This window comes from Pogoniulus pusillus, chromosome 11 (genome assembly GCF_015220805.1).
Source record: "Pogoniulus pusillus isolate bPogPus1 chromosome 11, bPogPus1.pri, whole genome shotgun sequence".
In the NCBI taxonomy this organism is placed as follows: Eukaryota; Metazoa; Chordata; class Aves; order Piciformes; family Lybiidae; genus Pogoniulus; species Pogoniulus pusillus.
The window spans coordinates 33,875,606-34,012,061 of NC_087274.1; the positions used below are offsets into that span (position 1 = coordinate 33,875,606).

The 136,456-nt window shown below is 55.2% G+C and overlaps 7 protein-coding genes across 11 annotated transcripts in view; 4 read left to right on the plus strand and 3 right to left on the minus strand.

Moving 5' to 3' along the window:
- THNSL2 (threonine synthase like 2) overlaps window positions 1–3,200 on the minus strand; it is a 10,129-nt gene extending 6,929 nt beyond the window's left edge. The window contains exons 1-4 of one of the 2 annotated variants that reach the window (XM_064151686.1): window positions 2,913–3,200; window positions 2,085–2,279; window positions 1,673–1,825; window positions 724–954 (exon numbers count right to left, since the gene is read on the minus strand). In XM_064151686.1, the coding sequence (XP_064007756.1) occupies window positions 724–954; window positions 1,673–1,825; window positions 2,085–2,279; window positions 2,913–3,135 (802 nt within the window). In that variant the 5' untranslated portion in view covers window positions 3,136–3,200. The remainder of the gene's footprint in view (window positions 1–723; window positions 955–1,672; window positions 1,826–2,084; window positions 2,280–2,912) is intronic. The other variant, XM_064151687.1, reaches the window with a different exon arrangement.
- Window positions 3,201–25,086: 21,886 nt separating this feature from the next.
- On the plus strand, window positions 25,087–28,078 carry FABP1 (fatty acid binding protein 1). The gene is made up of 4 exons (XM_064151828.1): window positions 25,087–25,255; window positions 26,143–26,315; window positions 27,393–27,485; window positions 27,962–28,078. The coding sequence occupies exons 1-4, from the start codon at window positions 25,189–25,191 to the stop codon at window positions 28,010–28,012; spliced, it is 384 nt and encodes a 127-aa protein (XP_064007898.1). The 5' UTR covers window positions 25,087–25,188; the 3' UTR covers window positions 28,013–28,078.
- A 1,934-nt stretch (window positions 28,079–30,012) lies between these two features.
- Window positions 30,013–70,634, minus strand: SMYD1 (SET and MYND domain containing 1). Of its 2 annotated transcripts, XM_064151688.1 has the most exons (11): window positions 70,426–70,634; window positions 66,907–67,681; window positions 56,611–56,787; window positions 55,792–56,005; window positions 52,832–52,962; window positions 50,746–50,784; window positions 47,810–48,002; window positions 45,143–45,235; window positions 34,875–35,038; window positions 32,920–33,088; window positions 30,013–30,423 (listed from the first exon to the last, which is right to left on the minus strand). In XM_064151688.1, exons 2-11 carry the CDS (start codon window positions 67,041–67,043, stop codon window positions 30,265–30,267), a joined length of 1,476 nt encoding a protein of 491 aa, XP_064007758.1. In that variant the 5' UTR covers window positions 67,044–67,681; window positions 70,426–70,634; the 3' UTR covers window positions 30,013–30,264. The 2 variants fall into 2 exon arrangements, with proteins under 2 accessions (XP_064007758.1, XP_064007759.1); XM_064151689.1 differs by lacking the exon at window positions 50,746–50,784.
- Window positions 69,530–87,627, plus strand: LOC135179814 (zinc finger protein 346-like). Its single transcript, XM_064151851.1, has 6 exons — window positions 69,530–69,541; window positions 70,527–70,868; window positions 73,539–73,698; window positions 76,273–76,515; window positions 78,621–78,720; window positions 86,428–87,627. Exons 1-6 carry the CDS (start codon window positions 69,530–69,532, stop codon window positions 86,684–86,686), a joined length of 1,116 nt encoding a protein of 371 aa, XP_064007921.1. The 3' UTR covers window positions 86,687–87,627.
- Window positions 87,628–98,465: 10,838 nt separating this feature from the next.
- On the minus strand, window positions 98,466–107,722 carry LOC135179645 (uncharacterized). Of its 2 annotated transcripts, XM_064151691.1 has the most exons (3): window positions 107,621–107,722; window positions 101,797–101,921; window positions 98,466–100,349 (listed from the first exon to the last, which is right to left on the minus strand). In XM_064151691.1, exons 2-3 carry the CDS (start codon window positions 101,919–101,921, stop codon window positions 99,290–99,292), a joined length of 1,185 nt encoding a protein of 394 aa, XP_064007761.1. In that variant the 5' UTR covers window positions 107,621–107,722; the 3' UTR covers window positions 98,466–99,289. The 2 variants fall into 2 exon arrangements, with proteins under 2 accessions (XP_064007761.1, XP_064007760.1); XM_064151690.1 differs by lacking the exons at window positions 101,797–101,921; window positions 107,621–107,722 and having other exon boundaries at window positions 98,466–101,794.
- A 5,031-nt stretch (window positions 107,723–112,753) lies between these two features.
- CD8B (CD8 subunit beta) lies at window positions 112,754–122,388 on the plus strand. The gene is made up of 5 exons (XM_064151829.1): window positions 112,754–113,009; window positions 116,336–116,686; window positions 119,011–119,109; window positions 119,535–119,624; window positions 119,733–122,388. Exons 1-5 carry the CDS (start codon window positions 112,964–112,966, stop codon window positions 119,771–119,773), a joined length of 627 nt encoding a protein of 208 aa, XP_064007899.1. The 5' UTR covers window positions 112,754–112,963; the 3' UTR covers window positions 119,774–122,388.
- An 8,553-nt stretch (window positions 122,389–130,941) lies between these two features.
- CD8A (CD8 subunit alpha) overlaps window positions 130,942–136,456 on the plus strand; it is a 6,568-nt gene continuing 1,053 nt past the window's right edge. The window contains exons 1-6 of one of the 2 annotated variants that reach the window (XM_064151692.1): window positions 130,942–130,971; window positions 131,225–131,413; window positions 132,055–132,426; window positions 132,990–133,067; window positions 133,463–133,576; window positions 134,216–134,246. In XM_064151692.1, the coding sequence (XP_064007762.1) occupies window positions 131,260–131,413; window positions 132,055–132,426; window positions 132,990–133,067; window positions 133,463–133,576; window positions 134,216–134,246 (749 nt within the window). In that variant the 5' untranslated portion in view covers window positions 130,942–130,971; window positions 131,225–131,259. Of the gene's footprint in view, window positions 131,414–132,054; window positions 132,427–132,989; window positions 133,068–133,462; window positions 133,577–134,215; window positions 134,247–136,456 lie in introns of both variants that reach the window. The other variant, XM_064151693.1, reaches the window with a different exon arrangement.

Here is a 136,456-nt window from a genome sequence, read left to right on the forward strand (position 1 = left end):
GCAGCAGAGGCTGCCCCTGCTCACTGCAACCTCCCTGAAGGGAGCTGCAGAGCAATGAGCTCTGCCCTCAGCCCCCTCTTCTGCAGCCTGCACACCCCCAGCTGCTCCAGGCCCTTCTCCAGCCTCACTGCCCTGCTCTGGACAAGCTCCAGCCCCTCCATGTCCTTCCTGCAGTGAGGGACCCAGAGCTGAACACAGCACCCTATGTGCAGGGCTCTCACAGATTGTTAGTGCTGCCCTGGCTGGGTAGCCTGGAAGCACAATGACTGCAACTGAGTGCAACATAGCTGTGCACCTATTTTGGGACTGAGGTAATTCAGGACTCACGCTTAGGAGCCCAGACAAGGCAATTAAGAGTAGTTCTCCTGACTGTGCATTCCCCTGCAAACCAGGCAGGACTCCACACCTCCCTTAGGAAATCAGAACCACAGTATTTTCCCTCTTTCCTGAATCAAACACATTCTGTCCTCTTCTAACATGCCCAATCTCAGGATAGCCATGGCCACCATCCAAGGGTGGTTTGGGATCTACTGCAGCTTGGGGATCGCCAGTGACACCTGGATGAGTAATCACCAGCTGTGAGCAATAAAATGTAAGTGGTTCTGAAGAAATCCCAGCAGAGAGTGGGTGTTTTAATAAGCAGCAATACTCAGTATCTGCAAAGTGCTTTCAGTCTACAGGTCATGGCTCTCTTCCTCACCTAACCTATCTTCTTCCCTTTACCTGTGATGTTTCCTCCTCCTCCTGTCGGCACAACAATTTCCACCACTGGCAGTGGAGTGGTGTCCAGGGATGGGGCACACTGGAAGTAAGCGTAGAAGTGGTGAGCGATCTGCACCATGATCCTGGACCAGTTGACAGAATTCAGGCTCATCAGATTGTGTTTTCTGGCAAAATCCACATCAGCAAACAGCTCCTTGATTGGCTCATCGATTTCATCGCTGTTCCCACGAGCTGCCAAGAGCAGAAAGGAGAGATTAGATCTGCCAGCATCACCACAGCAGGCACCAGGCCCTTCTGCTCAGAAACGGGGCCAGCCTCAGGCCCTGCAGCTGAGGCACCCTGAGCTGGCTGTGACTCAGGAGCTACGTGAGCTGGGAGTGAGCAGCAGAGCAGGGGTGCTGGGGGGGTTCTGCAGACATGGCACTCTGGGGTCTGCCTTATACCAAGGAAGGTAAATGGCTCATGCCAGGAAGGTAAATGGGTACATCCCTGTGAGATGCCAAGGTTGAGACCTGGCTGAGCAGAGCACAGCTGCTTGTGGGACAGCTCAGGCACCTAGTGGTGCTTTCTGCCCATGGGGCACAGCACAGTGGTGAGGGAAGGACCACCCATGAAGGTGAAGTTACAGAGGACAGAGCGGACCCTCGACTCTTTCAAGGCCAGGAAACAGTGCTGGTTTCATCAGCTAAACAAGAACTGCCTGCAAGGAGAGAGCTCTGACCTGTGGCCAGGAAAAAAAGGAAGCCTTGAAACACCTGGTCACTAAACGGGGGATGTCTGCTCCGGGCTCAAACAGGGGCAGTCTGCAACTGTGCTACTGTCTGGCCCAGTGACTGTGGTGGCAATGGCTCCGCTGGCCAAGGCAGCTGCTAAGGCAGTAACCCCCTGACGTTTGGGGCCCCAGTTCTGCCACAGCAGGGCCACACAGCAGTTCAACAGCAATGCCAACCAGCAAAGACGTGGACATTGTCTTCAATGACTGTGGTCATCTGCAGTTCCTGTATCTGGGTGCAGAGCCCCTTGGGCAGCAGAACGAAGATGTCTATGTTCTTCTGCCCTCTCACACTCTCGATGGCTGAACTCCCTGTGTCCCCTGAAGTCCCTGTTTCAAAGTGGGGGGGAAGAGGGAAAGCAAAACATCAATGTGTCAGTCACACCTGCCCTGCTGCATGTAAGAAAAAGGTGCAGGGATGCTCCACGAGATGCTTTAGGATAAAGCAGCCACCCTGGCATTGCCCAGAGAGCAGTCACACACAAGACAACACCACCCTGGCCCATTTATGGGGAGGACCATAGGGCCACAGCTCTCAAGGTAAAGACCTGCCTACGAATTCCCCCGCCCCCCCAGGGGACGTACTCACCCACCAGAACAGTGACATGCTTCTGCTTCTTCTCCAAGAAGTACTGCAAAAACTGCCCCGTGCAGGACAAGGACAGGTCCTTAAAAGCATAAGTAACCCCATGCCACAGCTCCAGAACGTTCAGCCCATCTTTCAGCCTGGACAGATGGACGATGTCCTTGTGCCTGAACCTGCTGAAGGCCCTGTCGACCAGGTCTAGAGGGGGACAGGGCTGTTAGATTGGGTAGGGGAGGACTTTCCTGACCCAGAGCTTCCTTCATCTCTGCTCTTCATGCTCCTGGGAGGCTTTCTACATAACCAAAGACTCTCAGTTGCCAGAGAACTGACAGATACCCACCAAGTTATTCTTAGTTATCAGCAGTTGCTAGCTCACAGTAGTAACCCAGCCCAGCCTCCCTGTGTTGGAAAGCTCCGTGCAAAGTCACAGCAGCGCAAACTGTGGTAAAACGCAACAGAGAACCCCCAGATGTGAGGGCAGCGCAGTGGAGAGAGAGGCTGCAGGTGCCCTCTGCCGGCAGCGAGTCCGTTAAGCTGGGGCTGCAGGAAGGCATGGAGCAGCAAGCTCTGGCGGGAGGGCAGGTCTGGAGCCCGGCAGAGCGGCAGCGCTGGGCCGTGGCAGCAGCCATCGCTGGTCACCAGAGTCCCTGTCTGCACACACCTCTCCAGGAGGTGACAAGCCCCAGCAAGGTGACGGAGAAGGGAAGGACACAGAACGGAGCAGGCAGTAGCGCATCAGGCTCCGGCATCTGGGGGCAGGCAGCCGCACCCGAACGCTCCAAACCTCTCACGCCCTCGGCTCCGCCAGCTCCCCGCAGCGCTGGGGCTCACCGTTGAGGGTGCTCGGCGGGATAAGCGCAGCCGGGATGAAGAGGGAGCAGAGCTCCTTCACCAGCTCCCGGTAGGAGAGACGGCTCCAGCGCCGCAGGGTGTCCCCCTCCAGCACGGGGATGCGCTGCGGCATGAAGAGGCCCCCGTCGGCTGCGTAGCCAGAGAAGAGGGCTCCCTCGAAGTCCGCAGTCCCCACACCTCCCCGTGTACTGACGTACTGCATGGGTGCTGCGAAGGCAACGGGGTCAGTGCCAGGGCCCTGAAGCGGCTCCTCCGCCAGAACAGCCCCGTGTGCCCCCCTGCCAGGAACAGCCCCGTATGCCCCCCTGCCAGGAGCAGCCCCGTGTGCCTCCCTGCCAGGAACAGCCCCGTGTGCCCCCCGGCAGGAACAGCCCCGTGTGCCCCCCTGCCAGGAGCAGCCCCGTGTGCCCCCCGGCAGGAACAGCCCCGTGTGCCCCCCGCCAGGAGCAGCCCCGTGTGCCCCCCGGCAGGAACAGCCCCGTGTGCCCCCCGCCAGGAGCAGCCCCGTGTGCCCCCCGCCAGGAACAGCTCCGTGTGCCCCCCGCCAGGAGCAGCCCCGTGTGCCCCCCGGCAGGAACAGCCCCGTGTGCCCCCCTGCCAGGAGCAGCCCCGTGTGCCCCCCGGCAGGAACAGCTCCGTGTGCCCCCCGGCAGGAGCAGCCCCGTGTGCCCCCCGGCAGGAGCAGCCCCGTGTGCCCCCCGGCAGAAGCAGCCCCGTGTGCCCCCCGGCAGGAACAGCCCCGTGTGCCCCCCGCCAGGAGCAGCCCCGTGTGCCAAGCTGACTCCCCGCAGAACCTTCCGAGCACGCAGCCAGAGCTCGGCAGGGAGCGGCAGGGCCCCGGGGCGGGGGCAGGCGCGGGGTGCTCGCCGCGGGGTGCTCGCCGCGGGGTGCTCGCCGCGGGGTGCTCGCCGCGGGGTGCTCGCCGCGGGGTGCTCGCCGCGGGGCAGACACCGCCCGGGATTCGCGCCTGGGGAGCTGCTGCCTCCGCGTCCTGCTGCCGCCAGCGCTCCGCAGCCTGCGCTGCAGACACTGCCCGGCCGGCGCCGGAGCCCTACGGCAGCCGAGTCGCTGCACAAGCACGTCACGGCCCTGCGGGCTGCCCGCCGAAGCTGGGGCTTGGACGGTGACAGAGGGGGGGAGGAAGAAGCGGGGGGGAAAGTCATGAACTATGTTTTTGGAGCAGGTCGGTCAAAGGGTTAAGCTAAGGACAGGATTTAACTCGGCGTGGGATGAGACGCGATCAATCTGCCGGACTGCTGCCAATGCCAGCAGGCAGGCGCTGCCCCTGCCAGCAGCAGCACCGTCTGACCCCTTGAACCTCCACAGCCCTTCCCCCCCGGGCCACTCCGGCCAGCGCTGCGGGCCCCCGGGCGGCACACTCGCAGCGCCCCTGCCCGCGCAGCGCCCGGCGATAGCCGCCAGCACCGCAGCCCCTTTGCGCGGGCGCTCACGGAAAACTCTCCGCGCTGCAGCCAGCCGAGGACGTTCCTCTCGCTTGCAAGCAGCCGGTGCTCCTCTAGCTGCAGCGCCGCTGGTGCAGGCAGCCTTCTTGCAGCCAGCCTGGGAGCGACGCAGAAAAGATGGAGCCGAGCTGCTCCTGGAGCCGCTGGGCATTGGGCAGGGGGCAGCAGGCACGAGCAGGGCAGCAATCTAGTTAAACATTAAGCGAATAGGTTCTAACAGAGGGAGTGGTGAGGCAGGGGGCATGGGGGGTTTGTTATCACCACTACCACCCCAGTGGAACTCAGAATTCAACTGGGGGAGTACTGAGCTGCCTGATTTAACCGTGTGGTTGGATTTAAATTTGAGATTGAACCTGCTTAAGGCAGAGTTTGAGTCAGAAACCTCCAGAGGTCCCCTCCAAACAAACTCAGTCTGTAACACAGCTGTGCAAGGCTTGCAAGATTGTGAGGTCCCAATAACCCCGTCCCACCCTTGGGGAAACTGAGGCATGGGAGGGAGAGGGGACCTCAGTTCTTCCTTGCAGAGAAGCAGCATCCCTCTTTTTACTCTTCAGTTTAACAGATAGTGGTTTGCAAAGGGCAAGATCAGCACAGACCTGTAGCTGCAAGGACCAAGAGTGCTGCTGGAGCATGGGCAGGGACTTAGGGCAGGAAAACAAGGTGCAGAGGATGGCTGCTAACAGCCAACTGTGAGCTAGGAACACATGGCCTGCCAAAGCAGAGGAGTCCAACGCAGCCACACTGCCCTTCCAGCTCTGGCAAGTACCTGGCGCTGTGAGAAACATCTCTGGTAGAGAGCAGCCCAGTCCTTGCCCTGAGCCCTGCTGTGGAAATGGGCTTTGCCACACACAGCATCCAACAACGACCATCTGCAAGCTCCTCTGGGAGGCCGAAGCTAAACTTCAGGCTCAGAGCAAAGATCATAGAGAATCATTAAGGTAGGAAAAGACCTTTAATATCATTGAGTCCAACTGTAACTCAACTACCATGACACTAAACTATGCCCTGAAGCACCACATCTGCAGCTTCTTGAATGCCTCCAGGCGTGGGGACTCCACCACCTCCCTGGGCAGCCTGTGCCAGTCCCTGACCACACACTGGTGCGTAGCGGGGTGCTGGCCCTGCAATGGGCTCTGTCCCTGTCCCAGATGTGCATCCTGGTCTGTTCACTGCAAAACACAGGCAGCAGGGCTGGGTCCTGTTCTTCATGACTCAGGTCACTGAAAGCCTCCAGGGTCACCTGGCCAGCTGAGGCAAGTGGCCCATGTCCCTGAAACAGAGCCTTAGCTCCCTGTTGTGCTTCAGAGGGAGCTGACACAAAACCTTCAAGTAGCATCTCTGGACAGAGCAGTGCAATACTGGAAATGCTGAAGGCAAATGCTGAAGGCTGCAGGACACATCAGCTGCCCCCCCACCCCCCCAGCCTCTCCCCTGGCCCACTGCGCAGAGGTGAATTCAGGACTCTACTTCCTCACAGCAGTCTCTGCCTACATGGAGGCAGAACACACTTGAGCCCAGCTCAAAGTTAGGCTAGAATGAGGAAAGGAAGGGACATTTTGCAAGGGCTTAGTGTGGCAACATGAGAGGGAAAGGGATTGGAGCTTGAAGAGGGTAGGTTGAGCCTGAAGATTGGGAGGAAATTATTGACAGGGTGGTGAGACACTGGCACAGATTGCCCAGGGTGGTTGTGGATGTCTTCTCCCTGGCCATGTTCAAGGCCAGGTTGGATGAGGCCTTGAGCAACCTGGGCTGGTGGGAGGTGTCCCTGCCCATGGCAGAGGGGTTGGAATTTAGTGAAGGTCCCTTCCAACCCAGCTGTCCCAGTTCACAGAACCAATATGATAGAGGATGCCTTCCCCTCTCCCCCACCTGGTAAAAGAAAGGAATTAGATGTAGAGGAAAAAAAGTAAAACACCCCCAAATAAATAGTCTCACTTGGATTTGGGAGCTGGAAGAGAAAACTTTAACAACCAGTGTTCTAACTGACAGGCTCAAAATGAGTTAAGAAAAGCTGCACTCAGGTGATAAGAAGCGAGCAGAGAGCGCGCTGGGTGCTGCGGGGAGACATCTGCACCAGCAAGCAGAGCTAGCCGCTCGCTGCGAAGCTGTGTCCTACCTCTGCACACATCTGCATCAGCTGCTCTAGGAAAAGCTCCCAGAAAGGCCAGTCTTATGCTAATTATTTCTTGGGATGGGTGAGAATTCGGGGGTCTCTTCTTCCCTTCGTTGTTTCTTTGGACAATGCCAAGTGGAGTCATCCTTCTGTGCACATCTTCGGTGCCCCTTTGTTCCTGTAAGCTCGGCGTGCCCTGCACAGTTCTGTTGCACAGTGAGCATTCCATGGTCAGCAGGCCTGCATGGTCTCAGTTTCTGAGATCTGCTCCTTTGTCCTTATGATGGTTTGGGCTCTTACCCGCCCCCCCCACACTTTGTGAATTGCCCCAGCTAACTCAGACGGCCTCTGGGAATATAAATGAAGCTATTTATTGTACAGCAGCAAATATACAAGCAGCTATTTACAATATATACAGTTATATACAGAAATATACAAAGGATAAACAATACAAAAGCACAACTCCCCTCCCAGAAACCTGAGTCCCCAGGAGGGGCTCTCAAACCACCCCAACACCTCCCCTTGCCCTCTCAACCTTACCCCAGTTCTCAGGAAGAAGAGAGGTGCAGCCAAGAGGTTAGGGAGCAAGGTTAGTGGGAGCAAGGTTAATGAGATGTGACCAGGTCTGAAGGCAAAGGCAGAATGAAAGACAAAATGGAGAAAGTTTCCTTCTTCTTCCCAGAGCTCTCAGCGTGACTGTGAGCAAAGAGACACAATTGTTTTCATTTCACTGCCCACTATCTAGTTCTTTCACCAAAACGTTCCAGCTTGCTTCAAACTAGCACAGTCCTGTTGTTGATTGTGCTAGTTTGAAGCTAGATGGAATGTTTTGGTAAGAAGAATTAGATGATAGGCTGTGAAAGAGAAACAATGGTGATGTCTGCTGCACTCACAGGCTTGCTGAGATGGATGAGAACAAGAACACAACCATAGATCAGGGAGTTGCTCTCTGGGCTTTGGGCTGCATTTTTGTTTCTCTAACCTAACCTGCTGTCTCTCTGATTAATCCACCTGCTTCCTAACCCCCTTGGCCGACTCCCCAACCTTCCTTGGGCACAAGGCAATGTCTGGGGTAAGGTAGAGAGGGGTGGGGGAAGGTGGAAGGGTGGTTGAGAGCTGTCCTGGGGACTCAGGTTTCTGGGAGGGCTGTTGTGTGTCTGTATTCCCTTTCACCTTGTGTATTTCTGCAGAGAACTGTATGGATACTGTAACTATCTGCTTGTATCCTGTGCTAAGCTGTAAATGGAAAGCTTCCTTCCATTTCCAGAGCCACTGAGTCTAGTCTGGGTGATTTCCAAAGTGTGTGGGGGGGTGGGGAACACCCAAACCATTGGATTGATTCTCAACAAGCATCCCTTGTCTTTTTCCAGGTCCCTGTGAAGGCTCTTTGTTGTGTAAAAATAACTCTTCCCAAGTTCCTGCAAAAGCATTGCACAAGTTTCTGGGTCCCCAGCAGTTAGGCTTTTTCATTGCCCTTCATTTTCTCACTGATAGGAATCTAGTCCCAGTTTATCACAATAAGTAAAAGGTCTTTGAGGTAGGGGAGTTACAAAGAGGTATAGGGAAGGGAAAACAAGGTACAAAAGGTGTATGCATACACTACAAGCAGGTTGATGGCAATGGTTTTGTCTGCCTGGTGGAAGGGTGGCCGTGAGCTGAGCCAGAGAGCAGCAGGAACAGGAGGGTGGTACTGGCAGGCAGGGAGGCAGGGCAAGAGAGAGGGAGAGAGGACGTTCCTCTGGTTTTATAGGGGGCTAGGCAGGAAGTGGGAGTGGGGTAACCACTGCACCTGTGGCCAGCTTCACACCCACCCCCAGGGAGGTGTCAGGAGGACCTGGGGTCAGGGTCAAGGCCACCCCCCAGGAGGGTTAGCCCTTTACAGCAGCCCATTCTATGAATCTATGGAATGCCCAGGTAAAGCTGCACAAGCTGAGGAGTTGCATTACCAGCACAATAAGTAATATCACCAACGTGCAGCTAATCATCTCCACGAGGGTCACCTGGCCCAAGCAGTGGCACCTCAGCCACTGCCACCACCATGGGACTTTCTGCCCCTGGGCAGATCTCTTAATTCTTTCAGCAGATCTGAGCTGTGCCAGATGCCCTCACTGCTCTAACTGATTGCCTTTTCCAAGTGAAGAGCTTACAGTGAGGTTGATGATTAAAGCCACAGAGATGTGTTGGTGAGGTTTAGCACCAGCCTTGGCAGAGTTAGAGTGGTTGGACTGAGGCATGGTCAGAGCAGGGCACTGAGGCTGGAGAAGGGCCTGGAGCAGCTGGGGGTGAGGAGGGGCTGAGGGAGCAGGGGGTGTGCAGGCTTGTCATGGAGAGTAGCAAAAGCCCCTCTAAAGTCTCCATGTCATGCAGATTTTTAATGCCTCACATTAAAAAGCCAGAAGCATCGAAAACCAAAACAATCTTTCAGTCCCATGGGAAGATTTCTTCCTAGGATAAGTGAAAGGTAAACACTGGCCATGCTTCCCTTTCACTTGGCCTTGGTTCTCAGACAAACAGGCTGTTGTTTTGGTTAGTAAAACCTGCTTTCTCAGGCCTACCCAGCACCTGCAGGTGGGCTGGCTTGAGGAGTGGTCTTAGTATTGTTTAGGCAATGTTACCCAATTGTATAAGTTGCTTACTGTCTTGTGCCAATCTCTGTGAATAACGTAAGAGTGGTCCGAACTGGTGGGCAAGTCCTATTTTGAACATTATAAAAATGGTGGACAGGCCAGGATGGGGGCCCTTTTTTTCACCCTTTTGGGTTTTCTTGCTCCATCTTGGACCTCGCTCCTGTCCTCTAACAACAACAAACTTTTTTTGCCTGCTCCAGCCTCGCCTCGGGCGGACACGCCGAGCCGCAGAGGCTGGGAGCCTGCACATGCCTGGACCCTCACCGGGAGAAAGGGACTCCCTACCAAGCTACAGACAGTGAGTAGCTGACGAACTGTTAACTCAAACCACAAAGACTCGAAAGAACTCTCTTTAAACATCATAGACTCTTCAATTTGCCATTTTCTGAAATGTTACTTTGACCTTGATCAAAAGAATTCACAGGGGTGGCGTGGTTTCGGGAAGAGGAATTCGCATTTTTGCAATAAATCACTGATAAAATAGTCAACGCCTCGCGTATTTCCCCATAACCCTGCCGCCAAACTGCGTTCCTCGACAAGGCTGCAGGCTTGGGGAGGCTGAGGGCAGAGCTCATTGCTCTCTGCAGCTGCCTGCAGGGAGGTTGCAGTGAGCAGGGGCAGCCTCTGCTGCTCGGGGCCAAGGGACAACAGCAGAGGAAATGGTTCCAGGCTGCCCCAGGGGAGGCTCAGGCTGGAGCTCAGGGAACAGTTCTGCACTGGAAGGGTTCTCAGCCCTTGGCACAGGCTGCCCAGGGCAGTGCTGCAGTCCCCATCCCTGGGGGTGCTGCAGCAGCCTGTGGAGCTGGTGCTGAGGGAGCTGGCTTGGTGCTGAGCCTGCAGTGCTGGGCTGAGGGTTGGCCTGGGTGAGCTTGGAGAGCTCTGCCAACCAGCTGTGCTCTGTGACTCTGATGCTCTTAAAGCCTTTTCCAACCCAAAGGAGTCTATGGTACAGGTCGCTGCAGGAGGAGGTCCCTTGCAGGATCCCTGACATGAAAGAAGGCTCCAGCAGGACAGCTGCTGCCTGCAGACAGAAAGGGCAGCAGGGTTGCTCTCAGAGCTTGCTGTGCCCAGGCCTGCCAGCAGTGACAGCCCTCACTAGCGAGGTCACCAATGGCAGGGACTGCTTGTGTGGCAGCCACAGGTGGGCAGGGAGCACAGGGCAGGCGTGGGGATATGTGCCAGGGCACACACTGGCGCAAGGCTCTTCGCTGGGAAGATTTTTCTCATGCTCAGCCCTGCAAGAGCCATGAACCCCGGCGTAGAGCTCCACAGCCTTAGCAGCTTTTGGAGCCCTAAAAGGCAAGGAGGGAAAGAAAGTGCCCACTGGAGCTCATCTGCTACAGTGTGGACCATAGCTGGAAATTGTCATAGCCTTACTGAAGCTGTGCTGGTGTGAGCTAGGCCAGAGCCAGGTCTGCCCAGGGGGTTGAGTTCTCAGCTCAGCCTCTGCTCAGAGAGGCACTTTATGCAGCTCAGGGCATGTGCAGACACTTGCTGCTTCTAGCCATGCTAACACTCAATGTTTAGTTAGCACTAAGTGCACCAAGTGCACACCAAGGTCACTGCTACATACTGTGGACTTCACTGGGTCACTGAGTCAAAGGCCACACCTGCAGGGAGGAGCAGACAGTCCAGGTGACCCTAAACTGACCAACAAGGGATTCCATCCCACTCAGGATAAGAGGGACCACAAGGGTCAAGTTCTCCTTTCTCTCCTCTTCTTCAGTGGGCAGTGTCTGAGGGGGACTTTGTCTGTTCTGCCTTTGATCCTAGTCCATGAGTTCCCAAATCCAGGTCCTGAAGCCAGCTCCCATCTGCTGCTGAGTCCAGTCTGGGACTCCTGCCACAGCATCAGTGGTGCTGGTGACAGGTTGCCATGGGGGGTTGGGTAGGATGTTGGTTTGTGTCTGTTGGTGTCTGTTTCCTTTTATTGTTACTGTTTCCATCCCAGAAGGTTGAGTTCTTTCCCAGCCCTTCGGTCTCTCTCCCTTACTCCTTTCTCTTCCCTTTGGAAGGGCAGAGGCCCTCCTGCAGAGCCTCTGTCACTGACTCAGCCCTCATCTTTTGCGTAACCTTACTCATTTTCCTCCACGTTCCTGCTGGGATTTGCACTTCCACTTTGGACCTCGTCTGCTCCTGAGCAGTTTGTGTTCTTTGGACTCGCACATCACAGACCAGCCATGCTGGCAAACCCCGGCCAAGGCTGCTCTCAGCCTCCTCCAGCTTGTTGTCATCCCACAACACTTTGCATGCCTCAGAACAGACTGTCTCAGCCTCTCCTCTCCCCATCCCAAAGCTTACTGAGGGGAAGGCTTCATACAGCAGTGAGAAGCTGAACTGGAAGGTGTGGAGAGAAGGGCAGCAAGGCTGGGGAGGGGCCTGGAGCACAGCCCTGTGAGGAGAGGCTGAGGGAGCTGGGGGGGTGCAGCCTGCAGCAGAGGAGGCTCAGGGCAGAGCTCATTGCTGCCTGCAGCTGCCTGCAGGGAGGCTGTAGCCAGGTGGGGTTGGGCTCTGCTGCCAGGCAAGCAGCAGCAGAAGAAGGGGACACAGCCTGAAGCTGTGCCAGGGCAGGTCTAGGCTGGCTGTGAGGAGGAAGTTGCTGGCAGAGAGAGTGATTGGCACTGGAATGGGCTGCCCAGGGAGGTGGTGGAGTGGCCGTGGCTGGAGGTGTTGCAGCCAAGCCTGGCTGGGGCACTGAGTGCCATGGTCTGGTTGGTTGGGCAGGGCTGGGTGCTAGGCTGGGCTGGCTGAGTTTGGAGCTCTCTGCCAGCCTGCCTGATTCTGTGATTCTGAGTGGCACAACCAGAGGTCTCAGCGCTACGGCACTGCCAGGTCGCCTGTGCTGGTCACCTCCTGTCCCCTCTGTATGCCCTGCACAAGCCAAGTGTTGGCTTCGGGTCCTGTCCCCAGAGGAGCAGCAGGGCTCGGGCAGCCGCAGGGCACGGGCACGGGCTCTGGAGTGCCTGTGCCAGCAGATGGCAGCACTGCCCTGCGTGTGCCCAGCAGGTGCCGCCGGCCCGGGCCCTTCCCGGCTCACTCGCGGCCGCTCCCCGCGGCGCAGCTGCCGGCGGCGTTCGGGTGCCCGCCCCCGGGCATCCCCCCGGGCATCCCCCCGGGCATCCCCTGGGGCTGCAGGAAGAAGCACTCAGGGAACGGCTCCCAGGGGTCCGTAATGGGCCCAGTGCTGTTAACACCTTCATCAAGGACACAACCTGCGGGATACACAAGGGCAGCCTGGGCTGCGTCCGATGCAGCGTGGGAGAGATCCCAGCTCACAGCATGTCAGGGGTTGGAAGGGACCCAGGGAGAGCATCCAGTCCAACCCCTGCCAGAGCAGGACCACACAGTGTAGCTCAGGACACACAGGGACACATCCAGACAGGCCTGGAAAGGCTCCACAGAAGGAGACTCCACAACCTCTCTGGGCAGCCTGTGCCAGGCTCTGGGACCCTTGCAGTAAAGAAGTTCCCCTTGTGCTGAGCTGAACCTCCTGTGCTGCAGCTTCCATCCACTGCTGCTTGTCCTGTCCCAGGCAGCAGTGAGCAGAGCCTGTCCCCCCCTCCTGCCCCCAGCCCTCAGGTACTTACAAACATTGATTCAATCCCCTCTCAGTCTTCTCCTCTCCACACTAAGCAGCCCCAGGGCCCTCAGCCTCTCCTCACCAAGCACTGCTCCAGGCCCCTCATCATCCTCATAGCCCTCCTCTGGACCCTCTCCAGCAGATCCCTGCCCCTCTGCAACTGGGGAGCCCAAGCCTGAAGGCAGTATTCAAGGTGAGGTCTCACCAGGGCAGAGTAGAGAGGAAGGAGAAGCTCCCTGGATCTGGTGGACACACTCCTAATACCCCCAAAGATCCCATTGGCCTTTATGGCCACAAGGGCACATTGCTGTGCCGTGGTTAACTTGTTAGCCACTAGGAGATGGAGAGAGGGGATCCTGCCCCTCTGCTCTGGGAGACCTCACCTGCAGGGCTGGGGCCAGCTGTGAGACCCCAACACAAGAGAGACCTGGAGCTGATGAAGAGGGTGCAGAGGAGGCCACAAAGATGGCTGGAGAACCTCTGCCATAAGGACAGGATGAGGGAGTTGGAGCTGTTCAGCCTGGAGAAGAGAAGGCTCCAAGGATACAAAGCTGGAGATGGGTAGGTTCAGGGTGGAGGTGAGGAGGAAGTTGTCGAGATGAGAGTGGTGAGGGCCTGGCATGGGTTGCCCAGGGAGGTGTTTGAGGCCAGGCTTGATGAGGCTGTGGGCAGCCTGACCTAGGGTAGGGTGTCCCTGCAGGGGGGTTGGAATGGGATGATCCTTATGGTCCCTTCAAGCCCTGACTGATTCTATGATTCTGTGACACCTTAGAGCTGCAGTTCAATATCTGCAGGGGACCTGCAGGCAGGCTGGGGAGGGACTGTTCAGAAGGGCCTGTGGGGATAGGATGAGAGGCAATGGTTTGGAACTGGAGCAGGGCAGAGTTAGGTTGGGGATCAGGAGGATGCACAGTGAAGGTGGTGAGACACTGGCACAGGCTGCCCAGGGTGGTGCTTGAGGCTCTGTCCCTGGAGACACTGAAGCTCAGGCTGGCTGTGTCCCTGTGCAGCCTGCTCTGGCTGGAGGTGTCCCTGCTGACTGCAGGGGGCTGGACAAGATGGGCTTTGAGGGTCCCTTCCTGAGGCAGCCTGGTGTCTGAAACCCTGAAATGCTGTGATTCTGCAGTAAGAGCAGATGAAGCATCCCCTGTGTTACCTGAATGTGTCTCTTGCCCCCTCTTTCCCAGTCGGGTATGCTTTGTCAGTACCTCAGCTGCCATGGGGTGGGACAATGTCTCTTGTACAAACGCAGGCTTTTCCACTCCCACCTCTGGTGATCTGCAGGGCAAGGAGCTGCCAGCATGCAGGTTCCTTCCCTACGGCTGGGTGTGATGTCCTTTCCTGACCACGAGGTGTTTCACAACCAGCTCAAGGACATCTGTGTTGTGGTTTGGGTCTGGCAAACCAAAGTGCAGGACTCACTCATAAAGGCAGAGCAATCAGGGAGCTCCAGCACAGGACTGTGCCGCGCCGGCTCCCGCCACGCCACGTTCAGGAGGCCCTGACCTGCACAGGTTGTGCAACCTGCTGCTACTACACCACAGTTCACCTTAAACCCCAGGGCCCAAATTTGGCTCCAGACCTGCACAGGGCATGGGCTCTGTGAGCACCCAGCAGCATCTCAGCTAGGAAGAAGCTTTGGAGGCAGAGCAGTCGCAGCAGGTTTGCTTTCTCAGCCTCTCCAGATGGCTTGGGCAAAGCAAACTGGACTCTGCATGCAAACTGGGTACCCCTGTGCCCAGGGGGGTGCTTGCAAACTTGGCAGGAGTGCCAAGCAGTGGCATGCTGGCAGTTCTGGACTTTGTTCACATCTTTGGCCTTGCTGCTTGTTTCTCATGGAGCCCACAGTGACAGCCAAGTGTCCCCACACAACTGGAGTTCATCTGGCCAGCTGTAGGCACTTGGAGGCTGATGCAATTTACATCCCAACATGCAAGCCTCCACTTGCCCAGGGCCCCACTGTCTCAGAGGCTCTTCCTGCCTGGGTCAGATGGAAATAGCTGCACTGCAGGTGCCTGGAACATTGCTGCTGTTAGGTGCTTTACTTGCTTCTCTTTGGGGGCTCTTCCAGACCTTCCTCACCCAAGAACACAACAGCTCCATTTTCTTCCCAGCATTTTCTGCCTGCTCTGGCACAAACTAGCTCCATAAGCAGCAAGCACCAAGTTCAGTCCTTGTGCCCTGACTCCACAGAATCAACGAGGTTGGAAGAGAGCTCCAAGCTCAGCCAGCCCAACCTAGCACCCAGCCCTGCCCAACCAACCAGACCATGGCACTAAGTGCCCCAGCCAGGCTTGGCTGCAACACCTCCAGTCACGGCAACTCCACTACCTCCCTGGGCAGCCCATTCCAATGCCAATCACTCTCTCTGACAACAACTTCCTCCTCACATCCAGCCTAGACCTGCCCTGGCACAGCTTGAGGCTGTGTCCCCTTCTTCTGCTGCTGCTTGCCTGGCAGCAGAGCCCAACCCCACCTGGCTACAGCCTCCCTGCAGGCAGCTGCAGGCAGCAATGAGCTCTGCCCTGAGCCTCCTCTGCTGCAGGCTGCACCCCCCCAGCTCCCTCAGCCTCTCCTCACAGGGCTCTGCTCCAGGCCCCTCCCCAGCCTTGCTGCCCTTCTCTCAACACCTTCCAGCACCTCAGCATCTCTCTGCAATGGAGGAGCCGAGAGCTGGACACAGCACTCCAGGGGTGGCCTGAGCAGTGCTGAGCACAGGGCAGAAGAACCTCCCTTGTCCTGCTGGCCACACTGCTCCTGAGCCAGCCCAGGATGCCATTGGCTCTGCTGCCCACCTGGGCACTGCTGCCTCCTCTGCAGCTCCTCTCTGCCAGCACCCCCAGCTCCCTCTCTGCCTGCCTGCTCTCAGCCACTCTGGCCCCAGCCTCTAGTGCTGCTTGGGGTTGTTGTGGCCAAAGTGCAGAACTCTGCCCTTGGCCTTGTTCAGTCTCATCCCCTTGGCCTCTGCCCACCCATGCAGCCTGGCCAGGTCCCTCTGCAGGGCTCTGCTACCCTCCAACAGCTCCACAGCTGCTCCTAGCTTGATGTCATCTGCAAACTCACTGCTGCTGGACTCAGTCCCCTGCTCCAGATCATCAATAAAGATGTTGAACAGGACTGTGCCCAGCACTGATCCCTGGGGCACAGTACCAGTGCCAGCTGCCAGCTGGATGTGGCACCATTCACCACCACTCTCTGGGCCCTGCCCTCCAGCCAGTTCTTGACCCATACCAGAGTGAATCTGCCCAAGCCAGGAGCTGCCAGCAGTGCCAGGAGCTGCTTGTGGCAGGCAGTGCCAAAGGCTTTGCTGCAGTCCAGGCAGACTGGACTGGTAAGCTGGGTGGTGGGAGGAAGGACAGCCTCACCCTCCCAAAGGCTAAGCTGCAAGGACAGTAGGTGCCCTCTGAGCCATCAGCACCCTCACCATGTGCCAGGGGAGAGGAAACCACACTGCACCAGAGATGTCTGGAGCAAGAGAGCAGGAGGACACTGGTACAGCCAGCAACATTACTCCTAAGGCAAGACTCCAAGAGCAAAGGGCAGCTCTGTGGAAGCTCTGCTCCTCAGGTGACCATCAGCAGGCAAAGCTAAGGCAGGGGCAGGCCTGATGTTGCCCATGAAATGGCTTCCTTGGCTGTGGAGGAGTGACATGGAGCCTTAGGGACCTCTGGGACCTTTGGGACCTTGGCAGTAAGACTCCAAGGGCTGCCCTTTGCTGGATGTTAGCATTGATGGGAAGCTTTATCAAGCGGCAGTGCTCTGCACAAGCTCTCAGCAGCCTTATCAAGGGCCTGATAATGGCTTTATCTAATCCAGCCTAGCCTGGTCTGGCGCTTGGATGTCTACAGCTTGGGTGGTACAGCTTGGAGGCTGCTTCCTGCCTTCCAGGAGGCTGCCACCAAGAATCTGGGCACAGTGGCACATTTCATCTTAGTGCAGCAGAATGAAGACATGGTGGAGAGCAAGAAGGACAGAGAGTTGGTGGCAGCAGCAGCAGCCATCCCCATCCCATCCAGCCTTCGGAAGCAGTGCAGCCATTGCCCTGCTGCAGAAGCCTTTGTTCCTCAGGCTTCAAAAGCATCAGAGCAGAGATGTGTAAACTGGGCAGCAGACCCAGCTCCCAGCACAGCACAGCACAGAGGGGACTCCAGCAGCGATATGGGAAGAGATGGAGGGAAGTGTACCTGGAGGTGTGGGATCTGCAGGCCTGCAGGAAAGTGGCTAGGGGCTGGGGTGCCTTTTGCAAAGCCCTCGACACAGGCTCCTCAGCATCCTGCTCTCTGAGCTGGACAGATGTGCCTCTGGTGGGTAAGGAATTGGTTGGATGATCACATCCAAAGGGTAGTGCTCAACAGCTCAATGTCCAGATGGAGATGGGTGACAAGAGGTGTCCCTCAGGGGCCTGTCTCGGGCCCAGTGCTGTTCAGTATATTTGTCAGTGACACAGACAGGGAGACTGAGGCACCCTCAGCAGGCCTGCAGGTGAGTCCAAGCTGTTGGTAAGAGTGAAGGATGGGATGGTGCCATCCAGAGGGACCTGGACAGGCTGGAGAGCTGGCTGGGGAGAACCTCTTGTGCTTCAAGGAGGCACAGTGCAAGGTCCTGCACCTGGGTTGAGGCAACCCTCAATACCAATGCAGGCTGGGGGTCACTGGTGGGACAGATAGGAGAGGGCACAAAGGTGAGGTACCCTCAGGCCCCCTCAAGGCTGCCAGGTGCCCCATTCTGGGCTACAGCAAAGTGCCTCTGCCCACGGCATGCTCCAGCTGTGAAGTCCTTTTCTAGCCCAGAGCTTGATGAAGAGTTCTAATTCGAACTGGAGGGGCAGAGAAGAACCTTTGCTGCAGGAGCCCTGAGGCTCAGAATCCTCTTGCCCACCTCAGAGCCATGCTGTCAAGAAGCAGTGCATCCAGGAGAGTGGTTTCCAGTGCCCTGGCAGACAAAGTGGGAGCCAGGATCTGGAATCCCAGAGCAGGGGTCACGGAAGGTGACAGCAGCCTGCAGCTGCTGCTTGGGCAGCGACAGAGATGACAGGAACAAACTCTTCTGGATTATGGCAGATGCAGTAACATCAGGCATGAGGCATAAGTGGCACTTTGGGAGGCCTGGGCTGAGCAGCTCTCCCTCAGGAGGTGAGTGGTGCAGCCCCACCATGGCTACCCAGAGAGGCAGAGGAGGCAGTTGCTGAGATTTGGCCACGGCTGAGCTGCTCTGCTGCTGGTGGAGATCTGCTTTGAGTGACAAGCTGAGCCAGACACCTTCAGAGGCCTCTGCCAACCAGCATTTCCCAGATTCATCATCCTGGGAGACAGAATTCAGAGAGCTCCATGGCTATGGACCTCAGTCCTCAGGTGCATTTGCCTGACCCTGGTGAGTGAGGCATTTTCTAGGAGCTCCTGCATGCTGGTGGGGACATGTACAGGGCTCTGAACTTTGCTTTTGAGATTAAGTTTATCTCACCTGCTGTTTGCTCAGCAGCCTGGCTGGATAATCATTACCTCAGCCTGATTTCATTCAGGGAGAGTTTCTTCTTCTTCGTAGGAGGTTCTGCATTTCCTCACTAGTGGAAAGAACAGAGCAGAAGTTCCAACAGAACACCTGAAGGCACCACAAAGAGGTTTCATGTATTGATCACTGATCAAAAACCAGCTGATTGCATTTTGAAACCTGCCAGCAGTGATCCATAGCCGACAGCACAGAGAAGCTGGAGCACAGGTGTGGAAGTGGAAGAGAGCTAAGTAGAAAAGGAGGGGATGCAGGCAGAGAACGACTTGGGCCTCAAGTGGGGGAGTCCTCTCATGAGCTGTCCATTTCTGCCGACTACTGCACTTGGATCAGAGCAGTGCCAAGCACAAACCCAGGCTGCAGGAGAAGGCCCTGGGGGTGTCAGTTGATGCCAAAGTGCCCAGCAGCCAGCACTGGTCCCTGGCAGCCCAGAGCCAGCTGTGTGCTGGCTGCAGCCAGAGCAGGCAGAGCAGCAGCACAGGGAGGGGATTCTGCCCCTCTGCTCTGCCCTGCTCAGCCCTCACCTGCAGCACTGCCTCCAGCTCTGGGAACACAGCACAAGAAGGACCTGGAGCTGCTGCAGAGGGTCCAGAGGAGGCCACAAAGATGCTCAGAGGGCTGGAGAACCTCTGCTGTGGGAGAGTTTGGGCTGTTGAGCCTGGAGAACAGAAGGCTCCAGGGAGACCTTAGAACAGCCTTGAAGTACCTGAAGGGAATCCAGGAGAGCTGGGGAGGGACTTTTGACAAGGGCTGGGAGTGACAGGAGGAGGGGCAAGGGATTGAAACTTGAGGAGGGGAGACTGAGACTGGAGATGAGGAAGAAGTTCTTGGCAGTGAGGGTGGTGAGCCACTGGCACAGGTTGCCCAGGGAGGCTGTGGCTGCCACCTTCCTGGGGGTGTTCAAGGGCAGGCAGGATGAGGCCTTGAGCAGCCTGTGCTGGTAGGAGGTGTCCCTGCCCGTGGCAGGGGGCTGGCACTGGGTGAAATTTGAGGCCACTTCCCACCCAACCCCTTCTGTGAATCTGTGGATTTCTGACAGTTGCCTCAAGAATCCTTAACAATTCTGTTCCACATCTGCCATTTGGTGGGAATTCTGCAGCCCTTGGGAGCCAGACCTGACCCTGGGCACCTTTCACCACAGCTCTGGTAGTGCTCTAAGTGATTTTGCTGCCCAGGGTAACCATGCAAAGCCTGTGGGATAAAGCCTGGTGGCCTCTTCTCAGTCCTCTCGTAGGCTCAGGTCTCTGCAGCTTGCTGTCTGTATCTTGTCTCAGGCTGGCCTGGGGCTCCCAGGAGGACTGTGAGCTTGGGAGGTCTGCAGAGGCTGAGCTGTCTGCTGTCCTCAGGGGCAGGAGCAAACGAGGTGCTCCTTCAAGCATCCCTGCACCCACAGCTGCTGGGGGAACTGCTGATGGCGTTGCTGAGCCACTCTCCATTGCTGTCGAAATAGAAGAGAGAAGGGAAGGGAAGGGAAGGGAAGGGAAGGGAAGGGAAGGGAAGGGAAGGGAAGGGAAGGGAAGGGAAGGGAAGGGAAGGGAAGGGAAGGGAAGGGAAGGGAAGGGAAGGGAAGGGAAGGGAAGGGAAGGGAAGGGAAGGGAAGGGAAGGGAAGGGAAGGGAAGGGAAGGGAAGGGAAGGGAAGGGAAGGGAAGGGAAGGGAAGGGAAGGGAAGGGAAGGGAAGGGAAGGGAAGGGAAGGGAAGGGAAGGGAAGGGAAGGGAAGGGAAGGGAAGGGAAGGGAAGGGAAGGGAAGGGAAGGGAAGGGAAGGGAAGGGAAGGGAAGGGGTGCCTGAGGGCTGGCAGAGGGCCAATGCCAATCCAGCCATCAAACAGAGAAAGCAGAAGACCTGGGCAGCTCCACACCAAGGCAGCCTCACCTGCAGCCCTGGAGGGGTGGTGGAGCAGCTCCTTCTGGAGGCCAACGCTAAGCACACGGCAGAAAAGCAGGGATCAGGAGCAGCCAGCATGGAGTCCCCGAGGGGAAATGGTGCTAGGCTCATCTGATGGCCTTCTGCAGAGGCATGGCCAGAGGGATGCTGAAGGGGGAGCAGTGGGCATCATCCTGTGGCTTCAGCAAGGCTTTGCTGCTGCCTCCCATGGCATCCCATAAGGCAGGCAGAGTGGGCTGGGTGATTGGGCTGTGAGCTGGGTTGGAAAGTGGCTCAGGAACAGAGCCCAGAGGGTGGTGATCAGTGGTGCAGAGCCCAGCTGGGGGCCTGTGGCCAGTGGTGGTCCCCAGGGGCTGGTGCTGGGCCCAGGCTTGTTCAGGTTCTCCATCAACAACCTGCACGAGGGCACAGAGTGAACCTCTGCCAGTTTGCTGTGGCACCAAAGTGGGAGGGGTGGCTGAGACCCCCCAGGCTGTGCTGCCATCCAGTGAGCCCTGGGCAGGCTGAGAGCTGGGCAGAGAGGAACCTCCTGGTTCCTCTGCAAGGCCAAGGGCAGAGTCCTGCAGCTGGGCAGCAGCAAGAGCAGGCAGCAGTACAGAGTGGGGGGCAGCTGCTGGAGAGCAGCTCCCTGGAGAGACACCTTGGGGTGCTGGTGGGCAGCAAGTGCTGCCTGGGGCAGCAATGTGCCCCTGGGGCCAAGAGGGCCAAGGGCAGCCTGGGGCCAGCAAGAGGAGTGTGGCCAGCAGGGCCAGGGAGGGTCTCCTGCCCCTCTGCCCTGCCCTGCTGAGGCCACAGCTGCAGTGCTGTGTCCAGTTTGGGGCTCCCCAGTTCAGGAGAGACACAGAGCTGCTGGGGAGAGTCCAGCAGAGAGCTGGGAGGATGCTGAAGGGCCTGGGACAGCTCTGCTGTGGAGAGAGGCTGAGAGCCCTGGGGCTGGTTAGTGTGGGGAGGAGAAGGCTGAGAGGGCTCTGAGCAATGTCTGTCAGTAGCTGAGGGGTGGGTGCCAGGGGGAAGGTGCCAGGCTCTGTTTGGTGGTGCCCAGTGACAGCACAGGGCACAAGAGGCACAAGCTGGAGCCCAGGAGGTTGCAGCTTAGCATGAGGAGAAACTTGTTTGGTGTGAGGGTGCTGGAGCCTGGAGCAGGCTGCCCAGAGAGGCTGTGGAGCCTCCTGCTCTGGAGCCTTTCCAAGCCCCCCTGGCTGTGCTCCTGCTCTGGCAGGGGCTTTACTCAATGATCTCCAAAGGTCACTTCCAACCCCTTCCATGCTGTAATTCAAGCATGCAGGATTTGGTTCATCTTGGATCATGTAAAACCTGTACAAATGCCCTCTACATGAAGCATTCCTTTGGAGAGGTTGGAGTGGGATCAAAATCTCTGCCTGGATCTCCTTCCCATCCATGGAAGAGAGGAGACCTCACTGCCTGGAGGAGCAGCCAGAGGTCCAGGCAGGAGTGTGTGAGAGGCACATCTGTACCTCCATCTGGCCCATGGTTGGAGGACGCTGCCGGGTGGGAGGCAGGGAGCTACTGGCTCCTGCCCCTGCCAGGACTTGTCCCCACGAAGGAGAGACTGAAAGGGGAAGTGTGGAAGAGCAGCACTGTGTGACCCTGGGGTACTCACCCGAGGTGCAGGGAAATGAGATGCAGTTTCTGTGGCAATAGAATTCCTGCTGGGAAGCAGAGGATGAAAGGGGGAAAAGCTGGCAGCTGTTTGGAGAAGGTGCTGGTTAGCTCACCCCATGGTAAGCACTCTTGGCACCTTACCAGACCCTTCCCTGGTGATGTCCCCTTTGGATGTGTCCCCCAGCCGGCTCCACCCACTGCTCACCCCCCGGCAGAGGTTCCTCTCTTGCCTGCTGCACAATGAAGCAGCCCCTGCGGCTGAGCCCAGCCCGGGCAGGTGTGAGAGTCTAAATCCTCTCTCTCGTTCATCAACAAAGACAAAGACTGCATCGTCTCTCCTTAATCTTGTTACTTCTGGGACTCAGACTCGGGGCTTGGCCCAAAGCTCAGGGATGCAAATCAACAGACAACACCTTCGAACCTCCTGGACCTCAGCCTGGCTGCAAAGCCCAGGATGCCTACATCTTACCTCAGCTGCCCCCAAGGGAAAAGGTTTCTGTGTACTCAGGGCATGGACAGGTACAGCCGGGGGGGGGGGCGGAGGCCCTCTCCCCACTGGCACCGGTCCCCTGCGAGTGCCTGAGAAGACACAGGAGGATTTCCTGGGCAGCTGCAGCCGGACCCCGAGCAGAGCACTGCTTGAGAGGCAGGAGGAATGCCTGCCGAAGGGTGCCACGCCCACCGGACCACCAGTGGCACCCCAACAGACCACCAGTGGCACCCCAACAGACCACCAGTGGCACCTCCACCAGACCACCAGTGGCACCCCAACAGACCACCAGTGGCACTCCCAACAGACCACCAGTGGCACCCCAACAGACCACCAGTGGCACCTCCACCAGACCACCAGTGGCACTCCCACCAGACCACCAGTGGCACTCCCAGCAGACCACCAGTGGCACCTCCACCAGACCACCAGTGGCACCCCAACAGACCACCAGTGGCACCTCCACCAGACCACCAGTGGCACTCCCAACAGACCACCAGTGGCACTCCCACCAGACCACCAGTGGCACCTCCACCAGACCACCAGTGGCACCCCAACAGACCACCAGTGGCACTCCCAACAGACCACCAGTGGCACCCCAACAGACCACCAGTGGCACCCCAACAGACCACCAGTGGCACTCCCAGCAGACCACCAGTGGCACCTCCACCAGACCACCAGTGGCACCCCAACAGACCACCAGTGGCACTCCCAACAGACCACCAGTGGCACCCCAACAGACCACCAGTGGCACCCCAACAGACCACCAGTGGCACTCCCAGCAGACCACCAGTGGCACCTCCACCGGACCACCGAGGGCAGACCACCACCAGACCACCAGAGCTGCACAGCACCCGAAGAACCTCTGACAGACCCCACAGGAGATCACCCCTGGGCCACACACCCGTCTCTCTCTCTCCCCTCCATCTGTGACTGAGGGTAATATGATCACAGCTTCTTTTCTTCCCTGCTCCTCCTTCTCTTCTCCATCGTTCTCTTTATCCCTCTCTCTCCCCCTTCTCTCTCTCTCCCTCTGTTTTGCCCAACCTTGTCCTTTAATAAACAGTTTCGTGCTGATCTGTGCTCTCGTTTGCACCCAAATGTCACAACACAGAATCCATAAGAACTGGTCTTGCTCCTCTGGACAGATACTGCTCACCTCTGTCCACCGGACCATCACAGCAGGTCACCGGGACCGTGGCAGCAGAGAGCAGAGGTGGACAGCAGTCCCAGGCTGAGCCCATGGGAACAGGATGGGCAGCTGCAGAAGGCTCTGCCAGCATCTGCAGAGAGGGAGGAGATGGACTCCCCATGCTCAGCCATGGTTGCACCTGAAGAAGAGGCCAGAGATGCCACGAGAAGGCAGTGGGTTGCAAATGGCACTGCTGCATCTGCCCACACCAGCCTCTCTTGGAGGCAAGGCCATAGTGATGGGCACTGAATCAACCTGCAGGCATCAGGATGGGCCTGTTCCAGCACAGGGATTGATCCTGAGTCCTGCTTTTTTCCCTGGAAGACACTTCCATGCCTGGCTTACACCAAAGCTCACCATTACAGAGGCCCACGAGGTGCTGCAGCAGGGGAGTCAGAACCTGCCAGTGCGCAGCTGCTGCTCCCAGGCCTGTGCCAAGGACCCAGCGGTGCACATCGAAAAGAAGAAACACCACAGGTCACAGGTGGCACTGGCCTGGAAGAGATGCCTCACAGGGCGTCTTGGCTGACCTCCTGCACTCAGCACAGACACCTCCAGCCAGAGCAGGCTGCACAGGGACACAGCCAGCCTGATCTTCAGTGGATCCAGGGATGGGACCTCAAGCACAGCCCTGGGCAGCCTGTGCCAGTGTCTCACCACCCTCACTGTGCAGAGCTTCCTCCTGATGTTGAATTTAACTCTGCCCTGCTCCAGCTCCAAACCACTGCCTCTCGTCCAATCCCCACAGGCCCTTCTGAACAGTCCCTCCCCAGCCTGCCTGCAGGTCCCCTTCAGGTACTGAAGTGCAGCTCTGAGGTCTCTCTGAAGCCTTCTCTTCTCCAGGCTCAACAGCCCAAACTCTCCCAGCCTGTCCCCACAACAGAGGTTCTCCAGACCTCTGAGCATCTCTGTGGCCTCCTCTGGACCCTCTCCAGCCTCTCCAGGTCCTTCATGTGCTGTGTTCCCAGAGCTGGAGGCAGTGCTGCAGGTGAGGACTGAGCAGGGCAGAGCAGAGGGGCAGAATCCCCTCCCTGTGCTGCTGCTCTGCCTGCTCTGGCTGCAGCCAGCACACAGCTGGCACAAAGGCACTGTGGAAGTGCTGCTTGAGGTCCCTGCTCTGGGTGTCCTGTGACTGACTCTGCTGATCTCTTCTTCCCCTCCTGGCTCCTGCATGCTGTTTGTTTGCTGGCGTGAGTGTGTGGTGTCTCACAGGGGAAAAGGGTAGGAGAACTGAAGCCTCTTCTTCCTTTCTGGTCTTGTGTTGGGGGTCCCAGAGCTGGCCCCAGCCCTGCAGGTGAGGTGGCCCCAGAGCAGAGCAGAGGGGCAGGATCCCCTCTCTCCATCTCTGCCCACCCTGCTTTGGATGCAGCCCAGGCTGCCCTTGGCACTCTGAGGGACACCATAACCTGCCACCACTTTCTCCTGGCCCAGATGTGTGCTTGCCCCCTGCCAGCTGATGAGGTGATCTGCCTCTCTGCCGCGGTAATTAATCTGTTTGCACTCTTGTGCCGTTATCAGCTGTTTATGGGTGCCACGTAGCTGCCTCCATAAAACGGGCTGTTGGGGTTTGTCCCTGCCCCCCCGGCTGCAAATCAAGGCCTGTACAGTGCAGAGCCATTTATCTGTCCTGGCCCCTGATCAGTTTGATGTTAATGTTTGAACAGAGCCATAAAAGAATTACATCACCTTACCCCTGCCCAGCGGCAGGGCACTATAAAGCGAGGCCGTGCCGCCCGGCGCAGCAGCCTCTCTTGTGCCCGAGCGCAGCGTCCTGCCGCCATGAGCTTCACCGGCAAGTACGAGCTCCAGTCCCAGGAGAACTTTGAGCCCTTCATGAAAGCCCTTGGTAAGTGCTGCCTGTGCCACTGCCGCCTCTGCCTTCTGCCGCTCCTGTGCCCGCGCCTGCCAGCTGCCCAGACAGCGCTCCCAGCCCCCGCGCTCTGCCCCCGCAGCCCCTGGGGGTAAGTGCATGTGCGTGGGGATGCGACCTCAGAGCGGGCGAGAGAGCATCTCTGCGCCACTGCCTGCTGGCCGGAGCTGAGGAGATGCTGGATGAGCCTGGACGGCGTGCAGGGCACCGGTGCCAGCAGGGCGGAGCGCTGCACGCATGCTCTGGGCTCAGCGGCACCCCGGTGGCTTGGGCTGCTGTGGATCTGCTCTGCCAGGCTTGAGGGTGAGCAGGACATCGCTCAGGCCGCCGCGGCGCTGCTCAGTGGTGCTGCTCAGAGGCTCCTCAGCTCCACGGCCACGGAGAGGTGGGCAGGGCTCGTCAGTGCTTGCTCGTGGATGTGCTTAGCTACATCCCCAGCAACGTCTGTGCCAGAGACCTGCTCCTCCGGGGATCTGCCCCGCCTGCCAGGGCAGCTTCAGCCTTTGGGAGAGGATTTTGGTGAGCTGGTTCTGAGCTCTCACAAACCACCTACCTGGTTCCCTCCTTCTGCCTCAGTTTGTTGCATTTTCTCTGCATACCTCCCAGAGAAGGAAGGAAAATTGAATTTTCAGTTTCTCTCTGGGCTTAGCCAAGGAGGAGGCTGCTCTGCAGCCAGCCTGAGAGATGCCCAGTTCCCATGCATGACCCAGGGCGACAGCATTTGCTGTCCCTTCTGCCCAGCAGACTCAGGGCCATCTGGTCCTTGGGGAGCCACCATTACTGGGAAGTTTTTCCACATGGGAATAGAAATCCTCCCAGCTGTGGGTCCCCAGGTCCACCTAACAACTCTTGCTCCTGGGCAGGACTTCCTGATGACCAGATCCAGAAGGGCAAGGACATCAAGAGCATCTCAGAGATTGTGCAGGACGGGAAGAAGTTCAAGATTACTGTGACCACTGGCTCCAAAGTGCTGAAAAATGAGTTCACCATCGGGGAGGAGTGCGATATGGAGCTGCTGACGGGAGAGAAAGTCAAGGTGAATCGTTGGCTTCTGCTCTGCCAGGCCTCGGGAGGCTCAAGGACATGAAGTTTCCTTTCCAGCCATCTCCTCTGTGCTTGAGCAAAAGGAGTGAGCAGGCCAAAGGGTTCAAACTGACACGGGGAAGAGCCCTGGGCAGTTCCCCGGCCTGCCTCTGTCTCTCGGGGCTGGCATGCACCACCTGATGTAATGGCAGGGGGCTAACTGCTGACCTCGGGCCTGCAGATGTGGCAGACACTGTCCTGCTCCCTGCAGGCCCTCAGCAAGTCTCCTAGGGACACCCTTCTGGAAATGTGTCCTCCTTGTGGAGTCACCTTCCTGAGAGCAAAGGACTCTGCAGTTCCCACTGCCCTGCTTGGCTCCTGGAAAGCAAGTTCCCAGCCAGCACTGCCGCAGCCTGGCGTTGCTAAAGCTGCCTGCAGAGCCAGACAGCAGAGAGCTGCAAGGCAGAGTCTTCAGAGCTCTCGTGGGGACGGGGGGAGATGCTTTGGTACACTTTCCTGACAGCAAAAGGTCTGAAAGATTTGAGGTGGGGAGTGGTTGACTTTCTCTCCTGTTGCTACATGAAACATATCCCCCCCTCAGTTTTGGTAACTCAGAGCTAGTGCAGGGCAGGCAGCCGCTCAGTCTCAGACCAACACAGCTCTCCTTCAAGTTTCAGCAGCTGGCAGCCTCTCTGGTCTGGGTGCTGCATGAGCAGGTGCTGAGAGAGCATCAGGGCTGCACAGAGGTACCAGCAGGGGCAGCCTTCCTTCTTCTGCCCCAGAATCCCTCTGTTGGTGTGATGCCAAGGCATGCCAGGGACCTAACGGTGTGGGAGCAGTGAGTGAGTCTCAGTGCGAAAGAGAGAGGCAGTGACACTGGGAGAGTCACATCCACGCAGAGGTCCCTTGCTGTGTTGTAGCCAGTCCCAGCACAATCCTCCCAGGAAGGGCAGAATCACCAGAGAGGCAGCTTGCTCCAAACAGCTTGCAGCGGGGATGGTAATGACTCAGTACAGAAGGGGAAGGACAAAGTCTAGGGGTCGAGATGTGCTCCAGCACTAACAGGAATGCCTCTGTCCTCTCCCACCAGGCTGTTGTTCAGATGGAGGGGAACAACAAGCTGGTGACAAGCTTGAAAGGGCTGAAGTCTGTCACCGAGCTCAATGGAGACACCATCACTCATGTAAGTGGAGAAGAGGAGCGTGGAGGCGTGGTGCAGGCAGCTGCCTCCGGGGGGCTGGCCCTAGAAAGCCTACAGAGACCCTCTGGAGGTGCTGGAGATGAGGATGTGCCTGCACTCAGGCTCCTCAGCCAGAGCTGATCAGCCAGCCAGGCTCTGAGAGCAGATTTCCATTACAGTCTGGTCCCCACAGTGCTCTTCCAAAGCCCAGCAGGCACTGCTGATCAAATCCTCGGCTAAGAAGGGCATGTTCTCAGCCACACAGTGCTGGAGCTGTGTGTCTGGGCCTGGCACTCCTCAAGAGATCAGCAGACTGCTCCCAGCTGAGGGATGCCAGATTGTCCCTGCTTGCTTTGAGGTAGTCATGAAGAAACCCAAAGCTTTAGCAGTTCAGTGCAGAGATAAACTGGAGAGAAGTCCTGCTTTGGTTTGCATGTCAGAGCCTGCAGCCAAGCTAACTCTCTGCATTTATTTTCCAGACAATGACCATGGGTGACCTGACCTACAAGAGAATCAGCAAGAGAATCTAGAAGCCCTGCACACAGCACTCACCTCACTGTGTAAAATGTCTCCATTAAAGCCAACTTTGTACTAAAGCCTCTCTATTGCCATCAGCTTCTTCACTGCTGCTCTGAGGAGCTGCCAGGCTGAGCACATTGGTGCAAGCCCTGCCAGAAACTGGGCAAGCAGCTGAGCCAGGGCTGTGCTGCTGTCAGGGGATGGAGCTGGGCTAGGTTGCAGTCTCAGAGCCACTGAGGCACCTGCTGGGATGTGTTCCATGCTGATGAGCACTCTCCCAGATCCTCCCTCCTTCCTGGGGACAGCTGCCTGCACCCCACCAGTGCTGTCCCACTGTGTCCTGCACCCACAGCTGCACTAGCTGTGTTGGGTGCACTGGGCAGGGGAAGGGCTCTGCTCCCTTTCCTTTCAAACGTGGCCAAAATGACCAAAGGGCAGGGCTAAAGGATGGGATAGTTGGGGTGGGCTGAAGGCAGTATCAGTGATCCTGCCTGGAAAGCTGCCTTGGGGAAGCCACCAGCATGGGGTGAGTTTGGGTGTCTCAACTACCATCCTCACCCTCACACCTCTGCAACAGGACCCAGCTCTGCAGGCTCTGGCCTCTCCATCCCCATCTCCTCCCCACCAGCAGGAGGGCATGGACAGTCTTTAGGAGCTGTGGGTGTGTCCCACCCAGAACTGCACAACCTCCTCCTGAGCAAGTACAGGCTGTGTCTCCTGGCAGGAGATGGGCACTGGCTGCTACGGGGTAGGTACAGAAGAGGCACCAAAGTCATCTCCCATTCTGTTGCTTGGTGCTGGAGGCTGTGTGGAGGTGTGGGGTTCTGCTGCACAGAGAGGAAACTTCTCTTAGCTGCCTTTTCCTGTGCTGGCATGACATCTGGGAATCATCACTGGGAAAAGGGCCCATGGCTGGTGTGAGAGCCTAGCTGGGATGAAGTTCTTACAACTGCTCAAAGCTGAAAATGAGTCCCTTCCCACCTCCTCCTGCAACCCCAGTATTGCCACCAGAACCCCAGTGTGTCCTCAAGAGCATCTCTCCCTTGCCTCCTCTCTCCTCAGGCTTTCATGTGACAGGGCAGCAGCAATCCTCTTGCTGAGAGCTGACCAGCATGGATTGCCACATCAGATGGGCACCTCGAAGACAAAGCAGGTGCTGAGCTATAGTGAACTCATCCCAGATGTGGAGAAACACCAGCAAAAGCTCTGAGAAAAGTCAAAGAGGAAAAGCTCTGATGCTGTTTTCTTGCTGCTCTGCTAAGGAGCAAGCAGGGGAACCTTAAACAAACCATCTTCATCTCCTGGCTGCCACTGAAGGTCTAGAGCAAACTAGTTGGGTTTGGAGATAGGCAGGCTGCAAAGGCCTGCTTTTATCCAAGCACTGCCTTAGCTCTGTGAGCTGTCCACTGGCAGCTTGCCCATGGACCTTCCCTTTTTAGCCCAGTGCAAGACTGATTAAGCCTCCCCAAGCTGGGAGGCAGGTGCTGAAGGGCATCAGAGCCACCAGCTCACCCTGAAGGTGAGCAAAGGTGAACTTTCCTGCCTGGAAACTATCTGTGCAGTCAGAGTAATCCACACAGCCAGTGCAAGTGGCCTCTGGTATCGACTCCTCACAGCCATCTGCTGCCATCACTGCAGCCATTTGCTGGCCTTAGCCAAGGAGACTCCTTTGCTCTGGTTAATTTATCCTCATGTAGGAATTCCGCCACTTGCAAGGTGCTGCCAGGCTGACGTTGCAGCAGTGCCAGCTGCGGAAGCGTTTTGCAGCACCAGAAACACACCACCTGTGGCTCTCATTCAGTCTCCACTCAGTGCCCACAGGCAGACATGACCCTTCTTGGAACCAGCTTCCCACTTGTGCCATCCCTTGGTCAAACGCCCATGGACATCACTGTGAAGAAATGATGTCACACAGGAACGTGATGGGAAAACAAAACCACTTAGGAAAGGATCAGTTGGAATTTAGCTGAGACTTCAGGGCTGCTAGAGAGAGAAAGAGGTCCCCAGCAAGAACAGAAATGGTTTTATAACAGGCTTTCTGGCTTTGATTTTTAATGCTAGTGGTAGCAAGAAAGATGGTGCTTCTGCCAAGATCTCTTCTGCTTTGCACCCTCAGAAGATGTCTCAGGACTCTCCCAGCAGGTCCATGCTGGGGCGGGGGCTGGTGCCGCTGGAAGCAAGGATATGTGGCAGCATTCCTAGTGCTCGGAGGTGCCACAGCTAATGTTATCCCACAGGCACAGATTTGGCTCAAGAGAGGGCTTTATTCCTTTTTGTGGAAGAGGCTTGGTGAGGTCTCATTGCTGGGTTCAGGCATGACTTGAATCTTTTGGTTCTTGAGGGCAGCCTCTCTCATCTTGTAGTACATGAACTCATTCTGCTGGAACATGCGCAGCTCCATCTCGGTCTGGACACGCATGACCTGAGGGGCACAGCAGGGCACACGGGCTGGGAGGCAGGGCATCTCCCAGGGAGCAAACAGTGGGCACTGTCCTAGCCCATGTCATGACATGCACCTGACTCTAGGTGCCCCATTAGCAGGACACACAGATCCAGTTGCATTCTCAGACCTGGCAGCCTGTGAAGTGTGAAGCTGAAGAAGCCCTTCCTTCACCCACCTCTTCCACAGGCTGCTGGGGAGCTCATTCTGCCAGACCTGGCAAAGGACCTAGAGGTGATGCCATGCAGAGCCAGGAACCGAGTGCACTTCCCACCCACAGCTTGGCCTTAGGTGAGGCCCATCATCAGGAAGCAGAGGAGGAGTGCAATGTTATTCCCGTTTCAGCCATGCCACACCACAGCTGCACCTCCTGCATCCCAGGACTCAGCAGGAGCAGTCATTCCCAGAGCTGCACTTCAGCAAAGGCTCAGGAGAGAACTTAGGAAATCCTTTGCAGCTGCCTGTGAGCTGATTCAGCCCTTGAGAGCACAGGGATGAGCATGTGCCAGTGTCTGTTCTTTTCCTCCACAGGAGGTGGGAAGGGAGATAAATGGAGGCGCTGGGCTCACTCTCTGGCATCCACAGGGAAGCAGTCAGCAGCCAGCCTGGCCTTAGGCACAAGGTAGTGGTGACTGGAAACTGCACTAATACAGGTTAGAGCTCTGCCACAGTGGGGACTGAGTTGGCAGTAAAAGATTTCATTCACAGAGTCACAGCTGGCATTGGGTTAGAAGGGAGCCTCTAAAGGCATCTTGTCCAACCCCCTGCAGGCTGCACAGGGACACAGCCAGCCTGAGCTTCAATGTCTCCAGGGACAGAGCCTCAAGCACAGCCCTGGGCAGCCTGTGCCAGTGTCTCACCAGCCTCACTGTGCACAACTTCCTCCTCGTGCCCGACCTCACTGCTCTGCTCCAGTTCCAAACCATTGCCTCTCATCCTATCCCCAGAGGCCCTTCTGAACAGTCCCTCCCCAGCCTTCCTTTTGCACTTTGTTAATAAAGGAAGATTCTGTAAAGCCAAGAGGCCACATCAGATGAGTTAAAGCAATGACAGATCCCCCCTGCAACTGTACAGAGTCCACCACAGCTGAGCAGATGTAACCCCTGGGACCTGCAGCTCTCAGCCCTAAGCTCGGCAATGCACCTGGTGGTCACCATGCAGCTTAGAGGGACGAGGGGCTGGGGGAAAAAGAGCAATGGGCAGCAGTAAAGAAAAACACTTGGTAAACTGGAAGCATGCACCATAAGGAAATGGAATAGTCAGGCTGTGATGCCATCCACCTGAGAGCAGAAATTGGGCTGTGTGAAGAATGGGAGACTCTGGCCTTGGACACAGCAGTGCCAAAGCTTTAGGGCCTCAGAGGCCACTTTCAGTGCATGACCTGGTGCAGGAGAAAAGTATTCCTCCAGCTGGGGGCCAGTACCAGGGCATGTACTGGGACCAGGTCTGTCTAACATCTTCATCAGTGATCTGAATGAGGGGATTGAGGCCACCACAGTCAGTCTGCAGGTGGCAACAAGCTGGGTGGCAGTGGTGATGTGCTGGAGGGAGGCTCTGCAGAGGCACCTGGACAGGTTGGATCCATAAGCTGAGGTCAGTGGGATGAGATTCAGCAAGACCAGAGCTGGCTCCTGCACTTTGGTCACAACAAGCCCATGAACACTTCAGGCTTGGGGCAGAGTGGCTGGAAACTGCCCAGCAGAAAAGGATCTGGGGGTGTTGGGTGACAGCTGCCGAACATGAGGTGCTGTGTGCCCAGTGACCAAGGCCACCTGCACCCTGGCCTGGCTCAACAGCAGTGTGTCCAGCAGGAGCAGGGCAGTGAGGGTGCCCCTATACTGGGCACTGATGAGGCCACAGCTTGAGCACTGGGCTCAGTGCTGGGGTCCACTGTGTAGGAAAGACATTGAGGTGCTGGAGGTGTCCGGGGAAGGGCAACAAGGCCAGTGAGGTTGGGAGGCTGTCATACAAGGAGCAGCTGAGGGAGCTGAGGCTGTTTATCTGGAGGACAGGAGGCTGAGGGAAGGCCTCACTGCTCTCTACAGCTCCTTGACAGGACGCTGCAGTGAGGCCAGCATTGGTCTCTTCTCCCTAGTAACAAGTGACAGGACAAGAGGAAATGTGCTGCAGCTGTACCAGGTTGGAGATTAGGAAAATGTCTTTGCTGCAGTAGTGGTCAGGGACTGGCACAGGCTGCCCAGGGAGGGGTCCCCATCCCTGGAGGTGTGTAAGAAGCTGCAGGTGTGGTGCTTCAAAACATGGTTTAGAGGCCATGGTAGGTGGATTACAGTTGTAGAGTTGGACTCAATGACCTTTAAAGGTCTCTTCCACCCTCGATGATTCTCTGCTCTGCAGAGGGTGCCCCAGCAGCAGCAGTGCTCCTCCAGCTCTCATCTCTCCCAGAGGCAGTGTTTCTGCAGCTGGAATGCAAGTTTTAGCAGACAGACAGACAGCAGAGACGAGAGAGAAGTCACCTACCTCCAGATCTTTGGTGATGGGGTGGGAAGGCCCATGGGTTATCAGGAGGATGGCATAGGCTTTACAGATCAGCCCGTGCCCGGCTTCAATGAGCCCGGCGTGCCAGTGAGTCACCCCTGCCCGCATCACGGCCATGCCCAGCTGGGCGTTGTTGGGATGGTATATTTTCCTGGAAAAACATTGGGGAATTTTAGCTCAGGAAAGCTTTGGGATCCCAACTGCTTGTCAGTGAGGTGAGATTTTTGGCAAGGAGCAGATTGTTCGCTCCAGAGGGTGCTGCATTCAGTGCCACTGAACCAAGCAGCCCTGCCCGGAAAGGGGCAGGCATGGGTGACACAAGGACATGAGCCACAGTAGGGCACCAGCTGTTGTGAAAGAAGGTGAACAACCTGTGGACAGTGGAAGTTGGACACCTGGAGTGGAGTATGCCAGGCTCTGTCATTCCATGTTATTTTAGCACAAACAAACCCCAGATCTGAGCCTGCAGCCCAGATGGCACCAACTTAACTGCCGCTGCTGTGCCTACATTGAGACTGCAACAGCCACCAGTGCCTCGAGCAGAGTGAGCAGAGAAACAGGCTCCAGAAACTCCAGAAATGCTCATCTCCCCCCCAGGAGACACATCCCTGCCTCTGGGGACACAGATCGCTCTCCTATGGTCAGTACTCAAGGTGGGAAAAACAAAACTTGGCCTCTACTTCCAACTTCAGAGTCTGCTTGGACTTACCCAAACCCCTGCCTCCAAGACAGCACCTTGAGCTGGCAGCCCTTGAAGCAAGGAAGGGAGGTGCTGCAGCTCCTGTTCTGGACTGAAAAGCAGAGGGACAGGCAGGGCAGGCAATTTGCTCTGTCATTCAACCAGCTCAGTGGCAGAGCTGGGATGTGGCTTGTCAGGCCTGCAAGGCAGGGAGGTGACTCTGTCACCCCTGTGAAAAAGAACAAAATATCCACGGGCTTTTGGGGTAAAATTGGCCAAAAGGGAAGTAATGAGCACGTTCTCAGCAGGAGGCTGCAGGGGTTGGCGAGCTGGGCTCGCTCTCTCCTCCAGGGTTTCCATCACTTTGCAGTCAGTTTTTTCTCTTTTGCCCTGCAGGACAGCCTCGGTAATGCTGAAGTGCTTCAGCTGGAGCCTTGCCCTGCACCTGGGTGAACTGAGCCTGAATTCATTTATCCTTACTGAGCTTCTACTACAGAACCTGTGTCAGCCCAGACTAAACTCCATGTATTAATCAGGAGGGAAGGGAGCAGAGGAACCTGAGGGCTGCCCTCAGTGCTGTGCGAAAGATCTGCAGGGCAGTGTCAGGAAGACGCAGCCAGGCTCTGCCCAGGGGTGGCCAAGGGCAGCCCAAGGGGCACTGGGGGCAAGCTGGAGCAGAGGAGGTGCCAGGGAACAGGAGGGGAAACTTTGTGCCTGTGAGGGTGCTGGATCCTGGAGCAGGCTGCCCAGAGAGGTTGTGGAGTCTCCTTCTCTGGAACCTTTTCAAACTCCCCTGGATGTGCTCCTGTGTGCCCTGCCCTGGGTGCTCCTGCTCTGGTAGGGGCTTGGACTGGATTTGCTCTGCAGGGCCCTTCCAAGCCCTAACGTTCTGTGGTTCTCTGATACCTTAAGTAGCAGCCACTGGACATGGTTTCTCCTTACTCTGCAACTTCTCCTGCCTGCAGTGGTGACAGCCTCTCTGTCCTGCACCCAGGCTGGCTCTGCTACCAGGGCAGCCCTTAAGGTGCTGGTCAGACACAACAAAGAGGCTAACCAAAGCTGTACCCAAACAGTCTGTCTGTTGCAGTTCAGTAACTCGAGATGTTTGGGAACTGTTGTGCATTTCAGAAGGGATCCCTTTCTACCTGGTGACACAATCAGTTCCCAGTCTGAATGCCAGCACGGATGGGAGCAAATGATTCCTAGTGCGTGGCACTGCAGAAGCACAGAGCCTGCCAGCAACAAGGCACAGACGTACAGGTAGCCATCCACCATCCTCTTGGCGTAGTCTGCTGCTTCCTCAAACATCTGGAGGTAGGAGAGCACCTCGGAGGCAATGCTCAGGATCCTCAGGAGGTAGATGTTTGTGTCCCCCAGCACAGGCTCCTGCTTCTTCAGGCACTCCCGGCACAGCTTCACGACCTGCACCGGGAGGAGGAGAGAAGGAGAGCAAGTCAGCTTCACAGCCCTGGGTGTTCCGTGGCCTGCACCAGTCCTAGATGTGAGAAATATATATTTGATCTGATCAATTCGTGGCAAGAGGCCCGAGACAGGGAGGAAGGGAGGGGGTTTGAATGGAGCTGCACTCCTCCTTGCACAACCATCACAAAAGCTTAAGATAACAGCAATAAATAATTAGAAGCTAGAAAGCTTGGTGGAGGAGTGAGGCAGGTGGAAGAGACAGCCTTTGGCATGAGCAGAGGACTAGTTTGGAGTTCATGGAGCGGACACTTGAGGAAGATCCCTTACTTCATCACTGAAGACCCCTTACTTCATCCCACCGAGTAAAAAGAGACATGTGTGGAAGAGACACCTGCCATTCTTGGAACTGATAAGCAAAACCCAACCTGTTCTTAGAATTAGTGATGAATCTGTAATAGAATAGGATACAAAAAGAGAACACTGCAAACAAAAGGTGTGTGTGAGGGCAGAGCAGAGCCTCCCTGCGCACCCAGGCCTGTGCATTGCTTGATTCCTGCAGCTCTATTAAAGCCTTACCTTGCATGAACGCAAGTTTATGCCTGTTATTTATGACAGCTTGGGGGCTCATCCAGGATATCACCAGACCCTGGAGGTTCACCTAGGCAGGGGCGCCCCCACCGCTTGGTGGCTGCTGGGGAGGGCCGGTCGGGGCTGGTGGTACCCTGAACCCAGCCGGAATCAACCAATCCATCTTTTTGAGCTCCCTGATGAGGCTGCAGCCATTTATAGACCTTAATTCTGTGCGCACAGACCCGAGCCAAGACGACAGAGTCGTGAGTGCTGTGGAAGCCGTTCGGTTGGGTGGGATTCGACTGCCTGGTGTGAAAGAGCCTGTTTGAGACGGAGTCTGACTCCGAAGCGAGTGCGGAGGTCCGATAAGCTGCGGTTCCAAACTCCCGCGAGGGACTTGGCCGGTGAAGGACCAAAGCGATTCCTATAGGAGTCATGGGTGGGTTAAAAGAGGGTCCTTTAACCCCCTGCAAGAGGCTCTTTCAGGCAGTCAGGAAAGATGGGTCAAACTAAGTTGAGGACCCGAGACCCTAACAAAGGGAGCGAAACAAAGCTACCAGATACTCCCCCAGAAAGCCCGTTGGGATTAATGATTGAGTATTGGAATGATAGGGGCCCCAGAAAGGGAAAACAAAAACAAAATTAGTCCATTATTGTATGAGAATATGGCCAAAGGAACCAACATGGCCACATGTGTATTGGCCTATGTTTGGGTCTTTTGAGGACTGGGTTTGTCAAGCCCTGATAGAATATGTGGGCAACAAAAAAATGTTAAGCCCAGAGGAGGGTGAATATGCTGAGCTCTGGGAACTATCAGCAGAAAGAAAAGTTACAGCACTGTATGCTCTAACAGCAGAAGGAGGAGGGAGGGAGAAAAGGGAGGAATGGGAGCCCTTACATAACTTACCGCCTGCCTCAGCCCCCCCTCTCCCCCTTACCGCCGCTGCTGCCTCAGCCCCCCCTCTCCCCCTCGCTGCCGCTGCTGCTTCAGCCTCCCTGCCGCTTCTGCAGGAAAATCAACCCCCAGCTGCAAGAACGAGGAGCAGGACAAGGGAGAACGTAGGGGCTGACCTGTATCCCCTAAGGGAAGTCCCTCTGGGGGGCAATCAAGGAGGGACAGGATTCGTGGCCGTACCATTGACCACGACTGATGTAAGAAATTTTAAGAAGGAAATGGGAACGTTACTGGATGATCCCTTAGCAGTGGCTGAGAGACTAGACCAATTTTTAGGTGACAGCACACATACGTGGGAGGAAATACAGACAATTTTGGGTATCCTATTTACTGTTGAAGAAAGGGGAATGATCAGACAAGCTGGAATGAGAATATGGGAACACCAGAATCAGAATGGGCCCCCCGGAGATCAGAAATGGCCAAATGTGGATCCCCATTGGCATCATCAGCAACCCCTTGGAAGGCAGAATATGAGAGACCTAAGAACCCTAATAATACAAGGAATAAAGGAAGCAGTCCCCCGAGGACAGAATATAAACAAGGCCTTTGAGGAAGAACAAGGAAAAGATGAGTCTCCCACATTATGGATGGAAAGGCTGAGAAAGAGTTTACAAATGTACTCAGGAATAGATCCTAATTCAGTGGCAGGGGTTACTCTCCAAAGGACACAATTTGTGGCTAAAGCCTGGGAAGACATTAGAAGGAAACTTGAAAAATTGGAAAACTGGCAGGAAAACTGGCAAAAGAGTTACTTAGAGAAGCCCAGAAAGTGTATGTCTGAAGGGATGCAGAAAAACAGAAAGCAAAAGCTAAGATCCTTGTAGCAGCAGTAAGGGAGAGTCAGAAAGTACAAACTACAACTAAAGAATTAAAAGGGATGGGGCCCAAGAGGCCTCTGGAGAATCAGGGTGCCAAAGAAAGAGAACCTCCTGTGTGTTATTATTGCAATAAGAAGGGACATAGCCAAAAATATTGCCGTAAAAGGACACAGGATGAGAAATTATTTAAGGAAGACTAAGGGAGTCAGGGGCTGTATCTTTTGGGGACCCCTCCATCTACTGAGCCCTTGATAAAATTATTAATAGGTCCCCATAAGGAGGAAGTGGAATTTTTAGTGGACACAGGAGCTGAGAGAACCACTATTAAAAAACTCCCACCAGGAGTACAAAAAGGGAAGAATCACACAATGGGTATAGGAGCTAAAGGAGAACCATTTAAAGTACCTGTTTTAAAGGAAGCAGAAATAGAAGCAGAGGATAAAATTTGTCTAAGCGATTTGTTATTATTGCCAGAGGCAGAGCATAACATACTGGGACGAGATTTAATCTTGAAACTAAAACTGGGGATTCAGAGTGAGGGAAATAAATTACAGGTGAGGATGTGCACCCTAAAGCAAAGGGATGAAGAACATGGAGCAGGGAGGTCATTCTGCCCCTGTACTCTGCACTGGTCAGACCACACCTCGAGTACTGCGTTCAGTTCTGGGCCCCCCAGTTTAGGAGGGACATTGAGATGCTCGAGCGTGTCCAGAGAAGGGCGACGAGGCTGGGGAGAGGCCTTGAGCACAGCCCTACGAGGAGAGGCTGAGGGAGCTGGGGTTGTTTAGCCTGGAGAAGAGGAGGCTCAGGGGTGACCTTATTGCTGTCTACAACTACCTGAAGGGTGGTTGTGGCCAGGGGGAGGTTGCTCTCTTCTCTCAGGTGGCCAGCACCAGAACGAGAGGACACAGCCTCAGGCTGCGCCAGGGGAGGTTTAGGCTGGAGGTGAGGAGAAAGTTCTTCCCTGAGAGAGTCATTGGGCACTGGAATGGGCTGCCCGGGGAGGTGGTGGAGTCGTCGTCCCTGGGGCAGTTCAAGGCAAGGTTGGATGTGGCACTTGGTGCCATGGTCTAGCCTTGGGCACTGTGGTAAAGGGTTGGACTTGATGATCTGTGAGGTCTCTTCCAACCTTGGTGATACTGTGATACTGTGATACTGTAACATGTAAACCCATCCGTGTGGTCTGATGGTCAGGAGATGGGGAAAATAGAAATGGATCCCATCGAGATACACAGAAGGGATTCTCAATGTCCAATCAGGATAAAACAATATCCAATTTCTCAGGAGGGACGTAAAGGACTCAAACCAATTGTAGACAGATTGTTACAACAGGGGCACTTAGAACCTTGTATGTCCCCACATAACACACCCATCTTACCAGTTAAGAAGCCAGATGGCTCCTTTAGGATGGTACAGGATCTCAGAGCAGTAAATCAGAGAACAGTCACTAAATTTCCTGTGGTAGCAAACCCTCATACCCTACTAAACAATTTACCTCCAGAATTTCAGTGTTACAGTGTAATAGACCTAAAGGATGCCCTCTGGGCTTGCCCACTAAAGGAAGAATCACGGGATTACTTTGGCTTTGATTGGGAAGATCCAGAGACAGGGAGAAGGCAACAGTTAAGGTGGACAGTATTACCTCAGGGATTTACAGAATCCCCCAACTTATTTGGTCAGACATTGGAGAAGCTATTAGAACATCTGGTGTTTCCAGAAGGGATAAAAATGCTGCAGTATGTGGATGACTTATTGATAGCAGGAAAAACTGAAGAGGTAGTCTGAGAAGACACCATACAGACTCTACATTTTTTAGGAGCAAAAGGACTTAAGGTATCAAAACCAAAGCTACAAATTGTGGAACAAGAAGTAAAGTATTTAGGACACTGGTTGAGCAAAGGGGAAAAGAAACTAGACCCTGAAAGAATATCTGGGATCTTGGGGATGAAGACTCCAGAAAATAAGAAGGAAGTCAGAGCGTTATTGGGACTCCTTGGATATTGTAGACAATGGATAGAAGGATATAGCGAAAGGGTAACATTTCTATATGAAAAACTCACCCATGAATGTCCCAGGTCGACTCAAGAAGATGAGCAGAGGTTGAGTGACCTTAAAAATGTTTTATTGCAAGCCCCCATTTTGAGCTTACCAGATTTGGGAAGGCCTTTTTATTTGTTTGCAAATATTTCAAACCAAACAGCTTATGGGGAACTGGCTCAAGATTGGGCAGGGAGCAAGAAACCAGTGGCATATTGTTCACAATGATTGGACCCAGTAAGCAGAGGATGGCCAGCTTGCCTTCAAGCCTTGGTGGCCACAGCTTTATTAATTGAGGAAGCAAGAAGAATAACCCTACCTGCTCCACTGACAGTTTACATCCCCCACAATGTGAGGGGAGGGTTACAACAGAAAGCAGAGAGATGGCTCACAGACAGCCGAGTACTGAATATGAAGCCATAATCATTGACTCTCCGAGTTTGGAATGAAAGATAAGAGCTGCCCAGAATCCTGCTCAATTCTTTTATGGGAAACCCCAAGACAGTTTGGAACATGACTGTATAAGGGTTATAAAAACTCAGACGAAGGTCAGACCAGACCTTCAGGAGAGTGAATTAGATAAAGGGGGAAAATTGTTTGTGGATGGATCCTCTGGAGTTATAGAAGGGAAATGGAAATCAGGAGATGTGATAATTAATGGGGAGTTAGAGCCAGTGGAATCAGGGTCCCTAAATCCGCCATGGCCAGCCCAGGCCTGTGAGTTGTATGCCCTTTACAGGGCTCTTAAATTATTAAAGGACAAAACAGGAACCATCTACACAGACTCTAAATATGCCTGTGGAGTGGTGCATACATCTGGGAAAATATGGGAAGAAAGATGACTCCTAAATACCCAAGGGAAAGGATTGATCCATCAAGAATTGAAAACCCTGATATTAAAGGAATTAAGGGGACCAAAGGAGGTTGCTGTAGCACATATAAAGGGACACCAGCAAGGATTTGATTTATGAGTTTGGGTAAACAACAGGGCTGATAGAGAGGCCCAAAAGGCTGCAGTTCAAGGTGAAGACAGCCCTTGTAAGACCTATACACTTCACCAAGAACAGGAAATTAACACATTTATGGGGAAAAAGTTTCCAGGGGAAGAGGAGGATAAGATCAAGAAGATGGGAGCGGAGTCTAAAGATGGGAAGTGGCAGCTCCCGGACGGGAGGGAGATTCTGCCCAAGGCATGCAGCCAACAAATTCTTCAAAGACTGCATAATCAGACTCACTGGGGAACCAAAGCATGAGGAGAGCAGCTCCTGAAACAGCCTGGGTGTGTAGGGATATACGATATAGCAAACCAGATCACACAGGGATGGCTGGTCTGTAAAAGGGTAAACAAGGCAGCATTTAAGCAAGAAGCTCGGGGAGGGAGAAAAACAGCATCTCGACCATTCGAACGAGTGCAGAGAGATCTTACAGAATTCCCTAAAGCAGGAAGGATAAAATATTTATTAGTCATAGTAGATCACCTAACCCAATGGGTGAAAGCTTACCCAGTGAGCAGAGCAACTGCACATATGGTGGTAAAGGTACTATTGGAAAATACAATACCAAGGTATGGAATAGTGGAACACATTGATTCAGATCGAGGGACACATTTCACTTCAAAAATAATCAGGAAACTATCAGAAATCTTAGGTATTTCATGGGAATAGCACACTCCATGGCACCCCCAGAGCTCAGGGAAAGTTGAACGAATGAGTCAAACACTAAAACAACAATTAGCAAAATTAATGTTGGAAACTCAATTCTCATGGGTTAAATGTCTGCCTATAGCATTGTTAAACCTAAGGACAAAGCTGCATAGCAGCACGGGACTTTCCCCCTACGAAATGCTCTAGGGAATGCCGTATTTGGCCGGGATGCCCACAGGTAACAAATTGATAGAGGACAAGAGCATCCAGAAATGTATGATAGACATCTCCAAAAGGCAACAAGAATTGCGGGAGATGGGGATGCTGGATCAAACTCCACCTCTGGGGTTTGCAATCCATAAAATTAAACCTGGCGATAAGGTACTGATAAAGACTTGGAAAGAAGAAACTTTGTTACCCATGTGGGAAGGCCCTTTTCTTGCGTTGCTCACCACAGAAACGGCCACCAGCACAGCAGAAAGAGGGTGGGCGCACGCCCCGCGAGTGAAAGCACCTGTCCAGGAGTGGCAAGTGACTACGGACCCGGGAAAATCAAAAGTGACACTAAGGAGGCAATAAGATAAGCACTGGTGGAATTTCTAAACACTTATCACTCCTGGGGGATTAACTGGGACTTCAGAACCAATATTCAAAACTGACAACAGGTGTTGAAATTGTTAAAAAAAACAAGAAGGATTTTTTAGTGGGGAAAATTGGAGGATTTGTTTTGTTTGGTTTGGTTTAGGTTTTTGTGTTGTTTGTTTGGTTTTGTTGTTTGGTTGTTTGGTTAAAGATTTTATTTTTTAATTTGAGACACATATTCCAAGAAAAGTAAAAGGGCAGCGAGAGGCACCCAAGGAAATCAAAAGAGGGCAAGACCGGAGTGGGAACAGTGCTGTGGCTGAAGAAGGTCTGCCGAGAGCTGCAACTCCTCTGGGCTCTGACCGCCAAGTAACATGGCCCTGACCGGAGCTCTGCTGTGCATATTTGGGTTAAGCCTCTTGGCCCTGGGACAAGCCCAGAATTGCAGTGACTGCATCACTGTGACTCGGAGGGGAAAAATCGTGTCTCAAACATTGGTATAGCATACAAGTTATGAGTGTAATGGACAAAGGTTAGATCCCTGCCATCACAACCAAACAGAATACGCCAGATGCAATGAGAAGGGAACAATCACTTGTTACGATCCAAAGGAAGTTCCCTATCTATGGTGGGTAGAAATAAGGGCAAATGATGGGAAAGGGAAATTGTTAGGAAGAAGCCAAATGACCACCAACTGCAGTCAACCCCTGTGGGTAACCTTTGATGCTTGCCAGGCTATCGACAATGATGGTGCTTCAACTTGTGGGAATATGGGATGGAGACATTATTATAGTGGGCAAGAAAAATAGATTTGCCCAGAGGATCCTGGCCAATGCTGCCAGTATCGTAATTCACTGTATATGTAGTGGAAGCACCTTGGGTGTCAGCTCAGGATAGAGCCCAGTACTATTGTGGGGAGACATGGTGGAATTGTGTGTGTTGGGCCACCTGGAAGAAGGGACCAAATTTGTGTGTAGGTCTGAGAGCAGGAGTAAAAAGGGGAATCCCATCAGCAAATTGCACTGCTGAAACCTGCAATCCAGTGAATGTAACAATCTATGACATAGAAAAATGGGAAAAAGCAAAGTCCATGAGATATGGAGTCAGAATTGCAGGAAATGGGTCAGACCCAGGGGTGATGCTTGATGTAAAAGTCCTACAAATGGGTAGAGAAGGAAAAATCCCAACATTTGGTATTTCATTCATTTTATCATGAGATGGAATCAGGAGTTCAGTATGAAATTCCAACAGCTGCTAAAAATCTGTTTGTAAATTTGGCTGAGAATATTGCAAAATCTTTGACTGTAACCAATTGTTCTGTCTGCGGAGGTACCAGTCAAGGAGATCGATGGCCCTGGGAATCAATGGAAGCGAACATCTCTGATCCTAGCACCTGGAAAGTGGAGAGAGGTAACAGAAAGCAGCAGTGGGTCCTACAAACCAGTATAATTGGAAGGAGTTGTTGGCAGAGACTGGGTGATGGTCACTTTGTAGGGAATTTGGAATGTGAAGGCGGTTATGAGTGGAATGAAACTAAAAATCCATGGGAAAGATGGGGCACTCCTCTGGGAATGCCATTCCAATTGAGAAACTGGACTAATGGTAGCACAATCATAAATGGGCGGTCAGCCCCAAGTGGATATTATTGGATATGTGGGAGAGTAGCATATGCTCACCTACCAAAAAAATGGGTAGGATCATGTGTATTGGGAACAATTAGACCCAGCTTCTTCCTGTTCCCTATCTCCAAGGGAGAAAAGTTAGGCATGCAGCTCTACACTGAGACTGATGAGTTAAGAAGGGCCAGAAGGGACCTCCAAGTAGGAAATTGGAAAGACAACGAGTGGCCTCCCAAAAGAATCATTGCCTATTATGATCCTGCAACATGGGCAGAAGATGGATCTTGGGGTTATGGAACCCCAATATATATGCTCAATAGGATAATTAGACTGCAAGCAGTAGTAGAACTAATTGTAAACAAAACTGGAGATGCTTTGAACCTGGTAGCGAAGCAAAGTACTCAAATGAGATCTGCTATATATCAAAATAGATTAGCATTAGACTATTCACTAGCTCATGAAGGGGGTGTGTGTGGGAAATTCAACCTAACCAACTGCTGCCTGGGAATAGATGATGAAGGAAATGCTGTTAACCAACTGGGAAAAGAGATGAAGAAAACTGCTCACGTTCCGGTACAAACCTGGAATGGGGTAAACTTAGGGAATTGGTGGAATAACTTGGGAGTAAGTGATTGGTTTACTAAATTGGCTTTGGTGGGAGGGGGAGTGCTGATTGTGGTATTAATTGTACCCTGTCTCGTTTCATGTTGTGTAAGACTGTCTGCAGCAATGGGGCCGCAGACATGCAGGGTGGGGCTGCAGACATGCAGTGGGCAGCAGACATGCAGGGTGAGGCAGCAGACATGCAGTGGGGCAGCAGACATGCAGTGGGCAGCAGACATGCAGTGGGGCGGCAGACATGCAGGGGGCAGCAGACATGCAGTGGGCAGCAGACATGCAGTGGGGCGGCAGACATGCAGAGGGCAGCAGACATGCAGTGGGCAGCAGACATGCAGTGGGGCGGCAGATATGCAGAGGGCAGCAGACATGCAGTGGGCAGCAGACATGCAGTGGGGCGGCAGACATGCAGAGGGCAGAAGACATGCAGTGGGCAGCAGACATGCAGCGGGGCGGCAGATATGCAGTGGGGTGTAGACATGTGGTGAGGCAGCAGACAGGCAGTGTGGGGCTGCAGACAGACAGTGTAGGGCAGCAGACATGCAGTGGGGCAGCAGACATGCAGTGGGATGTAGACATGTGGTGAGGCAGCAGACAGGCAGTGTGGGGCTGCAGATGTGCAGCCTGGAGGGCTTCAGGCTCTTCCTGCCATAAGCTCAAACTGAGGCTGTTGCTCAGCCTGGAGAGTGCTGCTGAAGCTGTTACCATCTGAAGAGAATCACAAAACATTTCCTGGGCCAGCAAGAGGGAGAGAGGAGGCAGTGACTTGAGGTCTCCTGCCCTTTTCCCTTGTGGCCCATACCCCGGGTGGGACATGTCTCTCCCACACCACACCTCAGGAAACAAGAAACATGCAGGAGCCAGGAGGTGAAAAAGAGATGAGCACAGAGAGTCACAGCCCACAGCTCAACGGGGCAGGCCCCCTGAGCATTCTGCCCCTCTCCTGAGCTCCCTGTCCTTCTTGGTGCACGGCTGCCTGGCTCAGCTGGCTCGCTACGCTCACCCTGTAACTCAGGTTTCCCACCCAAGAGGTCCTGGGGTCCAGTCACCTGAATCTCCTTGTGCCAGCACTACAATGAAAATCAGACTGAGATGCTGCCCCAGACACAGTCAAGCCTCACAGAGGGCAGAAACCAGTGGGGGCTTTTGCAGTCTGAGCTGCCCAGAGGGCAGGAAGCAGGTGGAGATGTTCAGGTGACAGCAGTGGGGCTTGTTTCATCCCTCCAGCACCAAAGCAGGAGAGTAAAGGCAGCAGCACCGACCTCGTGGTAAAGTCCCTCCGTGCGGGCCGTGTTGATCTTCTCCAGCGTGTCCTTGGAGAACTGGATCACCTCCTTCACTGCTTCTGCAGAGGGCTGGGGACAACGTTAGGAAAACCAGTGAGGAAAATGCAGTGCCTGGCACATGACAAAGCACCTTGGTTGAAGGGATGCTTGTTCCACAGCATGGGAACCCAGATCAGCTGAACACAGCACTGCGAGAGCCAGCCCCGTCCCTGCTGAACACAGCACTGCGAGAGCCAGCCCCGTCCCTCACCTCCTGCTGCTCTGAGCCTCTGAAACCTACATTTCCAAACCGTGCCACCTGGCATGACCTTCCTTTTTGGAAGCCTGCCCACACTCACAGGACTCCAGGAGGCTGCAGGAAGAGCCTGCTCTGGAGCCCAGCAATGGAGCTAGAGTGCAGCCACGAGCCCAGGACCTCTGAGTGTGGATCAACAGGAGAAACTCAACAGTGCAGTGAAGGACACAACGATTTGCAGTCAGGGCTGGAGGATTGTGTTGTCTTCTTCCCATATCCGATCAAAGCAGACTTTTTAGGAGTAAGTCTGATAAGGCTGAAGGACAGGATGGTGCCATGCAGAGAGACCTGGACAGGCTGGAGAGGTGGCTGAGAAGCTTGTGAGGTTCAGTAAGGCACAGTGCAAGGTCTTGTACCTAGGTCAGGGCAACTCTTGACATCAATTCAAGGTGAAGGATGGTGATGTGGAGAGAAGCCCAGCAGAGAACTTGGAGGTGCTGGTTGGGGAGAAGCTGGGCAGGAGCCAGCAATGGGCACTGGCAGCACAGAAGGCCAAGGGCAGCCTGGGCTGCATCCCAAAGCAGTGTGGGCAGAGCTGGAGAGGGATTATCCTGCCCCTTTGCTCTGCTCTGGGGACACCTCACCTGCAGGGCTGTGTCCCCAGCACAAGAGGGAGAACAGAAGAAGTGGCTTCAGTTCTCCTACCCTTTCCCCCTCTGGCCTGTGCACCAGGTGAGACACCACAAACCCATCCCAGCAAATGAGCAGCATGCGGGAGGGAAGAGATCAGCAGAGTCAGTCACAGGACATGCAGTGCAGGGACTTCAAGCAGCACTTCCACAGTGGCTTTGTCTAATAAAAACCTGCTCCTGTCTTCACAAGAGCCCAGAGCCTGCTGCCAACACAAACAGCCAGAACTTTGCTGCTGCTTGGCAGGGCCAAAGGACAGGTGAGAGTGGTGGCCAAGCAGCCAATGTCCATCTGCAGGCAACCGGTAGAGTATTCACAGAATCATAGATTCATAGAATGGGTTGGATGGGGTTGGAAAGGACTTCAAAGCTCATCCAGTCCCAACCCCCTGCCATGGGCAGGGACACCTCCCACCAGCACAGCTTGCTCAAGGCCTCAACCAGCCTGGCCTTGAACACCTCCAGGGAGCGGACATCCACAGCCTCCCTGGGCAACCTGTGCCAGTGTCACACTACTCTCACCTCCTCATCTCCAGTCTCAATCTGCCCTCTTCCAGTTTCATTTCATTGCCTTTCATCCTATCATTACCAGGCCTTGCCAAAAGTCCGTCCCTAGCTCTCCTGTAGCCTCTTCAGGTACTAGAAGGCTGCTCTAATGTTTCCTTGGAGCCTTCTCATCTCCAGGCTGGACAACCCCAGTCCAACTCCTGTCCCCATGAGGCAGGTGGTCCATCTCTCTGACCATCCTGGTGACCTCCTCCTGTGACTCCTGTCTCATGTAGGTGGCAGAAGAGGCTGGGGATTGCTGAGTCCAAGTCTGTCCTTGAGAAACATTTGGAGAAATAGGACTTGGCATCTTTTGTGACACTGTGGCACACTGTGGGCTGCCCTGCATGTCTGGGGAGACATCCTGCACCCTCTGATGTGCCTGTGCATGAGCAGCCTGTAGCTGTGCCAGGTGCAGGGTTTCAGCTGTTCGCATTGCCCTCCGTGCACAGACAAGGTGTGCTGCCTGAGCTCACCCGTGGAGGAGGCTGGTGCCCATGCCATGTGCTGAGCTCAGGCTCCTTCTCTCACAGTGGCATGAAAAACTCTCCCAATGCCCAGCAGATGGACAGCTTCTCTGCCTGACCACCACTGAACTCCTGCCCTTCACCCCCTCCAGCCAGCAGCAAAGTTCTCCTTGTTTACACTCACAGCTGACTTTGGGCCTTTGACACTGTCCCAGAGGACATCCTGGTCACTGGCTGCATGAGGGACTGGCTGGACAGCTGCACTCAGAGGGTTGCAGTCAGTGGGTCAGCATCCAAACGGAGACCAGAGACCAGTGGTGTCCCTCAGGGCTCCGTACTAGGACCAGTGCTGTGTCATGTCTGTCAGTGACAGGTTAGTCTTGTCACCATGAATCTCTGAGCCTGCCCTGAGTGACCCTGCTCTGGCAGGGAGGGTTGGACTGGAAGATCCGTGGAGGCCACCTCCAGCCCCTGGCATTCTGTGGCTCTGTAAACTGGCCTTGGGTGGTGGGCTCCGGCTGGTGCTGTGCTCAGGAACGGTTGAGTGCTGCTCTCCTTTTTCACACTGGCACTAGCCAGGCTTCCACCAAAACCAGACTCTGCTCCTATTGACAGTGTCCCTCAGCTGAGGAACCACGGTCACAGAGAAGCCCTGACGGAGCAGACACAGTCAGCCCTGGGTTTGGGCACTGAGGACAATCCATACCTTGCTTTCCCCTTCCTTCACTGCCAGCATCAGGTCATCCTTGATCTGCTTCTTGCAGTGCTCACAGGTGCAGTCGAAGTAGTATTGCTTCTTCAGCTGCCTGCGTCGCTCCTCGCTCAGGCTCAGGAAGTCCACGTAGGAAACGCTCAGCTCCTCCCCTGCAGGAATCTTGCTCAGTGCCCTCAGCTCGATCCTGGGTGCAAAGGAGACAAGATGTGGACTTGCAGAAGCGGCAGAAGCAAAGGTGCAGCCACAGAGCCACTGTCAGGGACAAGCCCTGGCAGCTGCCTCTGCTCACAGAGGTGAGCACTTGCCCTGAGCTGCTGCTGGAGGCAATGCGGAGATGGGCACCAGGGCTGGCTAACTGCACAGAGGCCACAAACAGGGGCACACCAGCTCCTCTTGCCCCTCTGCAACTCCTGCCAAGGATACTTAAGGGTCTAAACTACAATCAGATACAGCTCCAACACTTAACCTGGATGGGGGCCGAACCTAGACATGAACATCACATGCATGGGATTTCACCAGAGGAAAACCCTGAGATCAGGACCAGCCCAGAGGCCTTGCAAAATGCTGAGTTTGGACTCTGAAGCCTTTTTCAAATACTGCTTTGCATGCTCCTCACCCACCCCTGGCTGGACTCCCAGCTCAGACCCATCTGCTTTCAGTATCATTTTCACTCTGAACAGCTAGGGCACATTCCCTCTGGTTGCCGGGTAAGAGATGCTCTCATCCTGCTCACACATCTCCACACGAAGGCTTAGAAACAGCTCTCTGAGAATGGTTTGCTTTTTCTGCAGCCCACTGGATCTGGCACTGCTAATGTTAAACCAAAGGCAATTGCATGTCCCTATTGCTAAACCTTCTGGAGAGGCTTTTGGAGAGGCAGACCTTTGCCTCTGCCTTTCTGGCATGGCTTCCCCTGCAAAAGGTCTTCAAAGAACACCCAGAACTGTTCCCTTGCTGTTTCGCTTCATCTCCCAGTGTCTCCTACTTGCAGAAGCTGGAGGAGCACAATTGGCCAGAGAGGGCAGAAGTTCCATCAAACACCAGCTGCGAGGTGATGTTTCTCTGCCCACCTCTGTGCCACCTCCTAGGGACTCTGCTCGCAGTTAATTTGCTGCACTTGAGACCGCTGCCCTTGGGCCCTGTGCCCAGAGCCACTGAGCAAACACAGGTTTGTGGCTAGCCAGACTCACCAGTTAGCAAAGCCAGGCCAGTCCTGTGGTCAGAGCTCCCACCCTGCTGGCCTTGTCACACTGCTGCCTGGCACATGGCTGCTGGGCCTCCCTCACCATGCCAGCCTGTCCTGAGGGCTCTGCTGAGCTCAGCATGTTTGCTGTACACACCTGCTACCAGACGGGCCCAGGGGGCACCTGCTGCCTCCCACCTGAACACTGTGGCTTTGGAACAAACCCAGAGATGGTCTGACCAAAGGCACAGGTGGCAAAGACCCCAAAGGTCTCACCAGCTGCACTGAACAATAGTTCTTACAGGGAGGACATGGCTGTGTGTGTGAATCCACTCCTGCAGGCACCCTAACTCCTCTGGAATTCCTGCCACAAACTTGGCACCGAGGGCAGAGCTCTGAGCCTCACAGCTGTGCTACAGCTGCTGTGAAAATTCCTCTCCAGGGCTGGCTTTGACCTTCCCTGGGTGTTACACAACACCAGCAGCACATTTCATATGAAGTTTGTCACCGAACATGCCAACATCACAAAGGGCAGTGATTAGTTATGGTGCAGCCAGGGCAGATGCCAGCCAAGAGAGGGTGCAACCCTCACTCGGGGAGAATGTGCCTGGAAAGAGCAATTCCCATCAGAATGGTTTACACAGGAACATTCCTGCTCACACTTCACAGGATCCTTGTTACAGTGAGTCATGCAACCAGAGAAGCAAATCCAAGCCTCTGACTTTTATGATGCCCCTGATAGCCTAAACACCACAGGTATATTTTGAGCCCCCAGCCCTTGTGTGGAGGGGATTATTAGGGATAAGCCTGGGAACACATGGCATAGCTGAAATGCTAAAGAGACACTGCCAGCTGCCAGCTTTTCCCCATTGTCTGCCCCAGCACCCAGGGCCTTGACAGACACACACACAGTGCCCCACAGCTCACACAGCTCAAAACTCAACCTGCCCCGAAGCAGAACTCTCATCAGAGGTGGAAGTCTCTTGTCCCCTTTCATGGTCCTATCTCTAATGCAGCCAGGAAGTGCCAGTGGTGAGTGTGAGCACTTCTCACACCCCTGTGTGTGCTCAGAGTGAAGGCTGGAAGCCAACAGTGTCCCTTTAGCAGGACTGGCTATGACGTACCCAGTGCAGTGAGCTACACAGAGAACCCGGGGGCCTAGCTGGTACCCTCATGATTCCTGCCTTTGGACCAGGCAGCAGTGGCATCATGAAAAGCTAAAACATTAATCAGGTGTTATGGTAACAAAAGGATGAAGCCTCCACCTGCTCTGCTGCTGCTGCTGCAGGCTGTCAGTGGGCAGGGCTGGAGGCAGGGAAGTGTGGGCTCTTTAGTATGTCAGTCACACACTCAGTTCTCATCCCCCTAGGACCCAAGGGTTTATTTTGGGCTGTCTAAGATTAGCAAGACCTTCTTCTGACTTTCATGCTCTTGCCATAGTCAGGGGAGGAGAAATGAGAAGTGGAAAGGGGAAACACAGACGAGAGGGTGGGAAGGCAGAGAGGAGAAGGAGACAGTCACAGGATTACCACTGTTGCTTTAAGGGGCTACAAAATGCAGTTAAGTGAGGTTTGGGTTTAGTGGAGCTTTGCACAGGGGAGGAGGAGAACTCTGGAGAAGGGAGAAAGTGAGATTTTCTGCAAGGAGGGGAAGCCCCTTGGGCTGTTTGCAGTTTGTCCATTAAACGTGGGGCATGAGGGGAACAGGGCAAGGGGGGAGGATGATGCTTTCGAGACCAACCCACCTCATCTGTGTGTGGAACATTGACCTTACAGCCTCATGACTGAAAGACAAAACAAACATCTGCAGTTTACACAGGTAGAAGTACAACAACAAACGCATGGGCACAGGGGGCAGGGCAGCAGGACATGGCCCTGCTGGGAGGCAAGGGGGTTCCCTGGGCCTGTGTCTTTGCATGAGAGCTTTGCTTTTGCTGTGCAGCTGCCATAAAACACAGCCTGAAGTGGACATTGGCCTGGGAGATCAGCAACTAGGGCTGTGCTCTGCCTGATGAGTTTAGTGGGTCCCCAGGACCAGCACTGTGCCTCAAATGCTGACTGAGAGCACAGTCCCCACAGCAGGGCTTACCAGCAGGTCTCCACAGACAAAGAAACCTTCCTACACCTTTACCTGGCCCATAAGCAGCTGGTGCGGGTTCAAGTCAAGGACAGGACACACGTGGGAGGTTTGAGGAGCTGCCAGGCACACAAAATGCCATTCTCCCACGTACCACCCACAAACATCCTTCAGGCTTGCTATCACTGCTGGTTACCTTCTCCACTTCCCAGGCTGGCTGGGGAGATTTCCTTCATTCTGTTATGGATCTGATCCAGTGTAATTGGATCCCAGAGCACAGACTTCGGATCAGGACTGTTGCCCTCCAAGGTGAGCATTCTAAAGCAGTTTCATTTTCTCTTTGCTCATTATCAGCTTGATAAACCCTGGCAGAGTGCATCAGGTAGAACCAGCAGGGATAACTGCAGTGCTCAGGCAATCTGTTAGCTACAGAAGAGGTGGCTGGGGGCTAACTGGCACCACTGAAGTTGGTGAATGTGGGAGTTTATAACATCTTCATGGAAAATGTAGATTAAATAGTGTGGCTGTGCGGCCTGGGGCAAGCAGTTTCCCACTTGATGTCTTGCACATGATGCAACCTGTGGGATCAGCAGCAGGTTCTAACTGTTAGGGCCTGGAGGCTGGGAAGGGAAGGGCAGAGCATCCCCCCCACAGCAGAGGGTAGAGCATTCCCCCCACAGCAGAGGGCAGAGCATTCCCCCCACAGCAGAGGGCAGAGCATCCCCCCCACAGCAGAGAGCAGAGCATCCCCCCCACAGCAGAGAGCAGAGCATCCCCCCCACAGCAGAGAGCAGAGCATCGCCCCCACTGCAGAGGGCAGAGCATCCCTGCTGCTGGCTCTCTGCAGCAGCCTCCACTCCCTCTGCTGCTGAAGCATCCCTGCACTTCCCACTTCATCTCCTTCCACCCCACGTGTCTTGTGGAAAAATTTTTTAATCACAGATTATCATAGAATGGGAGGGCTTGGAAGGGACCTGCAGAGATCATCCAGCCCAACCCCCCTGCCAGAGCAGGAGCACCCAGGGCAGGGCACACAGGAGCACAGCCAGGGGAGCTTGGAAAGGCTCCAGAGCAGGAGGCTCCACACCAAACAAGTTTCTCCTCACGTCGAGGGGGCACCTCCTGTACTCCAGCTTGTACCTGCTGTTCCTTATCCTGTCACTGTTCTCCCAGGGCTTGGCTGGCAATGGGGAATGCCCAGTGGCTTAGGCTGTCACTTGCCCGGGTTTGTAGGTGACAGTCACAACTGTCACTAAGGGTTGATCAGTGTCTAGTGGAGATGGCACTCTCGGAGAGCAGGGCTGTGTGGGGGTGGGCACAAACGCATCAGCAGAGGGCAAAGCCGAGTGCAAGCTGTGCTTGTGGGAAGCCCTTGGGCTGTGGACTCAGTATGACTGCAGTACAAAGAGGCAGCGATGAGAGGGGTGAGCTGGGCAGCTGCTTAGACCTTTACCCACCTGCTTCCAGGCTGGTTTCAAAACTCACAGAAACCAGGGAAATATTCTTTGCTGGTCCACGGGGACTGGGGCCAGACTCTGTGTATTTGTTTAGTGCATCAAACAATAATTTGTAACAGCAAAGTAGTGAGAAGGCAGTTCCTCCTTAGAAAGAGAGTCCTGACACTTCTGAGCTGGAGAAGGAAAGAAGAAGGAGCAGCTTTTCTGGGGCAGGGATCTGGCAGTATGAGGTTAGCAGAGGCTGCTGAGCTGCCGTTGGGATGCACCCCCTGTGCCCCAGGGAACAAACCCACTCACTTGCCGTTGTTGAAGATGACAGTGCAGTTGGGCCAGCAGTCATGGTTAGCCTGGCACAGGTTGGGGAAGATTCCCACTCCAACAGCCTGCAGTCCTCTTTGGTCACTGAGGGTAAAGCCGTTGCAGCTGATCTAGTCCCAAAACACAGGCAGGAAGAAGCATTAAAGGAGAAAAAAAAGCTGAGCTCAGTTGCCACTGATGCTTTGGAAGCAGCACCTCCAGCATCCATCCACAAGCTTTAAGGAGAAAGAACTGCCTGCAAGATGGCAGAATCACAGCTTGGTGGGGCTTGGAAGGGACCTCAGAAGAGCATCCAGTCCAACCCCCCTGCCTGAGCAGGATCACCTGGAATGAATCACACAGGAGCAGTGCCCAGGCAGGTTTTGGATGGCTGCAGAGAAGGAGACTCCACAGCCTCTCTGGGCAGCCTGCTCCAGGCCTCCAGCACCCTCACAGGTGAAGTTTTCCCTTATGTTTGCATGGCACCTGCTGGGTTCCAGTTTGTGCCCATTGCCCCCTGGCCTGTCACTGGACACCGCTGAGAAGGCTCCTGACACTCGCCCTGCAGCTATTTATAGGCACTGATGAGAACCCCTCTCAAGCTGCTCTTCTCCAGGCTCCAGAGCCCCAAGTCTCTCAGCCTTTCCTTTCCTTCTAAGGTGAATGTTCCAGTCCCACCAGCATCTTAGTGACTCTCTCAGCATCTTAGTGACTCTCTGCTGAACTCCCTCCAGCAGGTCCTTGTCCCTCTTGAGCTGGGAGCCCAGAACTGGACCCAGTACTGTAGATGAAGCCTCATTAGGTCAGAGCAGAGGGGGAGAAGCTCTCTCAACTTGCTGGGCACACTCTTCTTGGTGGTCTCAAGAAGCCATTGGCCTTGGCCACAATTGCTGGCTCATGCTGGCCTGTTGTCCAGCAGGACAGTGCCTCAGCCGTGCTGGCATGTGGGGTTGTTCTTCCCCAGATGCAGTACTCTGGACTTGCCCCTGCTGAGGGCAGATCTACAGCCTGACCATTGTGGAGATACAACATCAGCAGAGCAGCAATGCAGGACTTGTGCAGATAGAGCAACCCAGAGCAGAGCCGAGCCAATGCTGCAGAAGAGCTGCTGTTAAGATTCACCTGTGTGAAATAAATTGGGCTTGACCAGGGATTGCTTTGCTTATATTTGCTTCCTGCAAGCAATTCAGGAGAGGGCCACAGGACAGTGAATTGGAGGCAATTCAAGCAGAGCACAGGCAGAAAGCAAAGTTCATGCTTAGTAAGGCAGCTGCCAGTTAGAAATTAACCTTGAGAGCTGCACTCAGCCTGGTGACCTTTGCTGGATGCCCCCAGCTAATAAAAGTCAATTACTTCAGGTTGTCAGGAGTCCCAGACGGTGCCCAGGGGGACTGCTTTTTGCAATCCAAGACTGGATTCTCAGTCTCTCTCTGCTACACTGGTATCACATAGGCACAGAGCAGCTTTTAGCTGCAAACATACCCAAAGGAAGTATTTGCAAAGGGGAAATGCAGTTGGGTATTACAAGGGAGAATTAACTCAGCTGCTAATTATTTGTCTTTGTTAATTGTTTTATTTCCTTTCTTAATGGAGTCTGTACTTTGCACTCCCTTACTTCTGCATGCCCAAGCCATGCCAGCCAGGAGCACACAGGTCCCTCTGTGCCCACTGAAATGGATTTTCTTTGTGGAGTGGGTTCCACAGGATGCTCTGTCCCTGCTCTGCTCTAGGGCTGGCAAAGCCAACTTCTCCACCAGGCCAGCAGAGTGTGCATCTGCCCTCAGCTCCCCCTGGCCCCTCGTCAGTGCTGCTGGCTGAGAGCTTACTGTAGCCTGGGCTGCACTGACCTGTACCAGGACTGGTGGCCTGGAGCTGCTCAGCCTCAGCTGGCTTCTGGGAATTTCCTTTCTATACTGGGAACAAAATGTGTGGTTAACAAGTTAGCAATGGATGTTATCCAATGGTTGTTGTATGGTTTATCTATGCTTATGTTACATATGCATATTACATAGATCTGTATTTAGAATACACAGGGATGCACATGACAGAATCAACACCACTGCAGCTACTAAGCCACTCCTGTTCCACCCAAATATGCCACACAAATATTTCTATCTATCTTCTGCTGCCCCCAGCACAAGAAGGACATGAAACTGCTGGCTCCAGTCAATGCCCTAAAGATGATCAGAGGGCTGGAAAACCTTCTCTATGGGGACAGGCTGGGAGAGGTTGGGCTGTTCAGCCTGCAGGTGAAGGCTCAGCCTGCAGGAGAAGGCTCCAGGGAGACCTTAGAGCAGCCTTCCACTACCTGAAGGGGCTGCAGGAGAGCTGGGGAGGGATTTTTGACAAGGGCTGGGAGTGCCAGGATGAGGGACAATGGCTTTGAGCTGGAAGATGGAAGATTGAGACTGGAGAGGAGGAAGAAATTCTTTAGAGTGAGGGTGGTGAGACACTGGCACAGGCTGCTGAGGGAAGCTGTGGATGTCCCTTTCCTGGAGGTATTCAAGGCCAGGCTGGATGAGGCCTTGAGCAAGCTGTGCTGGTGGGAGGTGTCCCTGGCCATGGCAGGGGGTTGGAACTGGATGAGCTTTGAGGTCCCTTCCACCCTAACCCATTCTCTGGCTCTAGAGATGCTCACTACAAAGCAGGTTTCAGTAGGCTCTCTCAGCTCTCCCAGGGGCAGAGGGCTAACAGTGCAGCAACTATGGCCCAGCGAGCCTCTTGCTGCACCTGTTGCCAGTTAACAGGGTCCAGTCCTTGCCCTTGCCATGCCTCAGTTCCCAGTGCCAGCACAGAACTCTGCTCGCATTGCCTGGCTGGGCTGTCTCAGCCGCTCTGGCCTCTTACGGGCAAGAGAAGGGCACCTTGGGCAGCCTCGACTCAGGCTAGGAGGAGACTGCCTCCAGGAAGGTGGCCTCCAAAGCAGCCCCGCCGCGCTCTCTCCCACCCCCCCAACGTACCACTCCAAATATGTGGGAGATGAACTGGATGCCAAACTGCTGGCTCTGGGGTGGCCAGAACTCCAGGAAGCTCTCCACATCAGCGCGGAGCTCCTTCTTCTCCTCCTCTCTGAAGCTGTCCACGTGGTTCTGCAGGTCGTCGATGGAGACCAGGCAGCCCTCTGCCAGCCCACTGCCTTCCCTCTCCATCCTCCACATGATGCGGGCAGCCAGCCTGGGCGGGAGACAGCCCCAGGCCTCAGCCCCACCACCCATTGCCAGGAGAGGGCTGAAGGAAGGGGTGGGTGGGAGATCTTCTGCAGACAGGCAGACTGGGGCAGGCTCAGCGGTGGATGGCTGACAGGTGGTCACCATCCGCGGGCTTCCGACGGATGCCCTGGCATCTCGGTGCTCCAGAGCCCCAGCCTTCTCATGTCCTTCAGCATCCCCCACTTCCTCACCATGGAGCTAGGGTATGGATCCGATCCAACATGTCCTGCAGACAAGTTGGAGCCCACCCCCTCTTCTACTTTCCCACCCATTTCCCGTTCTCCTGCACCTCCTAAGCCACCCTGGGCAGGTTTGCCTCATCACCTTCAGCTGCACTAGCGTTTTCTGGGGCCCTGCACCAGAGAAAACACAAAAGCATAATAACCCTTTCACACCCTGCAGGTCCCCCCCACTCCCTCCGCTCAGGGATGCTTCCGGTCCTTCCCAAACCGCATCCCGCCTCCAACCCATGCAACTCAGGTCCCCTGGCACCTCCTCCCCCACGCCGGAGGGATGCCCTGCGCTCTGCCCGTGCCAGGCTGGAGGCCATGCCCCGGGGGCAGCTCTCACCGGATGTTTTCGGAGGGTGCCTTGCCATGCCTCTTGAGGGCCGAGCACTCCTGCTTGTGCTCCAGCCAGGCTGCTCGCTGGCAGGTCCGGTCGCAGTAGTGGGCAAACTTGCACTGCCCGCAGCGGTGGAGCCTCTCCTGCCGCTTGAAGCAGGTGTGACAGATGACATGTGTCAGGCTGGAGGGACAGAAGGACCTGTTGGCCTACACCTCAGTGAAGGGCCAGCTTCACCCACAGAGTCACACAACGCATCAGGTTGGCAGAGCCCTCTCAGCTCACCCAGGCCAGCCCTCAGCCCAGCACTGCAGGCTCAGCACTAAGCCAGGTCCCTCAGCACCAACTCCACAGCCTGCTGCAACACCCCCAGGGATGTGGACTGCAGCACTGCCCTGGGCAGCCTGTGCCCAGGTCTGAGAACCCTTCCAGCATCCTGGAACCATTTCCTCTGCTGTTGTCCCTTGGCCCCGAGCAGCAGAGGCTGCCCCTGCTCACTGCAACCTCCCTGCAGGCAGCTGCAGAGATCAGTGAGCTCTGCCCTCAGCCTCCCCAAGTCTCAAACCCAGAGGGAACCTCCCTCAGGTGCCCATTTCACACATCCAGCTGTTTTCTCCTTCACTGGAAAAGAGCAGGAGACAATCTGGTCTCCTGCCCAAACAGCCTTGGGATTCCTCCTTTGCTGCTAGACAGAGCTTTTCCATCCTCCAGGCAGCTGCTCACTTTAACTGTGCCCCCAGCCAGACCTTTAGACACCAGACAGAAGTTAGAACCACAGAATCAGTCAGGGCTGGAAGGTACCACAAGGAGCAGCCAGTTCCAACCCCCTGCCATGCCCAGGGACACCCTACCCTAGAGCAGGCTGCCCACAGCCTCAGCCAGCCTGGCCTCAAACACCTCCAGCCATGGGGCCTCAACCACCTCCCTGGGCAACCCATTCCAGCCTCTCACCACTCTCCTGCTCAACAACTTCCTCCTCACCTCCAGCCTCACTCTCCCCACCTCCAGCTTTGCTCCATTCTCCCCACTCCTGCCACTCCCTGACAGCCTCAAAAGTCCCTCCCCAGCTTTTTTGTAGCCCCCTTCAGATGCTGGAAGGCCACAAGAAGGTCCCCTGGGAGCCTCCTCTGCTCCAGCCTGCATAGCCCCAATTCTTTCAGTCTGTGCTCACAGCAGAGCTGCTGCAGCCTCTGAGCATCCTCCTGGCCCTGCTCTGGACACTCTCCAGCGTCTCCACATCCCTCTTGTCCCAGGGGCTCCAGAACTGGATGCAGTGATCCAGGTGGGGTCTTAGCAGAATGGAGTAGAGGGGGAGAATCCCCTCCCTGGCCCTGCTGGCCACACTGCTCCTGCTGCAGCCCAGGCTCTGCTTGGTTTCTGGTTTCTTTTCTACTCAATGCAAAAACCTCATTGCCCACAGAGGCCTTCTTACCAAGGGAACACCCCAAGGGAACACCCCAAGGGAACACTATGGGCTGCACAGGAGGGAAACTGAGGCAGAAGGAAATCAAAACTGTATTGATGACCACACAAGGAGGCTGTGCCAGGGGTGGTAATCAGATCCATGACCCCAGAGTTCCCAGGCCTGTCCTGCCTCTCCACTATCCAGTGTATACACTACAGACACAGTCTGCACACCTGGAAGCAGGCACAAGGACACTGAGCCATGGCACGGCACAGTTAAAGGGCACTGGCACTCCTCTGGCAGCACTGGGTGAGCTGCTGGCACCACCCAGCCTGCTCCTTGGCTCCTGCAGGACTTAGAAAGCCATTGATGTAAAGCAGATGATCCTCAGCAGACAAAACGGTGTGAAAATGAGGTCTGGAAAACGACAGTGAGCAGAGCTGGAGGGAGCTGAGGCAGGGCGAACGCCGGGGACAGGGCAGCAGGGAGCATGTGGCGGGGAAAGGGGCTGCAGGCAGCTGCCGTGAGTCGAATGAAAGCTGGGAGCTGGAGAGAAATGCGAGGCTGTGCTCTGTCAGCTGTCAGGTCGGCGGAGAGAGGTGCAAGAGAAATTGCAGTCCTTGTAAGGCAAAGGAGAAGCAGAGCTGAGAAAAGCCACAGGGCTAGGCGGCGCCGGGAAGCACCGGCAGGGGCCGTGCCTGGGGCTCCCTCCTGCACCTGCAGCTCCGGGGGCAGGCAGCAAGTGGGGAGCAGTTAAAGGAGTTTCCCTGCAAGGAGGAGTGATGAGTTGGAGGGGAATACTGAGGTTCAAGAAGGCAAAGTGCAAAGTTCTGCACCTGGGCTGGGGCAACCCTTGGTACCCATCAAGCCTGGGAGATGATGAGACTGGGAACAGTCCTGTGAAGGAGGGCTGGGGGTGCTGGTGGGTGGGAAGCTGAACAGCAGCCAGCAGTGGGCACTGGCAGCGCAGAAGGCCAAGGGCAGCCTGGGCTGCATCCAAAGCAGTGTGGCCAGCAAGTGCCCCTCTGCTCTGCTCTGCTGAGACCTCACCTGCAGAGCTGTGTCCAGCTGTAGGACCCCAACATAAGACAGACCTGGGCCTGCTGGAGAGGGTTCAGAGGAGGCCACAAAGATGCTCAGAGAGCTGGAGACCCTCTGCTGTGGGGACAGGCTGGGAGAGTTTGGGTTCCAGGGGAACCTTAGAGCTGCACTTCAGTACCTGAAGGGGACTTGCAGGCAGGCTGGGGAGGGACTGTTCAAAAGGGCCTGTGGGGATAGGATGAGAGGCAATGGCTTGAAACTGGAGCAGGGCAGAGTTAGGTTGGACATCAGGAGGATGCACAGGAAGGTTGGTGAGACACTGGCACAGGCTGGCTGTGTCCCTGTGCAGCCTGCTCTGGCTGGAGGTGTCTCTGCTGAGTGCAGGGGGTTGGCCAAGATGACCTTTGAGGCTCCCTTCCAACTCTGTGCAGCTGTGAAATGCAGTGCAGCAGAGCCCAGTTCCACAGAGCTTTGTCTCCCCCAGCTCCCTCTAAGAACAGAAGCACACTGCAATGTTGGCTTTGCATTTTGCTGCTCCCTGCAGAAGTTGTCCAGGGTTTCCACAGCAAAGCAGCCTGCTGGAGCTTCCTGCCAGCCCTGCAAGGCCTCATTGGTACCGAGGTACAGAAATGCACAATGCAACACACAGCTGCCCAGGTGCTCAGGTGGTGCTGTAACACAGACACAGCCACTCAGTCACTGACCCTGCCAGCCCCAAAGTGCCCCAGGTGACTCCAGGCAGTCACCCAAACTCTGCTGCCCTGAGTGCCCCAAATGGGGACAGCAACTCGGGGCTCTCTCTTGGCCCCAGGGCTGGCCCTCATGACAGGCTCCTATACCACCTGTCCTGCAGACAACACCAAGGCCAGCAAAGGCCTGCACTGGCCCAGTCTCCCCTCTCATCTCCTCTGCAGTTGTTCAGGTCCCCCAAGGGCAGGGGAAGCAGCCTAAGGATGAAGCTCAGTATCGGCCTGTGGCAATCACTACTCTACAAAAGCCTTTCCTGTCTGGTCTAGAGAGTGGTCAGCAGGTCCCAGATTGGCTCCCTGGGGCCCAGATGGAGCTGCCTTCCTCTGCACAGAGAGGTGCCCATGCCTATGTGGTCAGGATGCTGCGTGGCCAGGCAGGCTGCCAGGAACCAGTGTGAACTCCTAGGGACTCCCCCGCTTTAACATGGGGCCAGAGCAGCTGCTCTGTGCCCTGTCTGTGCCCACCGTGGCTCCGGGGTGGTCTGGCCACTACTCCGCTGCCAGCTTCCACACAGTGAGCATTCCTTCTCTCCACCCTGCCTGGAGGCAGGATCTTCAGCAGCACACAGCCTTGCCAGGGCAGGGATTTAGGAGTGACCTGGAGGGCAGGTGCCACTTCACGACTCACTAAATTACTTTCTTGGAAGCCTCAGGTTTCCTTCCAAGTGTCAGCTGAGCTGAACTCTCAGGGACTCATGAGCTCTGATGTGACACAGATGAGGTGTATGACTGCTCCTAATCTTGGAGGCAGTCACAGAGGCCAGAGGCTCAATGTGCCAGCCAACAAATGCGAAAGGGGACAGAGCTCTGCCAGCTGAACCATGGCTCCTGCAAGCACAGCTCTCAGTGAAAGCAGAGGCAGCAAAGAGCTCTTGTGACTGCTAGGGTTGATCCAGATGAATTAAGACCTGCTGTTAGACCTGCCAGGTTGGAGGGCTTAGCCCTGCCACAGGAAATGCATTAACCACATAACTCAAATATCATCTGCCAACCATGCAGCACATCTCTTCCACTGCTCTGGAGATGCCAGGTGAGAGGACAGCTTAAGAATAGTCCAAGATGCAGGCAAAGTCCACTTGGTTCCAAGAGCCCTAAGGAAGGGCACCTACTCTTCCAGCAGTGAAAGGGAAATGGAGGCACCAATTTAGTAAGCCTGTAGTAGTGAATTCTTAGCTTGAGAATAGTTTTACACCTTTGAAAAGGGAGCTGGAGCTAAGTACCTAAGCACCAAGTACAGGTCTGTCTAACATCTTCATCAGTGATCTGGATGAGGGGATTGAGGCCCCCACAGTCAGTCTGCAGGTGGCAACAAGCTGGGTGGCAGTGGTGATGTGCTGGAGGGAGGCTCTGCAGAGGCACCTGGACAGGTTGGATCCATAAGCTGAGGTCAGTGGGATGAGATTCAGCAAGACCAGAGCTGGCTCCTGCACTTTGGTCACAACAAGCCCATGAACACTTCAGGCTTGGGGCAGAGTGGCTGGAAACTGCCCAGCAGAAAAGGATCTGGGCATGTTGGGTGACAGCTGCCGAACATGAGGTGCTGTGTGCCCAGTGACCAAGGCCACCTGCACCCTGGCCTGGCTCAACAGCAGTGTGTCCAGCAGGAGCAGGGCAGTGAAGGTGCCCCTATGAGGCCACAGCTTGAGCACTGGGCTCAGTGCTGGGGTCCACTGTGTAGGAAAGACATTGAGGTGCTGGAGGTGTCTGGGGAAGGGCAACAAGGAATGGATTGGCATTGGAATGGGCTGCCCAGGGAGGTGGTGGAGTCACCGTGGCTGGAGGTGTTGAAGCCAAGCCTGGCTGGGGCACTTAGTGCCATGATCTGGTTGATTGGCCAGGGCTGGGTGATAGGTTGGGCTGGCTGAGCCTGGAGGTCTCTTCCAACCTGGCTGATTCTATGATTCTAAGGCTAGTGAGGTTGGGAGGCTGTTATACAAGGAGCAGCTGAGGGAGCTGAGGCTGTTTAGTCTGGAGGAGAGAAGGCTGAGTGGAGACCTCATTGCTCTCTACAGCTCCCTGAAAGAACAAGCTGAGAGAGACGGGGAAGAGGATTCTTGTTGATAAAGATGTGCAGGGCAGTGTCAGGAGAATGCAGCCAGACTCTGCCCAGGCGTGGCCAAGGGCAGCACAAGGGGCATTGGGGGCAAACTGGAGCAGAGGAAGTGCCAGGGAACGGGAGGGGAATGCTGGAGCCTGGAGCAGGCTGCTCAGGGAAGCTGTGGAGTTTCCTGCTCTGGGGCCTTTCCAAAACCCCCTGAATGTATTCCTGTGTGCCCTGCCCTGGTGCTCCTGCTCTGGCAGGGCTTGGTCTGGATGAGCTCTGCAGGTCTCTTCCAACCACTGATGTTCACTGATCTCAAAGGACACTAAACGCCTACAACTGGATGATGCCCTTAGCCCTGTGAACTTTTAGAGCAGACCTCAGGTGTGGGTGTCTCAGTGTGCAAGCTACTGCTGCAGAAGCCACCACAGCAGCCTGCAGAACAGACTAGAATAAGGAAAAGAAGGGGAAGAGGCTCAGTGCCCCATAGGAGCATGGCTGCTCATGGGCTCTCTGAAGGAAACTATTGCTCTTTTCCTGGCAACATGACAGTCTCCGACAGTCTCCTAGTGAAGGACATTCATGGAGTGCAGGTGGGTGACAGCCTTAGCTCCAGCTTAGTCCAGCAGATCCTGACATGACTGCATAGAGAAGAGGCTTTGCATCATGTAAGCCCAAAGGACCCTCACAGTTCCTGCTGTGAGCACCTACCCCCTCCATACTGCTTAAATCCTGCACACTCGGGGCAGAGCAGGCTGTGACAGACAGGTTCTGCTGTGCAGCAGCCTGCTGGAGAGGCTCCTCAGCTGGGCACCTGAAGTTAGACATCTAGAGCAGGTTACACAAAGTCTTCATGCCAAGTGAGGCCTAGACAAGCTGCAGAGCAGGGCAAAGATGAGCCTAACGAAGTTCGGCAAGGACAAGTGTAGAGCCCTGCACCTGGGGAGGAACAGCTCCAGGCAGCAGCACAGGTTAGGGGTTGGCCTGCTAGAGAGAGGCTCCACAGAGAGGGACCTTGAAGTCCTGGCTGATAATAACCTCTCCATGGGTAGCAATGCACCCTGGGGGCCATGAAGGCCAAAGGTACCCTTGGGGACATTAAGAAGTGTGGCCAGCAGCTCAGGGGAGGTTCTCCTTCCCCTCTACTCAGCCCTGGGTAGACCACACCTGCAATACCCTGTCCAGTTCTGGGCTCCCCAGTTCAAGAGGGACAGGAAACTGCTGGAGAGAGCCCGACAGAGGCTGAGAGAGTGCTGCAGGGGCTGGAACATCTCTCTTACAAGGAAAGGCTGAGGGGCCTGGGGCTGTTCAGTGTGGAGAGGAGAAGGCTGAGAGGGGACCTTAGGAATGTCTACAGGTACCTGAGGGGTGGCTGTCAGGAGGGAGGGGCCAGGCTCTTTGCAGTGGTAGCCAGGGACAGGATGAGAGGAATGTATGGAAACATACAGGAAGTTGCAGCTGAACTTGAGGAGAAACTGGACTCAGTACTCCAGACACGGCCTCACCAGGGCAGAGCAGAGGGGCAGGAGAAGCCCCTTTCACCTGCTGGCCACACTCTTAGTGCACCCCAGGATGCCATTGGCCTTCTTGGTCAGAAGAGCACTTTGCCGGCTCATGGTCATCCTGGTGTCCCCCAGCATTCCCAGGCCTTTTCCCACAGAGCTGCTTCCCAGCAGGGCCCCCCTCACCTGCCCTGCTGCAGAGAGTTGTCCCTCCCTAGGTGCAGGACCCTGCACCTGCCCTTGCTGATTTCCATAGGGACTTCTGTGCCCGGCTCTCAGCCTGGCCAGGGCTGGATGGCAGCACAGCCTGAGGGGGCTCAGCCACCCCTCCCGGCTCGGGGTCATCAGCAAGCTGGCCAAGGGTCCACTCTGTGCCCTGCCCCAGGCCCTTGGTGACTGTGTTGAACAGGACTGGACCCAGCAGTGACCCCTGGGTGACAGCACTTGTGCTGGACCCCCAGCTGGGCTCTGTGCACTGACCACGTCCCTCTGAGCTCTGTCCTTCAGCCAGTTCTCACCCCCCCACTGCCTGCTCATCTCACCCACACTTCTGAGCTTGCCCATGGGATGCCTTGGGAGATGCTGTCCAAAGCCTTGCTGAAGCCAGGGTAGACACTGCCTTCCCCTCACCTTTGCCCAGCCATGCCTTCATAGAAGGCTGTCAGATCAGTCAGGCAGAGCTTCCCCATGCTGAATCCATGCTGACTACTTCTGGTAACCTTCATTTCCTGCACATGCTTTGAGGTGCCACCAAGAACAAGCTGCTCCATCATCTTCCCAGGGGTGGAGGTGAAGCTGTAATTACCTGGGTCTTCCTTCTTGGCCTTTTTGAAGTCTGGAGTGATGCTGGTTATTCCCTCACTTGTTATCCAGGACCTTTCAAAGATGATGGAGAACTCCCTCCACACTTACAGATGCATCCCATCAGGACCAATGGATTTGTGGCTACCAGGATCAGACATTAGAAAGAAATTCTTCCCCAAGAGGATGGCGAGGCACTGCAACAGGCTGTCCAGAGAAGCTGTGGAGGCTCCAACCCTGACCTTGTTCAAAGCTGGGTTGGATGGGGCCTTGAGCAACCTGGTCTGGTAAGAGGTGTCCCTGCCCATGGCATGGGGTTGGAACTTAGATAGTCTTTAAGGTCTCTTCCAACCCAAACCATTCAGTGATTCTATGATCCTAAGGCATCCCAGGCTATAAGCAAGCAGCCTCATTGGCAGCCCCTTTCCAAAGCACACAGAGACATTGCACTCAAGAGGAGCTGAAGATACTGAAAAGAATTAGGACGATGGATTCTGGGCTACAAGTGTCCTGATGCAGGGCAAGAACCCTTCTCACAGTGTAGACTTCAGTGGAGTCTTCATCCAGGCAGAGGCAAGAGGAGTTCTTTCAGGGCAAACACAAGCACTACAGCTTCGTGTGGATTCCTTTGTGCAAGCCCCACAAGGACCCAGGCTGCAGTTAGCTCGGTAAGGGCTTGTGCAGTTTAACAGCCTGGGACAGCACTGAGAGCAGAGCCCTGTGTGTGCAGGAAGAGCAGGGGGCACTGCACAAGAACAATGCCTGTTCCCATCGGATCTTCTGCCCAGGACATTTCCTGCCAAGCACAGACCAACAAGCATTCCGTTGGCACTGCCTGCTTTGGAGATTCTGGGGCTGCAGTTTGTCCCTGACTTGTATCACAGTATCACAGTATCACCAAGGTTGGAAGAGACCTCACAGATCATCAAGTCCAACCCTTTACCACAGAGCTCAAGGCTAGACCATGGCACCAAGTGCCACATCCAACCTTGCCTTGAACTGCCCCAGGGACGACGACTCCACCACCTCCCCGGGCAGCCCATTCCAGTGTCCAATGACTCTCTCAGGGAAGAACTTTCTCCTCACCTCGAGCCGAAATTTCCCCTGGTGCAGCCTGAGGCTGTGTCCTCTTGTTCTGGTGCTGGCCACCTGAGAGAAGAGAGCAACCTCCTCCTGGCCACAACCACCCTTCAGGTAGTTGTAGACAGCAATAAGATCACCCCTGAGCCTCCTCTTCTCCAGGCTAAACAACCCCAGCTCCCTCAGCCTCTCCTCGTAGGGCTGTGCTCAAGGCCTCTCCCCAGCCTCGTTGCCCTTCTCTGGACACGCTCAAGCATCTCAATGTCCCTCCTAAACTGGGGGGCCCAGAACTGAACACAGCACTCAAGGTGTGGTCTGACCAGTGCAGAGTACAGGGGCAGAATGACCTCCCTGCTCCTGCTGACCACACCATTCCTGATGCAGGCCAGGATGCCACTGGCTCTCTTGGCCACCTGGGCACACTGCTGGCTCATGTTCAGGTGGGTATCAATCAGCACCCCCAGATCCCTCTCTGTCTGGCTGCTCTCAGCCACTCCAACCCCAGCCTGTATCTCTGCATGGGGTTGTTGTGGCCAAAGTGCAGCACCCTGCACTTCGAGCTATTGAATGCCATCCCATTGGCCTCTGCCCATCTGTGCAGGCGGTCAAGGTCCCGCTGCAGAGCCCTTCTGCCCTCCAACTCAGTCACATCTGCCCCCAGCTTAGTGTCATCTGCAAACTTGCTGATGACTGACTCGATGTCTGCAAACTTGCTGATGACTGACTCGATGATTGTGAAGTGCTTTGGGGTTGCCTGCGCCCCAGGAGCGTAGGGTGCGTTACTGTGGCACGGCAGAGACAGAAGTGGCTGTGGGCATATGCTTACCTTACCCCCTTGCTGCGCTGAGAGCCACACTAAGCCAGCCAGGAGAGGGAAGGAAGCACTGAGCTTTTCTCTTGGAAAATTCAGCACCCCTACAGCCACCAAACCATGTCCCCAAGTGCCATGGCCACACGGTTCTGGAACACCTGCAGGAATGGGGACTCCACTGCCTCCCTGGGCAGCCTCTGCCAGTGCCTGACCACTCTTGAAGCAAAGGCATTTTTCCTCATCTCCAATCAAAGCCTCCCCTGGCACAATTTAAGCCCATTTCCTCTCATCCTGTTGCTAGTTACTTGGGAGAAAAGACCAACAGCAGCCTGACTGCAGCCTCCCTTCACGAACTGTAGAGAGCAATGAGGTCTCCCCTCAGCCTCCTCTTCCTCAGACTAAACATCCCCAGCTCCCTCAGCTGCTCTTCATACAACCTGTCCTCCAAACCCCTCACCAGCCTCACTGCTCTTCTCTGCACACCCTCCAGCACCTCCGTGTCTGTCTTATCACACATTAATCATTGTGGCTTCAGCAACACCAGCCTGAGACTGCTATCTGTGAGCTACCCCAACCCCGGGCAGTTCCCCAGAGCACAGCAAGGGTCCAATCTGTGCAGCACTGAGCACACACAGCTCCTGTTGAAAGCTGACAGCACCAAACACCTTGCAAGAACACATCCTGGATGCAGATTGCTCCCTTTTAAAAGTAAATAAAGCTGGCCTGAGCCCTGTAAACTGTGGATGTGTCTTTACTGAAGTACTTCTGAATTCCCTTCGTGCCAGACACTTCCGAACCTCCACCCGCCCAGCCAGATGAAACTTTGCATCAAGCTCGTTTTGCTCTGCGTTTACAAAGTGCTTTTCTCTTACCTGTCAAAAACCACAGCTGCATAGGCTGGCTCTGCAAAGATGACATCCCCAGGCAAGAACTCCTTTTGGGCTTTCAAGCCCCTGCCTTTGCCTTCAGACGTGAACAACTCCACCGACTCCATTCCCCCTCTGGTCATCCTGGGGACCCCGCGGCTCGGGAGGTGGTGAGCCAAGCTCTCCTGTCACTCCTGTCAGCTTTGCCTCGCCACAGTGCCACGCTTATAAACGGTCTGGCCTGCCCCCACCCCCGCCACGCTGCTTCCCATAGAAGGGAAGAGAGTGGGAGCAGGAGAGGCAGGAGGCAAAGATCCCTGACCTGTGCCGGGGCTGGGCTACTGCTTCATGAGGAACCCCCTGTTTGAAAGCCACCTTTGGAGTGGCTTCCCTCAGCCACAGGCAGGGACTGAGCTGTGACTGGGACTAATTTATACTCTCCCATTGGAGAGGGAAGGTTTTCTCTTTGCAGGGTATTTTTAGCAGTCACATGCCTCTGTCTCTCAGGAAGCAACAGCTGAGACAGTGGGCTGGGGGGGCTGCTGTGGATATTTCTGACCCCTTCCACTGTCATCTGGCTTTTTCCAGAAATTAAACAATGCTGCTTTATTTTTACCCCCCAGGAGAGGGACAGCGTGTTTGGAGGCAGGGGTGAGGCGCCCAGAAACCCTCAGCATCCTCCCGCATCACCAGAGCCTGGAAACAGGGAGCCGCTTCCCGAGCTGCGGCTGCACGGAGCAGCAGGGAGGGAGCTGGAAGGGCAGCAGTGGTTCGGTGGGGGCTGTGGAAGCAAGAAAGACACCTTAGATATTCATACACTTTGGGATGCACTAAACCTCCCTGGAAGGGCACTGCATTTGAAGCTCTCCCCATCTCAGCCATAGAAGAGATGGGCAAATCTGAGCCACCTGACTGAAAAGTAGGGTCCCCCAGACAGCCTCAAGTTGTGAGAAGGTAGCCCTTGGCTTTGCTCTTTGCTCTCAGCAGCCACTACAAGTTTGGGGACACACGCTCACAGGCTGCCCAGAGAGGCTGTGGAATCTCCAGAGTCATTCCAAATCCACCTGGACATTCCAACCCTGGGCAAGCTGATGTGGGTGACCCTGCTTTAGCAGGGGGGTTGGACTGGATGACCTCCAGAGGTCCCTTCCAACCCTACCAGTCTGAGGTTCTGTCATTCTGTGAGATGCAAGGAAGGGCCTGCATGGATAAGAGTGAGCCTCGCTGTGCCCAGCCCACTGTCCAGCATTCTTATATCATTTAATAGCACTTTGTGGGGCTGGCTCCTGCTAATCTCACCCTCCCACCCCTAGCAAAGCTGGGGCTATTTCCTCCTGATGTCTAAGTACCGCACAGGAGATCCTGTCTGTTGTAATGGGGAAGTGAGGTGCAGAGAAATAAAGAGAGGCTCGTTCCTCTGCATCCCTAGACTGCAACAGAGACGCTTCCCCTTGCCAAGGCCGTGGGCAATCTCATTGTGCTCTTCAAGACAGTCACAGGACTGCTCAGCGTCTTCTGCTCAAGCTCCTGGCAGCTTTCCTTGCCTGCATATGAGGTGTGTACGGGGCACCAGCACAACCTGTGCTGCAGCCTGCCCGTGAGTGCCAAACAGAAACACCACAACTCCACAGCTCCAGAAATTCAGGGTGGCAGTGTTCGTGTGGTGTGCAGGTGGTTGTGAGCAATCTGCCCCAAACACCTCCTCCCCTTCTTGCGAGAGGGGCCAAAGCCGAGGCAGAGCCACCGGCACAAACCGCCCAGCGCTTACACTGTGCAGGGCAGGAAAGTCGTTGCTGGCAGGTGTCACTGCAGTTCCTTGCAGGTGCTCTGCTGTCAGGATGCTGGTGTCTCAGCCCTTACCTGTGCTCACTTCTCCTGGCTGTGAGCACCTTCTGGATACACCAGCTCCTCATACAACCTGCCCTCCAGACCCCTCACCAGCCACACTGCTCTTCTCTGGACACCCTCCAGGCCCTCAACGTCTTATACTGTGGTGCCCAGAAATGAACACAGTACTCAAGCTGTGACCTCACCAGTGCCAAGTACAGGGGCACAAGAAAAAGGCAAAAGCTCAGCACCTGCTGCTTTCACCACATGGACACAGTCCAAGATATTACCTGGTGTTACCACCTGAGCTCGTGTATTTAATGCCAGGGGTTAATGGCAGCACCGGCAGCCACACCAAGTCAGGCTCACTTTCAGCTAATCCCCCCAAACCAACCTACTGATTTATGACTCTCCAATCACTCCCAGAGCTCACACTGCTCCTGGGGCACCAGGACCTCAGCTGAGCTTCCAGAAGACCATGCCTGCAAGCTGGCCAGCTTCAGCTGGAAGGAAAGAAAGCTCTGTGCTTACCAGCTGAGGACAGGCGTGGGGCTGGAGGGCCAGGCGGCCCTGTCATGCTGTCAGGAGAACAAATGGCACCTCTGCTGCCTTCTAAACATTTACACAAAGCACAATGTTGTCAAACTTAATCACTGCAGCTTTGCACTGAGGAGAGCAGTGCCCAGGTCACACTGGACTTGGAGAGAGAGGGAAAAAACAAGAGGGGAAAAGCCAATTGTCCCAGGGGGGTGCCCCTCAGCCTTGTCCTGTCATTGTAATTCAGCTTTACAGGTTAACCGCAATGGTCTGCAGGGTGAGGGTGGGATCTGCCTCCCTGTGAACCCCCTTTTGGGGTGACTGGGGAGCATGTGAGTGAAAGTAGACTGCTTGTTCTTCTGAGAAGTGTAATGAGGGCAAGGGGAAGTCGGCCCTGAAGAGGGGGGGATGGATGGGAGGACTGGCTGATGCATCAGCTGCAGTTCTGGAGGGTTGGGGTGCCAGGGGCAGGGAAGGGACACCCACGGTGAGGGGAGGAGCCTGCAGTTAGTAGCAGTTACATTGGTAGTCATCAGGCAGGTATTAGTTACTAAATTCTTAGCAGTAGCTACTGAGCAGTAATGAGGCAGTTCCTAGTAACCACGAGTAAGAGTAAAAGCATCTGCAAGGCAGAGATTACACTGGTACTGGTAGCTAGTACTGGTTATTGGGCAATTACAGAACCACAGAACCCCAGCAACATGGTGGGGTTGAATGGGACCTCAGGAACCATAGAACCAACCAGGTTGGAAGAGAGCTCCAAGCTCAGCCAGCCCAACCTAGCACCCAGCCCTGGCCAACCAACCAGACCATGGCACTAAGTGCCCCAGCCAGGCTTGGCTGCAACACCTCCAGCCACGGCCACTCCACCACCTCCCTGGGCAGCCCATTCCAGTGCCAATCACTCTCTCTGACAGCAACTTCCTAACAACATCCAGCCTAGACCTGCCCTGGCACAGCTTCAGGCTGTGTCCCCTTCTTCTGTTACTGGCTGCCTGGCAGCAGAGCCCAACCCCACCTGGCTACAGCCTCCCTGCAGGCAGCTGCAGGCAGCAATGAGCTCTGCCCTGAGCCTCCTCTGCTGCAGGCTGCACCCCCCCAGCTCCCTCAGCCTCTCCTCACAGGGCTCTGCTCCAGGCCCCTCCCCAGCCTTTCCAGTACCTCCAGCACTGCTGCTAAGGCAGGGCACCCACAGCAGCTTTTCCAGCATCCCAGTGTCCAGGGGGTTGGAATCTGTCCAGGGAAGGAGGCTCCTGCCGCAGGCTGCAGCCGCGCAGAGCCGCTCCCCAGGCGCAGGTGTGCGCTGCCGCGGCCGCAGGGCAGTCAGCAGCAGCGCCCCCCAGCCCGGCGGCCGCGGGCCCGGGGCGGGAAGCTGCGCACGGAGCGGCGGGTGGGAAGCGCCGAGGCGGCGCCGCGGGGTGCGGGTGGCCGTTGGCCGGAGCTCGATAGAAGGAAGGCGGCCCCTGGGGCCCGGCCCCGCGGTTCAGGCAGGGCGGCACGGCTCGGCGCCTGGCCGCCGGCTCCTCTCAGCTGGCAGCGCCGAGACCATGCCGCCGGCGAAGCGAGATGGGCAGGCCCCGGTGCGGCCGCCGCCCGCCGCCAAGGTGAGTGAGGGCCGGCCTGGGAGCCACAGGGAGCCGAGGGGAGGGAGAGGGGAGCTGGTGGTGGCAAGGGCCTGTCCGTGTGTGCAGGCATGGCAGGGAGATAAAGCGTGGCCTTGAGGTGATGGTAGCCTCAGTAGTAGGAGTCACCGTAAAAGGAGGAATTTGATACCAAAGGTGGGAATTAATGAGGAGCAAAATGCAGCGAGAGTCTTGTCTGTGTCTTGTAGGTGGAAGGAGCAGGTAGAGCACCTGCCGCTGGTTCAAAGTGATGTGCAGCTCATGAAAGGCAGCCTGGTGGGGTTTGTGCATCCCACATCAGCCACCCTCTGCAGCCGTGCCCTTTGTTGCAGGTGTTAGGCAGCTGTGGTACACAGGAGGTCTTGCTCTGGCTTCATAAAGTAAGGCAAACTGGGCAATTTTGTACACTAAGTCTGTGTAGAGCTCGTGGTGGAGCCCTGGAATCATCTGTAAGATGCTGAGAGGGCTGCAGCAGCTCTCCTAAGGAGAAGAGAAGGCTCCAGGGAGACCTCAGAGCTGCACTTCAGTATCTAGAGGGCACCTGCAGGCAGGCTGGGGAGGGACTGTTCAGAAGGGCCTGTGGGGATAGGCTGAGGGCAGTGGGAACTGGAGCAGGGCAGTTAGGTTGGACATGAGGAGGAAGTTGTGCACAGTGAGGCTGGTGAGACACTGGCACAGGCTGCCCAGGGCTGTGCTTGAGGCTCTGTCTCTGGACACATTCAGGTAAGCCTGGATACGTCTCTGGGGGCAGCCTGCTCTGGTTGGAGATGTCCCTGCTGCCTGCAGAGAGGTTGCACAAGACAACCTTTGAGGGATCCATCCAACCCAAAGTAATCTGTGAACTGAATCTTAAGGTTGTGGCTGAGAAGTGGTGGGACCTCTCCATGCCCTGTCTTTCCTAGGTAGCCTCTCCATGCTGCCTTCTTCCCAGGTAATATCCCCTGGGAGACATCATTCTGCTGAAATCTAGGTAATAGCACCCCCAGAAAAGTCTTGTGCTTCTAAGTGCAGCAAGCCATTCAAAGTGGGTGTGAGATACTTGCTCCTTGCAAGGCTGTATAAGCACTGACTATTCAGCTGTGTAACAAAGAAAAGCCACAGGCTTAAGTATGCACACATGTAGGCTTTTGTTAAGCACAGCCTCCAGCTGCACCAGGAGAGGTTTAGCCTGGACACAAGGAAAAGAAATCCACTGCAAGAGTGGTCAGGCAGTGGCACAGGCTGCCCCGGGAGGTGGTGGAGTCACCATCCCCGGAGGTGTTTAAAGGTTATATATTTGTGGTGCTTAGAGGTAATGGTTTAGTGGTGAACTTGGCAGAGCAAGGTCAGTGGTTGCACCTGATGATCTCATGGGTCTGTCCTAAAGTGAGTGATTCTAGGATTCTGTGTAAAGCATCCATTGCCAGCAGGCTTGCCCATTGTCAGTCAGGTTTAGTAGTACTCTTGAACAGAAATAACTGTAGTGGAACAAATCCCTCTGTTTAAAAAGCCCACAGCTATTTTAAGCAGTCAGCTTAGTGCAGTCCCAAAGCAGTCCGGGTATGCCTGCTCTGCCTGCTCTTAAAGGAGTATCCTTGGGGAAGGTTAGGAATGTGGCCTTGTTATGTTTAGGTTTGAAGTATGTTTCTCACATATATTTCTGGAACTGAATTGTCATGGTTTTGGAATCCAGGATGTGCTTTGGTGCATCAGCAGCACTTGAGAAGTGCCTCCACCTCCTGGGCATGTCAGGGGGTTTTGAGGGTCTGCAGGTTGTGTTTCTTTACTCCTCTGTACAGAGGTAGTTCACACCCTTATTTTTAGTGCACAGCTGGTGCAGGCTTTGTTGTGAGCCAGACACAGCAAGGATTGCTGGCTGTGCTTGTCAGTTCCCACCTGTGCCAAGCAGCTATGGAACTGCATATTATAGATCATTTTTGGTTTGACAGCCTGTGGAGAAGGGAAGGTGTCCTGCTCTGATAGGTAAAATTGGCAGAAACTTTTTACAGAGTCACAGAGAGATGAGTCCAACCCCTCTGCCACAGCAGGGCCACTTAGGGTGATCACCCAGGAGGACTTCCAAGTAGGCTTTGAAAGTCGCTGGAGAAGGAGAATCAGAATCATAGAATGGTTTGGAAGGGCCCTCTAAAGGTCATCTAGTCCGGCACCCTCACAGTAAAACAGATTCTCCTAATGCTGAGATGGAATTTCCTGTGATTGACTTTGCATCCTTTGCCCTTCCTTCTGTTTCTGGGTATCACTGAAAAGAGCCTGGCCCCATCCTTCTGCCAGCCACCCCTCAGGCATCGATAGGCACTGATCAGATCCCTCCCAGCCTTCTCCTCTCCCGACTAACCAGCCCCAGGGCTCTCCGCCTTTCTTCACAGCAGAGATGCTCAAGTCTCCTCATAGGGGTGTTGAAAGAAGCATTCAGTGAATGAAATCCCAGTCACTGGGACTGTCACTGCCTAGATCCTTGGGACTGAAGTAGGACTCATCCCAGTCTCTTTCCAGGGAAAAAAACATGCTAGGAAGGTTCATCTGTGCAAGGCACATGTGTGGCAGATGGTGGAGAACAAACCATGTCCCTTTCCAGGTGATTGTGCCCCTTCAGTGCTCCCTTCTAGGCTGCAGGGAGTGCTTGTGACTGAGCCTGCTCTTCTCTGCTTTCAGGTGGACTGGAGTGGGGGCGTGGGCAGACACAGCTACTGCAACCCCTGCGACATGTTCTGTCCTCACCCAGTTGCTGCTCTGTCTCACTGCTTTGGAAAGATCCACAGTAAAAAGGTGAAGCAGTCGTCAGGAGACCAAGGCCACCTGCCAGCACAGCCTGGTAAGAGCTAAACAACTGAACTGCTGGAGGAGGTACAGAAGAGGCCGCTAAGATGATCCTCTGACGGGGGCAGGCTGGAAAAGTTGGAGTTGTTTGGCCTGGAGAAGAGAAGGCTCCAGGGAGATCTTAGAGCTGCCTTCCAGTACCTGAAGGGGCTTCAGGAGAGTAGGGGAGGGACTTTCGACAAGAGCTTGCAGCTTCAATCCACTGTCTTTTATACTGCAAGAGGGGACACTTAGACTGGGGATGAGGAAGAAATTCTTTCCAGTGAGGGTGGTGAGACACTGGCACAGGTTGCCCAGGGAGGTTGTGGATGCCCCTTCCCTGGAGGTGTTCAAGGCCAGGTTACATGAGGCCTTGAGCAAGCTGTGCTGGTGGGAGGTGTCCCTGCCCATGGCAGGGGATTTGAGCTGGATGAGCTTTGAGATTTCTTCCAACCCAAACTGTTCTTTGATTCTATGAATCTGTGAATTCATTTTGCACCTGTTTTCCTGTCACACTGAAGCAGACACAGAGAAGTATCTACTTACACTTGCCACGTCTCCGTGCCTTTCTGTTCTGCTGAAGCTGCAAAGCTGTCTCAGGATAAGTCCTTAGGTCAATAAACAAAGATACTTCCCTGTGCATCTCTGAAGCCTTGGAGTCTTGCTTTCAAATTCCCTGGCTCTCAGCAGGGCTCTGTGCAACCTGATCTAGTCGAGGATTCCCCTGCTGGCTGCAGAGAGGTTGGACTAGGTGACATTTGGAGGTGCATTCTTTGATTGCCAAGGATCAGTGCTGGGCCCAGTCCTGTTCAATATCTTTATTGATGACCTGGACAAGGGGATTGAGTCCAGCATCAGTAAGTTTGCAGGAGCAGGTGTTGATCTGTTGGAGGATAGGAGAGCCCTGCAGAGGAACCTGGACAGGCTGGATGGGTGGGCAGAGGCCAATGGGATGACATTTAACAAGGCCAAGGGCAGGGTTCTGCACTTTGGCCACAACAACCCCAAGCAGTGCTACAGGCTGGGGCCAGAGTGGCTGGAGAGCAGCCAGGAGGAAAGGGACCTGGGGGTACTGATAGTAGGCTGAAGATGAGCCAGCAGTGTGCCCAGGTGGCCAAGAGAGCCAATGGCATCCTGGCCTGCATCAGGAACAGTGTGGCCAGTAGGACAAGGGAGGTTATTCTGCCCCTGTACTCAGCACTGGTCAGGCCACACCTTGATTCCTGTGTCCAGTTCTGGGCCCCTCAATTCAAGAGAGATGTTGAGGTGCTGGAACATGTCTAGAGAAGGGCAACAAAGCTGGTGAGGGGCCTGGAGCACAAATCCTATGAGGAGAGGTTGAGGGAGCTGGGCCTGTTTAGCCTGGAGAAGAGGAGGCTCAGAGGTGATCTTATTACTGTCTACAACTACCTGAAGGGGCATTGTAGCCAGGTGGGGGTGGCCTCTTCTGCCAGGCAACCAGCAATAGAACAAGGGGACACAGTCTCAAGTTGTGCCAGGGTAGGTATAGGCTGGATGTTAGGAAGAAGTTCTTCACAGAGAGAGTGATTGGCATTGGAATGGGCTGCCCAGGGAGGTGGTGGAGGCACCGTCCCTGGAGGTCTTCAAGAAAAGCCTGGATGAGGCACTTAGTGCCATGGTCTGGTTGATTGGATAGGGCTGGGTGCTAGGTTGGACTGGATGATCTTGGAGGTCTCTTCCAACCTGGTTGATTCTATGATTGCCTGGCAGTACAGGCAAACATTTCTGATTTTGCATTGCTGAAACATGACTATTGTTGTTCTGAGAATTCACCCCAGTGCTGGCAGGGTGTTCCTCTGATATGCTGACATGATAAGTAATTTTAAAAGACTTAGTCCCTGAGCAGCGCTTAGCTGGTGCCCGCTTCAGGCAGCGCTTAGCTGGTGTCCCGTTCGGGCAGCGCTTAGCTGGTGCCCGGTTCGGGCAGCGCTTAGCTGGTGTCCGGTTCAGGCAGCACTTAGCTGGTGTCCGGTTCGGGCAGCGCTTAGCTGGTGTCCGGTTCGGGCAGCGCTTAGCTGGTGCCCGGTTCAGGCAGCGCTTAGCTGGTGTCCCGTTCGGGCAGCGCTTAGCTGGTGTCCGGTTCGGGCAGCGCTTAGCTGGTGCCCGGTTCAGGCAGCACTTAGCTGGTGTCCCGTTCGGGCAGCGCTTAGCTGGTGCCCGGTTCGGGCAGCGCTTAGCTGGTGCCCGGTTCGGGCAGCGCTTAGCTGGTGTCCGGTTCGGGCAGCGCTTAGCTGGTGTCCCGTTCGAGCTGCTCAGCTGAGTCTCAAGGTGAAGTGTGCCATGTGCACTCTGAATCGCCCTCTGCAGGGGACAGCTCTCTTCTTGGAGCCATCGAACACAGCTGGTCTGGAGGTGGGCTTCTGTGGGTTCCCGAGTGTTCCAGGGCTGTGTTCCTTGCCAGCCTGTGCATTCATATCCCTGCAAGGATTTAGGTATTTCCTAGCCTTTCAAAGCAGGTCAGCAGACTGTTCTGCCTTCTAGCTCTGCAGCCACCTGCTTTGCTCCATTTGATTGCTTTCTCTTTTCCTTTGCTGCGCTGCTAGATTTGTGCTCACTTCCCTTCCTCCAGCTTTACAGAAGCCTGAAACCCCCCTGCTGCCTTCAACAGCTGAAGAGTCTTCATCATCCTCCAATACACTGTTGCCGTTTAAAGATTCAGACAAGTACTGCAAGCTCTGCTGTGCTCCCCTGGCCGATCCGTTTGTGGCCCAGGCCCACTATGGTGGTAAGAGACACAGGAAAAACGAAGCACGGAGGAAGATCCTGGAGGAGCTGGGGGAGGAAGCTGTCCCTGCAGAACTCAGGATGAATGGTAAGCAGAAGCTCAGCAAGTGTTGCAGTCTGAGTGTAGCATTAGTGCTCAGCTCTGATTTGCTCAGGGGACTCCTGATCTGTCTTCTCCTGTGCTACAGAACACAGGTGGTTGGCCTGGGAACTGCTAAAGTTCAGTCTCTGGCAGCAGTAGATTGGAAAATATTTCTACTGACCTGAAGTCTCAAATCCCAGTGCTCCCCAGATTCTGCAGTTAAATTCAGAGGCCTGCAGAAAACAGCCCAGTCCCCTAAACCCAGCCCCAGGATCAGCTGTGTCTGTGGTATCTTTGAGATCCTCGCCCACCTTTTTGAAAGCTGTACTCAGAAAACTGCACAACCTCCAGGAACAGCATCTCCCAGGGCTTCTTGGTCTTTACCTTCTCAGTCATAAAACCTTCTGCTGACACTGAACTTGGCTCTCTCTGCCAGCAGGAAATTCTGCTACTCTGCTCTGTGCTGATGAGACGTGACTTGCAGTGCAGTGTCCAGCTCTACGGCCCTCAACACAAGGACCTGCAAAAGTGGGTCCAGAGAAGGGCCCAAAGATGATCAGAGGGCTGGAGAACCTCTACAATGGGGACAGGCTGAGAGAGTTAGAGAAGAGAAGGCTCCAGGTAGACCTCAGAGCTGCAGTGCAATATCTGAAGGGGACCTGCAGGCAGGCTGGGGACGGACTGTTCAGAAGGGCCTATGGGGATAGGACAAAGGGCAGTGGTTAGGAGCTGGAACAGGACAGAATGAGGTTGGACATCAGGAGGAAGTTGTGCACAGTGAGGATGGTGAGACACAGGCACAGGCTGCCCAGGAAGGCGGGGTGGAGGCTTTATCCCTGGAGCCACTGAAGATCAGGCTGGATGTGTCTCTGGGGGCAGCCTGCTCAAGCTGGAGGTGTCCTTGCTGCCTGCAGGGGGTTGGACAAGATGAGCCAATGCAAGCTGTGAACCTGTGACTGTGTTTCTTCACTGTGCACGTGGCAAGAAGCAGACAGAAGAATCTGTGAACTACGCTTGTGAAGGTCGCTGGGGAGGTGCACAGCAGAGTGCAGCCATGGTTTAAACATCACCAAAGAATAATTCCAGTGAACTCTTGTCAAGTCATAATGCCAAGAAAATGTTGCATCAGGTTGGAAAATGCACCTCAAAGGGCATCTTGTGTCCCTGCAGGCAGCAGGGACACCTCCAGTCAGAGCGGGTTGCACAGGGATGCACCCAGGCTGATCTTCAATACCTCCAGAGATACAGCCTCAAACAGCTCCCTGGGCAGCCTGTGCCAGTGTCTCACCACCCTCACTGTGCACAACTTCCTCCTGATGTCAGTAACTTAGCTCTGCCCTGCTCCAGTTCCAACCCTTTGCCTCTCATCCAGTCCCCAGAGGCCCTTCTGAACAGTCCCTCCCCAGCGTGCCTGCAGGCCCCTTCCAGATACTGAAGTGCAGCTCTGAGGTCTCTCTGGAGCCTTCTCTTCTACAGGCCAAACAGCCCCAACTCCCCAACCTGTCCCCATAGCAGAGGTTCTCCAGCCCTCTGAGCATCTTCGTGGCCTCTTCTGAATCCTCTCCAGCATCTCCATCTCTCTTGTGTTTTGAGCCCTTAGCTGGATGCAGGACTGCAGAGGGGTCAGAGCAGAGGGACACTTGCTGGCCACACTGCTTTGGATGCAGCTCCTGCTGCCCTTGGCCGTCTGGGGTGCCAGTGTTCATTGCTGGCTCCTGTCCAGCTTCTCACCCACCAGCACCCCCAGGGCCTCTGCAGGGCTGCTCTCAACATCATCCCCAGGCTGCATTGATATGGAGGTCTGCCCTAACCCTGCAGGACCTTGCACTTGCTATTGCTGAACCTCCTGGGGCTCACCTCAGCCCATCTCTGCAGCCTGTCCAAGTCCCTCCGAATGCCATCCCACCCCTCAGTCTTGTCAGCCACACCACTCAGCCTTGTGTCACATGCATTACTCTAGTGTAACATCAGCAAAGCCTTAAGCTCTGTCTGCAGACATTTCTGGGAACATGGTGGTAGCGATTCTTGCCTGGGGTGGGCTCATGATGTGCTGTGCTGGAAGTTTTGCTGTTTGTTTGTAGTCTAACCCACAGATTGCTCTTTGTTTGCAGTATTTGGGCTTGGTTACTACTCGTGCCAGGTGTGCAATGTCACAGTTACAACCATAGAAACATTCCTGTCCCATGTGCGAGGCAGTAAGCACCAAATTAAGTAAGTCAGGAAGCTTTTTGTTGCTGTTCTTCTCTGGTTATCCCTTTCAGACCTCGTTAGCTCTGTTTGCTGTGGTTGAGTTTGCCAGTGGACAGATTTTCTGCTTTGCTGTGGGTGGGTTTTGTTGCTTGGTTTAAGGGGTCTGAGATTTAGTCCTGGTGTTCCCACGGTTATATCACAGGCTCACAGGATGTTAGGGGTTGGAAGGGACCCAAGGAGATCATCCAGTCCAGCCCCCCTGCCAGAGCAGGACAATCCTATCTAACACAGATCACAGAGGAACACATCCAGACAGGCCTGGAAAGTCTGCAGAGAAGGGGACCCCACAACCTGTCTGGGAAGCCTATTCCAGTGCTCTGTGACCATTACAGTAAAGAAGTTCCCCCTTGTGTTGAGGCTGAACCTCTTTTGCTGCAACTTACACCCATTGCTCCTTGTCCTATCCCAGGTGGCAGTGATCAGACCCTGTCCCCCAGCTCCTTGCCAGCCTTCAGATACTTATGAACATATCTAAGTCTTCTCTTCTCCAGACTAAGCAGCCCCAGGTCCCTCAGCCTCTCCCCATCAGCCATGCCACTCAGTCCCCTTATCATCCTCATAGCCCTTCACTGGACCCTCTCCAACAGATCCCTGTCCCTCTTCAACTGGGGAGCACAAAACTGAACACAGAATTCAAGATGAGGTCTCACCAGGACAGAGGAGAGGGAGGAGAACCTCCCTTGATCTGCTGGACACACTCCTCCTAACACACCCCAGGATCCCGTTGGCCTTCTTGGCCACAAGGGCACATTGCTGTGCCATGGGGAACTTGGTAGCCACCAGGACCCCCAGGTCCCTCTCCTTGGGGCTGCTCTCCAGCAGCCACCTCCCAGCCTGTCCTGGTTGCCACTCCTCCGCAACACTGGTGCAGTTTATTTCTCCTCCCCAGGTGCAGGACTCTGCACTTGTCCTTGTTGGACCTCATCTGGTTCCTCTGTGCCCAGGGCTCTCTGGATGGCCTCACAGCCTGCAGCTGTCTCAGCCAAGCCTCCCAGCTTGGTGTCAGCAGCAAACTTGCTGAGCAGGCTCTGTCTGTGCCCTCAGCAATGGCATTGGTGAAGATGTTGAACAGGACTGGACCCAGCACTGGTCCCTGGGGGACTCCACTGGTCACAGCTCTGCAGCTGCACCTGGCACCATTGATCACCACCCTCTGGACTCTGTCTTGCAACCAATTCCTAAACCACCTCATGTCTGCTCTTCCATCCCACACTTCCTCAGCTTGCTCACCAAGATGTCATGGCAGATGGTGTCAGAGGCCTTGCTATGGTCAAGGTAGACTACAGCCACTGCTCTCCCTGCAGCTACCCATTCAGTTATGGCATCATAGAATGCTCTCAGGTTAGTCAAGCATGGCTTCCCCTTGGTAAATCCATGCTGACTACTCCTGATAACCTTCTTCTCTTCCAAGTGCCTTGAGATACCCTCCATTAGTTCAGGACCTGCTGAGCCACCTGGACACCCACAAGTCCATGGGACCAGATGGGATCCATCCCAGGGTGCTGAGAGAGCTGGCAGCTGAGCTGGCCAAGCTGCTCTCCATCATTTTCCAGCAGTCCTGGCTCACCAGAGAGGTCCCAGGAGACTGGAAACTGCCAACGTGGTCCCCATCCACAAGAAGGGTGGGATGGAGGAACCTGGGAACTACAGACCTGTCAGCCTGACCTCAGTGCCAGGGAAACTGATGGAGCAGGTTAGCTTGGGGGTGATAAGAGCGCACCTGAGGGATGGCAAAGGGCTCAGGTCCAGCCAGCATGGGTTTAGGAAGGGCAGATCCTACCTCTCCAACCTGATCTCCTTCTATGATCAGGTGACTGCTTGGTGGCTGTGGGGAGGCCTGTGGATGTGGTCTGTCTGGACTGCAGCAAGGCCTTTGACACTGTCCCCCACAGCACACTGCTGGCTAAGCTGTCAGCCCATGGCTTGGATGGCAACACTCTGTGCTGGGTTAGGAACTGGCTGGAGGGCTGAGCCCAGAGAGTGGTGGTGAATGGTGCCACATCCAGCTGGCAGCTGTCACTAGTGGTGTCCCTCAGGGATCAGTGCTGGTCCCCATCCTCTTTAACATCTTCATAGATGATCTGGATGAGGGCATGGAGTCAGTCATCAGCAAGTGTGCAGATGACACCAAGCTGGGGGCAGATGTGGCTGGGTTGGAGGGCAGAAGGGCTCTGCAGCAGGACCTTGACCACCTGCACAGATGGACAGAGTCCAAGGGGATGGCTTCAGCAGCTCCAAGTGCAGGGTGCTGCACTTTGGCTACAACAACCCCATGCAGAGATACAGGCTGGGGTCGGAGTGGCTGAGAGCAGCCAGCCAGAGAGGGATCTGGGGGTGCTGATTGATACCCACCTGAACATGAGCCAGCAGTGTGCCCAGGTGGCCAAGAGAGCCAGTGGCATCCTGGCCTGCATCAGGAATGGTGTGGCCAGCAGGAGCAGGGAGGTCATTCTGCCCCTGTACTCTGCACTGGTTAGACCACACCTTGAGCACTGTGTTCAGTTCTGGGCCCCCCAGTTTAGGAGGGACATTGAGATGCTTGAGCGTGTCCAGAGAAGGGCGACGAGGCTGGGGAGAGGCCTTGAGCACAGCCCTACGAGGAGAGGCTGAGGGAGCTGGGATTGGTTAGCCTGGAGAAGAGGAGGCTCAGGGGAGACCTTATTGCTGTCTGCAACTACCTGAGGGGAGGTTGTGGCCAGGAGGAGGTTGCTCTCTTCTCTCAGGTGGCCAGCACCAGAACGAGAGGACACAGCCTCAGGCTGCACCAGGGGAGATTTAGGCTGGAGGTGAGGAGAAAGTTCTTCCCTGAGAGAGTCATTGGGCACTGGAATGGGCTGCCCGGGGAGGTGGTGGAGTCGCCGTCCCTGGAGCTGTTCAAGGCAGGACTGGACGTGGCACTTGGTGCCATGGTCTGGCCTTGAGCTCTGTGGTAAAGGGTTGGACTTGATGATCTCCGAGGTCTCTTCCAACCTTGGTGATACTGTGATAAGGAGCTGCTCCATCATTTTTCCAGGGATGGAGGTGAGGCTGCCTGGTCTGTAGTTCCCTGGAACCTCTTTCTTATGCTTTCTGAAGACTGCAGTGCCATGGCTCTGCTCCAGCCCTCAGGCACCTCTCCTGTCTGCCGCCATTTGGCAAAGCTGATGGAGAGTGGCAGAGCAATAACCTCAGGCAGTTCAGCACCCTTAGGTGCATCTCATCAGGGCCCATGGGCTTGTGAATGTTCAATGTGTGTAACTGCTCCCTAATCCAGTCTGCACTGACCAGTGGGGAGCATTCCCTCCTCCAGGCTTCCTCTCCTTCACCCTGGGTCTGGAGTTCATAGGGGAGCTCAGCCTTAGGTGCAAAGACTGGAGCAAAGAAGGCATTCAGCAGCTCTGCCTTCTCTGCACCCTCAGCTCTCAGGCTGCCTCCTGGCCCAGCACTGCCCCACACGTTCCAGGGGTTCCTTTTCCTGCTGATGGATTTGAAGGAGCCTTTCTTGTTCTGTTGTACTTCCTTTGCCAGCTTCAGTTCCAGGAGGGCTTTGGCCTTCCTTGTTGCCTTCCTGCAAGCCCTGACTACTCCTCTATAGTTCTCCCAAGTGACCAATCCCTTCTGCCATGAATTGTAAGATTCCTTCTTCCCTGAGAATTCCGTCAGGAGCTCCTTGCTCAGCCATGCAGCTCTCTTAGCACAGCTACCTGATGTAGCTACTCAGGGGCACACATCTGGCTTGGGCGTGGAGGAAGTGGTCTTTAAAAATTAGCCAACTTTCTTGGGCTGCTTTCCCCTCCAGAGCCTTAGCCCATGGGTTTGCTGCCAGCATGGCCCTGAGGAGCACAAAGTCAGCTCTGCAGGAGCCCAGGGTTGCAATTCTACTTGTTGCTCTGATTCTGCCCTGTAGAATATTAAACTCCACCATGTCATGGTCACTGTTCCCCACCTTAATGTCCTCAACTAGGTCCTCTTTATTAGTTAATACAAGGTCCAGCAGTGCAGCTCTCCTTGTTGGCTCCTCTGCTACTTACATCAAGAAGTTATCGTTGATACACAGCAAGAGCCTTTGGGACTGCCTGTGCCTGGCTGTGTGAGCTGCCCAGCAAATATCAGGGTAATTGAAGTCTCCCATGAGCACCAAGGAGTTAGCTCTAGAGGCTGTCTGCAGAAGGCCTCATCAACATCTTCCTCTTGGTCTGGTGGTCTATAGTAGACTTCAATGACAGCTCACAGTGAAAAGGTCCTGAGACCTGCAGTTTTCCCACTTCTGCTGCTCTCTGGGGAAAGCAGCACCTGTGCTGGTACAGGATCTTCAGTGCTTACTCTAGACAGAAATGGGACAGCATTGTGCCCTGGGGGCCAAGAAGGCCAAAGGTACCCTTGGGGACATTAAGAAGAGTGTGGCCAGCAGCTCAGGGGAGGTTCTCCTTCCCCTCTACTCAGCCCTGGGTAGACCACACCTGCAATACCCTGTCCAGTTCTGGGCTCCCCAGTTCAAGAGGGACAGGAAACTGCTGGAGAGAGCCCGACAGAGGCTGAGAGAGTGCTGCAGGGGCTGGAACATCTCTCTTACAAGGAAAGGCTGAGGGGCCTGGGGCTGTTCAGTGTGGAGAGGAGAAGGCTGAGAGGGGACCTTAGGAATGTCTACAGGTACCTGAGGGATGGCTGTAAGGAGGGTGGGGCCAGGCTCTTTGCAGTGGTAGCCGGGAACAGGGTGAGGGGAATAGAAAGAAACTCAATGACAGGAAGTTGCAGCTGAACTTGAGGAGAAACTTGCTTGATGTGAGGGTGCTGGAGCCCTGGAGCAGGCTGTTCAGAGAGGTTCTGGAGTCTCCTTCTCAGGAGACTTTCAAAACTCGCCTGTGTGACCTGCGCTAAGCAGTCCTACTTTGCGGGGGGCTACCAAAAGAGTAGTCTAACTCTTCTCTGCCTCAGCTTCAAACCATTCCCCCTTGGCCTGTTACTGGACACCCTCACAAAAAATCCCTCTGCAGCCTTCCTGCAGGATCCCTTCAGGTACTGGAAGGCAGCTCTGAGGCCCCCCACTGGAGCTTTCTCTTTGCTTTTTAGAAATGCCATCAGTCATTCTAAAGGCATCTTACTCTTGTCATGTCCTAGGCCACAAGAAACTCATTTGGTCTTTTTGAGGTTCTTCTATGATTCTACAACCACAGTATGTCAGGAAGCTACTCGAAGGAGCTAGGTGAAAACACACAGCTCCCTTCCTCTCAAAAACCCCCAGCCCTCAGCATCAGAATGTTTTACATTAGCATCACTCCTTTGCCAAAACTGCCACAAAACACTGAGCTGTTGAAGTTCAAGTTCATTGAAATTGTTCACAATGACACAGTTTCTATTTTTCAGCTGTAGTAATTCTGGACAGAAAAATATTCAGGTGTTCCTTCTAACCATCTTCAGACACTGGAACAGGCTGCCCAGGGAGCTGGTGGAATCACCATCCCTGAAAGTGTTCAAGAAACGTGGGCATGGCACTTGGATCACGATATCACAGGATGTTAGGGGTTGAAAGGGACCTCTGGAGATCTTCCAGTACAACCCCTGCCAGAGCAGGAGCAGAGAATCCAGTGCAGGTCACACAGGAACACATCCAGACAGGGCTGGAAAGGCTCCAGAGAAGGAGACTCCACAACCTCTCTGGACAGCCTGTGCCAGGGCTCTGGGACCCTCACAGTCAAGAAATTCGTCTTCATATTGAGGTGGAACTTCCTGTGCTGCAGCTTCCATCCCTTGCCCTTGTCCTATCCCAGGGCACAAGTGAGCAGAGGCTGTCCCTGTCCCTTCCTTCCTGACTTCCAGCCCTCAGCTATTTATAGACACTCATCAGGTCCCTCTCAGCTGCCTTCTCTTCAGACTAAGCACCCCCAGGACTCTCAGCCTCTCCTCATCAGGCAGTGCTCCAGTCCCTGCAGCATCCTTGCAGCCCTCCCTTGGACTCTCTCCAGTATATCCCTGTCCTTCTTGAACTGGGGAGCCCAGAACCAGATGCAGTATTCAGAGTGAGGTCTCACCTGGGCTGAGTAGAGGATGGAAGGAGAGCCTCCCTTGATCTGCTGGACACACTCAATGCACCCAGGATCCCATTTGCCTTCTTGCCCACCAGGCCCATTGCTGTCCCATGCAAAACTTGTTGCCTAGGAGCACTCCCAGGTCCCTCTCCACAGGGCTGCTCACCAGCCCACACTGGTGTAGTTCATTCTTCCCTCCCAGGTGCAGGGTTCTGCACTTGTCCCTTTTGAACCTCATCAAGTTCCTCTCTGCCCATCTCTTAGCCTGTCAAGTCTCACTGAGTGGCCTCAGCCAAGCCTCCCAGCTTGGTGTCAGCAGCAAACCTCTGAGCAGAGTCTGTCTGTCTGTGCCCTCATCAATGGCATTGGTGAAGATGTTGAACAGGACTGGACCCAGCACTGATCCCTGGGGAACTCCACTGGTTACAGCTCTGCAGCTGGACCTGGCACCATTGATCACCACTTGATTGTGTAACCAGTTCTTAACCCATCTCACTGCCTGCTCTTCTGTCCCACGCCACCTGAGCTTGCTCTCAAGGGTGTTATGGAGGCAATGTCAAAAGCCTTGGGGACATGGTTTAATGGCCAGGGGGTGCTGGGTTGATGGTTGGACTTGATGGTCTTAGATCACAGACTGTGATTGTGATTTCTCCTGTAGCGTACAGCTGGACAGACAGCACACTCTGTGCACCCCTCAGTCTTGAATGCAGCATTTTATTTCTCCCTGCCATGGCAGTGGGGCTGGGCTGGATGATCTTTAAGGTCCCTTCCAACCCATTCTGTGATTCTCCAACAAGTTTTTTTTATTTTCAGTTTTCACAAAGAGTAGAATCTATAACTTGAGCTTCACAGGTGATATCAGGCATAACAGGAGAGCCAGAGTAAACAGCACACTGGAGTGCTCTGACTCTGGAGATCTGAGCGTGGGGGAGATTCAATCAACAGATGCTAAGCATCTGGTAGAGAGTAGCTGAACATGAGCAAGCAGTGTGCCCAGGTGGGCAGCAGAGCCAGTGGCACCCTGGGCTGGCTCAGGAGCAGTGTGGCCAGCAGGACAAGGGAGGTTCTTCTGCTCCTATGCTCAGCACTGCTCAAGACCACACCTTGAGTCCTGTGTCCAGTTCTGGGCTCCTCCACTGCAGAGAGATGTTGAGGTGCTGGAAGGTGTGGAGAGAAGGGCAGCAAGGCTGGGGAGGGGCCTGGAGCAGAGCCCTGTGAGGAGAGGCTGAGGGAGCTGGGGGGGTGCAGCCTGCAGCAGAGGAGGCTCAGGGCAGAGCTCATTGCTGCCTGCAGCTGCCTGCAGGGAGGCTGTAGCCAGGTGGGGTTGGGCTCTGCTGCCTGGCAAGCAGCACCAGAAGAAGGGGACACAGCCTGAAGCTGTGCCAGGGCAGGTCTAGGCTGGATGTTGTTAGGAAGTTGCTGTCAGAGAGAGTGATTGGCATTGGAATGGGCTGCCCAGGGAGGTGGTGGAGTGGCCGTGGCTGGAGGTGTTGCAGCCAAGCCTGGCTGGGGCACTTAGTGCCATGGTCTGGTTGGTTGGGCAGGGCTGGGTGCTAGGTTGGGCTAGGTGTGCTTGGAGCTCTCTTCCAGCCTGCTTGGTTCTATGATTCTGTGATTCTATGAGCAGGTTTGTTAGTGTTAATAACTAAGGCTTTCTCTCCAGTCTCTGCAGAAAGGCAGTGCTTGGCAGCCAGCAGCCAGCAGCTTGTGAGCAAACAGGAGGAGAGACTCCTAACAGGCATGGTGACAAGGGATACTCAGAAGAGAAGCAGGTGTCTGAGGTGGCCACTGTCAGACAGGAGAGCTTCAACCTACCCATTTCGGAGTCTAAAGATGGCTTCAAGCTTCTGTTTGCTGATGCTCCTACCAGCTTCTGCAGGGTGGAAGAGAAAATCCAGATAAAAATTGAGAAGGAAAACTAACCTCAGCAAAAAGGTGGAGTGTTGGAAAGAAACCACAAAGCAAACAAGAAAGAAAAATGGTGAAGGTGCAGATTTTGGGAAAGAGAATGAGAAACAAAAGAGAATTAAATCTGAGATAGACTTGGGAAATGAGAAGAACTCAAGGCCTCATAGAGGCAAGACCTAAAGGAAACCTCACTGAGAAAGAGGGCAGAAAGGGTAAAAAGCAGCCACAAACAGATGGCAAGAGAGCTACTTTGGGATGGGTCTGACTTGGGCTAGTGTAAAGGTTTTATTTAGCTTTAAGAAGTTGGTTCTGTTTGTAAGCTCAGTTGGTGATTTTGTGCTGTACTGTGACTCCCTGTTCAGTCTGTAAGGGAGGAGGAGCCTCTGAAGTTTGGGGGCAGTGGGTTCGGGAGCAGTTGGTCAGCACTTCACACACGGAGCAGCCAGGGCAGTGCTAGGAGTCTACTCTCTGTTGGAATACAGAGCAAGTAACAGTCATTAGGTTAGAGAATGCTGCTGGAGCCTCCCCAAAGGTGTTTATTCCTCCGGGGGAGGCTTCTGTCCTAGGAAAGTCCACAGCCAGTGTGGTGCTCCCCACCTTGTCTGTGTTCTCCTCTCTGGCAGATTTAAAAGGAGACTGTTTGCAGATCTTCTCTGGGGATTGGTTGGGTTGGGATTGGGGTTTTGTCACAGTTCTGAGTGGAAAGTGAATCTGTTAAGGGTGGAAATGGTTGTCAGCTATGTTGGCTGACAGATTTTTCTCTTTGTTATCCTGGTTTTCAGTTTAGTTCAGGAAACAGCAAAGGTGCACTCTGCCAAGCTAATTGCTGACAGGAGGCTATGTCCTGCTTCAGCCACTCCAAGTAATGTACAGAAGGAAAGTTAGAATGGAGCTGGGTTTGGTAGCCAAAACATACCTGGGAAAATCAATAAAAGCTTTGTGTTTCCACTTCAAACGTTTCACCAGACCTTCCTTCACAGTATGGAGTTGTGATGGATGAGCACTGATGTCCTACAGAGCTGTAACTCAAACTCAGATGATGGGATTCAAATTTTTGTGTTGTTCCCAGGACTCTCAGGTGAGACCTTTGGTCAACTGGAACCACAGAGGGCTTATGCCAGGCCCAAGAGAAGGAGGTGCTGAGGAACCTTGGAGATGAGGTGCTGAGTGACATGATTTAGAATCAGAGAATCATAGAATGTTTGGAAGGGACCTCCAAAGTTCATCCAGCCCAACCACCCTGCACTCAGCAGGGACATCCTTCACTAGCATCAGGCTGCCCACAGCCCTCTCCAGCCTCACCTTGAGTATCTCCAGACATGGGGCCTCAACCACCTCCCTGGGCAACCTGTTGCAGTGTTCCAGCAGCCTCCTGGGGCAGAACTTGTTCCTCATATCCAATCTCAATCTGCCCTGCTCTGGTTTGCAGCCATTGCCCTCGTCCTTTCCCTGCAGGCCTTTGCAAACAGTTCAGTTATGTCGTGGCAGTGTTGGGTTAACTGTTAGACTTGATCTGAAGGACTCTTCCAAGCAAAACAATTCCATGATTCTGTGATTTGAGCCAAATTTGGAAATGTTCTGGTGGAAATCTACATCTTTAGTGACTTCAGTGCCATGGCGTGCACTGGAAACAGCCTGGCTTTGGGTGGTAAGCACCTGTGGGAGCAGCAGGTTACAGTGGGAAAGTGGGAAAATCCTCTTCTCTCTCTCCCACTTAGAAGTCTCTGGTGGTGGTCCCTACAGCTCCCTGAAAGGAGCTGGCAGTGAGGTGGGGATTGGTCTTTCCTCCCTAGTCTTGGGTGCTAGAACCCCTCAGGTTGCCAGGGGAGGTTTAAGTTGGAGATTAGGAAAAAGTGCTGTACAGGAGGAGTGGTCAGGGACTGGCACAAGGCCTTGTCCTTGTCCCTGCCTTGGTATTAGAGCCTGGCAATGCCTGTGCTTTCTCCAGTGGCTCTTCTCCACTGCTCAGCAATTGCATGCCTCTCTGGCTTCTAAGGACTCTTCCCCTGGCATTCCTCAGCCCCTGCTGCTCTGCTGAGGGATCCTCATCCCTCACACCCCCAGCTGCTTTTACCTGCTTTACTTGGGCAAGGCATGGGCTCAGAACGTATTAAGTGCAGTTAAGTTAGAGCGTACTAAGGCCAAGTGCAGGTTCTACACTTTGGCCACAGCAACCCCAAGCAGCACTACAGGCTGGGGCCAGAGTGGCTGAGAGCAGCCAGGCAGAGAGGGAGCTGGGGGCGCTGGCAGAGAGGAGCTGCAGAGGAGGCAGCAGTGTGCCCAGGTGGGCATCAGAGCCAATGGCATCCTGGGCTGGCTCAGGAGCAGTGTGGGCAGCAGCACAAGGGAGGTTCTTGTGCCCCTGTGCTCAGCACTGCTCAGGCCACCCCTGGAGTGCTGTGTCCAGTTCTGTGCTCCTCCATTGCAGAGAGATGCTGAGGTGCTGGAAGGTGTTGAGAGAAGGGCAGCAAGGCTGGGGAGGGGCCTGGAGCAGAGCCCTGTGAGGAGAGGCTGAGGGAGCTGGGGGTGTGCAGCCTGCAGCAGAGGAGGCTCAGGGCAGAGCTCATTGCTGCCTGCAGCTGCCTGCAGGGAGGCTGTAGCCAGCTGGGGTTGGGCTCTGCTGCCAGGCAAGCAGCACCAGAAGAAGGGGACACAGCCTGAACTGTGCCAGGGCAGGTCTAGGCTGCATGTTGTTAGGAAGTTGCTGGCAGAGAGAGTGATTGGCATTGGAATGGGCTGCCCAGGGAGGTGATGGAGTAGCTGTGGCTGGAGGTGTTGAAGCCAAGCCTGGCTGGGGCACTTAGTGCCATGGTCTGGTTGACTGGCCAGGGATGGATGATCTTGGTTGGATGGGTTGCACTGAATGGGTAGGTCAGACTGGATGATCTTGGAGATGCCTTCCAACCTGTTTGATTCTATGATTCTACTGATGCTGCAGGCTGTTGGAAACTGCCAGCTACAGGCGGCTTGTATCACCCTGCAGTGGTACCAGGGAGCTTTTCCAGCCCTCTCTCCTACTCAGGGCTGTGATAATTCCATGGGCAGCACTGCAGCCTCTCCCAGGAAAGGCAAAGAATGGCTTCCCTGGGACACCCAGTTCAGCCAGCTAGGCATTGTGAGACTGAATGTCTCCAGGACCTCAACCACAGCCTTGGGCAGCCTGTGCCAGTGTCTCCCCATCCTCACTGTGCCGACTTTCCTCTTGATGTCCAACCTAAATCTGCCTTGCTCCAGTTTCAAACCATTGCTTCTTGTCCTACTGTTACTCCCTAGCCGTCTTGTAGGTCCCCTTCAGATACTCAAATGCAGCTTTAAGGTTTCCCTGGAGCCTTCTCTTCTCCAGGCTGAACAGTCCCAACTCTCAGCCTGTCCCCACAGCAGAGGTTCTCCAGCCCTCTGAGCATGGCCTCCTCTGAACCCTCGCCAGCAGGTCTAGCTCTCTTATGTGGGTGGTCCATTGCTGGACACAGCCCTGCAGGTGAGATCTCAGCAGAGCAAGGGGCAGGATCCCCTCTCTCCAGCTCTGCACACACTGCTTTGGATGCAGCCCAGGCTGCCCTTGGCCTTCTGTGCTGCCAGTGCCTATTGCTGCCTCCTGTCGAGCTCCTCCCCCGCCAACACCTCTAAGTCGTCCTCTGCAGGGCTGCTCTCAGCCTCATCATCCCCAGCCTGGATTGATATCGAGGGTTGCCTCAATCCAGGTGCAGGACCTTGCACTTGCTATTGTTGAACCCCCTGGGGTTCACCTGATCTCATGTCTCCAGCCTGTCCAGGTCTCTCTGCATGGCACCATCCCATCCTTCACTCTTCTCAACCACACCACTCAGCTTTGTGCCATCTGCAGGCTTGCTGAGGGTGCCTCAGTCTCGCTGTCAGTGTCATTGATGAAGACAGCGAACAGTACAGGGCCCAGCACAGCGCCTTTGGTGTTTCTGCCACTCATTCTGGCAGGCCTGGGCCGTACCTTTCACTACTGTTAGCAGGGCCCCCTTGCTCCATGCAGTGAGGTCCATATCCTGTCCTCAGGAGTTCTGTCTAAGAAAGCAGACCTCCAGCAGATGGCAATGCCAGGCTGCAGTACTGCCCTTGTATGCAAGGCACAGGCTCGCTGGACGGAAACTGCCAACTTAGCAGCTGTTGAGGTAAGAGCTTCACTTGTAGGAGCTGAACTCTGGAGCTATGCTAAGAGCGTGAGCTAGCAGAACAAGGAGGTGGTTTGGGCTGGCTTCAGTGAGCCTTCCTGGCTTGTACCTGAACTCCTCGTCCACCCTCTGGAAGGTGCTTGCAGTTTTGCTCTAAACAAAGTTTGCTGGGGGCAAACGTGAAGGGTAAGTTCCCAGCAGATGTGTTCTTACCGTGTTCTGCTGGAAGAGATGATGAGTCAGTGATGGAGGTGCTGCAGATAAGGCTCAGCAGAAGTGACTCACAGCTCTATTTTAGCTAAGTGGCAGCCAGTTTTCCAAGGTCATAAATAGTGATGTCTGCCCTGATTGCCTCCTTCCTGCCCCTTCAAGCCTGTGCTGCTGGCTGCCTACATGCCAGGCATTCTAAAACAGGCACACAGGCTGCTGACTTTACTGGCAGTGTGCCTTGCTTGCAGTGCCAGGCACAGTGTGGTGAGCACCTTTTGTCCCTGCACTTGGGCTTCACCACAGGACTGATGCTCAACACCAGCAAGCAAAACCACAGGCCCTCAGCTCACAGAACCCTTCCTGCACTTACAGGCTCAGATCTGTTTCTCTCAAGCAACCAGAATCTCACTGTGGGGAGTGTGAAAAAAGTGGACGCTGGCAGCTGTGGGTAAACGAAAGCTGTGTGTGGGGGAGGGAGGAGAGGTCTCACAGGGACCTTTCCAGTGCAGTAGCTGGGGCTGCTCACTGCCCTGACAAGCACTGCGAATGCAGCTGGGTTCCCCACAGCTAGCTGCTCGGTGTTCCCAAACCACCTGCCTTCTCAACGCAGCTCCATGGGCTCAACCACAGCTGCCTGGGAACCTGCAGCCTCCCAGGGTGGCTTTTGAAGCTGCCCTCTGCCAGGCTCTGGTGATGCCATTTCCGGGCAGCAGTGGCAGAGCCTGCCCTTGGTAGTCAGCAGAAATGGCTATTCCTGTCGCTTGTCATTCTTCCATGTCAGGGGTGAGCAGGACACTGGAGCAGCACAGTGTGCACACAGGTTAGGTTCTCACCAGGCTGTGACTTTGCATGCAAATGGAGCCCAAGCCTGCAGAGCAGGTGGCAGAACCTGGGGGGCTTTCTGCATCACAGAACCGGAGAATAGTTTTGGCTGAAAGAGACCTTGAAGATCATCAACCCTTAACCCAGCACTGCCAGGTCACCACTAAAGCATGTCCCTCAGCACCACATCTGCATGGGTTTGAAACCTCTCCAGGCATGGTAACTTCACCACTGCCCTGGGCAGCTTGGCAACCCTTATGGGGAAGAAATTGTTCCTCCCATCCAACCTGGACCTCACTGGGGAAACCTCATTGCTCTTTGCAACTCCTTGAAGGGAGGTTGCAATGAGGTGGACATTGGTCTCTGCTCCCTAGTCTCAGGTGACAGAAGGAGAGGAAATGGTCTGAAATTGTGCCAGGGGAGGGTTAGGTTGGAGATGAGGAAAAAATTCTTTACTGCAAGAGTGGTCAGGGATTGGCAGAGGCTGCCCAGGGAGGTGCAGTCCCCATCCCTGGAGGTGTCAAAGAAAGGTGTGCCCATGGCACCTTGGGACATGGTTTGGTGGCCATGGTAGGGTTGAGTTGATGGTTGGATTGGATGATCTCAGGGAGCTTTTCCAGCCCAAACGGTTCTGTGATTCTATGATTCTTTGTCCCCTTTCCCTTCGAATTGCCCTCACAATGAGAGGGTTGTATGGGAGAGCCTTTGTTTAAGAAAATCTCCTCCCCAGGCTGCTCAGCTGCCTGCCTGCTGCTCTCTTCACAGCTCTATTGTTTGGTTTCTTCCTAGCTCTGCAAACAAAGCAGTGCAACCGCAGGCAGCAGCCGCAGGGGCTCAGGGGTGCTGTGTGCCCACCTGTGGTGAAGGTGTTGTGTGGCCCAGCCTGAGCAGGGCTGGCACAGCTGCCTGCACACAGCTGCCAGCGGGGCTGGCCGGGTGTGGGGTGCATACCCCGGGGCACAGTTGCCTTTAGTCTTTCTGCTCTGCATTCCAAACGCAACAGCAAATGGCAGCAGCTGGTGAAGAAAAGGAGGTTCAGGCAACATCCTCAAGCTGGTGTTCATCTGGAGCCCTGCTGCGTGGCCTCTCCAACTTTCATCTCTACCTACAAGGTCTTCAGTCGTGATTTTCCTCCCCTGTGTTAGCCCTAGCAGCTGGCTGGGTTAAGAGTACTGGCAGGATTGTGAGCAAGCGTGCAGTGAGGACAGACCCCCCCTGCTGCTGTGGCAGTGCTGCCTTGTCCCTTGGTAGATGTGCTGCTAGGGCAAGTCAGTCTTTTTTAGCTATGCCTAGCAGCGATTTCTGGGCTGCTCTGGTGCTGTTTGCTGAGGGGAGCAGAGGCAAGCAGGCATCCTTGTAGCGTTGCTGCAGTGGCTGCTAGTGGAGAGCATGGACAATGCACGGGCAGGCCTCGGGGAGATGGATTTGGAGTTGTTCATAGATTCATGGAGTCAGATAATGGCTTGGATTGGAAGCAACCTCAAAGCCCATCCCGTTCCAACACCTTGCTATGGGCAGGGACACCTCCCACCAGCACAACTTGCTCAGGGCCTCATCCAAGCTGGCCCAGAACAGCTCCAGGAAGGACACATCCACAGCCTCCCTGGGCAACCTGTGCCAGTGTCTCACCACCCTCACTGCCAAGAATTTCTTCCTCATCTCCAGTCCCAGTCTCCCCTCTTCATGTTTCAATCCATTGTCCCTCATCCTGGCACTCTCAGCCCTTGTCATAAGTCCCTCCCCAACTCTCCTGGAGCCCTTTAACACACTGGAAGGCAGCTCTAAGGTCTCCCTGGAGCCTTCTCCAGGCTCAACAGCCCCAACTCTCAGTCTGTCCCCACAGCAGAGCTTCTCCAGCCTTCTGATCATCTTTGTGGCCTCCTCTGGACCCTCTCCAAGATCCTTCTTGTGTCGGGGGCCCCAGAGCTGGAGGCAGTGCTGCAGGTGAGGGCAGAGCAGATTGGAGGGGCAGAATCCCCTCCCTGTGCTGCTGCTCTCCCTGCTCTGGCTGCAGCCAGCACACAGCTGGCTCTGGGCTGCAGCCACCAGTGCTGGCTGCTGGGCACCTTGGCACCAACTGACACTCCCGAGGCCTTCTCCAGGCTACTCCTCACTCAATCTGAATTTGTTGCCTCAACCCAGGTTCAGGTCCTTGCACTTGGCCTTGTTGTTCACATTTTAGGGTGTGCTCATGTGATGTTTGACAGCCCCAGGAGGCTTCAGAGCAATCAACAAATGGAAGCCTGCCCCAGTGCTGTCTAAGCAGTCTTGACACTGCTCCTAAATGAGCATCTGCACTCCGGGCCAGGGGTTTAGTGTTGAGGACAGTGCACTGCCTAGCACTGCAAACCAAAGGTGGTGCAGTGATCAGTGGTACTGGCTTCAGTTTTTGGCCCTCTCCAAGAAAAACATTGAGGTGTAAGTGAGAAGTGGCTGATGGAACTAGGGGTGTTCAGTGTGGAGGAAAGGAGGCTGAGGGGAGACCTTGCTTTCTACAGGCCCCTGGGAGGACACCAGAGCCAGGTGGGAACTGGTCTCTTTAACAAGTAACAAGCAGTAGAACGAGAGGAAATGGCCTCGAGTTGCACCAGGGAAGGTTTAGTTTGGATATTAGGAGCAATTTATTCCCCAAAGAGGAAGTGAAGCCCTGGAACAGGCTGTCTAGGACAAGGATGAAGTCCCCATCCTTGGAGGGATTTAAAAGAGTGTAGATGTGGTGTTTAGGGTGTTCAGGTGTTTAATTGTGGGCTTGGCCATGTTAGGTTTACAGTTGGACTTGATGATAAAGGTCTTTCCCATCCTAAACAATTCTTAGCCTGAAGAAGAGGAGGCTGAGAGGAGACCTCATTGCTTTCTACAGCTCCCTGACAGGAGGTTGCAGTGAGACCAGTTTTGGCCTCCTCTCCCAGGTGACCAACGACAGGACGGGAGGTAATGGCCCCAGGCTGCACCGGGAGAGGTCTAGGTTAGAAATTAGGTCAGGGATTGGAACAGGCTGCTCAGGGAGCCAGTGGAGTCCCCAGCCCTGGAGGTGTTCAAAACCTGTGTCACTTCAGGACATGGTGCAGTGGTCGTGGAGGTGTTGTGTAGATTTGATGATCTCAGAGGTCTTTTCCAACCTTAATGATTCTGTGATTGTAAAAAGGATATTTGGGCCTCTTGTATTAAGCCTCCAGGTCTGAATCTTCTGATCTTCCATCAGCAGAGGGGTGGCTGTGGCAGTGCTGCAGTCGTTGCCCTTGCTGATGGCACTCACTGTCTGTGTGCTTCCCCGGGGGAGCTGTAAGGGCTGCTCTGCCTTGGCAGCATTTGCTGAAGGAGCCCTGGTGCTTGGCTGCCTGCCCACAGAGCAGCACTTGGCTCTGGCAGGAGGTGTCTGCCCTGGCTGTGTTCCCCTCTGCCCAGCACTGCCTGAGCTGCAGATGTTTGTGTTGGTACTGCGTGCCCAGCCAAGACAGAGCATTGCCGTGCCAAGCCTTTGGACACCGTTGGAGGGATAATGTTGGAAGAATTGCTGGAATTGCATGGGAAATCCAAAGGAGGGGTTAAAGTGCACAGTGCCAGTGGGAGGCGGTTGCACTCCCATTTTCCTTCTTTACTGTGCTGCCATCAGCCAAGACCTTCAGTGTCATACCAGAGGTGGTGGAAGCCTCATCCCTGGATGTTTTTAAGGCCAGGCTGGGTATGACTCTGGGCATCCTGCTCTAGTGTGAGGTGTCTCTGCCCATGGCAAGGGGTTGGAACTGGATGACCCTTGAGGATCCTTCCAACCCTGACAGAACTCTCATTCTGTGATAAACCTTCATCTGCCTGGGGGATGGAAAGGGATGCAATGGTTACAGTCCCCTCCCTGTTCTGTAGGTGACCACAGGGAGCAGGGCAGCATCCATGGACTTCTCCAGGCAGATGAGCTGGGAGACCCAGGCCTGCCAGTCTGTGTCCAGCTGCACAAACAGGTTCTCAGTAGTCAAAGCAAGGTGTGGGTTACCTGGCAAGGTGTGCACTCCTGTCCCAGGACCAGTGTGAGGAACAGACCTCAGTCTGCTTGAGGGAGAAGTCACAGAATCACACAACTGTTTGGGGTAGAAAAGCCCTCTAAGATCATTGAGCCCGAACATCAACCCAACCCTACCATGGCCACCAAACCATGGCCTCAAGTGCCATGGCCACACAGTTATTGAACACCTCCAGGGATGGGTACTCCACCACCTCCCTGGGCAGCCTCTGCCAATCCCTGACCACTCTTGCAGCAAAGAAATTTTTCCTCATCTCCAACCTTACCCTCCCCTGGCACAACTTCAGGCTGTCGGCCCAGATCTGTGCTCCAGAGGTAGTAGCAGCTCCGCGTGTTTGGGAAGGAGGACCTGCTGTGGCAATTCCAGCCACAGGATCTTCTGCAGCAGCAGGAAGGCTCCATCACACCAGGAGAAACAAGAGAATATCCCTGCAGTCCCATGAAACAGCCAGGGATGAGCAGGTGCTCTGCCTTCCTGTCCCATGCGGGCTGTTTGCAGTCTCTCCAGAGGACCCCAGCATGTCTGGGCTTCCCCCCAGGCTGATTTTTACATCACTGGTTCCACCTGAGTCAAAATTGCTGTGCAGCAGCACCTCAGCCCCTGAGTGTCTCAAATGTGAGTTGCAGCCATAGGACCGGTGGGGCTGGGGATGTGCCTCAGCAGAAGCAGCCAGGCTGGGCTTGCCCCTTCCATCTGCCAGCATGGAACTGGGCAAGCTGCTGTGCTGCAGGTGGCCTGGGAGTTCCCATGGCTTGCACCTTCTGCACAGGCAGGCTCTTGACTGCTCTAGAGGGCTGGAGGCAAGAGCAAAGATAGCGAGGAGTAAGTACGATTGTGATAGTTATCCACTTGTCCTGAAAAGCTTTGAGTTTGGGTTGAATCTGTTACAGGATGGACTGAACCCGCTGGCAAAACAAAGGCTCAGTGCAAGCCCAGGTCTGCCACAGCCACAGCGGTGCCGCAGCTGCTGTGAAAAGAGCCTTCCTGGGTGTGTGGCGACAAAGGAAGAGCAGTGCCTGGGGGAGCTGGATGGGTTTACCCTAACCAAAGGGCTGTGGTCTCTGCCTCTGCTGGAACCTGGCTGTGGGCAGTAGGCCCCTTCCCTGTGGCTGCACCATTGTCCTGGGGCTGGACCCTACTGTGCTCCACTGTCCAGGAGCATGGCCAGGATGGAAGAGGAATAATGAGAATTTCGTGCAGTTCCCTCTTACCCTGCAGGCTCCCCAAAAATACAAGGGACCTGGAGCTGCTGGAGCAGGTCCACAAGGAGGCCACAAAGATTCTCAGAGGGCTGGAGAACCTCCCCAAGGGGGACAGGCTGGGAGGGTTGGGGCTGTTCAGCCTGGAGAAGAGAAGGCTCCAGGGAGACCTCAGAGCTGCACTTCAGTACCTAAAGGGGACCTGCAGGCAGGCTGGGGAAGGACTGTTCAGAAGGGCCTGTGGGGATAGGACAAAGGGCAATGGTTTGGAGTTGGAGCAGAGCAAAGTCCAGTTGGACATGAGGAGGAAGTTGTGCACAGTGAGGCTGGTGAGACACTGGCACAGGCTGCCCAGGGAGGTGTTGGAGGTTCTGTCCCTGGAGCCACTGAAGATCAGGCTGGATGTGTTTCCGGGGGCAACCTGCTCAAGCTGGAGGTGTCCCTGCTGCCTGCAGGGACACTGCACCAGAGGCCCTTTCAGGGTCCCTTCCAATGCACTCTGTCAGCCAAAGGATGGTGATCCACAGAGTAGTTCATTCTCATGGAACATGCTGGGTGTTAGCAAGCAGGAAACCAAAATTGCTGAGTTTTGTGTGAGTGACATGAGGAGAGCAGCAGAGCATAGGAGGGGACAGGCACAGACAGTTTGAAGGGCTGGGGACAGAGGTCAGCCTCCCATGCCAAGGGTGAAGGGGATCTTTTGGTGGCACTTGGTGGGGAAAAGGCATTTCTGTGTTCTCAGATGGTGATTTGTTCACTCATCTTCTCACGAGCTCCGTCCCAGGGTGTGCGCCTGGGAGCAGTGCTTGTGTCAGACCCACACGGGGAAGCCTCACTGTTCTGTGACAGAAACTTGCTGTGGCCCTGTGCCACCCCTGAGCTTCCTAGCCCATGGCTGTGACAAGTGAGGCTCTAGCTCCTTTCTCAGCAGTTCCTGCTGGCTCAAAGGGCGATTCTTTAACCTCTTTATTTCAGCCTGGATTGCAAAGGACTTTTTGTCTGCATGAAAAAAGTGCTCTCAGAGTGAGCATCTCCTGTGAGATGAGATCAGACCCATGAGCTGGAAAGGAGGTGCTCGAGTTATGTTTTGAAATTGCCAATGCTCTGAAATCATTTGGACACCCTGTGTGTATTTTAAGGCTCCTTTGAGCTTCATATGCAGGGAGGTGAGGTCAGGAGAGGCAGAATGCTAAAGGGGAGTGGGTTTTTGCAGCATCTCAGAGCCTCACCCTTCAGCCCACAGCAGCAACTGTTGTATGCCAGCGAATGTTCAGCAGACAAAAAGCAAGTGAAGGGTTTTGGCCTTGACAGGCAAAAACCTCACAGCTGTTCTCACCAGGATCTCTCTTTGGCAGTGCAGCCTGGGCAGTGAGCGGCTGAGCAGGCAGTGACTGAGCAGAGCCATCCTCTAACACAGACTTTATTGAGTACATGTTCAGCTAAGCAAAGCAAAGCAGCGGTGGACAGGCTCCAGAACAAGAGCTCACCAAGCTGTTGGCCAGGCAGCCTGGAAGTCTTAGGAGCCTGGAGGTGGTTGCTGCAAAGGTCCATGTGGATTCAGTTCCTCTAAGTCCAAGGTGGTTACAGGATCTTTCGTTCTGTTCATCTTTTATCATCTTTCCAAGTCCTCGAGGCTGGAAACACCTCTGCCATCTGCAGTGGGTGCATTTCCACGCTCAGGCATTACACTCCCTTGTCTTTCCTTCCAAAGACACTGTCCTTGGCTTTCCTTATCGCCTTCTTTTCTGCTTAAGGAGTCTTAAATCACACAGAGCAGCTTCTCCACCTTAGCATTTGGGGTTGGGAGGTTCAAAGGCAGGTTACTTATGCTAACTCATGCATTTTACTGTGAGGGTGATCAAACACTGCAACAGGCTGCCCAGAGAGGTTGTGGAGTTTCCATCTCTGGAGATAGTTAGTGCCTAAATGGACACAGTCCTGGGCTATCTGCTCTAGGTGACCCTGCTTGAGCAGGGCAGGTGGGACTGGGTCATCTCATGAGGTGTCTTCCAACCTCAACCATTCTGTGACCCATGCCAGTGGCAGGCTGCTTGGCCTGCCCTCCCCTCCTGGATGGCTCTCTGTATAGCAGAGAAGGCCATCCCTCATGCCAAGGTCTGGTATGACATATGTCTCCACCGCTCAACGCCTGCTGGGTTGCAGCCAGCAGCGGAGCTGGAAGTTCTTCTTGGTGGCAGACACAGAGGCCAACCCAGTCTTGCCCTTGGCTATGGTAGGAGGCGCTTGGCCAGCCCCAGTCTTTTCACCTGGCTCTCAATGCAGAGCTTCATCTGCCTGATCCAGTAGCAAATGGCTATCATGGTGAGGCAGAGGAAGGTCTGCATGAGCAGAATAACCACAACAGGGTGCAGCAGCGCGTTGAAGACGCTGGTGGCTGTGGGGGACCAGCCGAAGAACATTTCCCACCAGCGGTGCTCTCCCACCCTCTTAATCCGCTCCATCACCTGCTTGATGGCTCTGCCGTCGTGGTGCACGGTGATGAGGATCTTGCGAGCTTCTGCCTTGGCGTTCTCGAGCAGCTGTTGCAGGCTTGCATGCTCTAGCATCTCTTTGACAAGCGACAAGTCCATGCCTATGGGAGTGGGGGTCACACTGCGGTACAAGGTGTAGTTTCTGATTAGTAACTGGCTAGTAAGCACAGGCGCTCTATAGATGAAATCACAGCCTCTGATAACAGCTACGTTGCAAGCGCAGGTGTTGGAGTCGTTGAAGACGGTCTGGTTATAGAGGTGGTTGATCTGCACATGTGCACAGGTGGTCCTGAAGCACACGCAACCCTTCCCCACATACACCAGCACGGTCCTGTTGCTGCTGTGGGGACTGATCTCGAAGTGGCACACCCCCTCTTTGGTGTCAAAGCAAACGTCGCTGGCCCTGAGGGCGTCATCCTCGCAGATGAAGCCCAGCCCCCTTTCCAGAATGCAAGCTTCCAAATCTACCGACTGCCACTTCCCACCCCACACCCTCGCCCACATGCGGTGCTCCAGAGGGTACACCACAGATCCGTTTGTGTTCACCCCAAGGGCCACAATGGGGTAGACCTTCTCAATGTGAGCCTCTGCCACAGTCAGGACGTGGGCGATGACTGCATTGAGGACCTGGTCATGGGTGAAGTTGACGAGCCTCCACCAGGCCTGGAGCTGCCGCTCCTTCTCTGTGGCTGCGTCCCACACGATCTTCCGGATCTCGGTGGGGAGGACGCCGCTTTCACCGTCTCTCAGGATACCTGCAACGACACTCTGCACCCACATCTGGGCCTGGATGCAGCTGAGAGCAAGGGAGACATTACTTTGTTCAATGCCCAGCGCTCGCAACAGCAGCTGGTGGTCTTTCTCATTTATTTGTTCCCAGGTGGGCAACACCTCTGACACGAGCCACTGCCCCATCCCAAGGCTGGCCAGAGATGAATTCAGGGGGTTAAAGACGCCCTGCACACCTGAGGTGACAGCCTCCAGCTTGTTGGCCAAGACCTCAGCGTTCATACTGTTGAGGACTCCCAGCCCGGCACCTCCTCCTCCCAGCACTGAGGCCAGCAGGTCTCTTCTGGCTCGGGTGCCCTGGAGGGAGCGGCTGTGGAGCCACGCCAGCCAGCCAGTGTGAAGAGTGGACAGGAAAGGGGTGCAGTGTGGCCTGACAGATGAAATGTTAACAGTCGCCAGCGACAGCACCACCTTCTTCAGGGAGCGTACAGGCCCAGTCAGCAGCTCTTGGACGTGGTTTTTCTTTACCACATAGGGGCCTATTTTGGAAATGAAGGGACGCAGGACAGGGAGGATGGTCAAGTCCTTTCTAAAGCCGTCAGGGCCTTCTACCCACCACTTCCCTCCAAGCTCAGGGGACATTTCTACGCTCAGGTTTCCTCGGCACCACACCTGGAAGTTTACGAGCTGGTGTGGACAGCGTCCATCCTGCTTGTACCAGAAAGCCTCTGTGCCTACTTCAGATCTGTCGAGAGTTTTGTTTTGGCAGAAGCAGGTGAGTGGCAGGACCCACCTGTGGCTGCTGGGGGCAGTGACAGTCACAGCAGTGCCATTGATTTGCACAGGATCAGTTACACCCTCTTGGGAGTATTCAATTTCCAGTTTGACTTGATTGCCAACTTCAGCGTATTGGGCTGCATGCCAGGCCAAAAAATGGCACTTTGAGATCTTAAGGGCAGCAATGAAGGGTGTCGTGGTGCCAATCTTGAATTTAAAGGACAGGCCCACGCTGTTCTGGGCCCAGAGGCAGACCACGAAGACTGGCTGGACCAAAGTAAAATTGCACCAACAGTCAGAGTTTTCTATGGCACAGTTTTTTTTCTGATTTTTCTGACTTTCTGCTTCTGTCACTGAGATTTGGGTCACCTGCTGGTAACTGGAGCCATTAATTACCCTGCACCCTACCTTTATTTCTTGGCCCAGCTGGCCCAGCAGCTGTGGGAGCCTATTTGTGCTGTCCCACATCCATTCCTTTTCCAAGTAGACCTCCTTCCCGTGCATAACCACGGTGGAGAGATTTAAGCCTTTGTTAGAGTTTAACCCCATGCTCCCTGTGGATCTGATGTAAGCTTGAGACCAAGGCCAATCTCTCTCAGTGTCTGTGTACCTCCTGACCCTGTGCTGGGCTGTGGCCTGTGTTGTGGGGTGCCTCTCTGAGTGGGAACGACTCACTTTCAGTCTGAGGTGCTGGTAGGTGGGTTGGGCATGCGGTGTGCTCAGCGCTGTGCACATACCAGAGAGCAAAGCAAATGCTGCAAGCAGAAATTTGAAAGCATTTTCCCCGCAGCACGAACAGGGCTGGTGATGCCGCGAAGCTCGCCCGTGCCGCTGGTCGCCATCGCCTTCCATCCTCCTTCATCTGCAAAAGACAAGCAAGATGGGCTCTCCAGCCCCGTTAATTTCCCTTCCATACTTTTAGCTGTGAAGAGTGGAGCCATTTCTCCTGCCTTTTTGCCCCCTTTCTGATTTCTACCTGGTAGGTGGAGGGGCTGGCCTTGTTCACAACCCTAACGGGCCCCAGCCATTTGGGCCCCAGGACCTGATTCTTCTCGCTCACTGCCCGGTACAGCACCAGGTCCCCTGTGTTCCACTCCACAGGGCGCAGAAGCGCTCCCAGCTGTTTATCCACCTTGGGGATGTTGATGTCCTGCACCGAGGCGAGCTGGTGGTAGGTGGCCAGCACTGTCCTCAGCATGTTCTGGACCCACCTGTCCATCAGCACACGGGGCTGCAGTTCATCTGGCAGCTCTCCGCTTTGCCACCACTGTCCTGGCGGCTTCGTGTCTCGTGTAGGAGGCAGCTTTTGGGCAGGAGGTGCTTGAAATGCCATGGCCCCCCGTAGTGCCAGCAGGACCTGTGGGAGCTTCTGATCCCACGCTTTCCTTTGCTGGTTCACAAGTTTCCCCAGTGCTGTCTTCAGTGGCTGGTTGGGTCCCTCTGCCATGCCTGGCTTCTGGAAATGCCCTGTGATGTGAAGCTTTTGCTTGATGCCCAGGGCTTGGCACACCCCTTTTGTGACCTCTGCAATGAAGCGCTGGCCATGATCTGAGTCGATCTGCTTTGGGACACCCCACTGGGAGAAGATGTGCTCTACCAGGATCTTGGCTGCTGCACTGGCTGTGCTGTTTCGAGCTGGAAAGGCTTGTACCCACTTGGTGTAGTGGTCAGTGATCACCAGGCAGTACCTGTTCCCATAGGCTGTCTGGGGCAGAGGGCCAATAAACTCCATCTGCAGCTTGCTCCATGGACCAGAAATCCTCTGGTGGCCCAGGAGGGCTTTAGCTGTTTTGGCATCAGGATTGTTTGCTGCACACGTCAGGCAGTTACTGACATACCTCTCCACGTCCTCTCTCATTTCAGGCCACCACCCAGCACCCTGCAGCCTCACCATGGTCTTGTCTGTTCCCAAATGCCCCTGCTCATGAGCCAGGGCCACCAGCTCCATACGGACAAGGTCAGGCACCACCCACACTGGGAAGTCTGCCCCCTCCCTCCGCGCCAGCACCAACCCCGAGACATCCTTCCACACCTTGCACCCTTTATACTCCCTGCCCTGCACTAACTGCCGGATACTGGGGTCCTGTGCCTGCAATGCCAGCAGGTCCACGCTCTCCCAGGGTCTGTTGGGAGCCACCAACACGGGGCTGCTCTCTGAGGGCTTGCCCGCCTTCCACATCAGCCCTTCCTTCGCGCCTTGCTTGGCTTTGGCGTCTGCCTCCTTGTTCCACTTGGCTTCCTCTGTCCCCTTCTTGTGAGCCTTGACCTTAATGATCTGGGCTGGCTGTGCCCTCTGCTCTGCCAGCCTCGTGAGGTACAGCAGCTTCTTGGCATAAGTGACAGGTTTGCCATCTGTGCACTTCATGTCCCTGTCCCGCCAGCGCGGCAGCCACTGCAGCACCATCCGCACCACCCAGCCCGAGTCTGAGAACACAGCCAGCGGCTGGTCGGCGGGTGTGTTCTCCAGGGCCACCATCAGGGCCACCAGCTCGGCAGCCTGGATGGAGTGTGGCAGGCACTTCCCCTTCAGCACCTGGCCGGAGCCGCGGTTGATGGCAGCGTAGCCGGTGTAGGCCACTCCGTCCCTGCAGTAGTTGGACCCATCCACAAACCACAGAACATAGCCTCTGTCCTTGGCCTCCTGCAGGCTGAGGCTACTCTCAAACAGGGGTGGCCTTTGCGGCTTGGGCTTGGCTAGGGGGGACCCCAGCTCCTCCCCATCCCTCTCTCCATCAATTACTACTCTGTAGGCACCAGAGCAGGGCTCCTCCGCCTGCCTGGCAACCTCCTTGTCGGTCAAAGCCAGCGCCCAGTTGGCCAGCCTGGGGCCGCACAGGGGACCCTCATCCCCCTTCCCCGACAAGAGGTACCTTACTGGGGTGTGGGAGGTCCTCAGCAGCACTGGGGCCGATCCTACCAGGTGCTCCCAGTGCTGCAAGGCCCATGTCAAGGCTGAGGCCTCCCTCTCATAGTCAGTGAACTGCTGCTCGGCCGGCGTCAGAAGGCGCGAGGCGTGGGCAACAGGGAGGAAGTGGGTACCGTGCTGCTGGCTCAAGGTGGCCTGCAGTCCACTCCTGGCACTGGCCAGCTGCAGGACATAGGGTCTGTCACCCCGGGGATGCACCAGCATGGAGGCATGTGCCACACTCTCCTTTAAGGTCCTCACCGCCTCATCCTGCTCTGGCCCCCATTTCCAAGGGGTGTCCTTCCTCAGGAGTTGGCAGAGGGGGGCAACTTTCTCTGTGTAGCCCTCAACAAAATCCCGGGAGCACCTCAGGAGAGCCAAGAAGGACCTCAGGGTGGTGGCATCAGTTGGTGCCAACACCTTCTGTATTAGCTCAACCCTCTGCTTCTCCAGTGAGCACCCTTCTTCCCCCAGGGTCACCCCCAGGTAGGAGACCTCCTTCCAGCACAGCTGGGCCTTTATGGGGCTGATCCTGAACCCTGTGTTTTGGATAGCCTTCAGCACCTCTGCCAGCACCTCGAGGTTCTCCTCCTTTGTCCGGGTGTGGATGAGGATGTCACCAGCGCAGGACAGGATGCACTCTGGGTGCCCAAGCCTCTCCCACATCCTCCCCACATGCAGGTGGCAGATGGCAGGGGCATTGTGGAAGCCCGGAGGGAGTCGGGCAAAGGCAAATTGCCGTCCTTTAAGGGTGAAGGCAAACTTGTGCCAGCACTCAGGATGCAAGGGGATGGCAAGGGACGGGCTGGTCAGGCTGAGCACCGAGAACCACTTGGATCCTCGGGAGATGGCTGCCATGATGTCAGGGTATTTGGCTGCTGCGGAAGGCTGCATTGGGGTGAGGTGGTTAAGGGCACTGAAGTCAACTGTCAGCCTCCACGTTTTGCCATCAGCTTTCTGTAGGGGCCACACTGGGGCATTGCTGGGGCTCTGCTGCTCCACCAGCACCCCCTGCTCCAGCAAGGTTTTGGCTGTGGCCCACAAGCTGTCCTCGGCCTCAGCTGGGTACCAGGGCTGCAGCTGAGGAGGGGGATCTGGACCCTTGACTGCCACAACAGCATCAATCTGCCCACAGTCCAGCTTGCTCCTCGCCCAGACCTGGGGGAACTGCTCTGTGACCCGTTTGACTCGGGGCTCCCACTCGGGGTGAACCAGGAGCTCGGGGGCTTCCAGGGCCATCACCCTGTGGCTTGCCGGGATGACAGCCACATCACACTGGGGGCAGTGCAACAGCGCCTGGTTTGCCAGGTCCACCACCACCCCCATCTTTGTCAGGGCCGAGAGGGCCAGAATCCCCAGCTTCCCCTTCAGCTCCACTTTCCCAAATTTCTCAGAGCCTTTGGCAGTCCCAATTTCAAAGGATAGTGGCCCTGTGAAGGGCACTGAGGATTTGAGGCCGCTCGGCCCCACCAGCTCAATCATTTCAGAGGTCTGGAAGAGCCCGGCCTTGCCGGTGGCAGTGTTGAGAAGAGAATAAGAGGCACCAGTGTCAATCACCATCACTTGTCCAAGCACCCCTCCTCCAATAGTTACATCAACTATCAGGCGCCCCCATGAATCGGTCTTAATCGGTGCCACAAAGAGGGGCGATGCGGGTGCCTGGCAGCCCTATTGCTGAGCCTTAGACCCCGGGTCAATGGGGTTGGAGCTGCTGTGCTTCTTGTCCTCATGCAGGGCCAGCTTGCGGAGGAGCTCCGCGTCCGGCAGGCCGTCAATGTCCTCCTGCTTCTCGTATTTGATTAGGCGCTTCCTGAGCTCAGATCGCCAGGGGCTGAGTTTCTGAAACCTCAGCCCCTGCTGGTTCTCCTTCCCTGCCCCACCCTTGCCATCAGGATCTTTCCGGTTGTCTCCCTGCATTTTTCTCATCCCTGCATTTTGGAAGGACATGGCTGAGGTCTTCCCTTTCTTGCCCCCCGGCATGTACCCCGGGAATGCCTGCTTTTGCAGCTCAAAATTCTGGCTCAGGATCTGCTCCAGCTCCGGCAGCGGCTTTTTAGCCGCGTCCCCACCAGCAATCACCCGCAGCGGGGGGGTCAGCCCCACCACCAGGGGCTCCTTGAATTCAGGCCTGTCGAAATTGAGGGGGGAGTCCTTTGAGCCAGGCAGCCCTGCTATCTGGTAGAGCATCTTCTTACGGTTTACATAGGCATCCGGCCTCTCCTCGGGGCTCTGCTTCTCCTGGTGGAAGAGCACTAAGGGGTTAACCTCTGGGAAGAACACCTTCAGTACGGCCAGCTGGACAACCCCCATGTCCTGCACATTGCCCATCTGCACGTCCCCCGGCAGTGCTGCGAAGTCCTCCGGCTTCATGCACTTTCTCACCACATCGATCAGGTCACTGACCAAGCTGCCACTCTGGCACCTGGGCAGCCACTGCGCCCTGGACAGCCAGTTGACTGCTGTGTCCTTCGTCAGCGGCCCCAGCATCTTCCCCACTGCCTTGAGCTGCTCGGGGGTAAACCAGAGCATAGCCCTGTTGGTGTCTATGGTCTGCAGCGGGCTGTGGCTGGCTGGCTCATCGGGGGGGCTCTTTTTAGCTTTGGAAGCCTCCGCCTCCCCTCCTTGCACCTGGTGCATCTCCTCCCGCAGAGGAGCGTAGGGAGATGGCCTGGTGGGGCCGTTGGCACCCCACACATCATCCTCATAGTTATAGTGGGGTGGGTGCGGGTCCCCGGAATCCTCCCCCTCACTGTTCCCGAACCGAATCTTCTTGCCTTGGATGGCAGCCACGATGCCCCTTGACACTCCCAGCTCTGCCTGCAGCTCCTGGATCTTAGCGTGGCACACCTTGTGATCGGGCCCAGTGACCCGGTCCCGCTGGGCATCCTGCAGGACAGCCCGCACCGCGCTCTGCGCATCATGGGTCTCCCCGATCCACTTGCCAACCTCCTTCTCCAGCTCCTCTGTTTTCAGCTTCTCATAGCCCAGCCTGTTCTCCAGCCGGGTGATCTCCACTGCGCTGCGCAGAGAGTCCCCGCACAAGCCCTGCACCTCTGCCCTCAGGTTGTCCACCTGCATTTTGAGCTCAGCCTTGTCCTGCTCCAGCTTCTGCACATTCTCAACAGCCTCCTTCAGCAACTTTGACAGCTCCCTGCTCACCATCAACAAACCCTGCAAAGCTGCTCGCTTCTTACACTTGTTTGTGGGCTTGGGTTTTTTGGTCTCCTCCGCCCAGCTCTCCCACTGCTGGCACAGCTGATGGTACGCCTCCGGGCCCTGGAAGGCCCCCGGTGACCAAATGGGAGGAAGACACTTTTGGAGCACAAACTGCTCCAGCTTCCAGTTGCTAACGATATCGCTCATCATAGTGACGGGACCGAGGTGCGGAACGACACCGACTCAGAGCAACGCTACCATAACACTTAGCACCAGCACCAACTCGCCTGCAGAGCAAGGCTGCTGCCCTGCACCCCACCCCCCCAAGAAGCCTCCAGGAGGGATGCCAAGCTTGGTGGCAAGGGAAGGGCCAGGCAGAGACAGGTGGCTGCTGCCGAGCGGCAGCCGCCCACCAGCCGGCGGGCAGGGGATGGGGAGTGGACGTGGGCACAAGCAAAGCAAAGCAGAGGGAGAGGAGGGTCCCGATAATAAGATCTCACCAATCCGTGGCTGGGCGTCCTGCAGGCCAGGCAGTCTGGAGATGGGCACTGGGGAGCTCCGGAGAGTTGGGCACCTCTAAGGGCGAGGTGTCTGCGAGGCCTCGGACCGGGGCTTTTATAGGCATGGCAGCGCGTTGTTTGGGGTTGGTGACACCTCTGCTTACTTTCTTGGTGGCTTTTGCTTTTGCAGGTGCTGCATCTCTCCCCCTATCTTCCCAAGGCCACTTTCCTGGTTTGTCCTTATCTTCTGATTAGGGAGGCTGGAATCACACGGGAGCAGCTGCTCTGCCCCTTATCTGTTTGAGGAGGCCAGGACCAGGCGCCGCTCGCTCTAGCCGGCGCCTGCTTGCACCAAGTGCCCTGAAGAGGGAGAGCTGGAGCCTGTCTCTCCACAGCCATCCTCTCAGAGACCCCAAGGGCCTTCTTGCTGCATGCTCTATTGGCACCTGAGTTTTGTGGGGAGGTCACACGGGGTGCTCACACCTGACACCCACATCATGGACACCCCTGAACCAGCCACCAGCCACAGATCTGCTTGCTGGGGACAAACAAACTAGCAGGACTGGGAGTCCTGGTGGTCACCAAGTTTGCCGTGAGCCAGCAATGTGCCCTTGTGGCAAAGGAGGCAAATTATTCTGGGGTGCATTGAGAAGAGCATGGCCAGCAGGTTGAGGAAAATTCTCCTCTGCCTTTGCTCAGCCTTGGTGAGGCTGCACCTGGAGTGTTGTGTCCAGTTCCAGGCTTTTCAGTTCAACAGGGCCAGGGAACTGGCTGAGAAACTGGAGGGGCGCAAAGCTGATTAGTGCACCAGAGTACCTCTGTGATGAGGAAAGGCTGAGAGGCCTGGGTCTGTGTAGCCTGGAAAAGAGCAGCCTGAGAGGGGGTCTGCTCAATGCTGATCAGTATCTAAAGAGTGGAGGTCAAGAGGACAGGGCCAGACTCTTCTCAGTGGTGCCCAGTGACAGGACAATGGGCAACATGCATAGGCTGGGACCCAGGAGATTCCACTTAAACATAAGGAAAAATTTTGCCTGGGGGGGCACTGGAGCCCTGGAGCAGGCTGCCCAGAGAGGTTGTGGAGTCTCCTTCTCTGGAGATTTCAAACCCACCCCCCCGCCCCGGCCATTCTGATCTTGGGCAAGCTGCTGTGGGTGACCCAGCTTTAAGCAGCAGGGTTGGACCAGATGATCCTTAGAGGTCCCCTCCAACCCCCACCACGCTGGGATGCTGTGCTAATTCACACAATTCATCACCTAGATCCACTTTGGCAGCTGGAGTCCAAAAGCAGCATTTTTCCGTGCCACAAACCTGCCACACACTGGGGTACACCTTGAGGGTACACACCGCATGTCAGGAGGCTCAGCTGTGATACTGCATCTGCTGAAGCACAGCTGTACAGCTGCACCTGCAAAGGCAGGAGGGACTCTTGCCCAGCCCTACCTTTGTCCTACAAGCCACATCTTAGCTTGGAGCAGCTTAGAAAAGACAACTTGACCCACTCACTAAGAGAAAGGCAGCACTCAGCTTACTCAGTGAAAGTGCTCCTTGTCTTGGCTGCTTTTCTCCCTGATGGAACAATCCAGAATCAACACCCTTCCTGGAAATAGAATACCTTCCAAAAGTTTAAAAAGCAAAACTGTGCTCCCCCTTTGCTAGCTGAGTCCTGGAGGGCTTCCATCCAGCAGCCTGTTCTCCCTAGCAGGCCCTTATTTCTAAGTGCTGCAGAACTGGCCGTGTTAGTCCCTGGTCCTTGAGGCTGAGCAGCCTTTCCCAATCCCAGAAGTCAGCCCTGGTAACCCAGAAAGCACAGAGGAACTGGGTTTTTCCTTCTTTTTATGGCAGCTGTTCCTGCTGCTCGGCTGCAGCTACCACTGCTGCTGCGCTGTGGGAGTTTAGCAGAGAGAAATTCTCAGCTAGGTCTCTCTGCTTCTCTGTAGACCCCTTCCTTCTATCCTGATGCTTTGTTCCAAGCCCTCAAAAGCAAACACTAAGAAAATCATCACAGGAAGAAAAGGAAGAGTCAAAACTGTAATAAAGCAGGTGAAAGCACAGGGAATGAGTCTTGGTGTGGTGAGGAGCAGAGGATGCTGACTGAGGAAGAGAAGAGGCTGTTTCACCCTGAGACAAGTGAGGACTGAGGTGAGACAGGGTGAGCGCTGAGACGGGGCAGGGACTTGGCTGTGCTGGGAACTGGGGATGGTTGTATTTCACCCCAGAAAAAGGATAAATCCCCCTAGAAACTGTGCAGCTGAATAACAGAAATGCACCCGAAGTGGGCATTGCCCTCGGCCGGGAGCCAGGCGCTGGCACTGGGGAGCTGCTGCCCCTCTGCAAGGTCACCGCAGCTCTTGTTTGTGCCTGCGGATCCGCTCGCCTCCCACCCTGCTTTCCTCCCCTCGTTTCTTCCCAGGAAAGCAGCCCCAAACAACGTGGGGCTGTTCTAAACAGCAGCTGCTCATCTCCGCCTTCCTACATGCTTTGGGTTGTGCTGGCGATAGGCGGCCAGACAAAGACATCCTCCCTCCGGAATAGCTCCCGATAGGAGCAGCCCCCGGTGCTGGGCGCAGCTGGTAAACAGCTCAGCCTTGTGTGAACTGCAGCTTTGAAACAGGCCAAAACTGACTCCCTGGGCAGCACACACATTGTGCCCTCACGCTGCAGATCGTCCTTCTTCTTTCCATAGGAGATATCCCGTAGGTAAAAGCTTCGCAGGGAAGCGACTCTGACGCTGCTCTGATGTCCTAGGACATGCTTCCAAGCCCAAACTTCTGCTTAGGCAACCCAAAATACCTGCTTAGACAGCCCAGTGTCATCAGTCTTGCAGCAGCACTTGGTGCCCAGGGTCCAGCCCTGTAACAGTGACCTCAGGGAGCACCTTGGTTCTAACCAGGGGGGCAGAAGATGCTGAGGGCAACAGCAGCAGTGAGGAAAGGGAGATGCAGCCATTGCAGGGACACCAGGAGCAGCTCCCCAGCTGCACCACAGGAACAAAGAGAAACTTCACTTGCAGTGGCATTGCTCTTAGCAAGTGAGTCCCCAACATAGAGATGCCTAATACCCAGTTCAGGAGAGGTCCCAGTCTGGGCCGGAGGGGAAAGGCAAGCACTGGCAAGCGCGGTGACACTGAATCGAGTGGGAGCAACGAGGGCAGGGGGCTCTGCTGAGGGATCAGACCAGGCTGGGTGGACAGGCCAAGGCCAGTTGTGTGAGTTTCAACGAGGCCAACTGCTGAGTCCTGCACCTGGGTCACAACAACCCCTGGGATGCTCCAGGCTTGAGACAGAGTGGATGGAAACTGCCTATCGGAAAAGGACCTGGGGGTGCTGGTTGACAGCAGCTAAAGATGAGCCAGGGTGTGCCCAGGTGGTCAAGAACAGCACCAGCAGCCTGGCCTGGATCAGCAGTGGTGTGCCCAGCAGGAGCAGGACAGGGATTGTCCCCACGGACTCAACCCTGGTAAGACTACAGCTTGAGTTCTGGGTTCAATTTTGGGCCACTTGCTCCAGGAAGGACATTGAGGGGCTGGAGCAGGTCCAGAAAAGGGCACCAAAGTTGGAGAAGGGTCTGGAGAACAGAGCTGCGGGAGGAGCAGCTGAGGGAGCTGGGGGGGTTAGTGTGGAGAAGAGCAGACTGAGGGGAGACCTCATTGCTCCCTACAGCTCCCTGAAAGGAGACTGGAGCCAGGTCAGGGTTGGGGTCTGCTCTCTACTATCAGGTGATAGAAGGAGAGGAACTGGCCTGAAATTGTGTCAGGGGAGGGTTAGGTTGGAGAGGAGGAAAAATGTCTTTGCTGCAAGAGTGGTCAGGGGTTGGCACAGGCTGCCCAGGGAGGTGGTGGAGTCTGCTTCCCTGGAGGTGCTCAAGAAACCCGTGGCCATGACCCCTGGGGACATGGTTTGGTGGCCATGGTGGGGTTGGGTTGGAGGTTGGACTGGATGGTCTTAGAGGTCTCTTCCAGCTGAAGCCGTTCTATTGCTGTGGTTCCAAGCAGAAGGGAGGCAGGGCAGAAGCAAGGGCTGCTGCAGCCCATACCAGGGGCAGCTCTGAGAACGAGCCCTTGAAAAGACTGAACTGCCTCTGAAAGCACTGATATGACTTTGTCCTACCAGGAAGGAATTAAGGAGCGATTCAGCCCACCCCAGGCTTCAGCAGCAGAGCCCTTCCTGGGGAGGTTTGTGGTGGTTAGCAACCCGCGGTGAGCAGGAAGCTGCTGTGACCAGAAGCGGGGAGATGTGCTGCAGAGGCGTGGAAAAAAGTGCTGCAAGATGGACCACAAATCGCACCATGCAAGGTGCAAAATCGTTTTTCCTATTCCTCTGTCAACACACACCCCGGGGGAGGGTTCTCGGTGCCCCCACATGAGCCCTTCCCTGGGAAATCCCCTCTCAGCAGGGCGGCAGCCCCGGGGAGACGCTGAGGCTTTATGAGTAGACAGATCTAAGGGAAGGTCTGCAGGGCCGGAGGATAAAAGGCAAGGGAAGCCCTCGGCAGCCACGGGGGCAGCGAATAAATACAGTTAATAACATTTATTTTGTCTCTAGACGTGGAAATATCGAAGGCTGCTGCCACCAGATCACCTCTGAATCCTAACCCCCAAATGCTTCAAGTGTCTCCCACAGCCGCGGCAAAGCTGCCCTGACACTTATCTGTCGCCTCCCTGGTCCTGTGTGCGAGCAGGGCAGGCTGGCGCTACAGAGGCAGCTAAGTGGGGACCCTCCAGCACAAGTCATTTCTGTGGGGTTTCACCACTACATCTCTTTGGTGCTTCATGCTCTCGGCTTCAAAGTCTGCCGCGGTGCCTCATGCCTTTACTCGCTGGGAGCTCGTTTGGCGTTCAGCGTTTCGCAGGTTGAGGAAAACAGCTCCCACTAAAGATTCTTCTGAAGAAAGCTACTCCACTGCTCAGAGTGGACCTCCTCCTTGGTTTGAATGCATTTCGATTCCAGCAGGGAAGGGACCAGCCCAAATCCCTCCTTTCCTACTTTTATGTGTAATGCTCAGCTCCTAGGTTTGTGATTTTCAGTTGTGTGGAGCTGGATTAAAAGGAGGAGGGAGAGCTGGGTGATGGGAGATGGAGAAATCACCAAAGTCAGTGAGGGTTCCCTTTTTTCTTCCTAAAGATGGTTTCAGGGGACCTCGCGTGGGGTTGGAGCAGGGCGTGGGGCTGCACACCTGGCTGGGGGGGTGGTGCAGAAGAAGCTGCCCCAGCAGATGCTCTTCAGCAGCCCCCAGCGAGACATCTGCACTGAGACAGGACACAACTTCCCCGAGTGAAGGCAAGAGGTGGCTGAGGGTGGCAAGGGATTGCTGGCACGAAACCCCTCCACTGTTGTCTCTGTTGCCATGGCCCAGTCGCTTCTCCAGCTCTGCATCTGCCTGCAGATTCTAGGTAAGAGGGACATGTTTTGCGGGGGTAGAGGGCACATAAAATCATGCTGGAACTGCACCTCCAGCCTGCTTCAGCACAGAAATGGAAACGGAGTGGTGTGGATCTACAGGCATTGCCACCACTTCATTGTGGACAAGGCCATTCGGGTTGTGCTTTAGCTTCTGGTTAGCCCTGTCTCAATCAGGCACTGGGTGTCATGGAATGCTAGGACTGGGAAGTGACCTCCAGAGATGAGTCCAATCCCCTGCAAGGCAGGACCACTTAGGGCAGGTCACACTGACCATCATCGGATGGGCACTGTAGGTCCCTTCCAACTCAATAAAGAGCCTTGGGGATGTTGGGTGCTGAGAAACTCCCCAGGAGCCAGCAGTGCCCTCATGCAGCCCAGCAGGCAGCCAAGTGCTGGGCTACAACCAGAGCAGTGCAGGCAGCAGGGCAAGAGAGAGGATTGTGCCCCTTGGCTCTGCTCTGCTCAGACCTCACCTCCAATCCTGCCTCCAGCTCTGCTGTCCCCAGCACAAGAAGCACACAGAGTTGCCGGAGAGAGTCCAGAGGAGGCCACAAAGATGCTGCCAGGGCTGGAGCAGTTCTGCTGTGAGCACAGGCTGAGGGAGCTGGGGGTGTGCAGTCTACAGAGGAGAAGGCTCCAGGGGGACCTCAGAGCTGCTGCCAGTGCCTGAAGGGATCCTGCAGGAAGGCTGCAGAGAGACTTCTGCTGAGGGTGTTTGGAGACAGGCCAAAGGGGAATGGTTTGGAGCTGAGGCAGAGCAGGGTTAGAGTGGAGCTGAGAAAGAAGTATGAGGGTGGTGAGAGTCTGGCACAGGCTGCCCAGGGAGGCTGTGGCTGCCTCCTCCCTGGAGGTGTTCAAGGCCAGGCTGGATGAGGCCTTGAGCAGCCAAGTCTAGCTGAGAGGCCTCCCTGCCCATGGGTGGGGGGCTGGAGTCCCTTCCAACCTGAGCCATTGAGTTGAGTCTGTTCTATTCTATTCTATTCCCTTCTGTTCTAGTCTCAGTGCAATATATAATGGCAGGGACACTGCAGGGTTTGCTTTCACTGCACTCCTCGATGCAGGCAGACTGGAGGATGCTGCGGCTGGAGCAGCTGAGGCAGCACCTTGCTGTCTGCCTAACACCAAGCCAGTAAGCAGCCCATCACATTCTCTTCTCACTCTCCCCAAGCACTGCCTGCTCCCCAAGTGCCACAGCAGGAATCAGTGTGCTGTAAAACCAGGCTGCCTTCTGCACGCTGCGGGTCTGGACCGGATCCTTGCAGGCAGTGTTGTGGGCAGGCTGTAGAACTGCTTTTTATGGAATAAATTGGGACATCAGTTCTTAGATGGAAAGTCCTGAGAGCTGGAAAACCCTGCTAAATTTATACATTTGGGTGGTGACTCAAGTTGGTCCCCAGAGACATTGCCCAAGCCATGTCCACACTGTCCAGTATCCTCACGAGAGGATGTCAGGACTGCAGGGTGTCTGGTTTGTGCCGAGTGATGGGCACCCAGCCACGGCAAACAGCCCCAAGCACTTCATCACTGTCTGGATCAGGCAGTAATGTGCTGTAGATGTAGAGATTGGGGTCCTCACTGAGAGCATCCAAACAAAATAGAATGTGCTCTGCAGGTGCAAAGGGAAAAGGAAGCCTTTGGAGTTGCTGCAGGCTGGTCCGGCCAAGCATGTGGAAATGTGCTCCTCATGCTCTTGTTCCCCATGGTTCTCTGTGGCAGCATTCACCAAGAAAGGCAACAGAAGGCTGTGGGGTGATGAAGTTGCAGCAGAAGATCAACTTTTCTGATCTGTCTCTGTCCCAGCTCACCCAGGCACTCTGACCACTGACTCAGAGATGTGCATTTTCCAGAATCCCTTCTCATCCCTTTTGATTCATTGAACAATCTCTCCAGGTGGCTCAGGAAAAGATTTTCGCGGGGGGGGGGGGCTAAGTTTCCCATAGCCAGCAGAGCCAGACCTCAGGGCAATCAAAGCAGACCCTGAAGCCACCGTGCCCCATGACCCCACACACCGCATCCCCTAAAACAACACACAAGTGTTTGTCAGAGCAAGGGAATTCTCTCCAAAACCTGAAGATGCTGTGTGAGAGTTGTGAGGAGACATCTGTCAGGTTGGCAGCAGCTGTGGGGAACTTCTGCAGCTGCTGCTCCCTGCCTGAGTTGCAGCAGTGCAGTGTCAGGGCTGCAGCCTGCTCGCCTCTGCAGCCCTGGCTGGGGCACCGGTAGGGGATGGAGGAATGCTCTGGACCTGTGTCAGCCACCTGTGTCAGGGCCCCTCTCTGCCTGCCCTCACTGGGGACTTGGGGAACATCAGGGCTGCGGGGCACGGGGGTGGCTTCAGGTGTCCCTCAGGGTTTGCAGGACTGGATGAGGCTGTTTGCAGCTGCCATGAGCAGCTTTGGGATTTTGAAGGAACGGAGACATCTTAAGGTAAAAAAAGCCAAACCTCCATCTTCTGTTGAGCTTTTTGCACAGCTCACAAACAGCCTGGGGAAGAGGTGGGAGAAGGAGAGCATCCTTATCTTCAGAGGGCTGTTTTCCACTCGGGCTCTGGCTATCTGTGGCTCCACAGGGCTGCTGGCTGGAGGCTGAGGATCACGAGTTCCCTGTTATCCTTCCACAAGGACACCTCCTCGCTGTCTCCCAGGCACTGCTCACGTCTGCTGGGGCCAAACACCACGCAGATAATCTGCACAGGTCTGCAGAACCCAAGCACAGGGAGCCAAGGCCAAATCTTTCAACCCCACCGCCACTCCTGCCTCCCTCTCCTGCCCTGCACCATCCATACAAAAACAGCTTCTGAAGACTTAGAGCAAACTGTCTCATTCTGAGGTGTTGGGGGCAAGGGAGTGTTGGTCTTTTTCTTCACCTCAGGTGAAATTTATTGGTGCTGCATCTTCTGGACAAAAATGTGGCAGACAAAAGGCTCCCAAAAAAAGTCTCTTGAAAGAGACTGCAAAAACTGAGAGAGGAAAGGAGGGCAGGAGGGGGGCATCCCCAGGAGAGGTGGGAAGGCCCTTCCCTGCACCAACAGCTCCCAGGACACCCTCAAAATCACTGCTCCCTGCCACTGAGCCTCCTCCCCAGATGAGTATTTGCAGGGCAAACTCTAACTATGTAACTTGGCTTGACGAAAAAGTCCCCATGGAAGCCAGAAGGGTCTCTGGGTACATACAGCAGCATCCTGCTAACCAGGATCCTGCTCCTCACTCCTCATCCCCTGCTCTCCTCCTACCTCACCTAAGCCCACGAAGAAACGTGTGGAAGGGAACAGTGAAAAGAAACCACTAACTGTGCATTCCTGTCTCTTTCTTCTTAGGTTTCCATGCAAGCCTCCTTGTAGCCCTGACTCCAGAGAGTGTCTTAGCCCAAGCTAACAGCAAAGCAGAAATCCTCTGTAAGCTGAAGGTGGAGCAGGCAGGGGTGTACTGGTACCGCTGGAGCCAGGAGAGGCAGCAGTTCCAGTTCTTGGTATTTTCCAGCCCCCTGGGCAAGGCCACCTTCAGTGCAAACATCAGCCAGGACAAGTTTAGTGTCCAAGGGGCAAGATCTGGCAGATCCTACAGCTTGCAAATCAGTGACCTCCACTCTTCAGACAATGGCACCTACTACTGCTCCATCTCCCAGTCCTCCCAGCTCCTCCTGGGCAGTGGGACACAGCTGGGTGTGGGTAAGCATCACCTCTGGGGCTCCAAATTCTCCACCAGCAGGCTGTGATGGGATCTCTTGGGTAAGGGGTGATGGGTGTAGGTAGACCCTTCCTGGTTCTGAGATGTGAGGCTGGGGCTTGGGGGAAGGGGGTCTAAAGAGGCCTGTGAGACTGAGTTAGGCAGAACGTGGAGAAACTGCATTCTGCAGAATCACAGCATGGGTCAGGTTGGAAGGGATCTTAGAGGTCATCTAACCCCCTGCAGTCAGCAGAGACACCTGCAACCACAGCAGGTTGCTCAGAGTCCCAAACTACTTGATCTGGGATGGGTCCAGGGATGGGGCATCTACACCCTTTTGGAGAGCCTGGGACAAATCTCAGCACACTCAGCGTAAACTATTTCATCCTTCTCTCCCATCTAAATCTTCCTCTGCTACTTCAAACCATCCCCCCATGTCCTGTCACAACAGGCTCTACTAGAAGTCTGTCCCAGCTTTCTGACTGTCCCCTCCAAGCCCTGAAAGGCCACCAGAAGGTTTCCCTGGAGCTTTCTCTTCTCCAGGCTGAGCAATCCCTCTGGCCCCACAGCAGAAGGCTTCCAGCATTGCTGTGAGCTCCTCTTGCCCCACTCCAGCAGGTCCCTGTCTGTGCTGTACTGAGGAGTCCAGAGCTGGCCCCAGCACTGCAGGGGGGTCTCAGCAGAGCACAGCAGAGGGGCAGAATCCCCTCTCTGCCTCTGCTGCCCATGCTGCTGGGGACCAGCCCAGGCAAGGGCTGGGGCTGGGCTGGCAGCACTTGGTGCTGGCTCATGTCCAGCTCAGCTGCATGTGAGAGTCCTTTTGCCACCAGCAGTTACTCTGCTCTGGTCACACTTTGAGCATCTTCCATGGGAAGAGCCTGGGCCCCTGATATTGCCTTGCCTTGTGCTCTTCTCAGCCCCTGAGGTGCTTTGGATGAGAGACTGGATGTGGGCCTTGCTCAGCTCCTGGGTCCTTCCATGCCCTGGCTCTTCCTTACCCTTCCTCCAAGAGGCAAGAGCAGCATCAAGGCCAGAGGACATCACCCTCAGCACTGGGGTGGGGCTGACTGCAGGTTCCAAGGCTGTGCTTCACATAAAGGACTGGCCTGGGCCTTGCTCCTGAGAGCTCAGAACCCACTCTCACTGCTGCTCTCCAGCCAGCTCTCAGCTGTCTGGTGGCACGCAGGGAGCGATGCTTTGCACACCCTGGGCCACGCAGCAGCTCTTCTCAGCCCGCTCCCCCTCTGGCCACACAGCAGGAGCTAATGTAGGAGAACTGATGTGTCTGAAGCCAGACTCAGTCCTTCCTTCGTAAGCTTTTAGGGAGACAAATAACCGAGATGCAGCTGGCTCCGAAGCTCCAACCTGTCTACTGTCCTGCCGATGCACCCTGCGCTGGCTGAGGAAAGCCTTTTGTGTCCCTGCCAGCTCAGCGACAAGCTGGTGCAAGACAAAGGAGAGCTGCTTTTTATCAACGGGACACATATCTGCGTGCAAAGCAGAACAAACAGGGCTGAAGCTCGGCATGATCAAGGCCACTCCAATTTAAAACTAAACACCAGGTGCTCTGGGAGGACTCAGGCTTTGCTGGAGGTTTTTCTTTCCTTTAGTACACATGATAAAGCAGATTGGGTTTTAAGCTCCTCTTCTTCATTATCTCTGTTATCATATAAGGGAGAAGTTGTCCAGCTAAACCCCAGGCACCTGATGTGTCTCATCTTTCCATGGGAAAGAAGGGTGGTTTCTGCTGGGATCTCAGTTCTGGATAGAAGCAGGAAAAAAACAGTTTTGAGTCAACCCAAATTTTGACAAAGTGGAGTTTGGCATTGCTGAGAACTTTTCCTGACCAGCTGTACAGAGAGCTGAGTGTGCTCCACTGCAATTCACATCACAAATCCTGACCTCCTTTTATCAGAAAATAAACCCAAAAAAACTGACTTTGGACAAGATTAAAGCAACCTGAATGTGGAGAAGATCCAGGAATCCCTTCACACCTCCTGGTGCTGCTGAGGTGCTGCTCCTGGTACCTGTGAGGTTGTGCACAGCTCAGAGGATGGTGTCTGCCCTTAAGTGTAGCTCCAGAAAGCTTCCTTTCTCTCTGCCTTAGCCTCCTGCACGGGTTTGCCTGTTGCTTTATTAACCCTTTTACAAGCTCTTGGAACCTTCGGTGGCGACTGAGAGGTTCAGGTCAAGCTGCCAGTCCCTGCAGATGGCCCAGCCCTTCGCAGAGGCTGCTGGAGGGGGCTCGTTTCAAAAGCCAAAGTGCCCAGCCTGTCCTGCCGGCTGTGCTCGGTGCCATGCTGACCATTCCGTTCTCACCCGCCAGTCGATGCTCTGCCTGTGCCTCCAAAGACCACTGCAGCACCACCCTCCAGGAGAAAGCCCATGCCGTGCGTGCCCCGGAGCAGAGCTGCTGACAGGCAAGGTACGGCACGGGTCACCTCGGGCTGCCTGCTGGGAGGGCTCTGCTGAGCTCCTGCTGCTTCAGCTGGAGTTTGTCCTGAGGTGGGGGCAGCCACAATCTGACCCTGCAAGAGTGGCTTAGAGCCAGCACTCTGGCTAGCTGCCTTCAGGAGTGGCTCCCTGGGCTGTACGTGGGTTCAGGGGGCAGGAGGTACTTCAGGGTAAGCTACTGTGACTCGCAGCTAAGCTCCCTGCTGTGCCTTCAGGTGTAGTGCATCCTCCAAGGGATACCCCAGGGCAGTGGTCATGGCCTCCACCTCTCTGTGCCTTGCTTTTCTCCCTTTTCCACCCCACACTCCACCTGCTAAAGCTGCCAGGGCAGCATGATGCTGGGTGCTGAGCTGGGGGCAGCTCCAGCTCTGCACCATGTATCTTCCTGCTCTCCAGGAGCCTGTAGCCTGCTGGTCTGGGTCCCACTGGCCTTTGGCATCGTCATCCTCCTTCTGAGCCTGGTCTCCATGGCACACCGCCTGCACCGTAAGCATCCTGCCAGCTCCAGAGGACAGTGTGGGGTGTCGGGCCTGGGACAGAGGGTTGGGGAGCTAGGAGGAGGTCCCAGAGCTGACAGACACCATCTCTCCCCAGGGCTGCGGCGGAGGCTGTGGCTTCACATCCACAGGCAGTAGACCACACTGGGCCCCTGCCTCAAGCTGGCAGTGGGAAGCTACGGAAGCTCTGCTGCGTCCAGCCTGGCCAGGAAGACCATCACTGCAGCAGGCATGGGCTCACCCTGCAAGCCAGACGTTCCTCTCCTGCAATGGACTGTGACTTTAATGGTTGGCCTTGATACAACAGCTGCCAAAAAGACCATGCTGGATCCCACAGCACAGCTCAAAGGGTGCAGGCAGGTGCAGCCACTGCTGCTGGCTGCAGCAGGGGCACCGGGGCTAGTGTACCAGAGGGATTATGATGGGCTGGAAAGATGCTCTAAGAGCTTCTTGGCTCTCTTCTCTGCTCACAGGACAGCAGATGGGTACTGTTGTTCTGCCCCTGCTAACACCATCTGGTGAGGCTTTGTGGTACTTTGAGAGCAATCAGCACACGGCACTGGCAGGTCACTGGCCGCTTGCAAAGGCCCTGTACAAGCATGTTGGTGAGAAACAGTGAGCAGATCACTCAGCTCCCTGCCTCTGCAGGCTGCTGTCTTGTGGCTACACTCAATGCAGGACATGGCTTCCCGGTGAGCAAGGAGACGTGGCCTCCAGCCAAGCAAGAGCTGAAGCAGAGCAGCACGGGGTGGGGGACAGATCTGGGAGGGCATCTTGCCCACAGGAGATTGCTAGCAGCCAGGAGTGGGAGAGGAGGCAGAGAGACATGCCCAAGGCCAGACACCTGGCACAGCCTGAAAGCCTTCATGCAGGCAGGCAGCCAGCTGCTGGCCTGGGGCTTGGCAGAGCGGCACAGCTGGGGGGAGAGTCACCCTAAGCAATGCTGGGGGGGTTGAGCCCCCGCCAGTGTCCGTCCTGTGGGTGCTGAGCCCAGAGCAATATCTGTGGGTGCTGAGCCCCCGGCGAAACCCATGAGTGCTGAGTCCCCAGCAACAGCCGTGGGCACTGAGCCCTGAACGATGCTCTGGGCGCTAAGCCCACGGAGGGTTCCCTTCTGCTTTGGAATACCAAAACTTCAGCTCAACTTCCCATGCTTGAGGCGTCTCGACCTTAATGTCCCCCCCCTGCTTCATCTCTCGGCCAGCACAGGAGGTGGCCTCCCATGGCCAAGGTCTGGGCCAGGAAAGGCTTTCCCACCCTACCAGAAGGTGAGCAGCCTGAGGGACAGCCCTGCCTGCTCTCCACGTGCCCATGCTCACGCCGTGCCGTGGGGAGCCCCTTCGGGACGGCTCTGTCTGGCCTTGGCAGCCTTCGGCCGCCAGTTTATCCCAGCTGCGGTGACAGCAGCCGGGAGAGGGTCAGCCCCTCGGCTCTGCCTGCCCGTGAGCAGCTGCAGCAGCCCGCGGACAGCCCGCCCCGGGTCTGAGTTCTCCGCTTTGGCTTTGATGTTCCTTTGCAATCTGAGAATAAAAAAAGCTAAAAACCCCCAAAGTCCACATCTTCTGGAGCCAGCAGGGGACAGCAAGAGCCGCAGATACCTGCCCTGTGGAAACAGCTCTGCGCAGTTCGGCGATAGATTCTTGCTGGTGTAAGAATGGTGCTAATTGCTGCAATCCTCACAGCGGGTTCAGACAGCAAACCGGCAGAGATGCGAGCAGCAGGTTCCACAGCTGGGGCAGTCGGTGGAAGAAAATCCCCTCCCTTTTCATTGCCCTTTTCCCCAGCGCTGAGAGCACGGTGGTGAGAGCAGGCGAGGGGCAGGGGCACCCTGCTACGGTGCGTGGGGGACAGGGATGCTTCCACTATGGACAGGAGAGGGCATTTCTGCTGGAGCTGCGGCCCTGGGAGCCACGGGGGAGAGACAGGGGGAACAGCACTGCCGTCACCCTGTCACCACAGCCACCTGGTGATGGCTATCCCTAACTTACTCCTCATTGCCTTCTGAGGACAGAAGCCTCCTGCTGAGGGAGCAGTGGGAGCACCGCCAGCCTCCTGTCTCTTCCATCCCTAGAAGGGAAAATCCCGGGGTTGTATCTATAACCCCGAGCGCTCTGGGCGGCAGTTAAACCATCACATCCTGCATGACAAAAGGAGACATCTGTCTTGGTCCAGCCTTTCTGCAGCATCTTCTTCGGTCATTTAAGATGGGATGGTTGACTTTGAACAGGACAAGGAGGGGGCTGCAGCATTAGGTGCAAGCTTTGTTGTGCCCATCTTGGTGAGTCAGGGTGAGGAACTGTAAAAGAGGTCCAAAATTACAGGTTGCAATAATCTGCTGTTATTATTATTTTATTACTTTATTGTCTACATTGATGTTTATGTCCTGTCTACATTCTATACAGAGCAAGTCTAAACTGTAGCTTGGGAGAAATATCACCACCTGAAAACACAAAAACACCTTTTCCCCTCCAAGTACCACCAAAATGTCTCCTTTACCCTTGGCGTGGGAGGACAAAAAGTCCTTTGCAATCCAGGCTGAAATAAAGAGGTTAAAGAATCGCCCTTTGAGCCAGCAGGAACTGCTGAGAAAGGAGCTAGAGCCTCACTTGTCACAGCCATGGGCTAGGAAGCTCAGGGGTGGCACAGGGCCACAGCAAGTTTCTGTCACAGAACAGTGAGGCTTCCCCGTGTGGGTCTGACACAAGCACTGCTCCCAGGCGCACACCCTGGGACGGAGCTCGTGAGAAGATGAGTGAACAAATCACCACCTGAGAACACAGAAATGCCTTTTCCCCACCAAGTGCCACCAAAAGATCCCCTTCACCCTTGGCATGGGAGGCTGACCTCTGTCCCCAGCCCCAGTTGTCCACCTTCCAGAACACCTCAATGCTGCTGCAATGCCAGCAGCACTCTGCTTTGTTTTGTCAGACTTGGAAGCTGCTCGTTTTTCTGCCCATGGTCTGTGGTTGTGTAACAGAAACGAAGAAACCGAGGCAGCTGCAGCTGCAGACACTCCCCCGACAGCAGGCGAGAGCGAAGCCGTAGCTGCTTGCAGAGCTTCTGCCTCTGCTTAGAAAAAGAGGTCTGCAGAGTTACAAACGCAGCTGGGCTGTGCACAGCCCAAGGGGGCAGCCTCTCTGCCAGGGGATTACACTGAGGAGCAGGAGGTTCCTGGGTTCATGGAGCCGTAGCTTCATCAGACAGTTCTGGTTGGAAGAGCCCTAAAGGTGGTTACAGGAGTGATCTGGAGCTGCTGCAAGGGCCAGCCAGTCCAGAGAAGGCCTTCCACGAGGGTGGCCAGAGGGCAGGAGCTGCTCTGCTGTGAGGACAGGCTGAGACACCTGGGGATGCTGTCTCCAGGGACACCTTATTGCCTGAAAAGGGCTACAGGAAAGCTGGGGAGGGACGTTTTAGGGTGCCAAGCAGTGATAGGACTAGGGGGAATGGATCCAAGCTAGAGGAAGGCAGATTGAGATTAGAGGTTAGGAAGAAGTTCTTCAGTATGAGGGTGGTGAGAGACTGGAACAGGTTGCCCAGGGAGGTGTTGGAAGCCTCATCCCTGGGAGTTTTTAAGGCCGGGCTGGATGCAGCTCAAGCAAGCAGATCTAGTGGAAAGTGCCCATGGCAGGGGGCTTGGAACTGTATGATCCTTGTGATACCTTCTAACCCTGACCGTTCTGTGATTCTGTGATCATCCAGTTCCAACTCCCTTCCCACCAGCCCAGCTTGCTCAAGGTCATAGAATCATAGAATCAGCCATGTTGGAGGAGACCTCCAAGCTCAGCCAGCCCAACCTAGCACCCAGCCCTGCCCAAGCAACCTGACCATGGCACTCAGTGCCCCAGCCAGGCTTGGCTGCAACACCTCCAGCCACGGCCACTCCACCACCTCCCTGGGCAGCCCATTCCAATGCCAATCACTCTCTCTGCCAACAACTTCCTCCTCACATCCAGCCTAGACCTGCCCTGGTACAGCTTGAGGCTGTGTCCCCTTCTTCTGGTGCTGCTTGCCAGGCAGCAGAGCCCAACCCCACCTGGCTACAGCCTCCCTGCAGGCAGCTGCAGGCAGCAATGAGCTCTGCCCTGAGCCTCCTCTGCTGCAGGCTGCACCCCCCCAGCTCCCTCAGCCTCTCCTCACAGGCTGTGCTCCAGGCCCCTCCCCAGCCTTGCTGCCCTTCTCTCAACACCTTCCAGCACCTCAGCATCTCTCTGCAATGGAGGAGCCCAGAACTGGACACAGCACTCCAGGGGTGGCCTGAGCAGTGCTGAGCACAGGGGCACAAGAACCTCCCTTGTCCTGCTGGCCACACTGCTCCTGAGCCAGCCCAGGATGCCATTGGCTCTGCTGCCCACCTGGGCACTGCTGCCTCCTCTTCAGCTCCTCTCTGCCAGCACCCCCAGCTCCCTCTCTGCCTGGCTGCTCTCAGCCACTCTGGCCCCAGCCTGTAGTGCTGCTTGGGGTTGTTGTGGCCAAAGTGTAGAACCCTGCACTTGGTCTTGTTCCATCTCATCCCCTTGGCCTCTGCCCACCCATCCAGCCTGGCCAGGTCCCTCTGCAGGGCTCTGCTACCCTCCAGCAGCTCCACAGCTGCTCCTAGCTTGGTGTCATCCAGCCTGGGCTTGAACACCCCTAGGGAGGGAGCATCCACAACCTCCCTGGGCAGCCTGTGCCAGTGTCTCACCACCCTCACTGCCTAAAATTTCTTCCTAATCTCCATCCTAAATCCCTCCTCCTCCAGCTTCAGTCCATTCTTCCTCATTGTATCACTACAAGCCCTTGTACAAAGTCCCTTCCTGTCTTTCATGTAGCCCTCCCTCCCCAAGCACATTTATCCATGGGGACTGTTTAAATTCCTTCCAGATGATCCTTGGCCAGAACATCTCCATGTGTGTTAGCTGCTTATCAAGTATCTCCGGGCAGGAGCAGTGGATTCACAGCAGGACTCGTAAGCACCCAGCTGAGAGCTGCTGAATGGGGGTTTCTATGTGTCTTTTGCTGCACTAAAAGTCTTTCGCTGTCCCAGAAGCTGCCAAAGGACTCCCAGTTTTTCCTTGCTTCTCTTGCCCCTCGTTGGTGCACAAACACAGCCCCACCTACACACAGCAAGCAGGAGCAAGGCTGAGGGCCCGGGTTGTACCCAATGTCTTTCCTCCCACTAACAGCTGATTTGCTTTTCCTGCTGGGTGCTGATGTCCCTGTGACAGCATCTGCCTTGGCTCAGATTCCACTCCCCCCCCTCCCCGGCTGCTCTAAACTTAGGAGCCAAATGTTACCAAAGGCAAAACTGCTTTTGCTGCATGTATCACTTCCACTCACCTGCCCCCCTAGTGCCCAGTCTCGAAAGATCCTTCTGCAGCTCTGTGTGTACAGCACAGAAATGCAAGTACATTAACGTGCAGGCTGTTTTAAAGGTGAATTGGTAGATGGCAACTGAGTGTGACCCTCTGGGAGAGCAGGCACGGAAAGAGTCCCACCTTTCTCTTCAACTCATGGTGGATACTGGGCACAGCTCTGCAAATACAGTTTGTTTTGTTGATGATGAGAGAGCATTAAACCAGCTGCTGCTTTTTGCTGCAGCCGCATCCCTTCCCCTCTGCTGCATCAGGTTAGCTGCCTCTGGGCTGTGGCTTATGGGTCCAAACCTGCCATGAGGGTTGGGATCTTTCCCAGTCAGAGCAAAATCAGGAGGAAGTAACAGGCTGTACAAGCCAGACAGTGCTACTAATAGGAGCACAAAACGGATCTCAGGCAAGCCACAGGCTTCCAGCCTGCCGGCAGCACCAGCAGGAGGGATGGTCAGAAAATAGAACACTTCCTCCAGACCACCAGCTGTAACCAGCTGCAGACACTAAAGGTCCCTCTCAAAGATGCTAACAGCAAAGATGGACAGCAACAGCCTGTTCTGGGAAAGTCCTGCACCAGCAGGAGCACTCGGAGGCACCTCCACCAGGCTCTTCTGCTCAGGGTTAGTGCACAGCAAGGAAGGAGAGGAGGTGTGACAAGGCTCTGCCTTGATGGAGACAGAAGTCAGCTCCCGAGGCTAGGAGGTAACACCAGGGCTATGAGACCCTAGAAGGCGGCTGAACTAGAAGGACAACTACCAAACCACCTCAAACTCATTGGAGGTCTGACTGTGGGAGCTGGAGGTGAGACAAGGAGCCCAGTCCAGCAACTGAAGGCTGCTGAAACTGCTGTTCAGACAAAGCTGCACCCTGGAGCTGCAGAGGTGATCTGCCTTGTGTTGAGAACATCTCTATTGGAAGCCTCTTGTAGTTCTGGACTGAGCCTCTGTGGTGTTTAGGAGACTTGAGCTGCAGGAAACAAACCTGTCCACTGCTAACCCCACCCGTGGCACTGGCAGGGTAAACTGTTGGCAGTGCCCAGAAGATGCCATCGCAGGCTGCTGGTGTCCCACACATCTGCACAAACAGGCTCAGCGGTGTCAGGGCGAGCAGGGCAGGAAACCCGTACAAGGCAAACTCGTAACACAGTCAGAGCTCGACAGACTCCCAGCTGAGGAACCAACAAGGGTGGAGATGATGGACATCTTCATCCCAGTGAGCAGGTGAAAGGTCTCCAACAGGGAGAAGTCTTGTGCTTGGCTTGTGCAGGGCACCTTAAGGTGTGTGTGAGTACCAGAGGACAGGGCAGTGCTGCCCACTCAACTAGCAACATGCAGCTACAGTGGAAAGACAGCATGTGGGCATCTGGTGCCCAGAGCTGCACTTGGCATTCTGCAGCCCCCCGCGGCGCTGCAGCTCTGCACCGCAAAGGGAGGCAGCAGGCTGCTGGCAAACCGCAGCTTCGCTTCACACCGGAAAAATTCAACACCCTACTCACAACCATTTCTTTCCCTTCTGTTTGAAACTCAAGTTTGTGACTTGTGACTAAGTGGTGAGATTTTCACTAAAACTTCTCCATTGCTCCCACCAGGAGAGAGCCTTCCAAGGTCAGCGACCCAAAGAACGCTGAAACAAAGACAGTCTGGTGAGACTCCCACTCTGAGCTCCCATCCATCACTGGTCACCTATTTAGAATTAACCATGTTGGAAGAGAGCTCCAGGCTCATCCAGGGAGCTGCAGACAGCAATGAGCTCTGCCCTGAGCCTCCTCTGCTGCAGGCTGCACACCCCCAGCTCCCTCAGCCTCTCCTCACAGGGCTCTGCTCCAGGCCTCTCACCTGCAGTGATCAGGCAGCACCTGCTCAGCAGCAGCAAAGCTGCATCATTGCTTAGCAATAGGAGGTCTTTCTGAAGCACTGTGAGGAGATCCCATGGCCAGCAGAACACTGGCCCTGACAGAGCACCCATTTCCATGCTCCTTTTGTGTCCCCCAGCCACCACTGAGTGACTGTGCTGAGATGTGCTCCAGCCCCAGGCACAGGACATCGCAAGGCATCCACACAACGGCTGGTACTGAAAAGCTGCAGAGGTTCTTGCCACGGTGGACAAGTCACTGACATCCTTCTACAGAATTACTGCACAGTGAACATCTCCTGTGGGGCCAGGCTGAGGCAGCTGGGGCTGGGAGCTGGCAGCAGAGCAGCCTGAGGGCTGCCCTCAGTGCTGTGCTGAAGATGTGCAGGGCAGTGTGGGCAGGACACAGCCAGGCTCTGCCCAGGGGTGGCCAAGGGCAGCCCAAGGGGCACTGGGGGCAAGCTGGAGCAGAGGAGGTGCCAGGGAACAGGAGGGGAAACTTTGTCTCTGTGAGGGTGCTGGAGGCCTGGAGCAGGCTGCCCAGAGAGGTTGTGCAGTCTCCTTCTCTGGGGCCTTCCCAACCCCCCGAGATGTGTTCCTGTGTGCCCTGCCCCGGGTGCTCCTGCTCTGGCAGGGGCTGGACTGGATTTGCACTGCAGGTCCCTTCCAGCCCCTGATGTTCTGTGGCTGTGATCTCTTCCCACTCTCCTGCTCATTTCCAGTCTCATCTCTGTTAAATGAATGTCAGCAAGCACAGAGAGAGTTGATCCTAAACTCACCTCCTGCTGAGCCCAGTTCACAACCCATGGGTTCTTGTTAATCTACCTCTTCTCTGTGTGATTTTCTCTTCTCTCCTTGCTGCTGCCTCCTGTTTCTTGAAACAGGCTGACAAACCAGAGCATGCTGAAGTCAAAGGGATTCCTTCATCCATCCCATTAACCACCTCCTCTTCCCAGGTTTGGAGTCAGTCATGAGTGTAAAGCTTACATCTGCTGCTCTAGATTATCCACACAGCTCTCAGTTTCAACCCAGAGCTGTCCCTGGAGCTCCTGCTTGTGCCTGGGACTTTCCACAGTCAAATAATGGCAACTGCCACTGGCTTAGGTGTTCCTGTTTGCTACCATGCGAACCAGAACCAGCCTTGTGCTCAGCAGCACCTGAACGCAGAGCCAGGAAACAGCCTTCCCTGCCCCAGGGATGCATTATTCAGGAGACAAGGTGTGGGCAGAGGAAAGGCCTTCTCCATCTGATCACACACATCCCTGTCCATCAGCTCTCCTCTGGCCAGTGAAGTGTGCCCATGCAGAACAGAGCTGGTGGCAGCCCACGTGCAGCAAGCTCTTGCCAGGTCTCAGAAGGGCATCGTCCTTAGCAGGTCACTGCAGGCAGCAGAGAGGAGCAGTTCCCCTGCAGCTGTCTCCTGTGGCCACCCAGCCCCACCTCTGCCCGGTACAATGGGCAAGCATCAGAAGACAGAGGGACTGGTGGGAAGCCACAAAAACAATTCAGCAGATGAGAGCAGGAAGAGAAAAAGGAGACCTCTGATTGGTGACACCAGGGCTGAACGAGACAAGAGCGGCAGCAGCTTTGCATGCAAACCGGCTCGCTCCAGCAGCCACCAAGAGGACCATGGACACCTCTACACTCAGAAGAAGAATCTCTGGGCTCCAGTTTGGTACCACAGAGTGATGCATGATAAAACTTGCCAAGAGTCAGAGAGCAGAGTGACGTAAGATGTCCCCCCTCAGAGAGGCAACAGCCGTTCTGGATGATCCTTCCATGGCACATCCAGCAGCGTGGACATGCACTACATGCTGAGCATCCACACCCTACAGCAGAGTGGGCACCTGGTCCTGGCAAACCTTCACTCCCACTTGAACCATGCTGAGAACCAGGACCCCAGAGTTTTCTTGTTCTGGTCTCAGGTTGTGCCTCTGAAGCCACTGAGTTGTAACAGTGATGGAACTGAGGAGCACCCACACAGAGTCCTGAGGGATGGCAGGAACCAGCTCACTTCAGCACCCCAGGAAACATGACCCTCAGCTGCAGCCATCTACGAGGCAGGCCCACAGCTTCAGTCCCTTCTCTGCACTTTCCTTGGGTAGCTTAGCCCATTACAAAGGGAAGATGAACTCCACCTAGGATGAGGAGGACAAAGTCCCCACTGGGACCAGAAGGAGCCTTTGGAAGCAGCATCAGCTGATCTCTTATCCAGAGATGGCTGCACTGCTAAGGGCTGACATCCAGCGAACAGGTGGAGAACAGTGGCAAGTGGAGCTCCTCGGGGATCTCTACTGGGTCCACTGCTGCTTAACATCTTCATCAGTGATGTGGGCAGTGGTCTTCAGGCACCCTCAGCAAACCTGCAGATGACACCAAACTGTGTGGTGCTGAACTCCCTTGAGAGAAGGAATTATTCCAGAAGGATCTTGACAGGCTTGAGAAATGCCCAGTGCCAGCTGCAGGAGGTTCAGCAAGTCAGAGTGCAAGGTCTTGCAGCTGGGTCAAGCCAGTCCCAGGCACAAATCCAGTCTGGGTCCAGAGTGGGTTGAGAGCAGCCCTGCAGAAAAAGCCTTGGGGATGTTGGGTGCTGAGAAACTCCCCAGGAGCCAGCAGTGCCCTCATGCAGCCCAGCAGGCAGCCAAGTGCTGGACTACAGCCAGAGCAGTGCAGGCAGCAGGGCAAGAGAGAGGATTGTGCCCCTTGGCTCTGCTCTACTCAGACCTCACCTCCAATCCTGCCTCCAGCTCTGCTGTCCCCAGCACAAGAAGCACACAGAGTTGCCAGAGAGAGTCCAGAGGAGGCCACAGAGATGACCCAAGGGCTGGAGCAGTTCTGCTGTGAGCACAGGCTGAGGGAGCTGGGGGTGTGCAGCCTGCAGAGGGGAAGGCTCCAGGGGACCTCAGAGCTGCTGCCAGTGCCTGAAGGGATCCTGCAGGAAGGCTGCAGAGAGACTTCTGCTGAGGGTGTCTGGAGACTGGACAAGGGGGAATGGTTTGGAGCTGAGGCAGAGCAGGGTTAGAGTGGAGCTGAGGAAGAAGTTCTTCAGCGTGAGGGTGGTGAGAGTCTGGCACAAGCTGCCCAGGGAGGCTGTGGCTGCCTCCTGCCCTGGGGGTATTGCAGGCCAAGATGGATGAGGCCTTGAGCAGCCAAGTCACGTTGAGAGGTGTCCCTGCCCATGGGTAGGGGGTTGCAGTAGGTGAGCTCTGAGGTCTGTTCCAAGCTGAGCCATTCTGTGGCTCAGCTCAAGGCTGTTCACATTCACATGCTGGGATTTTGGGATCCAGAGCCTGATAATGCTATGCAGCTGTCAGAACCTGCTTTGGCTTTGCTTTGTCCAGATCTGCTCTCTTCCAGGCAGATGTCACAAGTGCCACAGCACCATGGAACTGTGAATTCCACACACCTCAGCAGGCCTGGCAGCAGCTTTCTCACTCATGCTTTGACAAGAAGTGAAATGAATTCAGTTCCTAAAGCATTTTCCATAACTCGTCTCACAAAGAGCAGCCACAGCAGCAGCAGCCACAGCAGCAGCCACGGCAGCAGCAGCCACGGCAGCAGCAGCAGCGCTTGTCTGTGACACACCGGGGAGAAGAGGTCGTTCAGATAAACACCTTCCACAGGAAAACACCCAGCAGGACAGCCAGGGAGTGCCAGGTGAAGAAATGAAGAACACAGCAGCTCTCTGCTGAGGCTTTGCTGTTGCACATGCAGAGCTGCAGGAAGTGTCACCCATAGCCTTGTGCCAGTGGTCACCTGGAGGCAGAAGCAAGATCCCCCCTGTTGAAGCATGCAGGGGCGTTTTGGCAGGGAGGAAGCTCCTGCGGTTAGAGAAGAAACCCACAAGATGCTAAAACCCAGAAGAATGCATACCCCTGGGCATGGGGCTCTCGGAGCGGGGGGCTCAGGGCACAGCCCACCTGCCTCACACAAAGCAGCTCTTGCAGAGCAAGTGCAAGGAAGAGCTGAACCGAGAACGATGCAGCGCCTGAAGAGCGCAAGAGCACAGCTGCGGTCAGCAGCAGATCACTGACACCTGTGGCTGTGCATCATGGAGCAGCTGTGTCCTGCTTGCTGAGGGAGCAAGCACAGGCAGCCCCCCCACGTGAAGGCAGCAGAATCCCAGGCAAGACAGCCAACGTGAGGACTGCAGCCAAGGCATGAGGGCTGCTTGTGGCTCCTGCAGAGCTGGAGCTGCTGTGAATCCCGACAGCTGGGAGACAGCAGCTGTGGTGGCTGATCCTCCCCCAGGCAGGAGCATCCTCAGTCTGAATCCCTAGAGAAGTCCTTGAGGCAGAATCCCCGAGGCACCATTAGGAGCTGATAAGGACGAATGAGCCCAAATTCTGCCTCACAACAGAAGGAAACCTTTCTCCCCTTCGTTTTGCCACAGGTGCTAAACATCATCTCCTAACCAAGAGGGTCCTGATGACATCACATCCTCTCCAAAGAGCCACACAGCCTCCTGAGGCAAGCCAGAAAGATCAGCTCTGCTCCACCACACCTCACTGGGGACGGCCACCCTCGGAGAAGATGCCCAGGGCCAGGGCCCCTCTCCTGCTCCTGCTTGGCCTGGTGCTCTGTGAGTATGGGCACAGGGCTGCGCGGCACCGGCAGGGACTAAACCTCTGCCACTGAACCTGGGGCACTGAGCTAAAGAGATCAGGGGCAAAGAAAGCAAATCAATTCCTCATGTCCTGCAAGGTTTCTCTGCCCACGGCAGGGGACTGGGACCAGACAATCCTTAAGGGCTCTTCCAACCTGAACCAGTCTGCAAATCTGTGAAGAAGGCTGACCTAGGGGTTTGCTCAGGAACTGTGGAGGTGAAAGGGACATTGCCCCAGCCAGCACAGGGCAGCCAGAGGGGTGGCTGCAGCATCATGACCACCATAGTATGAACTCACCTGAAGAAGTGGCTCTGGAGGGGACAGGGAAAGGGAAAGAAGGGAGTTTAGCAGTCAGTTGATCTGGGGAGTCACTTCAGATAAGCTGGGGAGGGGAAATGCCCCTGACAAGGCAGCTCAAGAGCTCTTCTGAGGGGCAGGGCCCCTCCTTAAAGCCTGGGTTGCTCAGCAACTGTGAGCACCATGCACAGTCCCAGCAAGGACTCCAATCACCCAGGCAGTCCTGCTGCATCCCATCCCGCCCTGTGGAGAGGGAATGAGGCTTGCCTGGAGGGGACCTAGCTCTTCCCGAGCAGTTCCCATCAGGATCTCTCTCCAGCAGGCAGCTGTGGGACCCACGGCCGGGTGTACAGCATGGTGGCTCGGCTCCTTGGCAGAGACAGAGGGCACCTGCAGGTGGGGCAGCGGCTGGAGCTGGAGTGCCTGCCCGAGAAGGAGGACAGCGGCGTGTTCTGGATGCGCCGGGACAGGCACGGGAACCTCCACTTCATTGTCTTCATCTCTCACATTAACAAACTGACGTTTGAGGGGAGCCAGCAGAGCTCCCAACGCTTCGAGGCGATGAAAGACAGCAAGTCCTACCGGCTGGTGGTGAAGGCTTTCGAGCCGCAGGATGAGGGCAGCTATTTCTGCCTCATGAACAGCAACCAAGTGCTGTACTTCAGCTCTGGCCTGCCTGCCTTCTTCCCAGGTCAGCGACGCCTCCCCCTTCTCTCTGCCCAAACGCCCAGCGCCCCCTGCCCGGTCACCACTCGCCTCTCCCACAGCCCTCTTTCCCCTGCTTGCCGGCCAAGGCACCCTGTGCCCACTACATGTTCCCTCCTGCTGGAGCCCCCTGCTTGCTGTCTCTTCCCACGGTCGCTCCTGCCCAAAGGCAGGCCCAGCATCACCTCCCCAGCCCCACTTCTTCATCCTGTTCGTGGCTCTGCAGGGACAAGGCTAAAGCAAAGCACCAGCTCCTCCTTCTTCTCCTCACCTAGGTCATAGAAGTCCTGCCAGCCTCAGGCTGTTTGGGGTTTCTGAGGATGGTGGCAGAAAGAATAAAGAAGCCTGCAGCTCCATATTCGGTCTTGAGAGACCTGTTCTGGGAGGGTCACTATGGGCTTCAGAAAGTTCCCTCAGACCTGAGCCCTGTGCTGGCCACAGGAGCAGCCATGCCCTGGCAGGGTGGGAGAGCAGAAGGGTGGCAGAGAGGTGGTTCCTTGCAGTTCCCTACCTTGCAGTTCCCTACATGCTGTACTGCTTCACTTACAGTCACCACCACCAGAGCACCACCCACCACCCAGCATGGCACCACTGAAAAGGACCCCTGCCCAAGGACCCTGGATACAGGTAGCCCTGGTGCAGGGAAGGAGGAGGGGAATGGCTGTGCTCTGGTCCACTAATACTTTGGGGGAGGGGGCAAATCCTTAGAGCTTTACCAGAGCTGGAAGGGTTAAACTCCAATGTTTCATCCCACAAGGAAAGGCTACAGCTGATGTCAAAAACAGGAGCATGTTCCATGCCTTGGAAGGGGAGGTGGGGGAGGGCTGGTGTCAGTGTTAGCCTTACCAGGGGACACAAGAACCCTTGAGTTCCATGGCCTCCCTCAAGCCCCCTGGCCAGTGCTGAGCACAGCAGGACCGCCCTGCACTTGCAGGCACCACCAGCTGGCCAAGGGAAGCTTCACCAGAGCTCTGCTGAGCACCAGAGCTGGCTGTGAGCTCTCCTCTGCTCTCTTCCTGCAGACACCAGCAGAGAGGAGCTGAGTTTCTTCTGTGACATCTTCATCTGGGCTCCCCTGGCAGGTGCCTGCCTCCTGCTTGTCATCGCCCTGGTGGTCACCATTGTGCTGTGCCAACGTAAGCCACAACTCTCTCTGGATACTGCTCTAGCCCTGTCCTTCAGGGGAACAGATCTTCAGGAGAAACTTTCTCCCTGTGAGGGTGCTGGAGCCCTGCAGCAGGCTGCCCAGAGAGGTTGTGGAGTCTCCTGCTCTGGAGCCTTTCCAAACTCACCCAGGCCATTCCTGTGTGACCTACTCTAGGTCACCCTGCTCTGTCAGGGGGGGTGGGCTGGATGAGCTTTCATGGTCCTCTCCAGTCCTTCAGGTTGTGTGATTCTGTGGTTCTTACTAGCCCCTTCCCATAGGCATCAGGCAACCAGGACAGAGTCAGCCCAAAGGAACATTTCAGATGGAAAAGCCCTTTCAGATCATGCAGCTCAACCATTGTCTACCTCTGCCACAGCTGGGGCTAAATCGAGTCCCTCAGCACCACATCTCTGCCTCTTCCCAACACCTCCAGGAATGAGGATTTGGCAGCCTGTTCTAGTGCCTGAGAACCCTTTCAGTGAAGAAGTTTCTTGCAATGTTCAGCCTAAACCTTGGGGAGCTTGCAGACAGCAACCTGCTAGGGAATGAGCCTTGCTGCAGCACTTCCTCACTGAGCTGAGCTGGGACTTGGGCTGTGGAACTAAGACTTTTTTCTTGTCTGTTTTAGAAACCAGAAGGCGAAGATGCAGATGTAAAAGGTACTCACTTTCCTCAGCAGCATCTCACCCTCAAGTGACCAAGCAGACAGGAGCCAATAAGCAACCTAAAAGTTCTTCATCTGACAAAGAGTGCATCTGACAAAGAGTGCACTACTCCAGCTCCAGCCAGAGGGGGGGGGCACATTTCATCCTTTCTTCTCCCCAGACTCTTAATTTGATTCTGCCCCTGGACCTTCAGCTTGTGCAGTTACTGCACCCCAAATGCCCCCTGCACAATTTCAGACCAACACCACCAGGGCTTTGTGCCTCTCTTGCCCTAGCAGGCACCAAGCAGTGCAGATGTGTCTGGCTTCAGGGTTAATCTATTTTCCAGGGCAGACAGGAATCCTTTCCTTATATTTTCCCTCCTGATCCCCCAACCATCCTGAGTCGCCAGGAGAGTGCTCCCAGAGCAGGAATTGCCACTTGCCTGTGTGGAACAAGAAATCCTGCCCATGAGTAACTCAGTCACAGACTGCACTGGGCTCGAAGAGATCTTCAAAAGCATCTTGGCCAACTCCCAGCTGTCTGCAGGGACACCTCTAACTAGAGCAGGCTGCTCAGGGACACATCCAGGCTGATCTTCAATGTCTCCAGGGATGGAGCCTCAACCACATCCCTGGGTGTGCCACTGTCTCACCATCCTCACTGTGCACAACTTCCTCCTGATGTCCAACCTAACTCTGCCCTGCTCCAGTTTCAAACCATTCTGCCACTCATCCCCCATGCCCACCCTGCAGCAAACCCTCTCTGCACTCCTGTGAGCCAGGAGATTAAATCCAGCTGTGGAATCCCTGCTGCTGCTCTAGTGGCAAGGAAGTTTGAAACAGTATGTTCTACTGCTGGAGCCTAATTCCTTGCAAACCAAACATCTCCTAAATCAGATAGATTCTAGTTCCTTCTTGTACATCCTGTGGTTTCATAGCGGGAAAGCCTGTAGGATTTTAATTGCCCCAGTTAATGCAGTCTCTCAGGAAGAACCTCCTTCCCTCTTCAGAAACAGGAACTGGAGCCCTACATTCAACATCTGCAGGGGACCTGCAGGCAGGCTGGAAAGGAACTGTTCAGAGGCCCTGTGGGGATAGGATGAGAAGCAATGGCTTGAAACTGGAGTAGGGCAGAGTTAGGTTGGACATCAGGAGGAAGTTGTGCACAGTGAGGGTGGTGAGACACTGGCACAGGCTGCCCAGGGCTGTGCTTGAGGCTCTGTCCCTGGAGACATTTAAGATCAGGCTGGCTGTGTCCCTGTGCATCCTGCTCGAGCTGCAGGTGTCCCTGTGCCTGCAGGGGTCTTGGCCAAGATGCCCTTGGAGGCTCCCTTCCAACCAGATGCAATCTGTGAGTTTGTTTTTGCAGGCAGAACACATCAGAAATCGTAGCTTGAGCAGTTTGTGCCTGAGGGAAGAGCAGTGTGTAGCCATGCTTCTGCCCCTCGGCTGCAGCCCCACCTCAGAGCACAGCCACAAGCCTCCCTTCTCTTGTACCACTCTGAGGAAGGTGCCACCTGGCACTTTCACAGTGGGTATGTCCATGCCCAGCTCTCCTGCTCCTCGCCTGGCTTCCCAAGGGCTGACTGATGGCAAAGAGCTCTCCTTGGCACCGTGCTTGCGTTCTGCGCTTGTCTGAGGCCCTGCTGCCCAAAGGTTCTGTCCCTGCAGGGGTAATCAGGCTGCAGAGCTCTCCCATTTTCCAGCCGTGGTCCTGCCCAGGGCCAGCAGCACCGACGTGGCACAGTGTCAGCATGGCTCTGTTGGCAGCAGCTGCAGCACTGGAAGGAAATTCCTGCTGCCCTGAGCCGTTCCTGCTTGTTGAATTGAAGCTCTTGGGAAGTTAACAGTGCAATTCACTTCATTAAGGAGTGCCTCAGGATCTGGCCTGGGATTCTTGCTGGCAGCTGAGGGATTTACTTTCCACCACAAATCAATCTTCAGGGCAAGTGGGTGCCAAATCTCCAACTCATTAAATCAGCATCAAACTGTCTGCTGCTGGAGAGCAGCAATTTCTCCCAGGCTGGGAGCACGCTGGCTGCCCAGAGAGCCTCCCTTTGGTCTGCTCTGCAGGAAACCTGCTTGCAACAAGAAAATGGCCTTGTAAATTGACAGCAGATCTCCAGCTCCAGAAAAAGCCCTGGGCTCTTCCTTCTTTTCTCATTTCTGAACGTGGAGAAAGGCTTGGTGAAAGGAAAAGAGCATGCAGAAGTCAGAGGCAAA

What these genes read in the sequence shown, in the direction of transcription:
- FABP1 (XM_064151828.1), top strand. Translation starts at nt 25,189, where the DNA reads ATGAGCTTCACCGGCAAGTACGAGCTCCAGTCCCAGGAGAACTTTGAG. An exon ending in TGACGGGAGAGAAAGTCAAG is followed by an intron (nt 26,316 to 27,392) that starts GTGAATCGTTGG and finishes CTCTCCCACCAG; the next exon opens with GCTGTTGTTCAGATGGAGGG. An exon ending in ATGGAGACACCATCACTCAT is followed by an intron (nt 27,486 to 27,961) that starts GTAAGTGGAGAA and finishes TTTATTTTCCAG; the next exon opens with ACAATGACCATGGGTGACCT.
- SMYD1 (XM_064151688.1), bottom strand. Translation starts at nt 67,043, where the DNA reads ATGACCAGAGGGGGAATGGAGTCGGTGGAGTTGTTCACGTCTGAAGGC. An exon ending in GTCATCTTCAACAACGGCAA is followed by an intron (nt 50,785 to 52,831) that starts GTGAGTGGGTTT and finishes TTTGTCTTTCAG; the next exon opens with TCATGAGGCTGTAAGGTCAA. An exon ending in ATGTTCCACACACAGATGAG is followed by an intron (nt 48,003 to 50,745) that starts GTGGGTTGGTCT and finishes CTTTGCACCCAG; the next exon opens with GATCGAGCTGAGGGCACTGA.
- LOC135179814 (XM_064151851.1), top strand. An exon ending in TGCAGAACTCAGGATGAATG is followed by an intron (nt 76,516 to 78,620) that starts GTAAGCAGAAGC and finishes CTTTGTTTGCAG; the next exon opens with TATTTGGGCTTGGTTACTAC. An exon ending in GGCAGTAAGCACCAAATTAA is followed by an intron (nt 78,721 to 86,427) that starts GTAAGTCAGGAA and finishes CTTTCTCTCCAG; the next exon opens with TCTCTGCAGAAAGGCAGTGC.
- LOC135179645 (XM_064151690.1), bottom strand. Translation starts at nt 101,794, where the DNA reads ATGTGCACAGCGCTGAGCACACCGCATGCCCAACCCACCTACCAGCAC.
- CD8B (XM_064151829.1), top strand. Translation starts at nt 112,964, where the DNA reads ATGGCCCAGTCGCTTCTCCAGCTCTGCATCTGCCTGCAGATTCTAG. An exon ending in TGGGACACAGCTGGGTGTGG is followed by an intron (nt 116,687 to 119,010) that starts GTAAGCATCACC and finishes CTCACCCGCCAG; the next exon opens with TCGATGCTCTGCCTGTGCCT. An exon ending in CATGGCACACCGCCTGCACC is followed by an intron (nt 119,625 to 119,732) that starts GTAAGCATCCTG and finishes ATCTCTCCCCAG; the next exon opens with GGCTGCGGCGGAGGCTGTGG.